This window comes from Manis javanica, chromosome 14 (assembly GCF_040802235.1).
Source record: "Manis javanica isolate MJ-LG chromosome 14, MJ_LKY, whole genome shotgun sequence".
Taxonomy (NCBI): Eukaryota; Metazoa; Chordata; class Mammalia; order Pholidota; family Manidae; genus Manis; species Manis javanica.
This window is the reverse complement of record NC_133169.1, coordinates 82,028,417-82,170,171: the sequence shown is the minus strand read 5'-3', so window position 1 is coordinate 82,170,171 and position 141,755 is coordinate 82,028,417. Positions and strand designations below refer to the sequence as shown.

General features: G+C 48.1%; 3 protein-coding genes and 1 long non-coding RNA gene across 15 annotated transcripts in view; 3 read left to right on the top strand and 1 right to left on the bottom strand.

The window, feature by feature from the left end:
* The window catches only part of PPP2CA (protein phosphatase 2 catalytic subunit alpha), a 19,893-nt gene extending 17,006 nt beyond the window's left edge, over positions 1–2,887 (top strand). Inside the window, exons 6-7 of the mRNA XM_037016256.2 lie at positions 311–429; positions 1,314–2,887. Coding sequence (XP_036872151.1) covers positions 311–429; positions 1,314–1,386 — 192 coding nt within the window. The 3' untranslated portion in view covers positions 1,387–2,887. The remainder of the gene's footprint in view (positions 1–310; positions 430–1,313) is intronic.
* Positions 2,888–21,640: 18,753 nt separating this feature from the next.
* Positions 21,641–35,634, top strand: SKP1 (S-phase kinase associated protein 1). Its single transcript, XM_017674592.3, has 6 exons — positions 21,641–21,798; positions 24,605–24,701; positions 29,473–29,546; positions 32,134–32,277; positions 33,878–34,018; positions 34,742–35,634. The coding sequence occupies exons 2-6, from the start codon at positions 24,605–24,607 to the stop codon at positions 34,775–34,777; spliced, it is 492 nt and encodes a 163-aa protein (XP_017530081.1). The 5' UTR covers positions 21,641–21,798; the 3' UTR covers positions 34,778–35,634.
* Positions 35,635–41,012: 5,378 nt separating this feature from the next.
* On the bottom strand, positions 41,013–73,406 carry TCF7 (transcription factor 7). Of its 8 annotated transcripts, XM_037016236.2 has the most exons (12): positions 72,963–73,406; positions 72,731–72,797; positions 72,105–72,229; positions 51,234–51,345; positions 50,391–50,478; positions 48,875–48,967; positions 47,539–47,658; positions 46,901–47,063; positions 46,685–46,792; positions 46,130–46,178; positions 44,910–44,982; positions 43,405–43,531 (listed from the first exon to the last, which is right to left on the bottom strand). In XM_037016236.2, the coding sequence occupies exons 1-12, from the start codon at positions 73,200–73,202 to the stop codon at positions 43,528–43,530; spliced, it is 1,242 nt and encodes a 413-aa protein (XP_036872131.2). In that variant the 5' UTR covers positions 73,203–73,406; the 3' UTR covers positions 43,405–43,527. The 8 variants fall into 8 exon arrangements, with proteins under 8 accessions (XP_036872133.2, XP_036872130.2, XP_036872136.2 ...); XM_037016238.2 differs by lacking the exon at positions 44,910–44,982 and having other exon boundaries at positions 41,013–43,531; XM_037016235.2 differs by lacking the exon at positions 44,910–44,982 and having other exon boundaries at positions 41,013–43,508.
* Positions 73,407–73,485: 79 nt separating this feature from the next.
* Positions 73,486–96,951, top strand: LOC140846126 (uncharacterized). 5 transcript variants are annotated; one of them, XR_012125028.1, is made up of 2 exons: positions 73,486–74,165; positions 96,424–96,951. It is a non-coding gene; the product is annotated as an uncharacterized lncRNA (long non-coding RNA). The 5 variants fall into 5 exon arrangements; XR_012125027.1 differs by lacking the exon at positions 73,486–74,165 and adding an exon at positions 74,172–80,632; XR_012125031.1 differs by lacking the exon at positions 73,486–74,165 and adding an exon at positions 87,505–88,714.
* The last annotated feature ends 44,804 nt before the right edge of the window (positions 96,952–141,755 follow it).

The following is a 141,755-nucleotide window of genomic DNA, read 5'->3' as shown; positions in this document are numbered from 1 at the left end:
GACTAGGGTCTTGCTTAGATTAATATGAATACACCTCTGGTTATTATCAATAAAGTCTGATTTTGCTAAACATAGGGAAAGAAATTTGTGAATACTTAAAAAGTGACTCATGCATTCAAGTGGACTTTGACTTTGACAGAATGAGGCTGGAGATCCTAGAGGCATCTCTCCTTTAATTAAATCAGAAACAAAACATAAATATTTTTTAAGCTTTTGGGGATGGGGAGAACTTTGATTCTTGTTGGAGTCACATTTGGTTGTATAAATAAGGGAGTAAAATTGATGTTTATCTCCTTCCTTTTCCTTGTAGGGATATAACTGGTGCCATGACCGGAATGTAGTAACAATTTTTAGTGCTCCAAACTATTGCTATCGTTGTGGTAACCAAGCTGCAATCATGGAACTTGATGACACTCTAAAGTACTCTTTGTAAGTATTTACACCTTAGTAGTAGGTTGCGTACTTGAATAGACTGAACAGGAGATTTAAGAGTTCAAGAGCTTAGGCTAAGTCAGAAGGTTCCCGTTTGATTTTGTTTCCTTTGAAATGAACAAATTGGTATGTGGAAAAACAATAGAAACTAGTCATATACACACCTCTAATTATATAGACCCATATAATAATATGAATTACTAGGGTTTTAACTTTTAAACCTCTGTTTTTATTGTGGAGTTAATAAAAATACATCCTGAGGATAAGATGTTAAGTACAATACATTAGACTCTAAGTTTTATTTATTGCACAGAACTAGTCTTTCAAATAGTCATAGAAGGAACTCTAATATATAAAGATCCTCTGGCTAAAGTTGCCTTGGCTCTTTGAGGAGGTGTGCAGTTAAAGGACCCTTTTTTTAAAATTACAGTATCATTGATATACAATCTTATGATGGTTTCAGGTGCACAACACAGTGGTTCAGCTTTCACCCGTATTATCAAGCTGTCACCCACTCATTGCAGTCACTGTCTATCAGTGTAGTAAGATGTTATAGAGTCATTAATTGTATTCTCCATGCTGTACTATCATCCCCGTAACCTACCTATATTGTGATTGTGAATTACAGTGCCCCTTAATCCCCTTCTCCCTCCCCACCATCCTCCTCAACCCCGCCCCTTTGGTAACCACTAGTCGCTTCTCGAGATGACCCTTATTAAAAGCATGATTAGGCTATAATTAGGATTCTATTATTATATTAAGGCAAGCTGAAATTGGATAGGAAAAGAATGTGTAAAGTTTGAAAGGCTAGTGTTCTTTATTTTGATTGTCAGTGCAATTGTGTCTTGGTATATAAGCAACAAACATGTCTTGTTTTTCAGCTTGCAGTTTGACCCAGCACCTCGCAGAGGCGAGCCCCATGTCACTCGTCGTACCCCAGACTACTTCCTGTAATGAAACTTAAAACTTGTACAGTATTGCCATGAACCATATATTGACCTAATGGAAATGGGAAGAGCAACAGTAACTCCAAAGTGTCAGAGAATAGTTAACATTCAAAAAACTTGTTTTCACACGGACCAAAAGATGTGCCATATAAAAATACAAAGCCTCTTGTCATCAACAGCTGTGACCACTTTAGAATGAACCAGTTCATTGCATGCTGAAGCGACATTGTTGGTCAAGAAACCAGTTTCTGGCATAGCGCTATTTGTAGTTACTTTTGCTTTCTCTGAGAGACTGCAGATAATAAGATGTAAACATTAACACCTCGTGAATACAATTTAACTTCCATTTAGCTATAGCTTTACTCAGCATGACTGTAGATGAGGATAGCAGCAATCAATCATTGGAGCTTAATGAACATTTTTAAAAATAAGTACCAAGGCCTCCCCTCTACTTGTGACTTTTGAGATCGTTTTGTTTATTTTCAGGGATACCGTTTAATTTAATTGTGTGATTTGTCTGCGCTCAGTTTATTTCCCTTCCAAATCTCAGCCTCATGTTGTTCTTTGTTACTGTCAGAACCTGGTGAGTTGCTTTGAACAGAACTGTTTTTCCCTCTCTTGTAAGACAATGTTACTGCACAAGAGCACTGCAGTGGTTTTCATAATAAACTTGTGAACTAAAAAAAGAGAAAGTCAAATTTTAATAGTTTCAATGGGCAAAACTGGTGCTGTTGATTTAAAGATAACATCAACTGATAAATTTTAGAATTTGTAGACTTCTCAGTAAAGAAAAATAAAAATGAAGGCCACTACATAATCTCTGGTAATCCTTGATGGTCCTGAGATGAAGTGTCAGGACTGACTTGGACACAGTACAGTTTGTCAAATTGCCTTGTGCCCTTCATGGCTTCCTCCTGCATATTGACTTGTCTGCGAGAAAGGAAATCTATGTGCTTACTTCAGGAAGACCTGGCTGTAAAACCACAGAACTTGAGATTTAAGTTTTTTGGTTTTGTTTTAATAAAACAGCATGTTTTCAGGAAGAGCTTGACAAACTGATGGTGTCTACTTATCAGTGTGCACTTTCTGGTTACAAACATTATATTGCTATGTGTGTTACATGAACTCTAAAATGATGGCAGTAAGTTCTTAAATATTTACACATTGTCATGTGAACTTAGAGTTTATCTCTGATGAGAACGCTGTTAAGCATTATCCTGTAAGCTCTTTAAGTGATACTTGTTAAACCAAATAGAAAACTATTGCTGGGTCATGGTTTAGTGTTAATGTACATTCACCCAAGGATGAAAATGGCATTTGAAATTAAGTGGCAGTGTAAGCATTTAATGAGTTTTTTCCTCTCTTTTTATTCTTTGAATAGGATTAGAAAGTTGAAACAGTCCTTCTGTGGAAACTAATAGTTGGTCATATTAAGCTACCAGGGTAAACTTCAGGACACTTACTCATTACTTGTGTGAATGTAGTAATAAAAGTTTCTTTGCTTTGTACTGTGTTGAATTTTCAACTGACAAGGAAGTTTTCACATTTCTTTTTATAAGATGCTTGAAGAAAGTACATACACACTATATATTTAATTTTTAAATATACATACACACTATATATATTTTAGATCTTCTCTGATCTAATTGACAGTATTTTGGTGGCTTACAGAATTGATTATCCAAAGGAAAAAGCCCTTAGTTTTTCTACATGTCTCCATTGAATTGTATTATTTTATGCTTTTACAAGAAGTAGATCTCTATCCCCTTTGCATTGTCACTTTATGCCCTTTCTATCTGACTGAACAAGTAGTTTTATCAATGTGCAGTTTTAATCCATTATCCAGGTAGTCTAGATACCAAGCAGCTGTTTTTCAGGTCCTGTAATACCAGAATTGACTCTGAAGGAATGTGTATCTTTTAATTGACTTGTGGGACTGTCATCCAATTACAAATTCTCTGAAGTAAATCTTGTGGCTAGCAGAAAAGGGCTTGTAGCCAGTATGGCCTGGGTTTAAAATGATGACCGGGTTTAAACTGACTGTCTAATTTGAGAGAATGACTGGGCTTTGGCCATCTAAACTAGAAAATGTTAGTAACCTACCTGATTACGAAATGGGTAAAGAAAATGCATTGGTAAGTAGTAATTCCCTTTAAAAATTTGTAATTGTTGCTGATTTCTCAGTAACATGAAAATAGAATTTTCATAATAAACGTTTTAAAAGCTTGTTAAAAAAAAGACTTGTCAACCAACAATGAGTGCTTTGAGTATTCTATACTGAGGACTTGGCAGAAGTTTGCTGTAAGAACACTTGGTAAGAGTAAACTGAATTGGTAAAATGATGTGCTTGTTTCTGAGGTTGAATATCTTAAGCAGACAGGTGCCTTTTTTCCTTTTCTTGGTTGCAGTAGGTGTGTTTTAAATGGAAGTGTAGCATGTCAGTACTAGATTATTTTTAGAAAGACTTAGCTTTATTTAGCTTAGTAGGAAAAGAATGGTTATTTCTGTGGTTCTCAACCTGATGCCCATAGAGATTGAAATTGTTTGGAGGCAGGCCCATGCAAAAGTATTGAGTTTCCCAAGTGATAATAATTTACATCTAGACTTAAGAATATGGCTCAGTTTCCCAATTACAAATTTAGAAAAATTGGGTTTTGTGGTAGCTGTGGGTTTTGGTAAATAACTAAAATACCCTGTGTGACTCTGTTTCTGTAGTGACTTTTACTTGTCCTGTATAGTAAGCAGTCCCTTCCTTGCAGCTGTAGTTCCTAGAAATGGGTGTTGAAGTTTTAGTAGTAACTTGGGTTTTTCCCTTTTACAGTTGTACATTTGTTCTGTTGAGTAACCTACGAAGGTTGTAGATGAAAGGTGGGCAAGAGCCTTCACAGCTTTTGGGTTAGAGAAAGTGACACGTGTGTTCGTGCATGCGCGTGCCTGACCTGCCTCAGGAAGCCAAGTATGTGGTAGGTCCTTGGAAGCACAGTGAGAAAGGTCTGCACGCTGGCCCTCTGTTGGCCGAAGTGTCCTGGCCACTGCATTCCTGGGGCTCATGGAGTAACTTGGCTTTGTGTTGCAAGGACATTTATATGAACCAGATTTTGAAAGAACTGAGACTGATCGAAATGATTTTCAACTCAGCATCTGCCATCACAGCCTAACAATTTACTGAGGAAAAAGGAACTTTCACAGTGGTCTTGGGTTGACAAATTAAAAATGAAAAGGAAAACCCTTTTCTTTGAAGGAGATGTATATGGAGTGGGACACCCCACTCCAGCTTTCTTTTTTTTTTAAGACTTTTTAAAGAAATTTTGGGTTCACAACAAAACTTAGAAAATACAGAGATGTCCCATGTGCCCACTGCCCTATATGGGCAGAACCTCCCCCCATTATCATCGTCCCCTACCAGGATGGTAACCTACACTGACACATCGTAAGCAGAGTCCACAGTTTACATTAGGGACCACTCTTCGTGTACGTTCTCTGGGTTTGGACACATGTATAAAGGCATGTATCTACCATTACAGTATATATACAGGTATTTTCAGTGCCCCCCAAATCCTCTTCTCTACCTGTTCACACCCTCTTCCCATCCCACTCCTAGGTCTGTTAAGTTTAAGTGAGAGAATTCTCTCCCTAGTGTATTGACGTCAGAGTGTTCTCTGGCTGAGGAATGACAGCTGTTGAGGCTTTTACAAGGATGGCTAATGGAATCTTAGGCTAACCATTACTTGACCATCTCCCCACCTTTTTAAAGACCCTTGTCATCTCTTGAGAGGAGCCACAAGCCATGAGCATCCCCTGGTGCCCAGTTAACCATCCACAAATTCTGATAGGGAAGACTACCCCGCAAACTTTGCCCACCTCTGATGTATGTGTGCCCAGTCTTCTTAAAAATTGATCTTTTCTCCTTTAATTTTTAAAAAATACATGTAGTAAAGTCAAGCAATACAGATGTATGCAAAAAAGACTTTGCTCAACCTTACTCCTGTGAGGTTGTTACTGGTAATAATATGTAGATACCTTCACAGTCACTCATACATACAAGCATGCCTGTCTTTAGGGTGGGCATGCTCTATCAGATAACTGAAGATCATGTAGATTGAATTCCTCTGGGAGCAATTTAGGATTTTTGCACACATCAGCGTGTATACATTGTGTGCCTATGTGCATGTGTGTACCACTCCTTGCTCTTCAAAAACAAATGGTAGCAGACACTGCTGTACATAGTTTAAGTTTTAACGTCTTGGGTACTGTGCCAACAAATTTGAGCTTTTAATTAATTTACGAGTAACAGTAGTGAGCTGGTGAGAGAGTGGTGGGTCCCTGAAGTAGTTAAATGTTAAACATGGAAGCAAAAATAAGAACTCAGCAGATTGTTCATGTGTAGTCACGCTGAGCACAGCTCTAATGTGGGGTGACCAATTGTCTCAGCCTAGGAGTCAGGGTTTCCCAGGAAGCAGGGCTTTCAGTTCTCAGACCAGGACACCTGGTCACTCCAAAAGCCTTTCCCACCCTCACCAACTTGGCAGAATCCATTGCTTTGGCGTTTATCTGGATTCCTGATGAGGAAGTGGGGTAAGTGGTAGCTAGATAATGACTCACACCTGATTCCTAAGTCCATCTGTTGCTTGGCCTGGTGTCATGAGTCGGCAGGAACCAGTGTTTGCATTTAAAAACCTATGACCCTGGAACCTGCTGACTCCCAACATTCCAAGCTTTGTCCTCTGTTGGTGCTCTTATTTATGAGAATTTAAAGGCTTTCCAAGACTTGAAGCAAAGGTCAGAGGTAGGAATAAATCAACAAAAAGAATAGGAAGGAAGGGGGAAAGCAAGGAGTGGTGGGATGGGAGTGTGTGATTCTCAGCTAGAGGGCTTAGTTCTCAGCCAGAATGCAGCAAGCAGCTGTTGTCCCCTGGGGGAGCACAGCCAATGAGCAAGAAGAGATGTAACCATGTGTTTGAGTAGTGCCCAGGGGGTAAGTCAGTCACTGCCAGGCACTAGCTGAACTGAGTGGTTTGGCAGAGTGGCCGGTTCAGGTGGCATATCACAGGCACCTGGAGTCAGACTAGTGAGTGGATGGCCTTGGGTGGCCTTGGGAGCCACTTCATTGCAGCACAGGGCTGTCCTGTCCTCTAAGAACTGCATGGTGCATGTGTGAAGGAAGTGGAGAGGTCTAGTGAGGCCCCTGATTGTGGATGTGTTGTCCTGGGTAATGGCAGCTTTGAAGTTTCTTCGTGTTAGCCAGGAGCTTTTGAAAATAGAACCATCTTTAAAAGTGCAGATGAAAGGAAGTGGATTGAAACACTCCAACAGCTACTTGCTGGGCACCTGTTATGTACCAGGTGTTACCAGCTGGGAAGAAATACAATGGTGTACACCACCAAGTGGCTGTCCTTGTGGAAGTTCACACTACTGAGAGAGAAATATGAAAGTCAGATAGGAATAATGTGCTATGAAGAGAAATAAGCCAGGGTAGAAGCAAGAGGATAAAAAGAGGGCCCCTTTTAGGCAGCTTGCTCATGCAGTTCTGCAGGTTGTCCACAGCTCAACAGGTACGTGAATTATGACAGGTTTTTGCCTGATAGCTGTAATGTGTTTTGATGTAGTGGCTTTAACAATGCCAGGCTTGCTGTTCCTGGAACAAGGCAAACCCATTCTCAGTCTTTGCAAGTATTCTATTAACTTAGACCAATTTTAATTAAATTTAACAACGCACTGATTGGGCTACTAATGTGGCTGGTGGTTACTAAGGTGACACTGGACTAAAGGATGAAGAGGAGCTATTGAGTGTCAGCTATCTCAGTAAGTCTGTATTAGACAATTTGTCACAAGATTGGTTAGTTTTAAAAGAAAACTGAAGTGTAGTTTGTACAGCAGTACTAACCACCACCTGACATGATCTCCAAAGATTTCTGCCCTCACCTGCTAGGGATAGCAGGTCTCGGGCAGCAGGGAGGGAGCTGCTGGAAGGGAAACCTGTTAAAGTCCAGCCTGGGATTTGCTGTCCAGAGCTGGATACCTGCACTTGAGCAACAGGACATGGCTAGAGAAAGTGACACAACTGTGGGGACTCAAACAAATATCAAAGCGACCGACCATAGTTACTGCCAAACGATCCCCTCCACTTTCTGAGATTCTTTCTCAGTCTTCAAAAAGACTGATTCATATGGTCTCTTCTAAAATTGTCAGCACCTCCCCTCCATAACTAAACTCTGATGACCTTGCCTATTAACACTTGAAGGTACTAAGGCAACATGGGGCAATCAGATGAGGCAAGGTCTCTCTTCTTCCTGCCACCTCCTCCACCAACCTTTCTGCAGCTGTATGTGTAATACTGACCTCCAATTGGATTATTCCCAGGGCACACAAACATGGCTCCAGTGTCTGCAATCCTAAAAACAAACTCCTTTGATCTCAACAGCCCCCAACATGTCTCCCCTTTTCCATGCTCCTCTTAGCAAAACTCTGAAAGAACTGTTATATTCTCTGTCCATCTTTTCATATTACATTTCTCTTTTCAAAACACCACTATACTCAAATAATTGGCTTTATCAAGGTTATTTTTGCCTTGTCAAGTACAGTAGATTTTCCCTGACTTCATTACATTTTTTAGCCTCTGAAGCAACTGACCAAAATAATTCCCTGGAAATGTTTTCTTTGCTGCGTACCATACACTGGACTGCTTGTTCTCCTCTGATCTTTTTGACTGCTCCTTCCCAAGTGCCTCTGTTCTCTAATGTTGGAGGGACCCAATGCTTATGTTTCTGTCTCCTACCTAGGAGATGTCATCTACCTATATGATGAATCCCAAGTGAACATCCTTAGCCTGACTTCTCACCTGAGCTCCAGAGTTACAGATCCCCCTGCCTCCTGACATGACTCAGCCGTCCGACATGCCTCTCAGACTGAGTTCCTCATCTCCCACCTGAACTCCTGATGTCCCCTAGCTCAGTAAATAGTGTTCCAGGTGTCCCCTGTCTCAGTAAATAGTTCCACCATTCACACAGTTACCTTCCACATGCAGTCCATTAACTCTACCTCCGTATGTATCTTTATCCTCATCTCCACTTCCCTGCCTTAGTTCAAGCCTCTGGAAAGATCTTACGTCTTTCTTCCCTTCTTCTCCCCACTATAATCCATTCTGCACACAATCGTGAGAGTGATCTTTCTAAACTGTAGATTGGGTCATGCCCCATGCCGCTCACCCTCCAACCCCTGAAGCTGCTAAATGCAAATAGACTAGAACCCAGCTTCCTCGTGCTGTGCCCCTACGCAGCCCTTCACGCTCTGGTCCTCACCTGCTCCTCCTCTCCCCCCGGTCATTGACCTCCGACAGTGCCAGACTTGCTGTTCCTGGAACAAGGCAGGCTCATTCCTAGTCTTTGCAAGTGCTCTACTAAGTGCTTCTCCCACTTCTTTTCATGGCTGGTGCCTTTTTCAGTAGGTTTCTGCTTAAATGAATTGCCTCTGCCCTCTCCCCCTTCACTTTCAAGATCCAACTCTTACTTTCCTTACGGTACTTACCTACGTCACATTCTCTTATTTGTGCTCATCACATCTAACCCACTAGAAGACAAACTTCCTGAGGACAGTGCTTTTTCTGTCTTGTTTACCGCAGTCTACAATATGGGGGCCAGAGAAGGTACTACGTAAATATTCACTGAGTGATTGACTGGCACAGTCATACCGGTTGCTTTCTGGCCCAGTTAGTGAGTCTGTGGCTGGGCCTGGACTCAGAGGCTCTCCTGGGGAAATCCCTGTCACTTAGTTTCCTTGACAGGCCTTCCTGACTGCATTCAGCAGTCACAAACTGGCACTTGACTTGTAGGACATATTCAAGTCACAGTTGCCTTACCTCACCGATGTTTCCTGTAGTCTGGCTCCTGGCATCACGGGGCCTGGCCTGGAGCTTCATGGCAGCCGGCTGGCAGGCCAGGGTGCAGACCTTTCAGGCACATTGCTCTCTGGTGGTCTCTGCCCCAGTGTGCTATCTCCAGATGCCACATTTGCACTGGGGTCCTCTGGTCCCTCATAAGGGCAGATGGGTGAGAGGATATAGTGGGAGATCGTAGGTCATGCCCCATATCCTTTTTATTCATGGTTTTTCATCTACAGAAGAACTCTGCACAGAACTGCCCTGCTCCTGACTGAGCCTACCTGCCTCCTGCCCCTGCTGTGTGTGAACTTGGTCTCAGAGGGACACTGTGGCCCCCAGGGCAGGAGGCTCCTTCCAGGGTCACCCTGTGAGTGTGTGATCAAGCTGCACTGGCATTCAGCCTCTGATGGCCAGGCCAGGGATCTGGACAGGACTCTAGGTCCTAGAGAGGAGAGGGCAGCTTCTGGAGGCATCTCTCGGGGCAGGGGCAGTGAAGATACTTTGTACAGCCATCTGGCCCTATAGCACCATCTGCTGGCCGGAGCCAGTCAGTGGTGCTAGTTCTTGGGGATTGGCCAGGACCAGACATTAGGGTAGCCCCATGCCTGTCTGCCTTTACTGGGCCCAGTGTGGCCACTCTGAGCCCACAGTGGTCACCCACTTATTCCCATACACTTCCTTCTGGGGCAAGGGGAAACAGAGGGTAGCACATGCTCTTCTGGGAAGCTTTGACTCATCTGTGGTGAACTAAAAAGACCTAAGTTCAAATCCCACCTCCCCACTTCCTTGCTGGGGGCACAAAACTCATCTCAGCCTCATGGGCAGGCCCACTCTGGCTTGACAACCCTCCACTCCAGCCTGGATCCACAGTTCTGATGCTTCTGCGTACAGAGAAGGGTCAGGAAGTTTTCTTTTCTACATTTAGGTGTGGAGTCCCCTTCTCTCTGGTGCTTTGCTCGCAGCCTCCCAGAGCCCACCTGAGGCTGAGTTAGAAGCATGTTGCTGACGAGTGACCCCTTCTGCAGCTTTGTCCAAGGTCTCAGTTGGACTCTTGGACCCTGGGCAGATAAGTCCTCCCTGGCACAGGGGCCTTGCAACAATCCCTTACCTTCCCTCCCAATATCTTCCATTACTCCTCCAACCTCAGCTGTGAAAGGCTGCACAGGGACTCAAATTTCCTTTAGGAATTGAGCATGCTAAGTATGCAACATACATTATCACATCTCTCACACACACACACACACACACCCTGATTGGCATGCAGTACATAAATACGCTTACAGCTTAGTTAATTTTTTTTATTTTGGTATCATTAGTATGCAATCACATGAGCAACATTGTGGTTCCTAGATTCCCCCCTTTATCAAGTCCCCACCACACACCCCGTTACAGTCACTGTCCATCAGCGTAGTAAGGTGCTATAGAGTCACTACTTATCTTCACTGTGCTATACTGCCTTCCCCGTGCGCCCCCTACATTATGCATACTAATCGTAATGCCCCTTATTCCCCTTATCCCACTCTTCCCTCTCATTCTCCCCAGTCCCTTTCTCTTTGGTAACTGTTAGTCCCTTCTTGGGTTCTGTGATTCTGCTGCTGTTTTGTTCCTTCAGTTTTTGCTTTGTTCTTATGCTCCACAGATGAATGAAATCATTTGATACTTGTCTTTCTCCTCCTGGCTTATTTCACTGAGCATAATACCTTCTAGGTTCATCCATGTTGTTGCAAATAGTAGGATTCGTTTTCTTCATATGGCTGAATAATATTCCATTGTGTATATGTACCACATCTTCTTTATCCATTCATTTACTGATGGACACTTAGGTTGCTTCCATTTCTTGGCTATTGTAAATAGTGCTGTGATAAACATAGGGGTGCATATGTCTTTTTCAAACTGGGCTGCTGCATTCTTAAGGTAAATTCTCAGAAGTGGAATTCCTGGGTCAAATGGTATTTCTATTTTTAGTTTTTTGAGGAACCTCCATATTGCTTTCCACAATGGTTGAACTAGTTTACATTCCCACCAGCAGTGTAGGAGGGTCCTCCTTTCTCCACATCCTCGTCAGCATTTGTTGTTCCTAGTCTTTCCAATGTTGGCCATCCTAACTGGTGTGAGGTGATTTTAATTTGAATTGCCCCGATAGTTAGCGATGTGGAGCATCTTTTCATGTGCCTGTGGGCCATCTGAATTTCTTTTTTGGAGAAGTGTCTGTTCATATCCTCTGCCCATTTTTTAATAGGGTTATTTGCCTTTTGGGTGTTGAGGTGTGTGAGTTCTTTATATATTTTGGATGTTAAATGACATTGTCAGGTATGTCATTTACAGATGCATTCTCCCATGCTGTAGGATGCCTTTTTGTTCTGCTGATGGTATTCTTTGCTGTACAGAAGTTTTTTAGCATGTTGTAGTCCCATTTGTTCATTTTTTATTTTGTTTCCCTTGCCTGAGATGAATTCAGGAAAAAGTTGCTCATGTTTATATTTAAGATATTTTTGCCTATGTTTTCTTCTAAAAGTTTTATGGTTTAATGACTTACATTCAGGTCTTTGATCCATTTTGAGTTGTGTATGGAGTCAGACAATAATCCAGTTTCATTCTCTTGCATGTAGCTGTCCAGTTTTGCCAACACCAGTTGTTGAAGAGGCTGTCATTTCCCCATTGTATATCCCTGGCTCCTTTATTGTATATTAATTGACCATATATGTGTGGGTTTATATCTGGGCTCCCTAGTATGTTCCATTGGTCTATGCGTCTGTTCTTGTGCCAGTACCAAATTGTCTTGATTTCTGTGGCTTTGTAGTAAAGCTTGAAGTTGGGGAGCTCAGTGAATTTTTTACATGCATATAACCATGAAACTACCACCTTGATCAAGATACAGAACTTCTAGCATCCCAGAAGCTTCCCTCATTAATACCTGCTTCCCTGCCAAAAGCAACTATTATCCTACTACATTCTCTAACCTAAATTAGCCATTGCCTGTTTGTGGTCTGCGTATCGGTGGGCTCATATGATGCACTCTTGTGTCTAGGTTCTTTTGCTCATCTTTATGTCTGTGAGATTCATCCATGGTGTTGCTGTTGTTTATAGCAGTAGTTTTCTTTTTCATTGCTGTTTAGCATTCACTGTATTAATATACAAGTTAATTTTTTCATTTTATAGTTGATGGCTTTGTTCTATTTTTTCTGTTATGAATAAAGTTGCTATGACCATTCTTTTTCTTTTTTTATTAAAATATCATTGATATACAATCTTATGTTGGTTTCAAATATACAACACAGTGGTTCAAAAGTTACCCATATTATTAAATCCTCACCCCTTCTAGTGCAGTCTCTATCAATCAACATAGTAAGATGTTACAGAATCATTAACTGTATTCTCTGTGCTGTATTACCATCTCCATGACCAACCTATATTGTGATTGTGAATTATTGTGCCCCTTTATCCCCTTCCCCCTCCCCCTCCACTTGGTAACCACTAGTCCTTTCTTGGTGTGTATGAGTCTACTGCTATTTTTCTCCTGTTTTGCTTTGTTTTTGTACTCCACAAATGAGTGAAATCATTTGGTATTTGTCTTTCTCCACCTGACTTATTTCACTGAGCATAATACCCCCTAGATCCATCCATGTAGTTGTGAATGGGAGGATTTATTTTCTTTTTATGGCTGAATAATATTCCATTGTGTATATATACCACCTCTTATTTATCCATTCATCTACAGAGGGACACGTAGGTTGCTTCCATATCTTGGCTATTGTAAATAGTGCTGCAATAAACATAGGGGTGCATTTATCTTTTTGAATCAGGGATCTTGTTTTCTTCAGGTAAATTCCTAGGAGTGGAATTCCTAGGTGAAATTGTATTTCTATTTTTAGTTTTCTGAGGAACCTCCATATTGATTTCCACAATGGTTGTGCCAATTTACATTCCAACCAACAGTGCTGGACTGTTCCCATTTCTCCGCATCCTCACCAGGCATGTTATTTCTTGCCTTTTGGATAGTGGCCGTCCTAACTGGTGTGAGGTGATATCTCATTGTGGTTTTACTGTGCATTTCTCTGATGATTAGCAATGTGGAGGATCTTTTCTTGTGCCTGTTGGCCATCTGTATTTCTTCTCTGGAGAAGTGTCTATTCAGGTCCTCCTCCCATTTCTTAATCAGGTTATGTTTTTTGGGTGTTGAGGCATATGAGTTCTTCATATATTTTAGATGCTAACCCCTTATCAGATATGTTGTTTATGAATATATTCTCCCATACTGTAGGACAGTTTTTTGTTCTGCTGATGGTGTCCTTTGCTGCACAGAAGTTTTTAGTTTGATGTAGTCCCACTTGTTCATTTTTTACTTTGTTTCCCTTGCCCAAGGAGATGTGTTCAGGAAAAAGTTGCTCATGCTTATATTCAAGAGATTTTTGCCTGTTTTCTTCTGAGTTTTATGGTCTCATGACTTACATTCAGGTCTTTTATCTGTTTCAAGTTTACTTTTGTGTATGGAGTTAGACAATAATCCAGTTTCATTCTCTTACACATAAGTGTCCATTTTTGCCAACACCAGTTGTTGAAGAAGCTGTCATTTCCCCATTTTATATACAAGGCTCCTTTATTGTATATTAATTGACCATAGATGCATGGGTTTATATCTGGGTTCTCTATTCTGTTCCATTGACCTATGGATCTGTTTTAGTGCTAGTACCAAATTGTTTTGATTACTGTGACTTTGTAGTAGAGCTTGAAGTCAGGGAGCATAATTCCCCCCAGCTTTGTTTTTCTTTCTCAGGATTGCTTTGGCTATTAGGGGTATTTTATGGTTTCATATGAATTTTAGATCTATTTGTTTTAGTTCATTGAATAATGCTGCTGTTATTTTGATAGGCATTGAATTGAATCTGTAAATTGTTTTGGGCAGGATGCCTGTTTTGACAATATTTATCTTTCCTATCTATGAGTATGGGATAGATTTTCATTTATTGGGGTCTTCTTTATTTTCTCTCATGAGTGTCTTATAGTTTTCAGAGTACAGGTCTTTCACCTCCTTGGTTAGGTTTATTCCCTAGGTGATACAATTGTAGATGGAGTTGTTTTCCTGATTTCTCTTTCTGTTAATTTGTTGTTAGTATATAGGAATACAAAATATTTCTGTGTATTAATTTTGTATCCTGTAACCTTGCTGAATTCTATTATTAGTTCTAATAGTTGTTTGGTGGAATCTTTAGGGTTTTCTGTGTGTAATATAATGTCATCTGCAAACAGTGAGAGTTTAACTTTTTCCTTACCAATTTGGATGCCTTTTAAATCTTGTGTTGTCTGATTGCCTTGGCTAGGACCTCCAGTACTATGTTAAATAAAAGTGGTGAGAGTGGGCATCCTTGTCTTATTCCCTATCTTAGAGGAAAAGCTTTCAGTATGATGTTGACTGTGGGATTGTCATATATGGCCTTTATTATGTTGAGGCATGTAGCCTCTAAGCTCAGTTAAGAGTTTTTATCATAATGAATGTAGAGTTTTGTCAAATGATTTTTCAACATCTACTGAGATGATAATGTGGCTTTTGTCTTTTTTGTTAATATGATGTATGATATTGATTGATTTATGAATATTGAACCATTCTTGCATCCCTTGAATAAATCCCATTTGTTCATGATGGATAATCTTTTTGATATATTTTTTAATTCGGTTTGCTAATATTTTGTTGAGGATTTTTGCATCTTTGTTCATCAATGATTTTGGTCTATAATTTTCTTTTTTTGTGGTGTATTTGTCTGGTTTTGGTATTAGAGTGATATTGGCCTCACAGAATGAGTTGGGAGTATTCCATCTTTTCTACTTTTTGGAATACTTTAAGAAGAATGGGTATTAGCTCTTCTTTAAATGTTTGATAATATTCAGCTATGAAGCCATCTGGACCTGGGATTTCATTTTTATGTAGTTTTTTGTTTACCAGTTCAATTTCATTGCTGGTAATTGGTCTGTTCAGATTTTCTGTTTCTTCCTGGGTCAGTCTTGGAAGGTTGTATTTTTCTAGAAAGTTGTCCATTTCTTCTAAGTTGTTCAATTTATATTGGCATGTAATTTTCATAGTATTCTGTAATAACTCTTTGTATTTCTTTGGTGTCCATTGTGATTATCCTTCTTCATTTCTGATTCTGTTTATGTGTGTAGACTCTCTTTTTTTCTTGGTAAGTCTGGCTAGGGGTTTACCTATTTTGTTCATTTTCATAAAGAACCAGCTCCTAATTTCATTGATTCTTTCTATTGTTTATTCTTCTCAATTTTATTTATTTCTGCTCTGATCTTTATTATGTCCATCTTTCTGCTAACTTTGGACTTCGTTTGTTCTTTTTTTCTAGTTTCTTTAATTGTGAGTTTATACTATTTATTTGAGATTGTTTTTGTTTTAGAGGTAAGCTTTTATTGCTATGTACTTTCCTCTTTGAACTGCCTTCACTGCATCCCACAGGTTTTGGGCTGTTGAGGTTTTGTTTTCATTGGTCTCCATGTATTGCTTGATTTGTTTTAATTTGGTCATTGATCCACTCATTATTTAGAAGCATGTTGTTTAGCTTCTATGTATTTGTGAGCTTTTTTGTTTTCTTTGGATAATTTATTTCTAGTGTAATACCATTGTGGTCTAAGAAGCTGCTTGATGCAATTTCAACCTTTTAATATTTACTGAGGCTCTTTTTGTGGTCTACTATGTGATCTATTTTGGAAAATGTTCCATGTACACTTGAGAAGAATGTGTATCCTGCTGCTTTTGGGTGGAATGTTCTGTAGATATCTGTTAAGTCCATCTGATCTAATGTATTGTTCAGTGCCTCTGTTTCCTTACTTATTTTCTGTCTGGTTGATCTACTGATGTGAGTGGTGTGTTAAAGTCTCCTAAAATGAATGTGTTGCAGTCTATTTCCCTCTTTAATCTGTTACTATTTGTTTCACATATGTTGGTGCTCCTGTGTTGGGTGCACAGATATTTATAATGGTAATATCCTCTTGTTGGACTGACCCCTTTATCATTATGTTATGTCATTCTTTGTCTCTTTTACTTTCTTTGTTTTGAGATATATTTTGTCTAATGTAAGTACTGCCATTCCTGCTTTTTTTCTTCCTATTATTTGCATAAAGTATCTTTTTCCATCTGTTCACTTTTAGTCTGTGTGTGTCTTTGGGTCTGAAATGAGTTTCTTGTAGGCAGCATATAGATGGATCTTGTTTTTTGTATCCATTCTTCTAGTCTATGTCTTTTGGTGTGTTCAGTCCATTTACATTTAAGGTGATTATTGATAGATATGTACTTATTGCCATTTTATTAATTGCTGTCTGGTTTTCATAAATCCTCTCTGGTCCTTTTTTCCTCTCTTATACTCTTTTCTTGTTACTTGATGAATTTCATTAGTGTTGTGATTAGATCTTCTCCTTCCCTCCCTCCCTTTCTGTCCTCCTCTCTCCTTTTGTGTGTATCTACTATAGACTTTAGTTTTGTGGTTACCAAAGTTTTAAGGATATCTTCCTTACTATATAAAAGTGTATCTTAAATTGCTGATTACTGTATTTCAAACACGATTTAGAAGGGTTTTTTTCTTTTCTTCTTCCTGCACACTTTATATATTAGGTGTCCTAATCTACACTTTTTGTGTATCCTTTGGCTGATTTTGTGAGTAGATTTAATTTCATATTTCCTTGGTAATGAATTGGTCTACCACCTTTACTGTGGGTTTATTTTCACTGGTGAAAGCTATTTAGCCTTAGGAACATTTCCATCTACAGCAGTCCCTTGAACATATTCTGAAGGGCTGGCTTAGTGGTGGTGAATTCCTTCAACTTCTGTTTTCTGAAAATTCTCTAACCCTGCTTCAGATTTAAATGATAATCTTTAATCTTGTTGGGTAGAGTATTCTTCATTGGAGGTCTTTCTGTTGCATTACATTAAATATATCATTTGTAGAGAAAATGAAAGTTCCTATGGCCAGGATTCTCACCTGACCCTGGTCTGCTTGCTCACTACATGTGTGTGGACAATACATTATTATTGACTCTATATAAGGAGCTCCACCCAGTGCTCTGGGCTGCTTGTGCCCAGGACAGAGACTGAGATGTCTGTGAAGGCAGAGAGGTGCAGTGGCAGAGGCCTACTTGCTGCATGCAGACTTGCTCTGAGGCAGACAGGATCCTAGTACTTGACCTGCCACCATGGGCATAAATTTGGGTATAAACTCTTTTACCCCAAGAACATTCCATTGTCATTTTTCGGACTCACCAAATCAAGAGTGAACTTGCCCATGGCTGAAACACACTGGCAAAATATGGCACTCCGTTTTTCTGCTGTAGTCTATAAAGTTTCTGCTGAGAAGTCTGCTGACAGACTGGTGGGATTTCCTTTAATCTTTTTTGTCTTGTTGTTGTCTTCCTGGGGTTCCTTTCATTAGGGGCTCTCTGTGTTTCCAAGACGTGAGTGTCTATTTTCTTCCCCAGACTGGGGAAGTTTTCAACGATCATTTCCTCAAAGATGGTTTCTATCCCTCTTCTCCTTCTGATACACATATTATGTAAATATTGTTCTGTTTGAATTGGTCACACAGCTCTCTTATTATTCTTTCATTCCTAGAGATCCTTTTTCCTCTCTGTTTTTCAGCTTGTTTTCTTATTCCTTAATTTCCATATCATTTACAACTTCTTCAACCTGTGATAATCTGCTATTAAATCCCTCCATTGTTTGTTTCATTTCAGATACTGTATTTTTTCATAGTTTCTCTCTCTTTCTTGAAGTTCTCCCTGAGATCTTGAATATTTTTCTGTAAGCTCTGTGAGCATAGTTATGATTTTTATTTTGAAATCTTTATCAAGAAGATTGGTGATTTCTGTTTCATTCAGCCCTTTAAAACATTTTTTTAATTAAGGTATTACTACTGATATACACTCTTATGAAGGTTTCACATGAAAAAACAATGTGGTTACTACATTTACCCATATTATCAAGTCCCCACCACCCATACCCATAATGCAGTCACTGTTCATCAGTGTAGTAAGATGCCACAGATTCACTATTTGCCTTCTTTCAGCCCTTTTTCTGATGTAGTTTTATTTGGAACATATTCCTCTGCCTCCTCAATTTGTCAGTTTCCATGTTTCTTCCTGTGGAGTAATAGCTTTATGAAGGAGGTGCCCTCTAGTGCCCAGAAGTTCAAGACTCTTTACTTTCCAGTGCAGGAGCCCCAGCTGTGGCATGCAGTAGGTGGGGCTGCCTTTCTGTCTGGCTTGTAGTGTCGTGTGATTCTAGGTGGGTATATTTTGATGCTCCTTGGGGCTCTCACATATTAGGCATAAGCCTGAGATGCTTCTAGGCCCACCTGCCTAGGCACACCCAGATGCCATTTCTACTTGATTGCTCTCATACTCTCTCATCATGGAAGACTAGACATTCCTCACATACTAAGGCACAGATTCTCTCAGAGGTCTGAAACCTTTCTGGGGCCTTAATCTCTCCTTATCCCTGGGTAGAGGGGATGGTGTGTGGGAAACAGTCCCTTCTCAGAGACGCACTTCAGTAGCTAGCTGCAATGGTCTCTTTGCCTCAGTTTTTTCCCCACCCCAGTCTGTTGGAAAACTGGCTCTGGTATCATCATACCTTCTTCTTCCCATCCACTGTTGCTGGTATAAAATTTAAGATTTGATTCCTGTAGCCTCTTGAACTTTCAGTATTCCAAAAAAACCTTCTTATGCTATAAAGCTTTGAGTTTTGAGTCCATTTTGCAAATCAAGATCCAAGGATTTGACTCTTTCTTTCTTTATATTCACACTCTGTCTTCTGGAGTAGTAAGCCTGTCTCATTTTAGGTGGGAGGCTTAGAGTTTGGCAAAAAGGAGGGGTTAAGCAGAGGAAGGTGAGGTTCACACAGGTGAAATAATGTTCTCAAGATCACATAGTAGAATCACTTATCAGGGAAGGAAGCCCGAGACTGTTGACACAGCAGCAGAGGGCAGCCTGGAGATCTCTGGTCACGGGGACTGGATGACTTCTTAGCTTACATGCTGTTCTTTGGGCACATATCTAGATAGAATACACACCCATGGGAAGGCAGCACCTGAGAAAGAGTATGAACTGAATTCTAAGCAGCAGAGACCCATTTTAGGTGTACTGAGAGGGCTGGTCCTCATAGGAATCCTCCTTTACTGCAATGAAATTCTATCAACAAAGAGAGATCATCTCTGGATATTAATTCACTATAAAAAGCAGATTTTCTCATCTGGACAGCTTGAATCAGAGGCCTTTAGTTTTCCTGGAGGAAGTATGCTGGTAACAGTTGTAAATTGAAAATATTCCTGGCATTAGAGGGATTGGGCCAAGATTTGAGAGACTGTGGCAGAAGCATAGCTAGGGCTGCAGCCTTAGCCCTGTGCTACAGTGGCTGACACTGGAAAAATCCCATCTCTTTGGTTTCCTTCCTCTTTAGAAAAAGGAGTTTTGATTCAATAGAGTGTGGAGTGACTGAAAGACGAGACCTCAGTTGTCACAGGGCCAGCTCTGCAGCCAGAGGAACCCCTGTCCCCTGACACCCACACACACCAAGGGGACTCTGTGGAGGCCAGTTCATTCTGACCTGGGCTGGTGAATATGGATAAAGGTGTGGGGATGAGTGGTCCCCAGCCTGCACCCCACAGTCCCGCAACTGTCTTGTCCCTCCTGAGTGGAGGGTTTCAAGGAGGGTAGGGCTTACTCGGGAAAGTGTGGAGCTAAAGGAATCATTGAGTCCCTACTACAGAGGTTTCTCAACTTACCCTGGGCTTAAGAATCACTTAGAGAACTTGCCTAAAAGGCAGAAAAACCTGCCCCAAGGGAGTCTGATTCATTTGATCAAGAGTGGACCCAGGAATCTGCATGTTTCTTGACCTGTCACCAATTTATTTTCTGAGGTAAAAAAATTTGAATATGTAATACATTCATATAGGTCAAAATCCAAAAGACCAAAAAGGGTACAAAGTGAAGTAATACCCCAAAACCTGCCCCTCAGTCACTTAGTTCCTCTCCCCTGAGGCAAACAATTTCTTGCAGTATCTTTCTTCAGATAATCAATGCATATAATAGTGTATATGAGTAAATGAAATCAGCACTTTAAAAACAAGTATCACTTGGCATTCTAATACTGGGGGTCCCTATATATATTTGGAAAAACATACACACCAACGTTAGGCAAGGCACTCTGCTGGGTCATCACGGTAGACGTGAAATCTGACACTGCCCAGTCCTGCTTAAGAAGTGTTACAAATTTAGAAGGTGCCACCTTGTATACCATGGGCAGGGGAGGAAAAGGGTCTCCAAGGCCTTGCCTAGGAGCCCTGAGGCTCGAGCTACTGAGGGCAAGGCTGTGTTGTGGAAAAAAAGTAGGAGCTGTAGGTCCTTTCATCTTCCTGTCATCAGCTGTGGCACCTGGCAGACACTGGACACCACAGCTTGCAGACAAAGACCAGGTAACCGAAGTCACTGCTTGCCCTCCCTGCCAGTCCCATCCCAAAGAGCTGAAGGCCTCTAATTTCGTTAGGAGGCCCTCTGTGGAAGTGTTTTTTGTCTCCCTGGCGTCAGGAATACCATCACGTGCCTGTTGGTTAGGTGAGCCAGGCGCCTTAAGTCTCCTAGGGATGGCGGCAATGTTCCCCAAGCACAGCAGGGTAAAGCCGGGCAAAGTCCCCGACTGGAGGGGGGATGGATTTGCAGACTAACCCCTTTCCTCTATAGAGTTAGCTTCATCCGATGGCCTTCAGGGAGCATCCCACACAGGACGGACCGTGGCTGACGGGCTCACTGCTGAATCCCCACTTCTGTGCCTGACACAAAGGGGCTGAAAATAAATTTGCTCAATGAGTGGATATTCACTGCCAGAAGGCCTCCTCTCTAGACTTCCCTGCCACAATCGTTATTTTTGGTTTGGAGGCCTCTTCACAAATCAACAACAAAGAGTTAAGAGCGCCAAACTGTGGAGTAAGGTTCAAATCCTTACCCCGCCACTAAACCGTTCGCAACCTGTTCCCTCACACATTAAGACTGCAAAGTCCATCGGCCATTCTTTCTCTGAGACCCCCGTTTTGCCGTCATGAAATACACACATACACGCACTGGTAACTTCGAGGGTTTTCAAGAACTGGGGTTTTTACTACGGCTTAGGACAGCCCCTGCCTGAAGGACCCTTGCAGGCTGCAGAGTTCCCCGTGCAGTCCCCGTTCCCGCTTTGAGGAGAGCGAGCCGCGCTGTGGAGGGTGGGGTTAAAAATCATCCCCGCCCCGGCCCGCTCTGCCCTGCACCGCCCTGCCGGCGCCCTGGACCCGCCTCGCTGTCGTCCTCCGCCTGCCGTCAGGCGATCTCGGCGGCCAGGCCGGCCGGCTCCGTGACGTCACTAGGCCTCGGGGTCCTCACCGACTGCGTCCTCTCCTATAAAGGCTGACGCCGCGCCGCGCCGCGCTGCTGTGGTGGCCTTGTCCTCTGCCTTCATCTTGGTTTAGCAGACGCTGCCCAGCTCTGGTCAGCCTCTGGCCCGTCGTTTCCTTGAGACAGAACACCGTGAGTAGCGGCCGACCGAGCTGGAAGGGGCGGTGGTGCTGCTGATAGCAAGCTTGGTGGCCGCACCGCTGCGGCTTTGGCCTGCCGGAGGCGGGAGTCAGCTGGGCCTGGCCTCCCCTCAGGCCCGGTGGACCCGTTGTGGGCCCCGTTGACTCGGAGGTTCTGGCGGACCCCATTCTCCCACCCCTCCCCTCGGCTCGCCTCGGCCTCTTCTGGCCGCGAGTCCTCCCGACGCCGGGTGGGCGTCGCCGGGCGGCTCACGGTGTGAGCTAGGCCCGGGATTGGGCCTTCTCTGCACCCGGCAGGCGTCAGCCGGCGCGAAGCTCAGCTGCAAGGGCCAGGTAGCGGCCCGGGGCCTCCCTTGGCGTTGAGCCTGTCGGTACTGGAGACCCAGGGCATGGGTGGCGGTGGGGCTTTTAATGGGGGTCCCTTTAATGGAGATCACGCTGTCGTGAGCGTGTGTCCTTGTTTGTTGTTTTGCTGTCCAAAGGGAGCGTGGCGGCGGTAGTCTGGGAGCGCTGAGTTCTTGGGTCCCTTCCGTTCTCCTGGTGTCTGGCGTCACTAGTCACCGGCCCCCGCTAACTGCTGGGGCTGAATCTTTGCAGATAGCCGCTCGCTCCTTCTGAATATTTATTTATTCATTATTTTGGCACAGCCTGGAGTTGCCGAAACAACGGTTGTAATAGCAGATTCCAGATCCCGTCGTCATTATGGTGTGACTTTTAAGAGCTCTAACTTTAAAAGCCAGACACATCGAGTTAAGTTTTACAGGGATAGGACGTTGACTTGCTTGGTTCACTTTTTAATGGAGACTTAAGGCCTGGGGTTTGGGGTCATGACATTTTCATCAAAGCGTCACAATAGAATGTCTCTGTGTCACAGAGCAACGCAGACTTCTCCACTCTGCCTTCTAAAAGAAGTGTTAGATTTTTTCGGCTCACTTCGAAACACAGATTTTTCTTTCTGATGTTGGAACCCACTTCATGCCAGGCATGGAGGGTGATTTAATTTCCAAGTACCAGAGCCTAAGGAATTGAAGAATTGGCCTTTAAAGTATGTCAAATCAAAATTTCATCCATTATTATCTGTAAACTTTGCTCTGAATTCCAGCTCTATAACATGAATAAAAGAGTTCTCTTTGAGTATTGTTTACAATTACAAAGTGCATCGAATTACAGAGTAACCGATTAGCCTCTCTGTTACTTAACAAGATCCCTTAAGAGTAACCTAATACATGAAGTTGACTGTGACTAGGCAGATCTTGCTATTTATCCAGAGTTACTTGAAAGAAATGAAATGGTCGTCTTGCTTAAAAGTAATCTTATCAGCTGCATTGCCACACCTGTGATTCTGTAATGTTAATTTCAGTGCTAGGGAACATACAAAGACATTTATTATTCTGTAATTAAAAACTGGGCTCACCTTAAAATATTTCTTTTGGGGATATGAACTTTTAGTTCCTTGTCATAGCGAAGGGCCTCTGCTCTGGGCCTTTCTCCATTGAACAGGACAACTGCATTATTGGCAAGTACTAAGCAACATGGAGAAGCAGACATATTTGAACTGAAAAGTGAAATTTGATCCCAATGATGGATGAGTGACAGCAGGATAGTTCAATGTCTGGTTTTAAAACATAGCTTTAATTTTTCTGTTCTCTAACAGCTCTGTTTGGGGGATGGAGACAATTGTCTGGGAAAAGCTGAATGAGTATTTTAACTGATTTAATGGGTCTTAAGTCTTAGAACCTAAAATAGGTGCATTGAATGTTTCAAATGCCAAATTCTACACTTGCAAATGAACATTGGCATCGCAGGATTATGAATACCTCAGAAGCATGGACCTTTAAAATATATATATATATATATATATATATATATGCTTGAAATTTGAAGAGGTCTCGAATTAATCTTTACAGTTAGGTAGTATTGCTGCATTTATCCCCTCTCTTGCACCCTTTTTCCCAAGAATCTGAAGATGGGAAGAAATTGGCTGGCTTAGAAATTTTAATTTTAAACAGGTTTTTGTTTGTTCGTTTGTTTTCCGCCACAACTCAAGTCTTTGAGTTTAATTGCTTAATTAACTTTTATGTAAGAGGCATCTTTTTCTTGACTCATAATTGATCTGAGTTAATACATTTTTGCAGAAAGTAATAGGATTTTGGCAGATCTCAAACGTGGACAACTGGATAGTAAAGGAAGACGAGGAACTTAAATTTCAGAGTCCTTATTTTTTGGTTTAGGGAGTTATATCGACATCTGCTTATCTTTATATCTTTTATTCTCTTGTGTATGGTCTTACATTTGTGAAACATAAGTATATCCTGATCTTCTCTTTGGATTTTTCACTGTAAATCACGCTATGTGAAAATTACTCTTATTTGGTAGTTTATTTTTACTGAACTCCCTCAGGTTTGCAGGTGGTTAATTGTGGCAGTTTATTCAAATGGAGTAGTTAGTATTCACTGAGAGCAGAAAGGCAGGCAAAGAGTAGTAAGTCAATTTTAGATACATTTTGCACATCAAAAGTACAGAATTCAACCCTAAAATTAATCCCAGTAATGAGTTCAGTAGGGCAGGCCTTAAAAGCTGCTGTTCCTAGGAGTTACACTTTGAAAAAATTTGGTGGAAACACTTGTATGCTAGCCTGTGACAACCACTTACAGTGTTTTCCAGGGTTTTGCATTATAAGTCTTTAAAATTTTATAGTGAATAAGTTAGAGGACTTCTAACAGACTGTAGTTGTTGAAATGTCATATAAAACTAATCTCTCTTAAACTTCAAATTCAGGATAATACCTTTTTTTTCAGATGCCTTCAATTAAGTTGCAGAGTTCTGATGGAGAGATATTTGAAGTTGACGTTGAAATTGCCAAACAGTCTGTGACTATCAAGACCATGTTGGAAGGTAAGTTTTATTAGAAAACATGGGTTTGGGGAAAGGGGAAGAAATACGTAATTTGAGATAACCTTTTAACACTGGATTCATATAAGTAACAATCTGTCATAAAATGCTCAAGAGTATGAAGGCAGGGGGTAGAGTTTAAAGTTCTAACTACATTTTTCTTATACAGGTCATCCTTTCTGCACTGTCTCAATTAATGAGGTTTTTGCCTTATTAAATAGATAAGACAATAAGCTCATACTGAAATGATTTCTGAGCCTCAGTCAATGGCCCATTTCTGTTTTGAGTATACTTGGATTCACAATATCTAGTGGCAAAAAATAAAAGCCTGTGGAAAAGAGATACCTTTCTATGTGGTAGGTAAATAGAGCACCTTATTGCAGCAGAAGGGAGTAAGCTGAGTAGATTGTAAACTGAGATTTTTTTCTTTAACCAGCTTTTCCCTTTTGTCTATTTTGTTATTCCTCTGAAACTACTGCAGATCATTATATGTAGCACATCAAAAAAGTAAGGCAAGAAAACCAGTCCTGACAAATTTTGAAACTTTTACTAGTTAATGTGGATCTCAGTATTACCAGTGGGTTGCTGGACATTAATAAATGGAGACATACAAGGCAGTTTCAAGAATTGGTAAAAAAATAAAAACTTAGTAGTAATAAGAATGTTCTTCAGTAGTCAGATAACAAAGGTTTTTATGTAGGGAAGATCTGTAGCTTATACACACTTAAGCAAAGAGAAGAGTTACATGCCAAGCACTAGCTATATGCTGGTGAAAAGAAGCTAAGTACGAAATGGTCTTTGCCCTTAAAGAATTTATAAACTAGGAAGGAAGACAGACACCAAACAAGACAAACTGTCACATGGTATAACTAATTCATTAATAAAATTGTGTGCCAGGTGGTGCTATGGGAATATCTTGGCTGATGTTACTCTTCATGCTTGTGGAGAAATTGCAGTGTGTATTACTGCAGTGAGGTGATATTTCACATGTAGTAAAATTAGGATGTTTTGGGAGATGATTCTGAGGTAAAGTAGATGGGATATGTTGGAGAAAAGTAAAATTGAAATTTTTAGTGGGGGTCTATGGGGCGGGATGAGATAGTGATACTGTAGTTGGTAGAGCTGAAGAATGGGTTTCAGAGGAATGGAGAGAAAATGACTTTGAGCTTGAACATAGTATGTATGTTTGAGATTGCTTCAGAACATCTTTGTAACAGTCTACTAAGCAATTGAGTATGTGGACCTTGGTCACTGAGTTGTAGACTGCTGGAGGTAAATAGACTTACTTCATCCGATGAGTTATGGGAGTATAGGAGTAAGTGAGGTTGGTAGGCAGCCATATTGGGGCGGGAAGGGCAGTGTTAAGAGTGTAGAAGTTGGAGGAGGAGGATTAGCAGAGGATTTGAGGAAGGCATTTTGAGGTGACCAGAGTGATCCTCAGATTCTTACACTGCAGACTAGTCATTGAGGATTTCACAGTTTGTAAGTTAAGACAACTTCCAAAAGATAATAGGTGTCAGAGACAGAAGCTGAATTGTGGAGCATGTGTCTTCTGTTTTCTAAGCAGGTGGCTTCTGTTTGCTGATAAAAGCTGAACATGTAATTCTTTTTGGTAATTGATACCAATCACGTGTCGCTTTCAGTCCTTCCTGTTCCCTGGTAACTTACATACACAGATCATTTCTATTAAGTTGTAAACCCCTTGGTACATCCCACAGTCACTGTTCATCAAGTACGTGTTGAATGAAGAACTATGTATGGTCACTAATAGAGTGTGAAAGCAATCCATGTGTCCCTACAGGCAGGTGAGTAAGGCTTTATCTAGAAGATGTAGAAACTGATACCAAAATTGATGCCTGAATACTTGCTTTGGCAATGAAAGTGTTCTTTATTTCTTCTTAGTTGGTGCCTGGCACACTAATCTGTCCTGTGCTGCTTCAGAGAAGCATTTGCCAGTGTAAGAATACAGGGCTTCTTGAAGGTTTTCCATGCCAGCTTTGATCAGTGAAGCAAGTAGACTGATAGATGGCAACAGTTTTGTGATTTATTTCCTTCCATTGCCTTTGGGCATCAAAGGTGAATGGCTTTATCTTAAGTACCAATAGTTTGTATAGAATTCTAGCCTTTTGAGGACTGGAGTCTATTTAGAGTTCAGCAACTTACTGCTTTCCTTATTTTCCATCTGAGAATCTCTGGTTATGGGTTTTTTTATGACTTAGAAAACAAAAATGAAACCTTGTAATCACAGGACAATCAGAAGTGAAAATCTTGGCATATATATGGATTGACTGATTTTTTTTTTCAGGTCCATGGTGTGGTGTCAGGATACAGGTGTCTTTCAGAAGTCCTTGAAACTAAATAGCTTAAAGGAGTGACTGTTGCTAGTTGTGCATTCAGTCTAAAAGCAAAAAATATTGCAAATCCTTAGTTTAAATGCTAGAGAAGTGATTCTTTACAACCAGAAGGACCTTAGTTTTAAGGTGACTTTAGTATTCTTCCAAATACTAATAGGATCTAAACAAGCTGGTCTTCTGTATTGCTTCCTTTAATATCCTAATTCCCCAAAACACAGGTGTTTTACATAGTGTACCTTCCTCTCTGATTAAAAATATTTCACACTAGTTCAGGAAAAGCATAAGTGGCTTCGTCCAAATTGAGATAGTGTCATTTCATAGTGTTACTCTAGGCTGCAATGGGATCAGGGAAAGGCATTGGTGGAAATGAGGAGAGGGCAAGTGAGTGAGTTCATCCACACGGAAAATATATAGGAGAATCCATCCATATACTTTTTGAATCTACTCTTAACTTTCCCATTCCACTGGAATTGCTTGTTAATCTCAGTGACTTCCATGTTATCAAGTGCATCATCTATTTATTTTTTCTAGACCTATTGACAGCATTTGACAGTTAACCATTCTGTTCTACATTTGGCTACCAGGATACCTGCTATTAATACTTCACTCACAGCCTTCTGTCTCCCCGTCTTTAAAGCCTGTAGTTCCTCAGAGCTTGCCTTAATTAGTGGACCTCTTCTCTCTGTCTACACTCTTGTTCCCCTGGTCATCTCATCTATTCCTAATAGTGTTAGAAACCATCTATATACCAATTCCCAAACTTAGAGTTCTGATCTCTTCTTTCGATTTTTAGACTTAGATATTTAACCTCTTGGTCTATCCTTGCATATATAGTAGGTATCTCAAACTTATGAAATAAGAATTCTTGATTCCCTGCCTTCCAAGTTAAGTCCCCTTCCTCGTGTCAATTAATGGCAACTCCAGTGGCAGCTCTATCCATGTAGCTCCCCGTGTCCTAAACGTTAGTGTTCCTTCACTCTTCACATTCTACTCCCATCTTTTGGCAAATCCTATTGCCTCCATCTTCGAAAGGCGTAACAGAATTGGACCAGTTCTTTCATAGCTATAAACCTGTACAAGCCACCATTTTGTAACTGGATGATTGCCAGTCCCGTAATTGGTTTCCCTCTTTCCCCCCAGCTCTCTGCTGTCTCTTCCCTATACAGTGGCCAAAATGCACAAACCCCTATTACTACCAGGCTCTGTTACTGCTCTTGACTGTTCTTTTTACCCTTGCTCACTCTGCTCTAGTGACACTATAGAATCCATAGTGTTTCTGATACTTCTTTCAGAAGGCCTTTGCATTTGCTATTTCCTCTGCTTAGGTGTTCTTTCCTTTAGGATTTTCTTAAAATGTCATCTCAGTGAGGCATCCTGAGCCACTCTTATCTAAAATTGCAACAATTCCTCTCATCCTCCTGTGTTCATTGCTGACCATGTTAGCATAACTGGTAACTGCTACAACCAATATAGTGCTGTAGTAACTTTTGACCCCCAGTCTTGGTACTTACTGCCCTTTAAGTAGCTTTCTTTGGTAGCTCTTTACTGAAGGACAGACCCATGTGATTTGAAAAAATATTCTTATTTAGAATCTTTAAGGAACATAAGGATTTTATAAGTTTTTTCTTTGGAGTTCACCAACCACTTTGAGAAACTGAAAGTTAGGCCTTTTTTACCAGAGAAACCTATAGATTCAAAATTATAGGTAATATGTATGTGATGAATAACACTAAAGGGTATGTACTGAAACTAAGTCCCTTAACCCATGTTCTTGTTAACTTCCCTAGACATAATATTGTTGTCAATTCCTTATGTGTCCTTTTGGAGATATTTTAATATGCATATATACTTACATTTTCATTTATTCAGATTGTTTTATCTTTTTATACCTGGCTTTTAAAAACTTGAAAAACATACCAGTATATATGGAGCTGCCTGCCTTATTTTTGTCAGTGGCTGCATGATCTGTTTCGTGTGTATATGTACATGTTTGGGCTTCAGATTTTAATAGATTGAGATTCTGTTATTTATAGTACTTTACATTTTATTTTTCTAAATGCGCAGTGCATGTTGTACAGTTTGGTATAAAGACTAAGGATAAGGATCTGGTTTTAATTTTTTTCCAAATGGCTGTCCAATTGTCTCATTCCCACTTACTAAATCACATTCTTTCCTAATTGAGAACTCTCTTTATATAATATTTCTGTATTTGTCTACTCACACATTTTATATAGTTTTGGGTGGTTCACAGACCTTTTAGTTACTACCAATTTTAAATCCTCTTAAGAGAACTATTAATAAAGTACTCCTTACAGGCTTAGACAGTGTCTTGCAAGTTATTTGTTTGAGTCACAACCTGGTTGGTGTAAATGTTGCAGTGGTGTTAGGAAATAATGGCAACTCTCTTCTGGTTTTCTTAGATTTGGGAATGGATGATGAAGGAGATGATGACCCAGTTCCTCTACCAAATGTTAATGCAGCAATATTAAAAAAGGTAAGGTAGTAAATAAAGTATACACTTGTGTATGCACCTATCTTTTTTTTTATTTAACAATATTCTGGTGATCTTTCTATATTGAAGACAGCTTCCTTTACAACACAACACAACATAGTATGATTATGACTCTAAATATTTGTTGTGGTTGATTTAACCTGGCTGTGTGACTATTTGAATTGTCTAGTCTTTTTCCATTAACATTTAAATTACTGAAATATAATAGTATATTCTTAGCAGAAGGGAAAATTTTTTGTATTGTTTGTGCATAGAATTTGGGGTGTGCCCCAAAGGGAGCTTGAGAATAAGAGGTGTGCTTGTTTTGTTTTTAGTTAATCACTTTACCTTGTATCTGAGCATAAATGGCTCTCCATATTGAGTAGGATTTTAGTGTTTCAGGGCACAGCTCCTTAACAGAGCCAGGTATTCATCTGAAGAGACAGCAGCCAATTTCCACATTGAGGGGAAAGCTGGTTAGTCCTAGAGATGGGAATGGTCAGATCCAGTTGGCCCCTACCTAGAGGATTTTCAGAGGTCATTGACCAGATATGATTTCATCTTATGCTTTCTCTTGACCCTGGCATGAGATGCTACTACACTGCATATTTTTCCATACTCTTACCATGATCTGCTATTAGTAGTCTTTTTAATTGCCCCAGACTGGGTCAAAAAGTGATTCTCTAAGCCCGAACATTTTTTGCATGTCTGTTACTGACTATTTATATTTTCTGCATTGTCTTTTGCTTTAAAAAAAAAATTGTCATAAAATACAACAAAATTTACCATTTTAACTTTTTAAATTGTACAGTTCAGTGGCATTTAGTACATTTACATTGTGCAACCATCCCCACTCTCTCTAGAACTTTTGTCATCCCAAACTGAAAACTCTGTACCCATTAAACAATAATGGGTTTAATTTATCCCATTCTCCCTTCCCTCTAGCCCCTTGTAGCCCATTTTGTTTTCTCTCTTAATGAATTTGGCTCTATGTGCATATAAATGGCATCATACAGTATTTATCCTTTTTGTGTCTGGCTTATTTCTCTTAGCATAATGTTTTCAAGGTTCATCCGTTTTATAGTCTAATGGACTTTTTATAGGAATTCTTTAGAGTTTCTGCCACTTGTCTAATGTCAGTTCATACTATTTTATGGTTTAGAAGCTTTATATTTTATCTAGTTAGAACTCTTTTCTGGCTTCTGGGTTTTGTCTTACAATTAACATTCTATTATATAGTATGTAAATGCTTCTAAAAGGACTTTCACTTGCATTCATTCAAAGACTTGGCATTTTTTAGGTGCTGAAGGTGCAGCAGTAAACAGCAGTCTCTGCTATTTACAGTCTAAAGATGTGGGGGAAACATACCATATAAGAAATACATCAAATGGAAAAACTATAGAGTACAAGTGGGTTGGTAGGTGGATAGTTAACTACTTTTAAAATAAAGATGGTCAGGAAATGCCTTACGGAGAAGATGATCTTTGAACAGAGGAGAATATGTGAAGGAAGAGAATCCCGTGCAGTGACCTTAAGACAAAAAACATGCCCTACCTTTTGAGGAAAGTTGGGGATAAAACTTGTGTGTGGTGTCTACAGCACAGTGAACAAGGAAGGAGCAGAGAAGGTCAGAGTTAATGGGCTGGGGTATACGGGCTGCTTGTAAGTTTTCTTCAACTGATTAATGGTAAAGGTATACAGTAAAATCTTCCATCCTATCTCTCATCTGACCAGAAACCCCATAAGTAACAATCACTAATTTCTTGAAATTGAACTACACAGCAAACACCCATTGACTGACAGCCTAGATTCTACAACTTAGCACTGTTAGTGTTGATTTTGGTCTTCGGTACATAGTCTAGCTAATCAACTTCCTCAAACTTTGTAATGTGTTCATTCCCCTACTGAGGAAACATTTAGGCTTTTCCTTCTTTGTTCTTATAACCAAATAGTCTCATGAACATGTCTGGGTTATTTAGAATTGCTTGGTGATAATGTATGTACGTATTCAGCTTCACTAGATAGTGCTAGATTATTTTTCAAAGGGGTTACACCAATTTACACACCAGTAAAAGAGTTCATGTTGTCCTCACATTATTGCCAATGATCTGCATCAAAATGATTTTTTTTTGCAATCTAAAGTAGTATATGACTGTAGCATTAATTTTGCATCTAATGAGGCTTAGCAGTTCTCCAGATTTCTTTTGTGAGTAGCCTATTCATATCTTTAGCTCATTTCTTTGTAGTGATCTTTAAGATTTTATATTCTATAGGGTAATTCATTGTCAGTTGTACATGTTGCATTTTTTTTCCTAGTCATTGTCCTGTCTTTTTGTACAGAAGCTTTTTAATATGGTCAAGTATAGTAATCTGTCTGATGGTTCACTATTATCTAAGATCTTCTACCCTGTTGTGAATCCTTGTGAAGATTCCTCAAGCTTCATTTTTGCTTTTTATGTTTGGCTATTAACTTTGTTATTCAAGTCAACTAGTAGATGTTTCTTAGCCAATTGTAGGAATAACTGCCCCAGCAGTGGAATGAGGACGTTGTGATAAAATGCTACAGAGGAATGAACTTTTGTTCTTGTAGGTCATTCAGTGGTGCACCCATCACAAGGATGACCCTCCTCCCCCTGAGGATGATGAGAACAAAGAAAAGCGAACAGATGATATCCCTGTTTGGGACCAAGAATTCCTGAAAGTTGACCAAGGAACACTTTTTGAACTTATTCTGGTATGTTTTTAATGTATATAAGATTTCTCTAGTCCAGAGCCTTTAGTACTTTTTATAGAGTTAAATTTGTTAAATTCACTGATACTGAATTTTAACACCCTGAACTCAAATGCAATGCTATATGTAAATCCATGTACCAATAATCACATTGAATGTAAATGGTCTAAACACAAAGGGTGGAGATTGTCACATTGGATAGAAAAAATATAAGACTCAGCTATTCTGTGTATGAAAACTGAATTTAAATACAAAGACAGTAGAGGTTTAAAGGGTAGAAAAAGATACATTGTGCTTACAATTGAAAAACTAGAGTGACTTAATTAAAGTAAATTTCAGAGCAAAGATTAACAAAGAGGGTCATTGCCTAGTGATAAAAGGATCAGTTCATTGTTAAAAGGAAATAATGATAGTCAACAATATTGTACTATCTTTGTTGACAGTAACTACACTTCCTGGGCTGTGAGCATTTAATTATGTAAATAGCTGTTGAATTACTATGTTGTACATTTGAAACCAATAGAATATTGTATATCAACTATACTTCAATAAAAAGACTTTTTTTAAAAAGAGGAAATAATCCTAAACATTTGTACCTAAAAGCTGAGCCTCTAAAAAGTGAAACAAAAACAAATAGAACTCAGAGGATAAACAGACAAATCCACAGAGATTTCAACAAATGTCTCTAAATAATTGATAAAACAAGTAGAGAATCTGTAAGGCTATCGAAGACTTGAATAACACTATATACCATTTTGTCCTAATTGGCATTTAAAGATCATTACATCTAATGACAGCAAAATACATATTCTTTTCAAGCATATACTACCAAGAAAGACATATTCTGGGCCATAAAACAAGTCTCAAACTTGAAAGGATTCAGTTCATGTACACGGTGTGTGTTTTCCGATCACAATGGAATTAATCATAAATCAATAATAGCTGGAAAATCTGCAGGCATTTGAAAACTAAATAGCACACTTCTTATTAACCCATGAGTCAAAAAAGAAAAAAAAAACAACAAAAGTATTTTGACCTGAATGGAAATAGAACACAACACATGAAAATCTGTGAGATGCAGCTAAAGTAGTATTTAGAGGGGAAATTGATAAATCTTGAACACCTACATTGGAAAAGAAGTTTCAAATCTATGATCTAAGGTTTGACCTTAAAAAGTTAATGAAAGATGAAGTTAAACCTAAAGAAAGGGAATGTTGAAGTGGAGAAATCAATAAATAGAAAACAGAAAAATGGTAGAGAAAATCAAGAGAGACTAAATGCTGATTCTTTCAGAAGATAAGTAAAATACAATGCTAAATATTTTAGTACAGATTTGATATGGCACTTGCACACATGCATACCCCTCTGCCAGTAGTGGGCATTCTTAAACATTTGAGATAGTGTAGTTTGCTTAAGGCAGCTCAGTATTATAGAGGTGTGACAAAGAAGAGGACAAGAAAAATATTTCAACAGAATTTGATTTGTTTTTTCATTTAATTTCTTAAAATTAACTAGCATTTTAAACTTAGATAGGGGTTTCAGTCATTATCTTTCAATTTATTTTTGAACATGAAGTTCACTGTAATAATAAATCACTTTATAGGCTGCAAACTACTTAGACATCAAAGGTCTGCTTGATGTTACGTGCAAGACTGTTGCCAACATGATCAAGGGGAAAACTCCTGAGGAGATTCGCAAGACCTTCAATATCAAAAATGACTTCACTGAAGAAGAGGAAGCCCAGGTAGGTAGCCCACAGCTTGTCCTTGATTGCATTCTTTTTTTTTTTATTGCATTCTTTTTAAAAGAGACTAAAACTCATAACATGCCAGGAACAGAGTTGTGACTGTATCAAAGAATCCTGACCATACTTTAGAATAATAGGTACTTCTATGTCCTAAAAATATTTTGATTTAGAGTCTGCCTATGAGTCTAACCATTTGGATGGTACTGCTCTTTTATAAGCATAAGAGCAATTAGTTTTCAACTAGTGGTGCTCTTTGATATTTATTCCTTAGTAATGAACTAGTTTTGGTATCTGGGACCTTACATGTCAGCCATAAATAACTTAATTGCAGACAACCAGGCCCTATGCATGGTTGTAGTGCTAGCATCCTTCAAAGCGACTTAGTGAATGGGGAGGAAATTAATGAATAGATGAGAATGATTTTGTTGACACAGCTACAAACTGAAGTAATGTGAATGAACTATTTGAATTTGCTCTATCAGCTCTGGTGACTGAAGCTGTAATTGCCCATTGCCCTTACCTTTTTTTTTTGATGATCTCAGCAGGGCAGAATAAAAACTTGGGAGGCCAAGAATTGTAACCAGGAAGCATACTGTGAACCTGGTGTTTTTCCAGTTTCCCATCTGTCCCTTTCTGACCCCATCTTACAGGCAATCAGTGAATCACTGGGTGGTAGTCTTAGGAAAGGCTACTTATAGTACTCATAACTTTCTCTTCTAGGTGCGCAAAGAGAACCAGTGGTGTGAAGAGAAGTGAAATGTTATGCTTGACACTGTAACACTGTAAGGATTGTTCCAGATACTAGTTGCACTGCTCTGTTTATAATTGTTAATATTAGGCAAACAGTAGACAAATGCGCAAGAAATCAGTTGTATTAGCAGAAGTTGTCCTCACTGCATGTGTAGTTTGAGCACAGACTCCAAACCTATGGCCCCATGGCTGAGTTTCTCCTGGTATGATGAAAAGGTTTTCTTTTTCCTTTTTTTTTTTCTGAATAAAACTGAACTGTGGGTTCTCTATAGGAAGCAGCATTTTTTGGGCTTTCCTTCTTTTTGTAAAGTGATTTTTGCCTAGTTTATTGTCCAGTTAACTTTAGTTTAATGACCTTTTAAAAGTTGGCATTGTAAATAAAACAACTTGGAAAGTTTTCTGAAGTAGAATTAACAACGTATTATCTTTATTCATGAGTTGGAAACTGGAAAAAGGTTACTGAAGTAAATGTTCTGAGTGGGGTTATTGGGATGTCTTCCAGCTTCCTGGAGTCAGGGAGTACCACTGATAGCAGTAGCCTGTTCTTACATAGCAGGGCTCCCTTTAGTGAATCTGAGAACTTGTTTTTGCATTTTTAATCCTCAACTTTGAATATGTTGGCTAGAGACTCAGCTACTACTCAGTTTATGGCTTGGGGGAAATAAAACTAGACAGTTTATTAGCTTTTCAGTTAAAAAAGACACAACCCATGTGGTATGTCATCTTTTTATAATCTGATCTCATGTAGGGAAAACTGTTCACACTACTTGCATGTAAAAAATAAACCTTTAACATTAAAATGTGTGGCAAAACCCAGAAGTCATCATGAATGCAAGATAACTTTCAATAAAAAGTAAATTACATAGTAGGTAGTAAGTGGTTTGCTTTTGTGTGTTTAAATGTGTCTCTTCACTTAATATTAAATGAGTTAGATTTATGTACAGTTGTTTTGCTGGAAAATACTTGCAGGTGTTTCGTGTCTTAGCTCATGGGAAGCTGCTGACATAGCAATAGGGTTTTGATAGACTCTTCTCTCTTCTAATTGCTATTGATACGGTTCTCAGTTCCTGAATGGTGTACTCAGGCATACACAACCTCACAGCCATTTTTCTCTGACGCTCCCCTATAGCAGAATGAAGTTTTCTTGAAGGTTTGAGATGGCTCACAAATTTAAAAATACTTATCTCTTCTTTTTTCTCCCTTTAACAGTTAGTATCATCTGTATTCACATATAGTCTTACTGTGTTCTCTTCATTATTTGTTTATTGTGAGCTAGGCTGGCTCAGATTATTTAACAGTAGTTTGCCTTTATGTCAACCCTTGTGCTATATATATCTTAATGAAGTCTCATATGCTGTCTCACATGAATTCCATTTGTCTACAACAGATAGCAAACTATAGCCCTTGCTTTAGTGAAACCCAGCCCAGCCCACAGCCTAATTTTGCACCTGTGAGTTAAAAAATGGTTTGTACATTTTTAAAGGATTGTTGAAAGATACACACACACTGTATCTGACCAAAAAGCCTAAAATGTTTATTCTGTGGACTTTTCAGGAAAAGTCTGCCAGCTCTGTGACTCCTGCTGGATCCTTTATTTCCTTTAATCTCGGGAAGTAAGCTTGTTTTCCATTTGTCCTGAGTTTAGTGGGGAAGGCAGCAGAGTTCAGTCCTGTCTGGGAGTGTCTCATCTGCTTATTCCTCCTGTAATGGTCAACTCTTGCAAAAAGCTTAACCACTCCAAGTATATCCCCAGCAATGCTATGAGAAACACAGATCTTACTGAAAGTCCAGGATTGTTACCATATGTTATGAAAGTTTCTAGGAAATAGGAGCCTATCACTGTCAGCTCTCAATCAGTATAACCCCCAAGAACTGTTAGTATTACAGGGCTAAGTAACATCACTACTCATACCTAAAGGACACTGGGATCTCTTTGAATGAGTAAGATTGAGTGGACAGATAATAAAGTACATTTTTTGTTTTCCTGACTTTCTGCAGACTATGGCCCTCGTCAACAAACAAAAAATCCTGATAAATCTTAAACTCTCATGTTCAATAGCAATCTGACAGCTCATCCAAGTAAAAATACACCACTTGTAGACATTGTGTACCCAGATAAATAACAGGCACGGTGTTAAGAGGCTCTTCAAGTTGGCTGTGGCGCTCTTCCTACCCTTTTCTCTCTCTGTTTTATGCTTTTTCTTTAATATATCTGTCAATAGTTGTGCAGGCTCTTGTCTTATCCAGGGAAAGTGAGTAGCCCTTTCCCATTATCCATAGTAGCCAGATTGCTCTGTAAAACTCAAACCTGCCTACCTTATCAATTCCCAGTTATTACTAAACTAATGTGGCATAAAGTCATACTGCGAGGCTGGAGTCTTCATCTCTGTCTCTTGGTGCTTACATGACCTTGGGTAAGTTGGAAATAATAACTGCCTCCTTTGTGGTGCTGTTGTGATGAAAACCCCTCTGTGACAATCTTTTGGTTTCTCAACTTTTCATTGACTGTCCATGTCACTTGCGATTGAACATAAACCAAACCCCTTCTGAATGTTAGCTTATTACTTTCTCCCTAACACCCTCATAGATTAACAAGGATATGCCTGCTTAGATTCTGGTAATTCTTACATTGTAGAAGCAAGTTACTTCTTGAAGTGCTGCTATATTTTATTAGCTCGTGTGATTGTTTCCTTTCACTTATACACAACACTATTGTTATATACAATAATAGTGTTGTGCAGCAGTAACAGTAGTGTAGCTCCTTCCCAAACCTGATTCAATGTGTGTGTGGCAGGGAGGGGGTCTTTGCACACACGCAATACCAAACAATTCTTGAACACCTGTAGGGTGTCTGAGAACTCAATTCTGATGCTGTCTGCCCAGAGACAGCACCAGATTCCCAAGGTTAAGGGCTCCGGCCTACAAGACTGCCCTTCACCCCCAGCTCCAGATGCAGGTCACAAGCCCCAGGCAGTTACCCTGTGCTTCTGGCCTACTGGCTACAGATTGGAGGTTCCCATGACCTCCCCCTTAGGTTCTATTAATTTGCTAGAGTGGCTCACAGAACTCAGGAAAACACATTTACCTGTTTAATAAAGGATACTGTAAGGGATACAAGTTAACAGCCAGGTGAAGAGAGGCATAGGACAAGGTCCCAAATAAAGCAGCTTCTGTCCTCATGGAGCTTGGGGCCTGGCTTGGTGGCACATGGAAGAGTTCTGGTTCCCCAAGCATAGAAGCTCTCTCCTGCAGAGAAGCAGGGTCCCAGAGAGCCATGAGCTGCTCTCAGGGGTTTTTGTGGAGGCTTCATTGCTTAGTCATGATTGACTCAGTTGGCCATTGGCTGATTTTAGCCTCCAACCCCTACCCTTGGGTGGGGTCCAAAAGTCTCATTAACATGACCAGACACCCATTTCACCTTTAAGGCTGCAGTGTCTTTAGGAACTGGATGAAGACCAAATATACCTGGGAGACACATACTTGATGAACTGAATGAATGTATTCCTAATGACCTATATCGCAGCTTGCCTTCACAAATCTACATTCAGTACACAAGGTAAGCATTGCTTTACAATTTTTATATTTTTCCAAAGGTTCACAAAGGCATTGCTTTTAAGTTACAGATAGATCCCTGAGTGGCGTGGCTGTGATTTGTTTATTTTACAACTGTTTCAATACACCAGCTGCTGGAATTAAGCAAAATCTCTTGTAACTTGGTGGACTACAGCCCTGTAACTTGTCATGGCAATGCTGCGTTTAACCTGGAACTAGGAGGAGGAGGAGAGAAACCGAGTCACTGTGCATATGTGATACCAGATACTCCAAGCCACATGATATCTTAATTTACTTAAAGGTTGGCTAATCCTATAATCAATATTCTGATCCAAGATAAATTAAGAAATTAGGTAGGTTGTCTAGGCTCTTATTATGACAGTTGAACAGGGATAGGAAGTTATTTCCACCAGGGAAGAACTGAGAGAGCAGATCTCCAGCTAAGTGCCCTTTACTTTACCCATAGCTATCAGAATCTCATCTTTCAAAGCTTAACTTTTGCTTGCCACCACTTCCATTTAAAGATCTTTCTGATTTTTCTTTTTCTAAGGCTCAGTATACATTTAAGTGGAAGGAATCAAATGTAATGTTCTCCCTACAAAGTTGCTTGAGCTTTAAGAAAGATAATCTTTAGTTGTCTGGATTTTGTATGAAAATTGATCTCCCACTAGGAAGGAAGAAAGTAAGGGAGAAGATTGCAAGTAAAGGGAAAGCATATTGAATGAATGAATCCCTGAACTATAGCTCCTGGCTTGTAGGAAGTGGAGGGCGTGGTTGCTTTCATGGGAGGTTTTGGTATAGCTAAGGAGGCAAAACAAATACTAAATACTATTGGGAGGAGATGAGTAACAAAGATTTTCCTGAACAGAACAAGATTAATGAGCAAATGGCGGCTACAGGGCTGGACGGATTTAGGAAAGGTTCTATGAGGAGAAGTCATTGTTTCAAAAGTCAAATTGGGTTTGGTTGGGGGTGGAGAGATGCCAAGGTGAGGAAGAAAGCAGTACTTAGGAACTAGCAGCAGCAGGCTGGGTGTTGGTTGGTCTGCTGGAGAATATAGGCTGGAAGGAGACTTTAGGGCTGGTTGATGATAGGATTTGGGTGACATACTAGTAGCGTATTCATCAGACCCATGTCAGGCAGTATGTTTTTTGAGTTTTTGAACTTAAACAGTTTTACAGTATTAGACTAAAGTATTCTGAATGTTAGGGCTTTTGCAACTAGACTTGATGCCATTTGCTTGTAAAATATCACTACCTCCAAAAGGCAGAGAGGATGAATAAGAGACCTGGGTGTGTCTTATCAAGATGAGTGAGCCAAGAAGGAATTAGGAACACGTCCCTTGGCCCAAGATCGAGCCATTTGGCTACCTCAGCAGGGCAGACGGAATGCTCTCCTTCCTGGTGAGCTGTCAGTGGGTATGAGCATCGGTAGCAGTTCCAGTGTGGGACGTGGGTAGTTTTGTTAACTCATGGATGACATACTTGCTGCATTGTATTTTGCACCGTTGACCACATCTAGTCTGTGTGCCAATCCTGAGAGGCATTTTGTGGGAGGAATATAGTTGCTCAAAAGCAAATGTAGAATATATCTGCTTCCCCATCTCTAGTTCTCATGACTTCTGATACTGTTCAATTTGAAATTTTTTACTAAGCACCTAACCTGCTATATACCAGTCTCTTCTTTAACTCTGAGGGTCAGCCTAGTCCATAAAAGTGTTCTCACTTTCAATACTTCCCATCTCTATGGTGCAAATTCACTTCTGCCCTTTCTGTGCTGGGTGTGCTGTTTCACAGCCACTACCTCTTAATCTGCTTGCTAAGTCTGTGTTACCCCTGGCCCTTCTGTTTTGTTTTTCTAGAAATGTACGTAGGAACCAATCCCTTCTTTCGAACAATGTAAAGAACCACTTTGCTTTCCTGCACTGTGGCCTTCCTTCAGGCTTACTGTACACTGAATAGAGCTGGGCAGCCGTGCTTCTGGGCTGTTCAGAAGATACTTACAGCCTAGAAGAAGGTAGCCACAGGGCTTCCTGTAAAAGGGGGAAATGCCTTCCAGTTGGGAGACTCGGGAAGGCCCTGCCAGCTTGCTGGGTGAGCCTTCACCACATCCTGAGCACAGGAGGGCCGGGGGACAGCTGCAGTCGGGGAGGGGTCAAGGTCTGTATTTCTAGCAAATCTACCAGTTGTCTGGGAATGTCTAAGGATGGTTGGGTTACCTTGTCTTACATTTCAGAAAACAGGGCTGGTTCTTGGCTGGCACTGAGGTGTGGTATTTGAAGTTAAATTTGGGGTTGTACTCTATATCACCTTGTAGTCTCATAGGAATGTGCTGGTGTGACCTCGGAGGATTTGAGAATCCTCTTTGAAGTCAGTTTGTTTTTTAAAGGCTGGTTGGATTTTAACAAAGTTCCCAGAGAGCTCCCCCTGTGCCCTTCCCCCTACACAAAAGGCGCATTGTTCATGTACTCAGTGTGCTCTGAATAAGACACCAAATCACATGCAGTGATCCAGTCTTGCACAAGCATTGGTTAAAATGTAGTTTTTTTAAACAAGTAGGCCAGTAGCCAGAGTGGAATTCTTTAAATAGACAGATATCCAAGAGAATGGTTGGACTCTTCTAGCACCCTTCCAGAAAAAAGCAAGTCTAGGATTACAACTTCCAGTGGCCTATTTAAAATGGACACTACTCTGGAAGATGACTTTATTTATAAATATTTTAAAATATAAAATCCAAAAAATACAACTCAGATGAAAGAAATTACAATGCAAGGTGATGGCCTGAACGGCTGGCTGTTGGGATACACTTCTTGCCCAACATTTTACATTTAGTGGTTGACCTGCTGAGGTGGCTTTATGACACCTTTTACATTCATGGTAGGTCTCAGGAAATTAACAGTATACTTTAACATGATAGAAACTGTGTAAAGACTGTAGATTTATCAGACTTCAGGGTTTTTGTGTAAAATATGAAGATACTTCACACAACTTAACATAGTCCTTGGGAAGCAAGAGTGCTGTTAAAATACCCTTATTTTGGATTTTATGTTACCAGGTTATAAGATTTTTTGCTTGTTTTCCTCAAAATAGAGTATGTATTTATGGAGTGTTTTCTCTCTCCTCTCTGCTCTCATAGGTTAATGGAACCTGGTGGTCATGTGCCACCTATTGTCTTAGGGTGTGTGGGCGGCAGTTTTCCAACCCATTCTCTAGGGAGCACTGGGGGGCAGGCTGGCCTGCTCCTGCACCAGTTGGGAGAGGTCAGAGGATTAAGAGGTTGAGAGCAAGGCGTGGAATGGGAGTTTATAGCTTATACCTAGCATGAGCCCAGATTTCGGGGTGGGGGCAGGGCTCAAGCCTCTTCAGGGGAGCTGAAAGCCCTGAACATGTGTACCACAACAGAGGAGAAACCCCAATCTCATGGCTCTGGGGAAGAAAAGGAAAGGGTGTCACTTTCTGTGACTGAAACAGCTTATTTTTCAGGGTCAAGCTTAGAAAAAGAAACCCAGTAAAAAGTATCTTTATTCTCCTGTTAAAGTTTTTCTATGATGATGCATTAACAATACAAAAATATTTTTAGAACTACAACGGTCCTTTTTTTCTCTCAAGTCTTCTTGCAGTGCCACACTAGGATATATGATCTTTGGGTTCTTAGAAGCCAGTGGCTAAAGTAGGAACTAAAGGCTTCTGTTGGGTGTGTGTAGGTACAGGGACAGCCCCTTTTCTTTGGATTCAGGCTATGTACAGTGAGGAGGCAAAAAGGACAACAAAGTTAAATTAAAAAAATTTTTTTTAAGGCTCAGGGTTGAAGCTTGGCTCAGAAATGGTTTAAAGTAGGCTGTGGTGAAAACCCACTATCCACCACTAGAGGTTTTCTGGGCTCCTTGCTTTGACTGTAACGGTCCTCCTTCCTGCAGCCCCACAGGGAAACTGAAGCTGGCCGGGTTTCATGCTGGAAGACAGGCACTGGCTGTGTGGTTTGGTTTGCCCTCTTGTAACAGCCCAGGCACTGTGTAGACTGCTGTAGAGAAGCTGGAAAGGAGCTGTGAACAAGGCTGTCAGCATGGGAGGGGTGCACAGCAGAGTTGTGGGTCATGACTTCTTTCAGCTGTTCCCTGCAGCTTCCAGTGGTAGGCCTGGTGCCTTGGTATTGGGACTTCTTAGGCGGTTGTTCCTCAGGTAACATTTCCAAGTGATTGAACTAGAGCCAGATACCCCCTACCACCCATACTTCCCTGATAAGGTAAGGTAGTGTCAGGTTATTGCTGTTGCCTAGGGTTATAGGCCTAAACTTAACCTACTCCATTCCCCCCTCCTTTTGCAAGCTCCTGAGAACAGGGCAAGAGGTTTCCTCTGGTCCAGCTTAATAGCAGCTGGTCTTCTGTAAACAGGGCTTCTCCCGGCCCTTAAGAGAGAAGCACTGTCATCTTGAGCTTTGTGGTTGTGACGGTGCTCCCATGTTGTTTGATAAACCAGTTCATTCTTGATCCATGAACTGTCTGGGTTTTTTTAGGGTGGGGGGAGGTGGGGGGAACAGGGTAGGGAAAGCAGCTGGGCTCAGTCCAGCTTGTCTGTAACCTATAGCAGAAAAGCAAGGGAGGCAGGGGTGTCTGGCTAGCAAGACAGATGGTAAAAGAATAGGTACAGGTCGCCATTGGCACAAGAGATCCCCTTTATCAGGTAACACAGGTCTGATTCTCACCACTCAGAGCAGCTTAAAGCGATGGCCCCAGGTTCAGGCAGAAGTTGTACAGCCTCTGAAATCTCTGGGGCCTGGACCCTGAGAGGGAGTTAAAAGGGCCCCTGGCCAGTTTCCACGGGCTTTGGGGCTCTGTCGCCGCCTCTCAGAGGATGGGTCCCTGGAGGAGGTGAGGTGCCCTGTGCATGCTAGGCTTCCTGTCTCTGAGACTCCTGTTGCCGTACCTGTGTACTCTGCAGGGCACTGGAGGGGGCCTGTAGCGGCCCAGGGGGCTGGGAGGCTGAGAGCGGCCGAGAGACCTGGTGATGTAGGCGCCGGCTCTGCGGGGCTAGCAAGCAGTTCTGTGGGGAAGTGGGGCAGCAGGAGGTATGAGGGCGAGTCCTGGGGGGCTGGGGACCCGGGGCAGCCTAGAGCACTGTCATCGGAAGGAACGGGGCTGGGGCAGCGGCCTTCTCCGGGTAAGTACCGAATGCATTTCTTTTTCCTCCTAGGAATAGTGAAGAGAGTTATCTGTAAACAGAGGGTGAATTCATAGTCATACACCACAACCAAGAAATGCTGTCCTTGTACAGGCGTAGCTTGACTAGTCCCCTTTACCCAGGACTTGGGTGATGTGTCTGTGCTTTCAGAACTAGCACTGACCCGAGCTTGACCTAGACCTGCAGCAGATGCAGTTCCCAGCACAGCCACAAGGTGGCACAGGGACCCACAGGACTATAAGTGGCTGCGTGTTTTGCAAGTGCAAGCGAGCCATCTCCTAGTCTGGCCTCTGAGTCTCTGCTTCACCTGTGATGGTGGGGCTCAGATCTGCATTAAGCAAGGGGGCTGCAATGCTTGTGGCTTCTTGGGCTGAGCAAGCTAATGCTCAGACCTAGGTTCAGGGCAGAGAAGGGAAAGAAATGGACAGTGACTCTTCTCACCATTCTTAACATCTTGGAGTTCTCTAGCCTACAGTTTATCTCTGAGTAGCATGGAATAGGGCCTCCTCTGAGGACAAGGTCACCTCACTGTGTATGCATACACTTGCATCCGTACCCCACCAAATTCTCCTTTGCTCTTGGTAAGGATGCACAGTGGGCACTTTAAGGGGCTGGACAAGTATTCCTTAGAGTCAATGAACCACTGCCATGAGTAGCTTCAGCCTTTGCCCTGCCAGGCTGGCCTAAATCTCAGTGGGGTTAACTTTAGCCACTTGGTAGGTATACCTTCTTTTCACACACACAAGTATTTCTCTGTTTTAAGGTGAAACACAGTTTAATGCCACAGGGTCTGAGTATGGCCCATTGCCTAGGGCAGCCCAGGGTTACCCTGCTTCTCTCTACCCCACCAGCCCTCTTGTTTCAGCAGGTACAAGATAGTAAGTCACATGGCCCCTTAGCATCCAGGTTATCCAAGTCGTTCTCTAGTATTGTCACCTTAATTTCTTAGACTTAAGTGCTCAGGATGGTATAGGCAGGGATCCCAGCTTGAAGAAGTGAGGGAGCTGGTGGGCCATGGCAGCTCTCAGGCCTGGGAGCAGAGTTTAGGCCACTGACTGGTGCACCTGAGATTTGTCTAAGATTTGCTGAGGACCTACAAGGTCTGGTGCTAACCAGGCACCATCATCATTGGGGGAACCTAGGCACCAGAATGAACTTCCTGAGTCTGCCTGCCCGCCTGTCTTCTAGAACATTTCTCTCTTGCTCTCCTCCTATCTAGACTCAAGTGATCATCCCCACAAGCTGTATTCAGTGTTCACTCCCATTCTTAGGAGGTATGGGCTCCCCAATTTGCGGGATCCTAGGAGGTGGGGATGCGGGTGCAAAGGAGGGCTGCAGGCCCAGCAGAACATTTGCAGTCAGGGAAGCAGCTTGAAGCAAAGGGAGGGTGGTGGTGGGGACAAACCCACCTGCATGGACCACACCAATCCGTCTGCTGGTTGAGGCCAAAGCGAGCACGACATTTCTTAGGCGAGCCAGGGTCTGCTTACAGCCATGCCAGAGGGGCAGAGCAGGGCAGAGGGCGAGCAGGCAGGCAGCAGGGCAGAGCAGGGCCCAGAAAGAAGAGGTAACATCAGTGTTAGCCAGTCACAGATACCCCACAGCCCTTACAGGCAGAGGGTCCCTCCATGGCATAGCCAGCCCCAGTGGGAGCCCTAGGGCCAAGAGCCCAGGGTATCAGGAAAGATGGGCACCCAGCTGGGCAGTAGAGGCAGTGGGAAGAATGGTGGAGGGGATGGGAAGGGAGGGGACCCAAGCAGGCTGGCTCCTCTCTGGGGATTGTGGGGCCCTTTGTAACATGGATGCTGTGAGGGAAGAGCCCAGGAAGGCCTGAAGGGGATCTAGCCTTTTCTGTCTTAGCTACCTATCCCCTCCCCAGGTCCCTGGCCATTTTACCAGTTTTTCTTCTTGCAAATGCCCAGTCTGCCTGACCCAAATCCCTTCATGCTTAGCTGAGTCCCACTTTATACAGTTCATACACTTCTCCAGATAGAAAGTAGTCCATTATTCAACCTCAGAAAAAGATGCTGAGGACTGCCTTGCCCCAGTCCTAGCTTCCAGCTTCCCTGTGTGAGGAAACAGCACAGCTAAGACAGTCATTCATGGATGTGGAGTCTGAATTATCAGGGTTGGAGCAGGAATTCACCCCCTGGAGCCCTGCAGCAGGGCCTCACTTCCTTGCATCCTCTCTACTGAGCACTCGGCACGGCCATGAAAATGTGTGGAGTAGGCAATAGAGAAAGTGCTAGGCACTAGCCGCAGGCTGTGCTGACAGCTGGGCCTAGGCATGGGGCCTGGCCAGCCTGCTGCCCGCCTCAGAACTAACCAGGATGCCGTGTTGGGGCTTAACATCCAGTCATGCACTCAGTTCAGCACCAGTTTCTCTGGCAGAGGCTAGAGCACAGCTAGCAAAGGTGAGAGGGGCGGGTCAACGTACCACCATTACAAAATTGGTTTCTGCTGGTCTTCCCTGACTTGTGCTATGCAGGCCTTGTTTATAGAGGGTCCAGGGCCTAGGCTCTAAGGTTCATGGCTGAAGACCCTGCCCCTCCTTCCGGGCCAGAGCAGGGCTGTTCGTGAAATGGAGGCCCAGAAAGGAGCCTCCAGTACTACTGAGGGAAGGCCTCACCTGTGTTGGATTCTTGATGCTTTTCCCTTGACCGCCTCTTCTTCTTCCCCTGCAGGGAACAAAGGGAGGGATGCTCAGATCTGGGAGGTGGATGTTACAAGCCCAGTGAGCAAGAGCCTGGGATACCACCAGCCTGCTGCCTAGCCTGGCTGACATAGTCTCCTCCTCCCCGGGGGCTCTGGTGTTTCCTGACTGCAGTTGTTGCTGTTACCATGGCAGTAGTTAGGGAGTTCCTCCTCCCTTTCCCATGCTGTTCCCCATTTTGAATGGAGGAGGTGACATCCAGGCTTATTCCACCCCTTCCGTCCCAGTGGCCTGCTAAAATACTGGGCAGCAACACTGCATGGGAGTGTGTCCTGGATGGGAAAACAGGGCATGGGCCTGCCTTTTGGGGCAGCTCTCCTTGCTCAACCCTCCCCTGAGCTAGCCATGGCAGGCATTGGACTGAACCACCTCTCCTCATCTGTGCCTTCCTTCCCTGCTGAGACTGGAGCCTGGGGCAGGCATCTGGTAGGCTCCCCTACCCGCCCCTACTATGTGTCATCGGCCACTCACATAGTTGTCCCGTGCCGACCAGCCTGGGTAGAGCTGCATGTGCAGCTGCCTCTCCTTTCGGGCCAGCTCATAATACTTGGCCTGCTCTTCCCGAGACAGCGCGTGCCACTGCAGTGGGGAAGGGGGCAGATGGGGTGCGTCAGGGAGTTAGCAGGCTGCACCAGGCTGAAGGTGGTCAGGGGCCAGCCTGGCCAGCCCACCCGCCTGGGGCCTCACCCTGCGGCCCAGGATCTGGTTGATGGCGGCGCTCTCCTTGAGCGTGCACTCTGCAATGACCTTGGCTCTCATCTCCTTCATGTACAACATGAAAGCATTGAGTGGCTTCTTGATAGTTGGCTTCTTGGCTTCCTTCTCTGCCTTGGCTTCTCCCTGTGTCTTCCTGAGGGACACATGTCATGTTCAGATCACTTGGGAGCCCCCAGAGTGTCCCTCTAATACTATCGCCCTCCTCCAATTAGTGTGTCCAGTGTGTGTGAATGGATACTAAGGTTTTGTAATTGGAATCTTTTTTTAGCTGCCCCCAAGTGGGTGAGCAGAGCTAAATAACTGTTCCTTGCAGGAATGTTGCAGCTAAGTATGATAACATGTAAGGATTTCTCAGTCCTTGCCTTTACGGCTCAGACTGGATCCTTGTTCCCTGCATTGCCCACTCTCTCCTGATCCTGAGTATCAGGAAACAGCAGTCAGTGGAAAACCCACAAGACAGCTTGACCAGAGGCAGCCTCTGGCAGTCCCTAGAGCCTGGGCCCAGGCAGAGAAATGTATATCCTGGCTAAAGGACAAATGGGAGCCTGACTCTGTTCACCTGTCCGCCTTCCTATGCCCTCCCTCCCATCTTGTGCCCTTTCACTCACAGGCTGCGGTCATAGGGCTGCAGCTCCTGCTTCCCTGAGGGGGGCACAATGGCCGGGTGGGGGATGGCTGCGGGGTGGCCAGGTACGCCAGAGCCTAGCATCAGGGATGGGTGCGTGAACCTAGAGGCGGGAGAAGAGTTAATATTGAGCCAGATATGTGTGGGCCAGACCTTTGGACACATGGAGGCCCCTGCACAGTACATAACAGGTGAACAGATACTCCCCCACCCACTGGCTTGCACATAAGTACACCGAATACATGCAAAAACCTGCTCCCAAGACACTGCACAGACATATTGCAAAAATCTGCATAGACATGATTCAAATGATTACTAAATCCTAAATAGCTTTTGAATCTGTCCCCCTCTCACCAGCTCAGCCTTAGGAGCCTGTGGCTGCCCTGTGGGCTTCCTTACTCTCCTGCTTGACTCCTCCAGGCCTCTCCACATAATAGCCAGAGTGACCTTTTAAGGACACCCAAGTGCACTTGGCTGTTCCTGCTGCAGCCCCCACTACTGCCCACAGAATAGAGCCCAGAGCCCTGCATGGCCATCCCTGCCTGCCATTTGTAGCCTCATCTTTCCCCGTTTCCCATCACTTCTCACCCCCAGCCATCCCCACTGCTACTTTGTCCTCTTCACTCAGAAGATGTTACCTTTTCATGCTCTCCCTGACCCATCAGAACTGGCTGGGGTCTCCCAGGGAAGCATCTCCCAGACAGCCATTCACCTGCTGGGCTGTGAGCTCCAGTAGGCGGGAAATGTCTGAATTCCTTGTTCCACACCCGGCTCAGATGTAGTGTTACTGAGGGAGTGAGCTGAGTGAAGGACACACACTCAAATTACTTTCTTGATGTTCTATGCACACTATTCTGCTCCTTTCTACTTGCACAGGTGTGGGGTCCCTGAGGAGGCAGCCCCTAAGAGCCAGAGGTTAGAGATGCATGTGAAAAGTGCTGCCTCAGCTTGGGCAGAGCTCAGGAAATGCCCAGGCGAGTCCTGACCTGCCCTTCCCTCACCAGGGGTGCACATCTGAGATGAGCGCGCACACACCTGCACAGGGGCTACCTCACACATGTGCAGGGGCAGGGCACCAGCACGTGTGCATGCATGGCCCCAGCGGCTCTGCGGCACAGTATGGCCTAAGCCTTTTGCACTCCAACTGGCTTCATTCTGAGGCACAAGGGTGGCAGGGGGCTGCAGGATGACAGACAGACATGGACAAACAACTAGCACAAGGCAAGCACCGGCAAGCACCAGCCTGGATATGGCCTTGTGTGGGCACTGAAGCCTGGGCAACAGGAAGCAGGAACCTGGCTGCAGAGTGGGGGACTCACCTGGGGTAGGGGGCACCAGGGGCTGCAGTGGGGGCAGGGAAGTGCTGTCTATATCCGCAGGAAGGGGACAGGGGGTAGAGAGGAGGACTGGGCCTGTGGTTGGGAGAGACAGCTGTTAGCAGTCTGGCTACTGGCCAGATGTTGGGAAAGACTACCTGATCTTGCTGGGCCTGGCCCGTAGTGAGGTAAACTGGCCTCTGCTTGGACCATTCCAGGGTACGTTTTAAGCATCTGCCACCAGAGGGCAACCTGTGTTGCACCTACTTGCTTCTATAGGCTTGTACTGGTGTAACTATAGACTTAAGGGATAGAAATAGCAGCAATCCCCTGGGACCCAGCTTAGCAGGCCCTCAGGTTCCCTCCAGTCTCACTTGAAATTTCCCTATCAAAAACAGGGTTGATAGCCTGCCCTAGGGCCTTTGCACCCACTTGTTGACACTGTCAGGGACATTCTGCCCCACTCAGCCTACTTCAATTCATGATGGTCCTTCAGGTCTTGCTTAGCTAAATGACCCTTTCTCCTGAAAGCCTTTGAGATCCCAAGGAACTACTGGGTTCCTGCAGTATCTGGTCAAAGCACTGCTTAGCAGTGCCTTGTAACTGGCCTCGCGTGGGTCGTGCACTATGTAGACTTGAGTTCTGAGAGGGCAGGGACCTGAGGATCAACCAACTTCAGCAGTGCTTCTCAGGTGCCCAGAGCCCTGTCTGGCCCACTTCAATCCTGGGGTTACTCATGGGAGTAGTGGATCTCTGTGCAAGAAGATTCTAGAAAGGGAAGAGTGAGTTGAACATGGATAAAGGGCGAGTGGAAAGGGACAGGTGGGCCCCAGGTTGGACCTCTGGCCTGCCCTGCCTTCCTGGGAAACCAAGCTTTCCTGCTACTGGGTAGCTGACTGCGTCGGCCCAGAGAGGCTGCAGAACTGCCCAGGTCACTTCAGTTGGTGAGCAAAGGGCCAGGTAGCCTGCTAAGGCCCACCTCCAGCTGAAGACAAATCCTTTAGCCCATGGTGGGCCTACTGACTTGGGGTCAGGCTGGCTTTTCCTAGACCAGCATTAGTAGGCTCTCCAAGCACACGGTACAGACAAGGAGGAACCCTGCCCCTCAAGCATTTCAGCCAAGGAAGGGACCAATAACAGTAGGCACTGAGGTGGGGGGGAAGTATCTCCTGCCCACTAGGTCCCTCTTGTGGCCATTCATGATGCCTCCTCCCTGCCCAGGCCTCCCTTTTCTTCCTCACATACTCTTGTGGGCCTGAGTAGGCCAGGGTTCCCAGGGTTCAAGTCTCTTAGACATTGAGGAGGAGTTCAAGTGTGATAGGCCTGGGACCAGGAACCAGGTCTGCCTTCCCAAAGGGAGTATGTCAGGCTATCTGGAGAATGGACAGAATTGCTGGCCAGCCCAAGGTGCCTACATAGAGGTGGCAGAAGGATGCTTTAGCACAGAAAGATGGAGGAGGAAAATGTCAGGGCAGGTATCGGCCATCCAGTGCAGGGTGTCCCGCTGGGCCCCACTCACCAGCTCACAGTGTGGGGGAGCTGTCCCATGCTGCCTGAGGTCAGAGAGTAGAAGCCAGAGAGTTCAGGGCTCTGTAGCGGTCTGTGAACTGCAGTGGAAAGGGGCTGTTTAGTGAGCCAGCCTGACTGGAGGCCACTCCCACTAGTTCCTGTGCCCTAGAGCCTCCTGCGGGGGCTTCTCAGATCCCACCTCCCTTTTCTAGAGGACCAGATGTACCAGTTTGTTCAGGACTATCCCAGTGTGATACTGTGTCCATTGACAGACTAGGGAACCAAGGGCAGAGGGGTTGGGTGACTTACCTAGGGACACTGGCCAGTGGCAGAGTTACAGTCATTCAGGAGTGGGGGCCAGGGTGGCCCCCTGGTCTGAGGGAACCTGGCCTGGGGAGCCAGGGCTCCACTGCCCCCACCACCACCAGGGTTGAGTCAGCAGGTTTCCCACAGCCGACAAGGGCTGATTTCAGAATGACTGCCTGAGGCTGAGGTGAATCAGCCATGACAACCACCACTTTCCATTTTCTCACTGCGGGAGGGAAAGGCTACTGGTTTTACAGTTACTGGCTTCACAGATGCCTGCTTCCATCCTGGCACTGGGGAGTTCTTGGGATTTAGGTTTCTACCTCAACCTGAAGCCTCCCAATTTTGACCTGGCACCACCTCCCCCAGCCCTCTGGTGCCCTCAGGCCCCCTAGTCCATCTTTCTGGCATTTTCCCTAGGCCCCGAGTTTGTACAGCTGCACCTTCTCCAGCTCTAAGGAGAGCCCGGCCACCTCATCTCAAGAGCCAGGGGCCCGTCCCCCAGGCTGTGCGTCTCGACGGGCCCCACCCCATCCCAGGTCCATACCTTGCTTCTGGCTGATGTCGGGTGGTACAGGTGTGGGGTGTGGGCTGCTGAAATGTTCATAGAGAGGAGAGAGTTGCGGGACACTGTGGGCAGGCTGGTTGGCCTTGTTGTGCTGAAACACGAAGAGGGTGCATGAATGTGGGGAGGGGGGCCTGAGGAGGAAGCCTCGGGGCAGGGGCATTCCTCCAGGCAGAGCCCATTGGCTGTGTGCAGGCAGCCCAGCCGTCAGCGGGAGGTGGGGATGGTCGGCACCACTCAAGCCACCCTGTGTCCGGGGGCCCTGCCCTCCTGCCCACAGACCCCCAGACTTGGCCCAAGCAGCTGCACCTCCTACATGGCCTCTAGGTCTCTGCACACTGAATTCCAAGAGGCACAGCTATCCCTGTCCAGAAAACTTTTCTGCCTCTCAGTCTCAGAGATCCCCCAGTTTCTCTGAGGCCCTATGGCTTGTCTCGGGGTGTTCACAGCCTCAGGCTCCAGACATCAGGGCATGGTCTGAGGACTTGGCCCACCCCAGAGATGGCCTGGAGTTCCCTATTCCTCCTCCTCCAGCCCCCAGACTCTGGGTCCTAAGGCTGGCCTAGGTCTCGTCTCAGGATCTGTTGACACAGGGAGGGCCTGCCTCAGCCCTATAGCTCGGGGGAGGTGGGGCCAGGCTCCCACCAGGGCCAACCTGCCCAGCCCCCGCACTTCCTGTTTCCTCAGCACCGCAGGACTCTTACTTTTCATACTAGATACATGGATTTGTCATGAGATGACTCAGGCTGGGAAGGGGGCTCCCACGCGACCCAGCCACAGGGAGGTGCTGCTTAGGGCCATGCGGCTCTGCTTATCCACAGCGCACCTGCACAGGCCAGGGCCTGGGGGCCATCTGCCACTGAGGCCCAGCTTCCACTTGGAGAAGTGCCCCGCTGGGGGATGCTGCTGGCTGGGAGCACAAATGCATGACTTCTGACAAGAAATGGGACATCTTTGGGGCAAGAGAGTAATGGGCGTTTGTGCCTGGGCTCCCTCCCGCCCCGTGATGAAACTGCCCGCTGGAAATCCGGCCAGCCTCTGCAGCACCGCTCAGCTTCAGCTCCTCCTCCCGCATAGTGGAGGGTTCCCGGTCCCTTCACCACTGGATCTGGGGATGAGTAGGGTAGCTCATGGTGAGGCCTGGCACAGGTCCTTTGGTGCTGGCTGGGTCCAGGGTGAGGCTGAAGGGAAGGCCAGGTACGGGCCCTCCACAGTCAAGACAGGAAGCTCCCAGGGGAAGCAGGCCCCCACACCTCCCAGCAACAGCCATGGCTGCCTCGGTCCCATGTTCCTGCCTCCAAGGAAGCCTGAGGACAGGCTGTAAACTGCATCCTTTCCCTCAAGGCTTCGGGAAGCTGCCTCTGCCACCTGTCAGTCCCCTGCTCACCCATCCACCCAGCAGGGGCCTTAGGCACCAGAGCCAACGGCCTGCCTTCCATATGCAGGCAGACGAGTTGCTGTCCCAAAGGCTGTGGCTCCTTATTTGTGGCTGGGGTGGATTTGGCATCACAGTCCTTCCTGAGCTCAGTGCCTCACCTCTGACCTGGGGCAGCACAGGTGAGCTGCCCTCTGTCAGCCCAAGAGGCTCTCCACTGTGAGTCTGAAGAAAGTCGGTCGCCCATGTTCAGATGCTGGCTATAACATGTGGCCTTCAAGAATTTACTGCAATATCTGAGCACCTGTTTCCTTGGCAAATGGAGACGGTCATGGGGCTGTTGTGAGGCTAAAGCCAGTTAACACCCGAAAGCCCAATCACTCAGGTGTCCAGTAACGAGCAGCAGGTAGGAAGCCCTCATTCTCAGGCGCAGAGAAGTGCTGTTCCCAGGGCTTCCATAGCCCTCTGGCGCTGGGACTCACAAGGGCCACTCTGGTCTTGTTATGCCAAAGGGGCTTTGTCCTGGAGGTGGCAGGCATGCCTGCAGCCTGCTGGCAGCATCCAGAAGGGTGCGGGTGAAGCTGAGGCCATGCCCTCTCCAGCCTTGGGTGCTGTGATTTCCCTGAACAAGTGGGGTAGGAATGCGCCTCTCAGGCTTTCTTTTATCCCCAGCACTGACCCCAGGTACAGCTGTGACAAGGACGGAATGTGTGTGGGAATGGAAGGCAGAATGTAGGATCCTCAGGCTGCAGGTGGCCGGCAGGAGAGAAAGGAGGGGCTGAGTCAGCTGTCGGGGTATGTCGCCACCCGCCAGGAACCATGCCATGCACTCAGCCACCCCAGGCTCATCCCCACCAGAATACCAACAGGCTGCTTCTCCTCCCATCTGTGAATCCTCCACCAGCCACCACCTTGTGTCTCGCTCCCCTTTACTGCCAACCTCAGCAGAGCTGTCCCCATCTGCCGCCCTCTTCCCTTCTGCCTACCCAGTCTTTTGCCCCATCATGTCACCAGATGATTCTTGTCAAAGTCCCCAGTCACCTCCACATTGCTGAACTCATGGTCACCAGTCTTCATTTTACCTGACCTCTTGGCCACACCGGACAAGTCCTTCCTCCTCCTCGGAATCATTTCTTTCCTTGGCTGCCAGACGGCCACACTTGCCTGACTTTCTTCCAAGTTCACCTGCCGTCCTTCTTGGCCTTGTTTCCTACTCCCCATCCTCTTCCTGCCCCAAGAGTGGCCCCCAGCTCTCCGTTCACCCTTCTTCCCAGGATGCCCTCAGCCCAGCTCGTGGTTTGCAATGTCCTCATCTGGTGACGTCTCTCCCCATTTCCCCCTCCACCTCGCTGATCTAGGAACCCCACTATCCAAATGCCTACTCAACACCCTGCACAAAGGTCTAAAACCAGCTACCCAACCTCAACACATGTGAAGCGGACCTGGTGACTCTGCCCCAAACAGTGCTCCCCATCTCCCTCAGGTAATGGCAACCCCGTCTTTCCACTTGCTCAGACCAAACACCTTGGTCATCCTTGACTCTGCTCTCACATCCCAGCCCCAACTTGTCAGCAAATCCTAATGGCTCTACTTTCAAGATACACCTAAAATCCAACCACTTCTTCTTTCCTCCCTGCCCCCAACCCACTCCAAGCCACAGCTGCTTCTCACCTGGGCACACAGCAGCCTCCTGTCCCTCAGCCAGTCTTCCGTCAGCAGCCGCGTGAAGCAGAGCACGCCGCTCCTCTGCCTGGAGCCCCCAGTGGCCTGGCCCAGAGCCCCGGCGGCCAGGCCCCTGCGTGCCCTCTAACCTGTCCCCTTTCTCTCTCCTCCTCCTATGCCCGGACTGCCCTGGCTGCTCCAGCCTCCCGCCGCACCTCTCCTTACTCCACTGATACTTGTAAGTGTGCCATGATGTGTGGAGGGTTGGGAAGCGTAGCCCTGGGCTGGCTGACCTTTTCATCGGCCTTTGCACTGTAGGATCCTGGGCCAGTTTGCCCCTTGCAAAACGGGATGAGAACATCAGCCCTGCCTATCTACCTCAATGATCACAGATGTAAAAATCCTGGTTTATCCTAGAATTTTTGGGAGCAGAAGCGAAGAGCCAGTGAATGTGGGAAGCTTCCTGGAGACCCCTGGGGCCTTTGTATCCCAACAGGTTCCCAGGACAGCGGTAGCCAGACAGCATCAGTCCTGACTGGGCCTTGTGGCAGGCAGGGAGACGGAGCTCTCAGGTCCGCCACTCCCTCGGAACCTGGGGCCCTGGTGAAAGGACACCTATGGGCAGCAAAAGTCTGCAGCTCTGACGAGGCAGGTGGAATGAACACCCTCCCCACGTCCCTCCAGACCAAGAGGCTTTCCGGTCTAAGCTCCTGCTTTGGGAAAGGAGCTATCAGCCAGCCTTGGCTCTGGTTTTTTGGCACTCAGGACCATAATGTAATGACTGGCAGAGTAGACAGCTCTGACCCTAGGAAGTCTTAGGAACAGAGGCTGAGGTCAGCTCTAGAAAGCAGTGCCCGAGTCCCACTCCACCCCTGCGGTGGGAAGGGTGGGGTGGCGGTGTCTGTTCCACGGCAGTAAGAGAGTGGCTCCATAGCAGCTTTCTCAGCAAACCACCTCCCTAGGGAGGGTTAACTTTGATCAGGAAGCCCAGGAGAGCCCTCCCCGCCTGAGGGGAGGCTAGAGCCGACACCCCGCCCCCCCGCCTGAGGGGAGGCTAGAGCCGACACCCTGCCCCCCACAGCCCACGTAAGGCTGGTTAAGCCACAGGTGGCAGCACAGTTCAAGCCAGGCCTAGGAAATCTCAGACTCCAGTTTGGCCTACAGTCTCTGGCCTGGTATGTATGTGTGTCAGGGGTGGGGTGGGGGGCACTGCCTGGTGGACAGAGGGCTCATTCTGTCCAGCAGCCTTCCCTGGGAACTGGGGAAAAGCCTCATTAAATAGGAGTCTGCAACCAAACACAAGAGAGGTACCAGGTGGGCAGGGGTGGGACAAAGAACGTGCCGGCAGCTGGAGCCCTGGGGTGGCCGGGGTTCCAGGGCAGGGTACTGAGGGCTGGCCAGTCCTTCCCACGTTGATGAACACTGCCTCTCAGCCTCATTCCCCAGCTCTCTCCATGCCTTATGGTGGCAGCCAGGGGGACCATCTGGCACAGGGCCCAGCGCCCCACGTCCCCCTCAGCCAGAAGAACATCACGCTCCACAGCCCCAGCACAGGGCTGTCCCAGGGCCAGGCTGCCCCGGACACCTGCCTGCTCTCTCAGACTCAACCTCCAAGGGAAGGAGGTAGGCCTAGGCTGATTGTCCCCACCAGGCCCTGGGCAACTCAATGGCACCACCTCATCTCTTACCTTTGAGGGCAGAGTGCCAGGCACAGAGCTGGGGACTAGTAGTGCTCACAGCATGGTGGGGTACCTAACCCCACAGCAGTCCACCCTCCCCCTCCCAGGACACTGCAGGACCCCTGCTCTTGTCTTGGCCTGCAGTCCCTTCCCCAGCCCCCTCCGGACGGCAGCCCTCCGCTGCAGGTCCAGCACTCTGAGCGCCCAGGGCTGGTCTCGGCAGAGCGGTTCTTCCTGCTACTGCACCGCTCTGGCGGCTCCTCCCCACCCACTGCAAGGTGGGCCTCATCCCTCTGGGATATTCTCAGTGCCCATGGCTGGAAGTTCCTCCCTTGGTGCCCCAGCACGCTTTCCTCTTGTTGAGCAGGCTGGGGCCAGGAAGGGGCCCAAGGGCAGGGCAGGGCTGGGCAGGACGAGGTGGAAATAGGGACTCCTGAGGGAGGTCTCCTCTGCTCTGAAGCGAGCTTGGGCCTCAAGGCTGCCCCCTCCCCCTTGCCCCCCGCTTCCTGCAGGCTCAGGTGAAAATAAACACAGTCGGCATTTTCCCTGCAGACCGCAGCGGTCTGCTCACAGGCTGTGTGCGCCCTGGCGGCCCTCGCCACCGCCAGCAGAGAAACTCCCTCGCCTCTGACGGTTGACTCTGAAAACCCCCGAATGCTTGAGCCCCACAACACTTTCCCAGCGAAGAAAGTTGCTGCTTCCTCCAGCCTCAAGCCTGAGGGTGTGGTGTGTGTGGTGCCTGACCAGGCCCTCCCAAGGCCTCCCCGTGGCAGAGGACCCCATGGCAGAGGACCGTGCCTGGAGAAGCACCCCCCATCCCGCACACACGCGCATACACACACTAGGATTCTCAGCTGATCACTGCCGGCAGACATTCAATCAGGATGCATTTCCTGAGCTCCTACGACATGCCAGGCAACAGAGTGTTTCAGGCCATAAGAACAGCACCTGCTAATGACAGCTGAGTGTTGTCCATGAGCTCAGCATGGTTCTGAGTACCTCGCGGTTCAGACAGTATACTCCTCAAACACACCTATGGTACTGGTGCAATTATTATCCCCACATAATAGGTGAGGAAGCCGAGGCTCTCAGAGGCTATGGAGCTGGCCCACGGTGACACAGCTAGAAGCAGCAAAGCTGGGATCCCACTCACTGTATTGCAAAGGCCCTAGGGTAGCAATGGACAGGAAAAGGGTGATCAGGGGAGACAGGGAGTCCCAGTCCTAAACCCAGTCTCGCTCCCTTGTCCAGCCTATGTGGTCGGTACCCAAGCCAGTGCTTGCCCGACCCTAAAAATGCTCCAATATTTTAAGGCCCCTGGGATGAGGACCTCTGCCTGATGACAACAGTGGGACACAGCCCCAGGCCCCTAACCTGCATCTGCCCTGCTCGCCTTTGCACAGCCATGTGGGCCTGCTCTGCTCCCCTGCTGCCCAGGTGCCCAGCTCGTCTTTGCTACAGCGCCTTTGCCCATCCTTCCTCCCTCCCCTCACAACTTTCCATTCTTCTTCCTGTTCTTTGCCAGCCTGGCTTCTCCTCCTGACCTCAGTCTAAGGGTCACTTCTTTGGAAGGGCCGACCTGGGTGGGGCTCCCCCAGCCCAGCAGATGGAGATGCCTACTTGGTGCAGAGGTTGGCCTGGGGGTCTGGGAGGGCAGAATTGGCTTGTTGGTCATCTATGCCTCACCAGGCTCTGTGCTGGGCATGGTCACTGACTTGTTGAATGAAGGCCTCTGGAATCCCTAGTGCCCCGGAACCTCTGCATGCCCCATGGCTCCTGGGGTTGTTCCCAATGCCTGCTCCGAAGCTGGGGAGAGGCCCTTGGGGATGAGCCCACAGAAGGAGTGGCAGACCTGCACGAGCCTCATGCTCTTTCTAGGGCAAAAGTAGACTAGACAGACAGGTAAGCTACTGAGACACTGAAGTGTTCTGTCCACCAAATGCACAGAGGTGCAACCAAATACTTTAAATGCCGCATGTGACAACGTGAGAAAGGTATTGTCCTTTCCATTTTACACGAGTGTAAAGTGAGGTTCAGTGAGGTTGAGAAAGTTGCCTGTAGTCACACAGTCCTTCATGAAGTCAGTGCAGGGGGCCCCTCTTGGGCTCTCAGGATCTTCAGTGATGCCATATTGCCACATTCTCCTGTTCCCTCTCCTCTCACTGTGCTCCAGCCACTGAGGGCAGCTGGCCCCAAGGATCATGTCGTGTTGTTCTCTCTGCCCAGAGAATTCTCCCTCTACTCGGCTCGGCCAATTCGCATCCGTCTCTCTCAGGCCAAATCAGACATGAGACTTCCTCCTGGAAGCCTTTCCTACCCTCCCTGTCTGAGAGCGGTCCCTGCTATGGCCTGCTGACCGCAGCACTGACCCCACTGCACCGTGTCCTCTGTCTGTCTTCATGCCCTCCCTGAGGTCTGAGATTGTACCCTGCACTGTTTCCATTATGTGAATTAAAGCTGAGCCCTCAAAGTTGGGTCGCTAGCAATGCAGGTGGGTGGGGCGGGGCCTGGTGTAAGTCAGTGTTTAGGGGGAGTGTGGCAGCACTGGACAGAGCACCCTGGCTGGGGCAGGGCACAGAGTCACAGCAGCACACGGGGGGCTAGGGCAACTGCCTAGAGGGAGGGATATCCTGACTGGTACCCGAGATTCTGTACCTCCTCCTATCCCCATCTTTTCCCACCTGCTATACTTTGGGAGTCCAAAAGACCGGAGAGTCAAAACCAGGGCTAAGAAAAAGTACTGCTTCCTCTGGACAGATCCCTGGGCCCATGCCAGAGCCCACAGCCTAGGAATCACAGTGCAGGTGGGTCTCAGCTCCCCTGGCCAACCCCAGTGGCCCTCCTCCAAAGGCCCCCTCCAGTTCTCACTCTGGCATCACCAGGAGCCAGGCTCCAGCCAGGGCCTTCCCCCGAGTCTCCACTCCGGCCTTGATCGGCTCCTCCAGCACGGGCCGACTTCTCCCAGCAGAAGGGCCCACCAACAGCTCACAGCTCCCCCAGACACCTATGTTGGGAGCTGGGGGTCCACTGTCCAGCACCAGTGGTGCTTAAGTGCCAAGGAGTCTGGTCGGTTGCTAAGTGGGAAGCTCCCTCAAGGCCCGGGACCATGAGAATGAACTTCCCAAAAGGAAGCAGGCCCCCCGAGATCTTCCAAAAATGACTCCTGCACATCAACCGGGCCTTGATTTGTGGGCTCCCATAGACCCCCATCTCTGCAAGTACACCCCAGCTAGGCTCATGTCCTTTTATCCCTAGCCCCTGCTCTGGGCCCTGCTGCCCAGGACATGGTGCTCTCCAGAGGATGGCCTGCAAGCTCCCGCCCACAGGGTGCTGGACGCCTTGTGCCAGACGCCCACCGCAGAGCATGGAGCTGTGGCTGTGTGGCCTGCCGAACTGGCTGGGCCACACCTTCGTGGACCAAGAGGCTTCAGTCCCACTTGCCAGCAGAGGGCTGTTGCCATGGCTGCAGAGTCCTGTCAGGTGCATGTGGCCAGTCTACCAGCTGCCTGGCCTCAACATCAGATACCAGGGCCCTGCCACAGCAGAGGTAGGGCTGGAGCCCCTGCATGTAGCCTGGAAAACCACAAGTCTGCTCAGACTCAACCTGGCCTTGAGGCACCCACAGAGCTAGCTGAACCTCACTGAGCTGAGTGGCCTGGCCCAGGCCTCCAGTGGTTTCTGTGTAATCGTTTACTTGTGTTTTCCTTCCTCCTCTTTGAGGTGAACGCCCCTCAGGACAGGATGTTTTTAGAGGAAAATGTAAGCTTCCGGGAGGTACTGCACCCGAGCTGCTAGTTGATGCTACCAACACACCGTTTGGGGCCTCTGTGGCAGCCCTGGGGCTGGGCATCCTACCTTCGCTGCCCAGGCAGCTGTCACCCAGCTCCTCAGTGCCCAGCCACCAGGAGCAACCATGGGCTGAGACAGGCCAGGACACGACCTCAGGGCTCAGTAGGGAAAGCAAGGCTCTGGGGAAGGAGGCATTTGATGAGTTCAGAGGTTTAGTTCCTCCGAGAACAAAGTGAAAAAAGGCTTTGTAAGAAAGGAAGGAAGAAAATGGCAGAGGTACAGATTTAGTGACGGCAGCCCCGATCAGTAACAGCCTACTGTGTGCCTAAGCACCCTGCAGAGTTCTGCCCCCATGGGAATTCCACCAGTCTGTGACTGTGTCCAGATTCTGCAGATGAGGAAAGAGAAGCCCCTAGAGGTTTAGCCAGCCCAAGGCCTCTCAACAAGTAATGCAAATCTGGATTTGAATCCAGCCCTTTGGAATTCCTGGCCAGACAAGACAGCCTTGCCACTCAGTGACAGGCCTCACGGACCAGCTAGTAATGGGCCAGCACGAAGACCACACGTGTTAGGCCTAAGAGCCACATGCTTCCCAGACTCCCCCCTCCCCATGCTGGGTCTCCTCACTGAGACTTCCAGCCTACCAGGGACCTGGGATTGTGGGTTTTGCCAGTAACACCCCAATAAGAACCATTCTTGGAACAAACTGATCAGCAGCATGTCTGTGACCTTCACCTAGTCCTATGCGAAGGGCGCCTTCACGCTGTCCTCTTAGCAGGTGATTTTGGTCCTCAGTTGTAAATGACTAAAGGAAATGGGAGAGGCCATCCCAGAGTCTGGCCTGTGCCCCCCTCCGACCTGCAGGGAGCCACTGACAGAAGGGTGGTTCTCGCAGGGCTTGTCTACAAGAGTGAGCATGCTGCCTAGAAGCAAGAGCTGGCAGAGCCCAGGCAGGGCCCAGAAAGGCAGAACTTAGGAGGCTAATGGTCAGCAGTGGCTCAAGGGTGGGAGAGGACACCTGGAGATCTCACCTGCAGCTTCAGCACTGCATTCCTGTTCAATTAATTCCAGACAGATTTCAGAAGCAAAGACAAGATGGATCTGAGTTACCTGGTCTGCTCTACAGCCTGTATCAGCCCCCGGGACAGTTCTGCCCTGGGCCACATCAGGAAGTTCACTCAGGTCTAACCCTTGCAGTTACTGCCAATCAAGGCCCTTGGGGCTTTGCCTGGACCCAGTCCAGTCGTTTATCCAAAGGGAAGCAAGGCAAGGACTGGCAAGGAGCAGCTGGAGGCTTCAGCCCCCATACCCGGGGCAAGCAGGAGCTCCCACTGCCGCAAGGCCCCTCTGGAGGCCAAGCCCCCAGTGAGGCTGAGTTAGAGGGTTCCAAAAGCCACACCAAACAGTTCTTTCAGATACACACCTGGGTGTAACAGTATAAAAATTCAGGGGAGAAGGCAAAATGCAAAATTCCTGGGGGGTGGGGAGGGATGGGACGGGGGGAGTCAAGGGGACCCAGCTGTAGCCATAAAACTATTTTCTCAAAAATGCGTGGACAGATGTGCTGCCTACAAGGTAAGGGCAGGGAACGCAGGAGTAGGTGCCAGGTTCAAATCCTCCTCCAGCACTTACCAGGTGCAGTACACTCCCATGCCTCAGGTCCCCTGTCTGTACCGTGTCCTTATCTCATGGGGTTAATGTGACGATTAAGAGTTAATATTTGTGTCTGTATTATTTTAATTAGTGAAGGACAAAATAAAATTTAAAAAAAACACAAAAAACAAAAGCAAGCATATCCCTAGATCAAGGCTCTTCGGGAAAGCCAGCTTTTAGGCCAGGCCAGGGCTGCCTACCCCCGATTTCCTTTGGACTGCTGCCTGATTGCTCCTGGGCCACACTGCCGAGCTCCTGACTGGCCGTCAAGGACCGAGCCAGGGGCTGGAGGCAAAGGAGGGCAGTGGTAGAAGGAAAGACTGCTCTCAAAGTGTCCCAGCAGGGCCGGCAGGTGCCTCCCGTTCCCAAGCAGCTTTCCCATGGGGGAGGCACGGCCTCAGCTTCCTTAGTCCACCCATTCCCAGTGACTCAGGGCCAAGGAAACCCTCTACTCCAACCCTGGACCACAGTGAGGAGAGCACCTAGCCCAGAGAGGTGCGGCACGAGCTCCAGCTAAGGGCAGGCAGGCCCCAAACTTACAGAGAGGAAGAGATCTACAGACAGATCTTAAATATCCTTGCATCTTACATCAAACTGATTCCATCTTAAATGTCATTTATTAACACTTTTCTAGATAACATTTATTCTGGAAGCCCTGACTTCCTGGGCTCCTGCCTCCAACCCGTTTGGCCCTGGGGCCCTAACCTTGCCAGGCATCCAGGGAGGAAAGGGTCTAGGTCTGACCCAGGCCCTTAGCTGTGAGCTCACGCCCAGGAGGGGCAATGTGGGCCCCTTCCTTGGGGCCAGAGAATCCAGCTGGTTGCATCTCGTGATGCCAGCAAGAGTGGGGAACACTCAGCTCGAGGACTGCAGTGCCCCAGCTCCGCGCACTGGAAACCAAGGAGGCAGAGCAGCGAGGAGCACGGGCTTTGGGATAAGACAGACCTGAGTCCAAGCCTTGACTGCCAGACAGCAGCACATTCTTAACCACTCTGGGCCTCAGTTTCTCCATCTGTGAAATGAGAGCAACAGTAGTATACTTTCTCAGCTTCTTGTAAGGACCGTGATTTGGAATTAAGATCCCAAATCACAAGCCTGGCATTTGGAAGTCCTCGACACATGCCCAATTGTAGTAGCCTGTGACTCTTCCACCAACTGCTCATTGTGTGCCATGCCCTGTACCGGGGCACTGAGATCCAGCAGTGAAGACAAAAGGCACGGCCCTGGTCCTGTAGATCCTCTCCAGCCCTTTCAGATCCAAACCACCATCCCTGAAACCCCCACCTCAACACAGCCATCAGCCCTTGTGGCCTTGGCAATCCCAGCTTCATCTGTCCCCACTCCCTGTGGACTGTGGTCATCCCCAGCCCCACCCTTGGGGTTGCCCACCACAGCTGGGTGGCTCCAGGCTGCACACTGCTTCAAAGCCTGCCAGCAAGCTCTAGGGCGGCCGCCCAGCCTGGCATAGTCAGTGACTGCCACCCCTCGCCTCCAGCTGTGCCCTGCAGACGCCTCGCTGCTGCAGAGTTCTCAGGCTACTGCTCAGCGTCCCCAAGGCCCACCCACCCTCTGTCTGCTTGGCCACTGGGCTAGCCACAGAGCCATCTGATTTGAATGAAACTTCGAACTTAATGACTCTCATGCTGGTTATTTAAAATGCAATGTAATTTTCTTAAACACCCTATTATTTCCTTTGATAGCTACAAAGCTTCTCCCAATCCCATAAGCATGTTTATTTTTAGGGAAAATAGTGGTTTACAGTTGGTCATAGAGACCATAGGGAGAGGGGACTCACAGAAAGCAGGGCAAAGAGTCAACCCTAGCAGCCCAGAGCTGTACAGCTGCCCTGCCTTCCTGGTGGGACACGCTCTCCACCAACACCACGGGGTCCCAGGCAGGCCCCGTCCTCAACACCAGCCAGTGGCCCTCCTGCCCACCATCTGACAGTGGCCAAGTCCCCCTTCCACAACTCTCTCTCCACAGACCCGGTATCCTCATCTGTAAGATGGTTCTACTGGCTCTCCAGATAGCCCAGGCATGTACAGGGCTGGGGCAGGAGTCCTGGGGCCACTGATATGCCCGCAGCTGCCTCCTGCCTCCTTCAGACATTCTGCCCTGGGTAAGGCCTTGAAGCCTGAAGCTTTGACCAGCTGGATGAGATCTGTGCCTAGATAAAGGGGCCCCAGGCAGTGGCTGCCTATGTTGGGAGGGTGGGTGGGTGCGGCCCTGCCAGTTGGGGCTCCCTGGCAAGGGAGGTGGCTTGGTGGTGGGTGTGCATGCAGAGGTCAGCTGAGTCCCACCAATGCGGGCGTCCTCTGGGAGTGGCTATTTTTAGATCTTAGGCTTTCATGTGGCCGAATGATGTGGAGTTTACAAAGCATCAGTAATGCGTTTCAGATGGCGGCCCAGCAGACCGGGAGGCTGGGCCTGCTGCCACCAGAGCCAGGTCAGAGTTAGTCAGAATACCCTCAGCCTGGACTCCTGTCACCTGTCCTTCCCTTCCCACAGTCCCTTCTGGTCTCACAGGGAGGCTGGCCCTGAAACAGTCTGCAATGCCCAGTAAGCCCACCGGAGGCCCACCCAAGCAGCAGGCCTCTCCAGCCAACACTTAACTGAACCTCAGAAATCCTCTGTGGCTAGGGATCCCAACCCCATTTTAGAGGAGGCAACTTGAGACCTAGGGATGTTAACAGATTTGTTTAGGTCATACAGCCATGGGTGGAGGTGGCCCTGGACCCCTGGCTTCCTTGCCCATCACAGCCTCTGCCCAGATTTGCCACCCCCGGCTAGGCCAGCCCACAGACAGTAAGGTGGGGCAGCTCTAACCATGCAACCCCCCCAAGGCCCACCGTTCCCTGGGGCCATGTCCTGCCCATCCATGCCTGCAGCCTCAGCCACACACTCAGCATTTGGAAGCAGATAGTGTGGGGCCCAGGCAACTCTCCTTGGAGAAAGACTTGGTTGTTTCACTGGGAGGGGCGAGGTGGACAGGGGAAAGCCTTTCTGGCAGAGCGTCTACTTCCTCTAGTCTGCAAGGAGCCCTGGCTGTGGAGCTGGCCATGGCATGAAGGCTGCGTGCCACATGTCTCCCCTGGGCCCCAAAGCCGTGTCTCTGGCACAGCCCAGACAGGCAGTCTCCATGGGTGGGACAGGCTACGCAGGCAGCGTCCCTACAGGCGTAGGCCAGACTCATGCCCATCCAGCCCCGCCCCAGGCCCAGGCCCGCCGAGCAGGTCCCCCACCCACCAGGGGGCTGATCCCAGGGAGCCCCATGTTCCCGCAGGGCCAGAAAAGGCTAAAGCCTCTGACAGGACAAACCCACTAGGGTTGCAGCTCACAGACTTTACACATGCAACACCGATGTGGGTCACACCTTTTCAAGGGAGGGAGGCGCACCCAGGCCCAAACCCCAAGCATCATAGGTCTGAGAGCAAGGCAGCAAACTGCCTGAAGGAAGAAGCTGAGGACGTCCTCAGTTCTCTGGGGCCTCAGAGTCCTACTGGAGACAACGCTGATGAGAAGCCCTCTCCACGCCCTGGCCACATCACCCCTGAGCCGAGGGGCCTCACCTCTGGGGTTCAGTTCCCCACAGTGAACAAGGGGCCAAGAGCCAGGACTCATGACTCTAGAGAGAGACTGAGTAAAATAAAATAACCCCCAAACGGGAACTTTCACCTCAGGCACGTGCCAGCATGCTCGGGTCTCCCTGCACAAAGCCCAGCCCCTCCCTCCGCCCTCCTCCCAACCACTCCCTATGCCTCCCAGTGTCCACCCTGCCCCAGCTGCCAGCTCTGCTCTCCGCCCTCCATGGCCAGTCCAAACCATCTGCTGGTGGGCACCACCCTGCTCTTTGTGCTGCCAGTGCTGCCTGCGCTCCAAGGTCATGTGCTGGGCCCTCCATGCTGACCACTCCCCAGGTCCCCGGCTGCCCCCCACCCCCACCCAGAGTACTCTCCCACTTCACCTGCGCACATTCTGGGCCAGCCACACCCTGCCCACTCAGGAAACTTCCTTGGCGTCCCCCATTGGCCTCTTTCTCTGCTCAGTGCCCTTCATCCAACTTGGGAAGAACCTCAAAGCTGACTCTGGGCCCTTAAGAGTGTCTCTTTGTCTTGCTAGGACTGAGCCCTGAGAGGGCAGAGCGAGCTGCCCCTTTAACCGAGCCAAGGTCAAGTACAGGCAGCTCAGAAAATGCTGGTAGGGATTTGGACTGGGACCCTGGATATAGCAGGTACTACGTGGTGGACCAGCCGAGGGCCCAAGGCCCTCCGGCCTCAGCTTCGGGAGGACCCCACCTACCCGGGGCAGCGTCCTTTACAAGGGCCGTTCACACACAGTGCTTCCACTCATAAAGCACCTAGTATGTGCCAGAAACTCCACATACACTACCTTGTTCCATTCCACGGTGACCCCAGGAAGTAGGAACCCTCATCACCCTCCTTTCAGATGAGGAAACTAAGGCCCAGAAGGGCTAAGTACCTTACCCAGGGCCACTCAGCCAAGGAGTGGCACATGTGGCGTTTATCTTGCAGACTCAATACCTTCCCCCTCCACGAGTCCCTTCCCTGAGACCTTATTTCTCCACCTGTAGAAAGAGGGTTGTTACTCAAGGACCTGTGCACTGTACCATGGGGGAGGGGGACCCTGTGACTTGATAAAACACCTGTTTCCTCCAACGGAGTCTTGTTTGTACACAGAGGCAGGAAGCAGCCAGTCCCAAGGCACGTGGGAGTATGACTGCACGGCTTCGAGCCCATTGCTGCCCAAGGAGGTTCAGAGGGAGGCAGAGGCTGCCCTTGGCCCTCCAGGCGGCTCTGTGCCTGTCCTGATCCAGCCTGACCTCAGCACTTACTCTATTTGAAACCAGTGCTCCTGAAGGCCATTCTCACAGCTCCGTTAAATCTCCCTTCCTGCAGAGGCAGGGGTCGGGGTGTAGCCTCCGGAGGCCCAGGAAGGCAGGGGCAGCTGGCAGCCTTGGCAGGGACCAGCAAGCCCTCCCCCCCTCCAACCGCACTCACACCTGGGTCTCGGGGCACCTAGGGAGGTGGGCAGAGCTGGTATGAATCTCCCCACTTGCTGGCTGTGGAAGCTGGCTCAGTGAAACACTGGTAGGGCTGGGGGAAGAATACCCAGGTCCTGGTAACCAACCCAGTGCTCTGTCAGACCCTGCACTCTGCTGAGCTACGGGGAGTGGGCAGGCAGCCAAAAAGTGCAGCCCCAGAGGACTGCAGGGTGGGCGTCCTTCATGGAGTTTCCCCGGCCCTGGAAGGCATTAAGGGGGAACCGTGAGAGCAAAGTCCCACCTTGGGGCAGCCGAGGAGGACTTTCCAAATACCACAGCCAGTACCACACTACTTTCCAAGTCAGGAAAGGATGAAAGGCAAAATTATTTTTAAGTCCCATTGCCCACCACGAACCTATTAAATGAACAATAAAAAGGAGGAAACACCACACTGGCTGTGCTTAGGCATTGCAAGGAGTCTGCAGTGAACTGAGGCCACAGGGAAGCAAAATGCCATGATCCTTCCTACCTCTTGACCCGGTCAGTCTCTGTGAATATTATTCTCCAGTAGTCAAAATGGAGACTAAGGAGTGGTTTGTACAAAACACCATTCCCACCTGTGAGGACAACAACCTGTGAGCAAACTAGAAGCCACACAGGGGACACGCAACTAATGATGCTATCCCCCAGCACTCTCTGTGGGCCTGCAGATGTGCACCCCACACCAGGGGAAACATCTGGGCAAGACATGCAGGGTGTGCGCTGGGGGGACCATGAGAGTAAAGGTCTGAGTATGGTTAGGACCATGTGGGTCTTTTCCTTTTTTTCTTACAAAAGGTCCTAAGCCCCTAACATCCTATATAAAGGGCTTCTACATGACTAGGAGTGGGGACTCTCTCTTAAATCAGTCTTTGGGGTAGTGTGGGGGATTCTCAGGATGGAGTGGGTGACTTGGCTCTCATTCTGGCTTCAGGAATAGCACTTCCCCTCCCAAGACTCCCTGGGGGAGGCAGGGTACCAAGGAGGGGGCCTGTACACCTGAGTCCCAGCCCTAGGTTCAGACCCCTAGACTTCTGAGGCCCAAAGTGGAGATACAGCCCTCCAGATGAGAGCCCACATGGGGCATACCACTGAGCCACCACTGGCCCCAGAGGAGCCGGGACAGCAAGGGACAAGGGATCGGCCATGAGGAAGCCCCCAAGCCCAGGCCACAGCGGCGCCTTCCTGGGCGCCTCCCTGGCACTGCTGCCTCCACCCCTCACTCTAACTCTGCAAGGAAGGCAAGGCAGCCAGGGCCTGGAGGGATGATGGAAGGGTCCCTGTGGGTGGCCAGAGGAGGTCTCTCTGAGGAGGTGACATTTGAATTAAGCTTTGCATGAAGAATGAGAAGGTGGCAGCTATGTGGAGAGCTGGGGAAGAGAATTCCAAACTGAGGGAACAAGTGCAAAAGTCCTGGGGTGGGGAAGAACTTGACAGTTGTAAAACATATCAGGGCACTGAGGTGGCTGCTATTTAGGAAGAGAGGAAGAGTATGGTGCTGACAAGGAGGGCCAGTCACCCAGGCAACCCAGTGTGTGGTGAGTGGTTTGGACTTTTCTACAGGAGCAATGGGAAGGCACTGCAGGGCTGAATCAGGCGAGAGATGGGTCTGATTTATGTCTGGCTGCTATGTGAAGCCTCGATTGGGAGTTAGGGTAGGGGTTCAGGTAGGGACCAAGGTCAGGGCAGAGGAACCCTAGAGGAGGCTGCTACTGCCATCTTGGTGAGGGACGGCGATGGCTTGGGTTTTGGGGTGGGAGAGTGAGAGATTTGGGACGTTTGGAGAGGAGCACATGCCTACCAGCCCCCTGCTGAACAACTCTGCACCTTTAGTGGACGCTTCTCCACAGCCCAGGCAGGGCCAGCTCTGCCCCACAACCCCAGTTAGGCCTTTTGTGACAGCATTCCTCCGGCCAGGGCCTGGTTCAGGTCTGTTCAAAGGTGTCCTGTGCTACGCGAGGCACTTCCAGAAGCAGAGGCTGGTTCTGGTCTGTCTGGTGCCCAGCTCCCTCCTAACAGGCTTCACTCCAACCAGAGCTGTGACCAATCACCACTAAACCCTCCGCTGCTCCCTTGCTGAGGGGCGTGGAGGGCTGGGTGGGTGCCTCTCTGCAGAACTCCCTTGGACAGGCTGGCCGTGTACCAGCAGCACTTCCTGCCTTTGCTCCAGTCTTGCTTGCACCCTCATGTCCTGCTCCCCAGGGCTCCCTCACGCGGCCTTTCCTTAGACCTCAGTCCTTGGACTCAGGGAGTGTGAGCCCAACGGCATGAGTTCACTACCTCAACTAGGCCCCCGCCACACTGAAGCTGATGGCTGAGCCCCTGGCTTGGGGCTTGCCTGGACAACCAAGTCAGGCACAGGGAAAGAGCCTCAAGTCCCTGCAAGAGCCAAAAGATTCAGCTTGTTTTTCTTTTTTTAATTGAGATGTAATTCACATACCATAAAATTCATCATCTTAAAGTATACAATTCAGCAGCTCTTAGTATATTCACAAGATCACATAACGGTCACCACTATTTAATTTCAGAACATATTCATCAACCCAAAAAGAAACCCTATGCCCATGAGTGGTCACTCCCCATTCCCCTCTTCTCTCAGTCTCTGGCAAGGGACTCACTCATTTACTTACTATCTCTATAGATTTACCTATTCTGGACATTTCACCTAAATGGCAGAAGGCTCAGCAGCCTTCCAGGCCCCAGGCTCCAAGTGAAGCCCAGAGAAGGGGCCACAAGTGCAATGTGGCCTCATACCCTTTTTCAGATGAGGATTTGTACCAGACTGTTAGTCCTAAACACCTAAGAGTTTGAGTTTTCTGTGGAATGATGCCTTACTCTTCCCAGAATCCTCTCAAAGTCTGGCCTAGGATCGGGTCACTGTCCCCTCCCATTCCCCTTCCAATCTCAGAGCAGAGCAAACAGAAACTCGCAACGGCTACTGATCTAGGCCAGTAACTGCAAGCCCACATACAATGGCTGACAGACATCAGCTGTGCAAGAAACTTTGACCTAATCCCCCCTTCCCAAAACACTGTGTTTAAGAAGCCAAGTATCAAAAAGAAGTAAGCTTTCTGGAAAAGATCTTCCTCTGCCCCCTGGCACTTGGCTGTGAGGTAGTCATTCAGCCCATAGCTCTGGCAAGGGTCAAGTCTGGCTGCTTTGAGGTATCCAACATGGCGGCCACATGGGCCTTCCACCCTCACACGAGCAGAGGAGGTCCCTGGCATGGCTTTCCCCACTGTCTGGGGACGTTAAGCAACTGGCCTTGAGCTCCTCAGCACAACTGTTAACCACTTGGAATCTCTCCGAGAGGGCGAAGGGCTAGGGGGGCCTACTTCTAAGGTCCACGGGCAGGGGCTGAGCAATATGTCATCTGTCCTCTAAAGACGGGCTCAGGAAAGCACAGTTTTGGAAAAAGCCTCCAACGGGAGTGTTTCCTCAGGGCCCCGCAAGGGACTTCTCACCCACTATGAGTATATTTTCTGATTCCAGATATATGAACTGGAATCACATGATAAATGCACTCCCAAAACATGGGGCCAATCAATTTTGCTTTTTAAAAATCAACCATATTTTAAAGACCCACACAACTCTTCAGGAAACACAGCATCTACTCTTACTTGCTGTTCATTTGTCACTGTCAGGTTTGCTTAAATGAGGCTTCTCTATATTTGTGTGCATGTCCTCACCCAGTGTCACCCCAGTTTAGGCCCTTGCCTCTGTCCTTCTCTATGGCCCTGCTGAGTGGCAGTTGCCAGGGCACAGAAAGGCAGCTCCAGAGCCCGTCCTTGTCCTCCTGTGTTCCCAGAACCCAGGCAGTGGGAGGCCGCAGCTGGGTGGGGGGGACAAGGGAATTTACCCTTACAGGAGAGGGGTGACACACAGAAGTGTATCTGCTGTAGCTTGAGAAGTATCCTAAAGTTGAAAAAAATAAATGATGCAGGCCAGGGGAGTGGTACTGTGCCTGCCCCCACCCCCCAGTTCTGACGGCTAGAGTCGCCCAGCTGCCTACCCTCTGACCAGTGTGAGCTAAAGGACACCAAATGGTCCCATCAGCACACCCTTACAGAGCATGAGGCCCTCCCACTCTGGGCACTTTCCTACCACTTGGCCACGCTGTGAAAGGAACTCAGAAACACAGTCTTTTTCCTGTATTGCTGTGGAATCACAAGGTGCCAAAGGGGAGCCTGCTTTGGTAGGACCACATAGGCCTAACGTCTGGTCATAGTTCTCACAGTGACCCCAGCCCTGTCCAACCTACTCACCTGCAGGTGGTTTGGCAATGGTGGGTTATATCAACTTGGTCCAAAATTCACCCTTTCAGGGAGCACAGAAAGTATCTAAGAGTCTGTTCCTACAGGGCAGAGTTGTCTGAGAAGAGCTGCCGCATCAGGCGGCAAGGTCAGAGGGCAAGCTCCCTGCCCCACAGGCTTAGAATGAGACAAACACCTCATAGAAGGAGCCACTCCAGAGCACAAAGTCATACAAACCACTAAATCAACATGCTTCTTTTACAGATGAGGAAATGGGGGTCCAAAGGCAAGCAGCTCATTTCTAGAGTCAGCCGTCTACCAGGTTTTCCATCCTGGGTTTCTGGAGAAAAGCCTCAATTGGTATTCTCACTTCCCACCAGCTTCGGTGTCAGTGTTCAGAACCAACCCTCCTCATTCCCAATCTGAAACAGCCTGTCAGTTACTCTTCTTCCTCCGGGTGACCCCCGCCACTAGCCAGTTGAGCCTCCCACCTGCACATTTGTACCTGACACCTGCTCACCAGAGTCCCCCTGACCTTTTGTGTACAACAGGGACTCTAATCTCACCCCTGACTTGGGCCAACTCAGGACTGTCTGAACACTAATCAGAATTTTTTTTTTTAAGTGCAGGCTTCCTGCTCCAAAGCACTCAGAACAGGCTCTTCTTACTCTAGGTCGTCTGCACCACTAGGCAGAAAAGCATGGTTCATACTGATCATGGCATCTTTTCAAAGCACTGAGAACTTAAACTTAGTTAATTTGCAAATTCATTTATCAGGCCCCTTACAGACACTACTGATTTAAATATCTCAGCTAACCCTTCCTGGTGTGTTTCAGACCAAGTCAGCTTCATAAAAACCCACTTTCCACACGTCCTGTTCAGGGTCTTTCTCTGGCAAGGGTGCATGCGTTGTCAATAAGGCCAGAGTGGGCAGAGCATGTTTCTCCTGCACAACCAGATCTGATGGGGACCTACTTTTCTGCCCATTCCTCCAACTACCAAGGCCCAGGACTTAGTGGGAGAAGGCTAACTGCAAAGCTCACAGCTCAGACCACATTCTGCACACCACTCGCAGGAGAGGTGGTCTGGGCACAGAAGTTCTCAGAGAAGACTCCACCCCAGCATTACCTAGCACCAGGACAGGGCCTGCACCTGCCTGTGGGCAAGCTGAGAAACCAAAACCCAACAGCTAGAGGGAAGCTGGGTGCCCAGGGCAGTTCTCCTTCCTTCAGCAAGGTTCTCCTGGTTTAGAGTCCGCAGACTATGTATGGGAAAAGAGAGGAGAACAGAGTCCTCATGCATCTACTTTGTTCTAGGCAAAAGTCACTTCTTGCCCATGCCTCACATAAATGGTCAAGGAGGTAGCAGGGACAGGGTGGCTGCGCAGCTGGGGCCACTTACCAGCGGGGGCTGCGGCTGCGGGTGCTGCCCTGCTCCAGAGGCGGGTGGGTAGTGCATGAGCAGATTGAAGGCGGAGTAGACGGTGTCTTTGTACATGCCGCTGGCGCACTCTGGGGCCTTCAGGCCTGGAAAAACCACAGCTGGGTCAGGCGCGCCAGCCCAGGCAGCTCGGGCTAGGGCTGTCTGCTCTCCAAAGAAAAAATAAGAATTGCCAAGGGGTCCCCTTCAAGCTCGTGGCTTGAGAAGCCACCGACCAGGGGTTTGATGAAGGACCCCAAGTCCAGGCCTCCCTTAGGCGGCCCCTAAGTGACCCCCACCCCGCCAACCAGCCAAGCAACCTTGGACAACGCTTTCTCCTCAAAGTCAGGGGATTAGTCAGTCACCTGGGCAGGAGGGGAGGCGGGGATGGCGGGGGTCTGTTTACTCCTATAAAGGTCAGGGCACCGGAAGTGACTCGGGCCCTGCAGCGCCCGGGAAGCCCGCCCCCCACTCCACCCCCACCCCCGGCTTTACCGCCTCCTCGAGCTGCAGCTAGCGGGGGCACCCCCTCTGCCCGCTTCTGTCTTCGGTGGCCCCTCTCTCCCACGGAGGGGAGGCGGGCGGCGGGGAGCCTTGTGGAAACTCACCATCCTCCAGAGGCTCTGCAAGTTTGTCGGGGAACAGTCTCTGCGAAGTGTGTTCCCGCCCGAGAGCCTGCGGGGAGACCCAGAGGGGGCCATGAGGGGCGCCGGGAAGGCTGGGCGTCGGGCTCGGCACCCGGGGCACGGCGGCGCTGAGGGACCGCGGGAGGGCGGGGCGGGTCAGTGCGGGCCGAGCGGGGGGGACGCCGGGGGCGACGGGGCGGGGGCCGGAGCTCACCTCGGGCCCGACCTCGGCCTCGCCGCGGGTCCCGGCGCCGGGCCCCGGGCCCCCCGCGCCCTCGGACTCATTGACTAGCGACGACTTGAGCTCGGCCAGGTCGCGCTCGGGGCCCGCAGCGCTGTCGCGGCTCTTGTCGTCCTGCTCCTCGCCCTCGTCCTGGAAGGCCAGCAGCTCGTCGGGGGCGCCCAGGTCGTCGCCGCCGCCCGCACCGCCCCCGCCGGAGTCCAGCTGCGGCATGGTGCGCTCCGCCCGCCGGAGCGCGGGGCGCGGGAGTGCGGGGCGCGGAGCCGGCCCGGAAGGCGGCGAGTCCGGAGTTCGGACCTCCGAGCCTGGATCGCGGCGGGCGGAGCGCGGGCTGACTCCGCCTGGGCGGGCTGCGGGCGAGGGGCGCGGGCTCCAGGCTGCACGGCTCCGGAGCTGGCGGGTCCGAACATCAAAGGCGCCGCCGGCGGAGTGCGGGGGGCGGGGCGGGGGCGCCGGGGGCGGGCCCGGAGGGTGGGCGGGGCTGAATCGCCCCGCCCCGGCCCTCCTCCCCAGAGGCCTGCACGCGTCCAGTGGGCATAATCTTAAAGGGCTCGCTCTGCATGGCGTATAACGCTAGCCTGATAAAGCATCACCATTCTGAACTGCAGGGACTCTGAAGGAGACTCCTGACCCCACTTGCTCACCTACAACAAGGGATTCCCTCCTCGCGCCCAGGTTTCTCCCCGAGCTGCGGAGCGCGCGGGTCCTTTTATACCCTGGGGTCGTTTGGAACGGGATCCAAGGTGTGAACTGCGTCTGTGCCCCCAGCCCAGGACGTTCTGGGCTTGGAACTCGCGGCTTCCTAGACCTTAGGGGCTGCTCAAGGCCGTGCTCGAACCCGGGGCCGGCAGCCCCCATTCTCCAGCCCTAAGCCAATCTGGGACCTCCTTCCAGGCCGCCCACAAACAGCGCCAACACAAGCACATAACCATCACACATGTATTGAGCACCTTTTGCATGCGAGGCTCATACATCTGTGACGGGCCTCTCAGCCGTGTGGTGACTCAAAGGCAAGAACTCAGCCAAGAATACAAGGAAGAAGGACTCCACCCCCACTCACAGCCCATCCTATAGCCGCCACCATTCTACGGCTCTTCTCACTCAGTTTCACTCCTGCGACCCGCGCTCAGGATGCGAAGCTTTGGGCAGCCACGTGGCCGCGGGATGCCGCTAGCGGTAGGTAGTCTGAAGCAACTGAACTCGGAAAGTCGCATTCCCACGGAGCCCATTGACCCAGAGACTGCCCTCGCAAGATACAGGCTGCACGGCCTGTAGCCAGGGGAGCGCGAGGCCGAGCGCCGGCTTCCATCGCATCCACAAGGCCCCTGGGGTCCCGTCCACGCGGGCCTCCGTAACATCTTTGGCCTCTGCTCAGCCATTGCACCTAAGAAAGACACCGTCACTCTCGGAGCGCTGTGCAGTGAGCCGAAGCCCCAGCAGGTTTCTGTGCTGGATTCAGTGTAGACGTTCCCGCCTCTCTTGAGAGCAGCCGGGGCAGAGCGCATTTGGGAGGAAGGGAGGGTGTCTTGGACGCCTCTCCTGCTCAGAGCTCCTCCACAGGACCCCTGGCAGTGCAAAGCCTGGCCGGAAGAGGGCTGCGCCTCCCCTCCGGGTTCAGGCCCAGCCTGGCTGGCTGCAGATCAAAGAGCCAGGCCGTCCTGTGCGTTCAGATACTATCTGCGCTCGCCCAGCGGGGCGCCTCGGCCCCCACCTCAGTACCAGAGTGCCCACTTTTCCTCCCTTCCGGGGGCTGGGAGGGGGGCTGGGCACTAGTGCTCAGTTTGTGGATGGAGACATGGATTAGACCCTGCCCTTTAGATCCCTCAGTGCCTTCCCTGGGTGTGAGATTGTTGCTCAGTCTCACCTCACCCCACTGCGGGTGGGGAGACAGGGCCCAGTCAGTTGTGAGAGGGTACAGGAGGAGGGGCCCACAGCCTCCCCAGCTTAAGCCCCTGAGGTTGTAGGGTCTGGCTTTGGGAAAGCGGAGTGGGAATACGGATTGCCTAAACCAAAGGCTTTGGGGATGATCCTCCTGCATTTGAGTGTGACCTCAGCTTAGCAGGAGCTTCCTGCTTCAGGACAAAGGTCCCCCAGATCCATGAGGTCCCAGTAGGCACAGGCCAGTAGGGGTTGAAGTTTTCTCCAGTCCATGGAGAAAGGAGAGGTCAGGGCAACAGTGAGGTGGTCTGTTTTTCTCAGTAAGGCTAAATTTTTTCAGCTTAAAGTATTAGGCCTTAATCAGAGATCATGAACTTTTTGCTTTATTGGTGTGAAAACAGCCTTTCTTTACTAAAATGATGGTGAGAAATTGATTTTTTGAATGTTGTTATTTGCAAAAGAAAAACTTGGCCACACTATTCACACCCCAGCCCTGGCAATTTCTTGGACATTTTATAGGGCTGTGAAATCCTGGAGTCTGGGAACCACTGCCTTATGGGGTCATGGCTCCAACCTCTTGCCCTGCTGGGTGAAACCAGGGGAGGGGGAAGGTGAGTAGGGAGAAGAGTGGTGTGAAGAGGGCTAAGGGAGGCAGAGACAGGTGGCAGCTCAGGCATCCATAGCTACACTGAAATCAGCCTGCAGACCTGCTGAGAAAGCCTCCTACCTAACCCTGGTCTCAGGCCATGGAGAGGGGCGGAGCAGAAGAAGGAGTCCTGCCCTCCAGGAATAATTGGCTGCTTGAGGAGCTGAGAAATAGTTAGAGCTGAGTTTGTTGCTAGATTAGTCTATGTAGGCCATGGGCAGGAGCTCAGTGAACTCAGTGTGGCTGGAGTGGTCAGCCTCCCAGAAGAGGCAGGTTTCATCTGGGCCTGGAAGGCTCTAGGGCTTGGAGAGATAGAGAAGCAAAGGAGCTCAGGCTTGTCCCTATAGGGCAAGTATGGCCCTGCAGCAGCCCTTCGTCTGGTCAGCACTGACTCCATCATCACCATCTGCACAATGCCTTCATCTTCCTCAGTGATTGCTATGTGCCAGGCATCATGTCAAGAGCTTCACACACATTATCTCATTTAGTCGTCATACCAATTCTGTGACACAGGGACTATTATCCCCATTTATGAATGAGTAAACTAAAGCTCAGAGAGGTTGAGTAAGTCACTCAAGGTCTCACAGCTTGGAAGTGAGGATATCAGAATTCCAAACCCAGGCAGTCTGACCTCTGAGCCAGCACCTTAACTATCACACTCTAGTGTTTCATTATGACCTCTAACATTCCAGAGGAGCACATTATTTGCTTTGTGGTCTTTGCAGGCAAATGGTAATGAGAGAGCTGTCACCAATAGAGTCCCACCTCGGTGTGACTCAGGTTGCACAGAAGGGCCACTGAGGGGCTTATGGAATCTCCTTGGTTGGTCTGTATAGGGTGGCTAAAGCCCTTTGCTGGGTGAGGGCTCAGAGGGTCTCCCTTGAGTCTGACAAACCTCAGCCTGTGCCACCTCTCCTTAGACTCACCCCAGACTGCCTGCTCCTAGCACTTACTCAGATCCCATGCAGAGATAACAGGCCCTGGGGTTCTTCCAGTAGGTGGTAAGCGGGATCTATGGTGGCTACCTCCTCCCCCATGGCCTCCCGCCCCCGCCCCGAGAGGTGACCAGGAGGTTCTGGGACCAGGGCCAGCTGCAGGGAGGCCCCAGCGTCTTCTGGACTCATACAGCCCAGGTCAGAGCTAGAGATTTAATGAGGCTTCCTCTTGATGCAAATGAGCCACATGGGCATGTGCTGTTCTCAGATAGTGGCTGCAGGACAAAGTCAGAGCTCAAGAGGATTGAGAGCAGCTGCAAAAGAGTCTTGGTTTTGGATTTAGGCGGACCTACTTGGGTTTTCATTCCTGCCCTACCATTTACTAGCTTGGGGACCTCAGATGACTCATGGACCCTCTCTGAGCCTCAAATTTCTCATGGCTAAAATGGGTATCACCTGAGCCTGCCTTGTACCATGGGAGTGAGGCTGAAGTGAATTGTGTATCCTAGGAAAGAGCTTAGCGTGAGGCCTGGTGCATTCCAAGCGCTCTAATAAATGGGTGCTCTTGAGCTGGATATTTTTCGGAAGTTGTTAGACTAATTGGCTCTTCATGTAACGTCATGTAAATCATCTAAGTGTTCTCATGGCCTGAGCCCACTTAATCACAGCTAATGCTGAAAATATACATTTCCTTTCTTTTTCTTTCAAGTTCCTTTAACATGAAAGACCTGTGTGAACTTGCTGACCTTTTCTAACAGGGAGACCCTTGAAATGTGGCATTTCCAGAAAAGGAGCCCCAGATGGATCTGGTAAATTACCACGGGGAGCGGTTCGGTGTGGCGCCTCCTCCCGCTGCCAGCCCACCTGGTGTCCTGTTGGGGCCTGCAGAACCCTGCCTGGAGGCGCGCTCCCAGCTCAGGCGGGACAGCTTCCCGGGGAGCCTTCTGTCTCTGGGCGAAGCCTGGTCACACTCTGGTTTGTCACTAGAAACACAGTTTGCTCCCTGGAGACTACGTAGTTCACTGCGTGTCTGTGCGCGTGCGTGTGTGGGTGGCCGTGGTGGTCAGGATGGCAAAGACACGGTTGCTGTGAAGCAACTGTTCTGGGTCAGGTACCAGGCAGCTGCCTTTCAAATGAAGCAAGAAGGGTTTGGAGTCATTTCTTCCTTCTTTATAATCTTCCGTGGGTTCTCCCTCTTACCCCAACACCCAGATTTTATACAATAACCAAGAATTGCTCTTAAAATAAAAATTAAATAATAAAGCTAGTTCTTAGCTATTCCTGATGAAACCCCAAGGAAGTTTGGTGAAATTGGCTTGAGGGGTGGTGGTGGTGAGATGACTGAACGAGCTACCCCACAGCTTAGGATGGCTTGTTATGACAGTTTCTCATGGGCTAATTTCCCACATTGCACCAGGCACTGTTACTAATGAGTGAAGCTGGGATTTACTCACTAGGAGGAATAAATAGGTTTCCACAGGAAGGGGTCTGGAATCAGAGGCCTGAAGGTGCCAGCAGTACAGGCAAACCAGGAGTGGCTCGCTGCTGTGTGTCAGGCACCGTGCCACCGGGCACACTGGTCTCCTAAGAGCTGGGTAGTGGGAGGCCTGTGCCCTGGTCCTTGGCCACTGGGTGAACTCAAGGTAGTCCCCTGCCTTCTCTGGGCCCAGTGCCACTTACCCAAGTTCAGGGATGCAGTGAAGAACCCACAATAATGAGACCAGAGGTGAGAGACAAGAGGCATCACGATGCAACAGGAAGCAGGGGACACTGAGGCCCAGTGTCCACGTGGGATCGTCTGCAGCTTCTCAGAGCAATATGCTCACCTAACTCCTGTTTGGGTATGGGGACAGCCACAGACACCTTGACATAGGCATGTCTTACTAAGAAAGTACCATTAGGCATCTCTTTGCTATGGAGCAGTAAGGGCTTTGCTGCTTATCCCTAGGGCCTGGCACAGAGCTGGCAAACTGCAGTGCTCAGAAATTTTGGGATGGATGACTAACTGGATGGATGGATGGATGGATGGATGGATGGATGGACTGATGTTGGAGAGATGGATGGGTGCAATGATCACCTAGAATCTGGGGAGTAGGTTGAAGGCCCAGTACCTGCTTTCAATGAACTTGCCTTCTAATGGGGGACATCAGGCCAGACAGAGGTTCCAGGAGCCAGGGGTTCAGAAACATGGCTGTTGTGTGGATGTCATGGCACAAAGCCTGGCAGTCAGGGAAGGCTTCCTAGAGGAAGAAGGTCAGCCTAGGAGGCAAGTAGGATTTAAGAGGACAGGGCCATCATTAGTTGGAGCAATAGCTCCAACTCTGGCTTATGGTGGACTTTACCCCCATAGGGTCCCTGGGGTCAGGATCCTGGGGGAGAGTTTGGCCATCTCTCGAGCCTTGCTCAGAATAGCACATCTTCATGTCTCAGTTCCTACAGCCCTCACCCCCTACTACCTGTGACAATTGCTCCTGAGTACCCCCTCCCTGACGCTGGCTCTCTCTGTTTGCCCCCTTCTAGAACAGACTCCTGGGTACACAGTCAACCTTCTTGCACTGGGCTTCAAGGCTTTCCTAGCTCAGTGCCTGTGGAGGTGCCCCCTTATTTCTAGGTAGTTGGATGGTGGGAGAAGGAGGAACAGGATCTGGGGGTAGGAACTTGCAGAGACTAAGCCAGACCCATAGGCATCGCCAGTTCCAAGGCACAAAGCCAGGAAAGTCTCTGAGAAGTCCTGCAATAGAGAACTCCTGCCTCACCTCCTTTAGGCAAGAGTCTCACATAAAACTATTTTTCCATGTATGATTTTCCAAAGAACATGGTTCCTCTGAAAATCTTCTGGGGAATGGGTAGCCCTGGTTTCAGGAGGTGCAGCACTTCTCATTCAAGTCATGCTCTAAGTTGTGCCCCTAATAGGCAGGGTATTAGCAACAGTCGAGTCCCAAACTGGTCATCACAGCTCTAAACAGTCTTCACTCCTGCTCCACTGAAGCCTCTTGGGATCAAGGAACCTTGATCTGAGCCCTTGCCAAGTGCTAACACGGGCCAAGCATGCTGTGGAGCTTAGCAAATGCCTGCTGCCCGTGAGATGGAGCTGCTATGTAAAGGCCAACCCACCTCAGTTCCTCAAGCTCCCAGGGACTATTCCCACTGGTTTGTTAGTTGGGAATTCTGCAGTGCCTGGGATTCCTTGTTTTTTCAAAGTTTCTCTCCTTCATCCAGGAAGCCTTCCTACCTGCTCATGTACACAGGGATCCCTCTCCCTTCCAGACTCCTGTTGCCTTTAGAATTTGTGCCATTCAGTTTCTCCTGAGCTGTTTGGTCTCTGTTTCCTAGAGTGAGTCTCCTGTCCCTCGATTGCTGTCTTTGTTGTCTGGTGGTCAAGAGCTGGGCTTGAAACTCACAGCCTCTGTGTGAACTGGGGCTTCTCCACTTTCTCATTGTGGGTAGGACCCTGGGTGAGTCACCTCCCGCCCGGAGCCTTTGTTTCCTCATTGTTAAGTGGGGGCAAAGTGCTGGGAAGATGGGATGAGTTCTTACTTATAAAGTACTTAGCCCCATGTCCAGTACAGATTGGGTGCTTGCTAAGTGATATCCAGGGTCAATCATTACTGTTGCCCCCAGCTGGCAGAGCTGGGCTGGGGACCGGACCCTTCAAAGTGCTCAGCAGAGGCTGTCCCTGAAATCCTGCAGCCCTTGCTAGGAGTGAGCAGAGAGGGGAGCCCAGGCTGGGGAAGGCCCCAGGAACCCTGCTTTCCGAGGAGGCAGAGAGGCCACCAGCTGCTTTCAGCCCAAGTGGAGACTCCTCCAGCCAAGAGATGGCCAACTCCAGATGTCTGCAGGCCGGGAGGGAGCCGGCTGGCCGGTGGGGCCTGAGGGCAGAGACAGGACTAATGGGAGGAAATTACACGGAGAGATTTCATCTCAGCTTGAGGAAGCACGTCTACCAGTCAGAACTGGCCAACCATGGCCCGCCTATGCTGTGGACAGAGGCGCTGAGCTCCCTGTCACCAGAGGTGTGCGAGCAGAGGCTGGGGGCTCCCGAGGAGGGGAAGCTGCTAAGGGGGCTTCCACCCTCAAGGCTCCTCTGAGGCTGTGGGCAGTCCTTTATGCTTCCTGTGCAGCTCTGCCCCTCGCTCGGCCCAGCGGAGCCCACGGCAGGCATCTGAGCCATGACAGGCACCGAGGTGAGTGTGAGCGCCGGGTCTTGGACACCTTTGGCTCCAAACTGGGGCTGGAGGCTGGAGGGAAGGGTTGCTGTATGAGGCTGACCTCAAGGGGATTAGTAAAAACAACATCACCTTTTTGGGGAGGCAGTTTAGTGCAGGGCCTGTCAGCATGGAGCCTGTGCCCATTCTGTGCCCAGGTGTCCCACTCAGGCCTGCTGGGGTCAGGGAGGACAGAGATTGGTGATGGGAGTGGGCTTGTTCTTAAGTTCAGCCTCCTCTCACTTGCTTCAACTTCTAAAACCAGGGGCTGCAAGGAGAAAGATGGGAAGAAGGAGGAGAGGAGAGAGCCTGGGTTTCAATTTCACCTCTGCCAGTAGGTAGCTCTGTGACTTTGGGCAAGTCACTTAACCTCTCTGTGCTTCAGTTTTCTCATCTGTAAGATGGAACGATGATAATACTTATCTCATTGGGTTCTCATAAGGATTAAGGAAGTTATCATTTGTAAAATACTTGGAATAGTTTGCAGTCCATAGGAAGTACCATTTCAGTACTTGTTAAAGAGATAAAAATTAATCAAGCCACTCACAAATGCCCAGCGATATGCAAGGGGCTCTGCATCAATCACTTTGTTTAGTCTTCACAAAAGCCTAATGAGGTTGGAAATACTGTTATTAGGGGAAGTGAATCTGCGAAGGTCAAGTTCCTCGCCCAAGGTCACACAGCTGGTGGGAGGCATTAGCTGAGGCTTAGACTCAGGTTGGGCTGTCTCCCGGACCTGGGCTCCTAACCACTCAGCTCTGCCAAATCAAGAGTTTGCAGCTGCTCCAGGTGGTGAAGTGCCCATGGGAGCAGGGTGACAATGGATCGGTGGGTTTGGGGGTAGAGGGGGTCAGAGAAGCCTGTCCCCTCCTTGCTCAGGCCCAGCCCCATCTCACGGCAGCTACCAGGGAGAGATTCTTCTTACTAATCTGGGGAAACGTTGCTGAGGGACTCTGATCACAAACTGCAGCCCTGCTTCCTCCGGCTGAGTAATCTCCGCTGTGGGGTCCTGGAGGCGGTGGAGGTCTGGGCTGGCTGGGTTTGCCTCGGTGGTGACATGCTGAGGGAGCCTGGCCACCCCGGATAGCCTCCAGGGACAAGGGGCGGGAGCAGGGGGACCTGGGCTCCCTGCAGGGTTTCTCTGGTGTGGGGGAGGTGAGCTGTGGCTCTAGCGTATCCTGCTCACCCCCGTTTTCTCTCCTGTCCCGGCAGGACTCCTCTGCCCTGTTTGTGGCTGTGTCCCTGGGGCTGTGCCAGGGCCTGGCAGAGCGCAGATGGCCAGTAAATATATGTTGGGCCCAAGAAAGTCTCCAGACACTTGCACTTTAATATTTACAAAACTCCTTCCTATCTGTTATCTCCTCTGATCCTCACAATAACCCTGAGACATTGGTCTTTTAACCCCATTTTACAGATGAGGAAACTGGGGCTCAGAGAGAGAAAGTGACTGGCCCAAGGTCACACAGCTCAACCCCCTAGGGCTCCAAATTAACTCTGGCTCTGCAGCCCACAGAGATGTCTCCTCTTTCTTGTGGGAGGACCGTGCGGGGGGACAGAAGGAACTCCTAGTTGGTGGAGGCCCCCATGTCCTCCTTCAACTCCTCAGAAAGTGGTCAGGGGAGATGGTGTTACTGGCTACTGGGTGAGCAGAGTCACAACCTCCAGGGCTTCTGATGGAGGGTGCTCAGGGGTGCAGAGCGTCATGTGCTAATTCATTTACCCCTGTACTGATTCTTCCCCAGCCTCTCCTGGTGCCAGGATGTCCTCAGGAGCTCTCTGCCAGGGGGTGGGTCCAATGTCCCGAAGGTGGAGCATCAGAGCTTTGTCTCATCTGGGGGGAAGGCGCTCTGTTTCCTGGAGACAGAGCCCCAGACCTGTCATGCCTCCATCCTCTGGAGCTGTCCCAGGACCTGGGGGTGGCGGGGCCGGTTCCCCAGAGCCAGCCTCCCCTGTGCAGAGGTGAAAGTGCATCTCTTCACCTTGGGGTCACTGGGGGACCTCTGCTGACGGCTGCGGTTTTCCTCGTCCGCTTTGCTCTTTTTACTCTTTGTTCACGGCTTTTTGATTATCACCGACATTTTAAAGGGTTTCTTTCCCCTTCTGGCCAGGCTTTGTCTTGTTTTTATAACTTTAGAACTCCTCTCCTTTCCCTCTTTTCTCTTCTTTCTCCTCATAGCCCATGGTTTTGGAAGACACTGAAGCAGGAGATGGGTGGGGGCCTGGTTGAAAAGCAACTTCCCACTATACCCCCAGTCTCCCTGCCCCTGCTTCCAGCAGGCTGAGGGCCCCCCAGGTGGACCCAGCTCTGATAGCAGCATCTGGGGGTGAGGGCACCCCTTTGAACTGGAGATTCTTTTTGCTGTTCTAACTGTAGGATGTGGTGCCTTTAGCCCTGCATATGAAGCCCCATTTGGGCCGTGACCCACCCATTCTTCTCTCCAGCATTCTCCCCCTTTTCAGGGCTGCCCCACTGAGGGAGGGAGCTTCTAGCATAGCTGAGCCCTCTGACTATAAGCAAGTCATCTCACTTCTTGGGCCCCTGGGAAAATGGGCACATGGTGGATCCTGACAAGATGAGGGATGAGAAAAGGCTTTCGTGGGGCCCCACTGCTCATCCTGATTCATCTGGGACCAGGTCTGTGGCCAAAAACTCCCCTTCTGAACTAACAGCCCCTCTGGCCCGGGTGGGGGTTTCTTCAGTCTCAGCCGGCTGGGCCATAGGAACGGCCCATGCAATGGCTCCCCAGTGGCAGGCCCAGGGCAGGAACAGCTCTTCCATCCTGACTGCAGGCCAGTACTTGGCAAGTGGTTTCTGGGAGGGCAGGATTGCAGAGCTGAGAACCAGGCTCTCAGAGATTAGCTTGAATTCCTACCTCTTTCTTGGAGGCAGAGAAATGCTCCCTGCCTCCTGTTCAGCCCTGCCCCCAGGACCCCAACTGGAGAGGGACAGAAGTCCCAAAGCTCTTTTGGCCCAGCTCCTTCCCCTGCAAAATAGTAGAGGTGGGACCTGGCTGGTCCCTGAACTACTCATGCTCCTGCGGCTGAGCTCGCGCATTTGTGTTCAAAGATGTGATTCAGATCTGCACGGGGAAAGCACTTAAAACCCCTTTGGTTGCTGGGACTTGTACATGAGACAGACCCACAATGCGCCTGCTCTCCAGCGTGGGAAATGCTGTTTTGGCCTTTCCTTTGCACCCACAGAAAGTCCCAAAGGTACCCAGGCACCAGCTGGCAGGCTAGATGGAGAGCTGGGCTGTGATGCTGATACAGGGAGGACTGGGCCTGTCTTGTTCACTGCGGGTGCCAAGGCCCCAAGAGAGTGGGTGAGGGTGGGTAGGAAATCAGAGAATGACACTGTATGGACAAGGGCCTGGGGTAACAAAGTGCCCTGACGGCCGAGTGTCAGGTGTGCAGGCCCCTTGAGAAGTTGGGGTGGTCCTCCCCTGGCCTACTTTCCCTGGGCCAGCCCTGAGCACTGACAGCCAGACTGCCAGAGCTCAGAGAGACCCAGGAGATTGCAGGGGAAATGGAGGCCTGGAGAGGCAGAGACCTGCCTGGCCTCACAGGGCAGTTGAACTCCTTCCTCTACTCCACAGCCCAGAGAATTTAGGAGCCCTCTGCTCTAAACTCAGGAGATCTTGAAATGTGCAACAAAGACACAAAGCATCCATTTAGTGTATTGAGCTAGAGTTGCTTTTGTGATTAAAAAGTAAACCATTTAATGTTATTTAAAAAAATGTAGGTGGCATTAAAAACTTTAGGGGTAGGTGGTCCTTGGGAGCTCACCCCAGTACACGCAGTTCGCTCCCTGCCTGACTCAGAGCGACCAGGTGGCTCCACAGCCTGCGTCCTCCCAGGCCTGGGAGGTGCCAGGGAGCTGCAGGGGCTGCACACTGGCACCCCCTGGTGGCTGGCTCTGGCAGAGGTTGTATCTGCACTGCAGGGACGGGGAGGTAAGGAGGGTGATGCTGGGACACTGGGTGTGGCGTCCCCTCACAGCTGCTACCCCTGCATGCTAGGGCATGCCATGCGATTCGTCTCCCTCAGTCATCAGGAAGCTGTGACAGGGCTTACCTGGGCTCTGGAGCACACCTGGTGGCCAGATGTGCCCGTTCAGCTGAGCCCCAGAAGGGGGTCAAAAAGGAAAGTCTCTACACATGGCCTGATGGGGGTGACAGGCTTCAAGAGAACCTGCCAGCCTCCAGTTTTCCCGAGCTTCATGCCTGAGCTCCTGTCGCTGTTGTGCCTGTCGCTGCTGGTGACAGAGCTGTGTGACGTGCTGCTGGGGAGCACACACAGTGAGGGGCAGTGTCAGGTGTCCCTTAGAGTAACCTGGGGGTCAGGAGTCCCGACGACCGTGGCTCAGCTGCTCAGCTGGCAGGACAGCAAGCATAACGGTGACAGCATTTAGCTCACCTTTACGAGTGCCTCCTGTGCCAGCAGCGCGAAACCTCGCGAGAGCTCTGTAAGGAAAGTAGTCTTTAAAAAAAATTTTTAATGAAAAACCTCAAAGGTAGAGAGAATAGTATTAATGGACCCATACGTATCCCAGCCTCCCAATTTCACATTCATCAAGGTTTTGCCACAATTGTTTCACTCGTTCCTCCATCCCTCCCTTCCTTCTTTCCCTTCTTTACAATTAAATGTTTTAAGGCAAATCCCAAACATAGCATCATTTCACCCTTGCATGCTTTAGTATGTACTTCTAAAAATACGGACATTTTCTTACATAACCACAAAGCTATTATCATATCCAAAAAAGTGAATAATTCTTTGTGTTACTTAATATCCAGCCAGTGAGGCTGCTGCTCTGATTGCCCCCATTTTACAGATAAGGAAACAAGAGACTCAGAGAGGACAAGTAACTTGGCACAAGGTCACACAGCTTGCTAGTGAGGGGGATGGAATTTTAATCCAGGTAGTCTGACTTGGGAGCCCACCATGTACGGCACTTTCTCTGGGCCTCAGTTTCCCTCTTTGTAAAGTGGGGGAATAATCGTGTCTGCTTTGCTACTTTATGGGGTAAGGCATGGGTGTACCATGTTATTCTTGCTTCTAGCAATAACAATGAAAATCATAATGAAATAAAGCAATCAGAAGAATTAATAGAAGTTGGCATAATTACAAAGAAATATAACAAAAGAAATTAAGGTTTGCTGAGTCTCACTCATGTGTCAACTCTTCCTTGACTCATTTAGTCTTTACCCCAATCCTATGCTTCTTAATTAACAGCTTTATTTTACAGGTGAGGCAATGAAGGGCTCAGGGGAGGAATTCCTCCCCAAGGTCAGGCCACTGGTAGCTGGCAGGAGCAGGATTTGCAGCTCGGCTGGTCTCCTGAGGGGTGGCAGAAAACCCTGGGGTATGTCGGGAGCTAAAGGTGGCCTTTGGGACATCCGCCATCATGGGGAATGTGCCAGTTGGGATTACAGCTTACAAGCAACAAAAATCAGATTTGGTGGCCTTGGGCAGAGTCATTTTTTATTGGAAAAATATGCAGTGGCTCACAGAGTGTATTGGAACAAGGAAGCCAGGCTGGGGAAAAGATGGGCATGGAGAGGCTCCTGCTCAGAGGTCCCACCTGGGCTCCCCTCTGGGATGAATCCACTTCTGCCTATTTCTCTGCCTTGTCAGACTTTGAGTCCTTGGGCCCTGGGAGAGAGTGCCAAGGGACCCAGCCTGGGTGGCACAGCACCCGCCCACCGTGGCTGGGACAGCATGGCACTTTCCTGGAGGGCTCCAGAGTACTGGGCCATGCAGGGCTTTTTAAAGGAGTGGAACGGAGAGAGAGCTAGAGGGGATTCCCCGGAGAAGACTCAGTCAGCTCTGGTTTTCACACTGTAATTTGCTTCTGGTTCTTAGTGTGTGAGTCACACGTGAAAGTCTCTTGTTTTGCGAGGCCTGTGTCTGCTACTGCCAACACCTTCATAGCAACTGTTGCCTCTAGGCAGGAGCCCAGCTCCTGGGCAGGACCCCATCTCCCGCCTAGTACTGCCTCTATGGGAGCAAAGCGTTAGGGACTATAATTTTTAGGCCCGGTGTTAGGGGGATTTTCCATCTTTTGTGTCACATGCAAATAGAATGTAAATCATATGTAAATGAGGGGGTGCCCTCAAAACCCAGAGGCTGGGTAAGATGTGTAGCGGACTCGGCTCTGGCTGGTTTGTGCCTTCCAGAAAATACTCAACCCGGCTTGCCCCCCAGGAAATCCACTGCCACCTCCTCCTCCTCCTGGAAGCATGCCAGGCCACTGCTAGAATCTGTACCCCTGGGCACTTAGTACTCCCCAGGGGCCTCAAATCCTTGTGAGAAGTAGAGGGGGCATACAGTCTAAATGAACAAATAAAAAGTCTCCTGCTGCTTCTGTTTTCTCCACCTGTGGCCTATGCACAGGGCTGGGCACACAGGGCCTGCTGGAGGGACCCAGGGCCAGCCAAGCAGGCCAGGCTGTATCAGCAAGGCCTGGGAGAAGTGGGACAGCCTCCTTCCCACTCAGCCTCAACCTCTGGGCCTGGGCCAGAGATTCTGGTGAGACAAGGAAGGTGGCTGGGAAAGGCTGACTTCAGCGAGGGAGTGTGGGGGCTGTTTAGCAGCTGTCAGGGCCCTGGGAGACCCCCCCAGGCATGATGTCCTGCTCCACACAGGCTGTGCCAGGCTGTTTAGAGGAGAAAAGGAGCCGGTGGGGCAAGTGGAGACCCCAAGGGCCCCAGCCTCCTCCTGTGTTCCCAAAGGCACCTGCAGGGCCCTGAGAAGTTGGACAGCTTTAACTTCTGAGACATTAAAGGCTGGTCCCATTGAGGGACAATTCTGTAACTTCTGAGACATTAAAGGCTGGTCCCATTGAGGGACAATTCTGTGGTGACCAGAGGGCAGGCCAGAACAGTCTCCAAGCTAGGCCAGCCAGGTGCTGGCTCTTTTTGGTGGTAAATCACACTCCCCTGAAAAGCCCTCTTTCTAGGAGTCTGAGTTCGGCCTGAAGCACGCCAGGCCCTGAGCTGGGAAGTTTCCATCAGTTCTGTCTTTCCTGCCTGTCCTCTACCTCTGCACCTCTTTTCCCTTCCCTCCCCCCATCTTCTCTTCATGAGGCTCTGTTTCCCTTCTGCCTCCGAGTTTCACGCCTGCACTGGGGACCCCACGCAGTACCTGACCCCCTTGCCCATCATGCTGCAGAATCTGAGCCTGGAGCCGGGCCTGGCTCACCTGCTGCTCCTGAACAGACACAGGCTCCGGAATCACAGGCCCACAAACACAACTGTGCATACGGAGCAGCTGGGCTGGGTTTTTTTCATGTTGCTTCTGGACCGCAGGATGTGCTTGGGGGACAGGTGGACTTTGCTGCCGCTGCATTGCCTCAGTCCTTCTGGTGAGCCTCCGGGGCTGAGGGTAGGCACTGGGCTGGCCCTGGTTACCATGACCTTAACTCTGTACTTGTGCAGGCTGCTTATGGCTCCGAGGACACAATTAGGCCAAGTTCATCCAGGAACTTGGGGCCAAGGGCCTCCATGTGATGATCAGGCTACACAGAGCATCACCACCCATCTGGGCACAGAAGGTAGGACAGTGAGAAGGGGGCAGTGTCAGAGGTTGGCACAGAATTGCTCTAAGAGAAAGGAATCCTGGTGATGGCAGGCCCTGTTCTGTGAGCGTCCCAGTGGGAAAAGCCCCCAGGAACCTGAGCCGCAGTTGCAGGGAAAGTGAGACAACCACCTCCTTCAGTGGTTGTCAGCCTCATTCTAGAAAAGCGCGCTGCCGTTCCTGCCCTCCTCACCAGCCCAGAGACCCGCCCCCGGCTCCAACCACCAGCAACCCCTCCACTGTGATGTGGATAAAGAGGGCGGCAGGACCAGCCCTCTCCCGCCATTGGAATGACCTCTCCGGGGTTAAAAAGGGCGGGGACGGGGGCTTCCAGGAAGAGGTGGCTTCCCTATGCCTGTTGCCCAGCTGCAACCGGAAACGCCCCCTCACTGTTTCATCATCTGAAGATTTATTTTAAAGAGTTTTATGTTGTGGCTGTTCTGGGCTCTTGATCTGATTTTAAAAGCCTTTCCCCGCTCACCCTCAGTAAGTTGCTTTGAGATACAGATACTTTGGAGGCAAAACAGAGTTCATAAGCTTGGTTGGGCCTTGTGTGCTCCTGAATGTTTTCCATTCTGGACCCTTACGGTATAATTAGAGAGATTCTTTAGCACGGACTTTTTCTTTTATTGTAAATTAATTTCAAAACCAAGTTCTGACGTTAAATAATGATTGTCGATCAGTCGAACCTGGGTTTCCTTCGAAAAGAAAACAGGATGCTATTTTCAAAATGTTGGGAAAGGGATGTTTGAAAACTTGGGGTTTCATTGATGCAGTGGTATTAAGGGTCCCGAGAGTCAGTACTAACCTGTGCTGATGTCTTTTTATTAGACGAGGATGTTCTTGGGGGACAGGTGAGGCTGGAGATGCTGGTGGGAGTGTACGCTGGGGCTGTGACTCTCCAGCAACGGGCTGGGTCCCAGGAAGTTCACGTCTTGGCCAGGCCTCAGTTTACCTGCTGGAGAGCCCATAAACGTCTATCGAAACGTGGTGAGGTAGGTGAGAGGAGATTGCCACTTAGGCTGTGGGCAGGCTAAACTGGCTTAGCCCCTCTTGCCTGCCCAGCACTGTTTCTCTGTTAAGAGTAAGTTTTGATGCTTTTCTCAGGGTTTCTCGATCTTGGCACTAGTAACATTCTCAGCCAGATTGCTCCCGGTTGCGGGGGCTGCCCTGTGCATTGTAGCCTGGCTGGTAGCATCCTGGACCTCTAGCCAGTAGCATGCCCACACCCTCCCCCACTGTTGTGACACAAAAGTGTCTCCAGATGTTCCCAAATGTCCCCTTGGGGACAGAATTACCCCCATTTGAAAAAACCACTGAGTTAAAATGTAATACATAGTCACTGTCGAAAATAAGAGAAACACAGCCTGTAATTTCAGTATCCAGAGTTAACCCCTGTTAAGCTTTTACATACTTCCTTCCGACTTTCTTTTCCATGCATATATGCATGTTTGCTTTTTTTATGAAACCGAGCTGCATAGTATGCTGTTTTGTAACTTGCCAAACCCTGGTCTGCACAGTGGGTGTTTCCCGTTATTGCCAGATCTGCTCTGCTGCACCTCTCTTCAGACTCCGGAGGGAGCATCTCTCTTCAGTAATAGCTGGCTGGAGGACTGGGAGAGCGGTGTGAAGCCCACCGGGATCTCATCTTAAGCTTTAAGGGTCCGTGGAGTCAATGTGACCATTCACCCAGAGTTGATGTGCTGTGGGGACTGACTCACTCACACTAGTGCACCGTTTACAAGCAAGTCACCCCAGACCCATTTCCACCTGGCTCTGAGCCTGGGCTGCCCTGTGTGGGCTTGTGTTGGGTGGTCAGGCCTGGGGGAGAGCCCCCCTTGCGGAGAAGGGTGCAGGGAGAGCCAAGGCAGCAGGGTTCGGCGTTTGTGGCAGACTGTGGCCCCTCTGAGGATCTGCGGAAAGTGGGGGCCCTTTCTCAGGGAAAACACCCACACGTGCCCAGGTCTGCATCCAGCTCCAGACCCCAGGTTAAGCACTTTGCAGGGACTTTCCTGATAACTTGTGGTGACCGAGACTTACCCCTCTTTCTTCCAGGAATATTTCTCAAGGCCCTGGAAAGGCTCTGACATTGCATAGGGCAGGGCATCCCCCCCAGAACAGCAGTGTCAGTCCCAGGCAGTGGGCAGATGGACGCCCAGATGCCCAGATCTGGAAAATTGGAACCAAAATCTGAGCTCTTCCAATGATCATGCTGATCAAAGCCAACATTTGCTGAGCCTGTGCTATGGGCCAGGTTACTCACCTAATGTGTTCTGCCTCCTCCAATTCCATGAAGAGAAAGGCACCATTATTTGACTGAGTTGACATTTTACTGAGCTTGAAACAGGCTGTGACTCGCTCACAGACATTCAGCCTTGTGAGCGGAAAGCTGGAATGACCATGCTCTCAACCTCGATGCTATGCTGCCTCTGTGGAGGGCAGGACGGGGTTGCCTGGGCTGTGAAGGACAGGCATTCACTCTACCAGGTCCCACTTTGGCCCTGGGCCTGTGCACCAGCAGGGATCAAAAGTATTTCTGGAGCCGAAGCAGATGTAGAAAGGTGGTTGCCAAGAGCTGGAGGGAGAAGGAAGGAGAATCAGTGTTTAGTGGGCATCGAGGTTCAGTGTTGAGATGAACAACTTTTAGAGATCTTTGCATAAAAATGCGGATATACTTAACACTACTGAACTGTACCATGAGAAGGCTTAATATGGTAAATTGCATGTTAATATGTTTTTTACCACAATGAAAAAATATGGGGGGAAAAAATCAATTGCAGAAATCTGAATGCTGGAAAAAATGAAAGAAAGAATGCTTCTGGCTTCTGGCCTTGCCTCTTTTCCCTGAAGGGGGGCAGAAATCCACCCACTCCTCCACCTGGTCCCCCAAGCAGCACCTTGCAGCCTGTAGGGCACCACCGAAGGAGGGAGGCTGAACTCTCCTGGGCTGTCCATGTCATCTGCAAGGGGCTTCTGGGGCCAAAGAGAAAAGCAATTTGGGGGAAATACACGAGAGAGTGGAGTTTGGGTCAGCCTTAGGGCAGGGAATGGGAAGTGTGTGTGCCTCAAGAGGGTTTTATTATATTTAAGGCTATTTATCTTTTGAAAAGACTACACAGGTAATGGGACAAACTTTAAGAGGTCCAGGAACAGGACACCCTGGGGCAAAATGCCTCTAAAACCAAAATCAGTCAAAGGGAGAAATCAAGTTTAAAACCCGTTTATTGCTTACAAACTGCAGTCCAGGGCCGACTCTCTTGCTCAGCCAGAAGCAAAACCAGCCCTCCTCCTCCCCTCTGAGGTTCAGATAAGCCCTCTGTTGCCCAGGTAATTACTCATTGATACGGAGATGAGCTTTCTCCACCCCTAAGGAACACCTATCGATATGCAGACGCACTAAAGCCATACTCCCTGAGGACGCAGATGCACTAAGGTCAGGCGAGATATTTTGGAAATATTACAATTTTACCCACAGGTGCAAACAGCTAAGCAGTGAAAATTAAGTTTCCTTTCTTCCCTTCTCCCCGCCCCTCCCCCAACAAGCCTTCCCTGAGGCAGCCATTGTCACTCCCTTCTGTGTATCTTTTCAGAGTGTCCATGCATCTACCAGCGTATATGTATGCAATCTTGTTTTTTCCTGCTACAAATAGCATATTAACATATTGTCCTACACTTTGTTTTTATCTTGGGGATTGCTTTGTATCAGTACATAGAGATCACTCTCATTTCGCCTTATTAGGGGCATAATATTCCATTGCGTGCATGAACCACAGTTAAACATGTTTTAACCGTCATATAGATTGTTTCTGAAATTTGTGATAATAACCAATGCTGCAGTGAACATAAAAAGTCACTATTGCTCACAATTGCAAGTATAGCTGTGGGCTAACTCCCAGCTGTGGGAATGCCGGGTGTGCATTTGTCATGGTGAAGTTGCCCTCCTTGGGGGCAGTCCCCACTTACGAGGACCCTGGGCCCACCACTGCCTCCCCAACACTTAATGTTGTAACCCGTGATCTTTCCCGTGCCAAGAGGAGCAAGATGGTGTCGGGTTATCTGCATTTTTCATTTACAGAGGACAAGAGTCTTCTTGTATGTTTAGGAGTCATTTTGTCAGTTCCTTATCTGTGACCCCTCTGTGTCCTTTGCCCATTTTTCTTCTGCGTTCTTGGACTTCTTATGAGTTTGTAAGAATGCTTATTGAATAACAGAAGTGTGCCTATGACCCAAATGCCTTTTTAGAGAAAGAGCCGGAGAGCCAGGAGGCTCCAGGCCTCTGCCCTGCCCCTTCTCCTCTGCTAAAGCCTGTTACGGGCTCATGGAGGAACTAGGGGAGACCCCTGGGGGAAGCCCTGGGGCTGCTCTCCCTGAGGCTGGAATTGGGGTTGACACAGCCGCTCTGGGAAGAAGGGTCAAACTTGGCGTCATGCAATACAGATGGCCAGGCCTGTTCCTCAGGAGGTGCCATCCCATCCACCTGGTTCAGGGTTGCTGTATGTGGCCCCCCAGGCTTACACCACCCAACTCCACGAGGGGTCCTTTACATGGACTGTAATGTCAGTGGTACCCTTTGGAGTTTGTAATGCAGTGGCCCTATCGGCTCCAAATGGAACCAGCTCTGGGCAGCTAGAACAGGGCTGTGCCTTCATGTTCTTGGACAGGCCTGTGGCTTCCTGAGTGCGCAGGTCTAGGCAGGGCATGTCTGCAGCCATGTGTGCATCCATCTACTTCTAGGTAGGACAGGACAGCCACATGGAATGCCTGCATGGTCGTGAGGCTGGCTTCCCAGCCTAGCCAGCTCACCTGGGGAGGAGTGCCTGGCATGCCTTTTCCTGGGGCAGGGCAGAGGCCCCAGCTGGGGAGCAGTAAGGGAAGTCTGCAGATCTGAGGCAGGCAGGAAGAGGCCTGAGTAGACCTAGCAGGTCTGACAGCTGTTCTGGGCATTGTGTGGGGCGCCAATTCCCAGGGAGCTGAAAGGTAGGACAGCTTTTCCAATCTGTGGGTCTAGAATCTCTCTCAGCAGAAGCTCAGTGGTACAGTGGGCAGGGGTCTTCGGCACAGGCCTGCTTAAGGCCAACCCCCAGACCAGCTTCCCAGCCACAGAGACTACCAGCCTCAGAACAGGACTGGCCTGGGTAGCAAGGAGCCCCGGGATCCGTGGGGAAGCCAGGTCCCCTTTCTTCATTTCCCAAGTAGTCGACATGGAGGGAGGCCTGTGGCATCTATCTGGAGGATGGCAGGGGCAAGGAAATAGTACCCTTGGTTGCTTGAATGCAGGAGAGACTGGGTGGCCCACAACCCCTGCACCCCTGGACGAGGGATCTGAGGATGCGGACGGCCCTGGCGGAGGCAGCTTCTGGAACCTGCTTCAAATCCCAGAGCTGGCGCTCCTCGGTCAGGCTGTGGGCCTATGGCCTTGGTAGGGAGCAGAGGCAACACGTTAGTGCCTTGTCACCGCATAGGGAGTGTCAGCACCCCGAGACTGGGACTTTTCCAGGGAACATGGGAGCATGTGTGTTTGTGTGAGAGAGAGAGAGAGAGATGGCAGGGAGTAAAGCCCCTTCTTCCCCACTCGGTGCCCTGAGGCCTGAGGGGGGCTGGGCAGGAAGGCCCTGAGCAGGGCAGAGTGCGGGAGTCGGGCCCCAGGCAGAGGACAGGCGCCCTTGCTGCCGTCCCAGGGACACGCCTCTGCTCCACTTGGGTAGAATCTGACTTAGCTGCTGCTGGTGTCCGTGGCTGCCCGACGCTCGTGGGAGGCTGGTTCTCAGATTTCCAGGCCGGCGCAGGCCAGAGCTGGTCTGGCTCTTTCCTAGGGTGACCGTGTGGCTCTGGGTTTGCCTCCTAGGCTCTCTGAGACTCCCATCGGTGTTGTCTACTACAACTTTTTGTAATGATGGAAATGTTCGCTGTGCTGTCTGTCCAGTACAGTAGCCACCAGCCACGGGTGCCCATTGAACACTTAAAATGAGCAACTGTGACTGAGAAGCTGCATTTTAAATTAAATCAAACGTCAATTACTTTAAATGTGAGCAGCCCCTGTGGCTAGTGGCTGCCCTTCCAGACAGCACAGCTGGTAGCCAGGCCTCCCCAGCCTCTCCCAGCTCACTGGGGCCCCTGGGGGGCGCGAGGCAATGGTGGCATCAGGCACAGAAGCAGGTCTCCCAGTGATGTCAATGAACCCTAGGCTTGTAATAAAGTCCATGAGCAAACCTTCAGGTTTAATCAGGAAATAGCCTATCCCGTCATCCTTGGATTCTGGAGATGCATATCTGCATGTTGAATAAAGGCTCTGGGATGTTCTGCTCAGAAGAAATCTATCTGATTTTTTAAATTAAAGCTCAGATTTTCCAAATGCACTGAGCACAGCACCTTTTTTACATGGCCCATCTGTTGGTGTTCTGTGCACCCCTTTGAAGTGCTGGGGAAGGAGGCTCGACTCCTAGAGGAACTAATGCTCCCAAGTGGGGCTACTCCTGCTTCATGCAGCCTGTGTAAGGGACTCTGGAGCTCTGGCTAAAACTGAAGATGTTTCCTTGGGTTGCCCCAGGTCTTTCCAGCGCAGGCGGGAACCCACAGCAGCCTTGGGCTCTGCCCAGCACCTGGCAGCTGTGGGACCTGGGGCGGTTCCTCCACATTCTGTCCACTGGCTTGGGTGTGGAGTGCAGAGGCAGCTGGCCCGTTTCATGTCTTTTCAGTCTTCTGCTTTGAATAACCATGGAGTTTGGACTGGGAGAAGCTCCCCTGTTGGTCCAGTAGCTGAGCTGGACCCTGAGGAGAAGGGAGGACAGGCAGGGCAGGTATGTGTCGGGTGCTCCCTCCATCTGCCCAGGTAGGCAGTTGGGGGTCGGGCCCAGAGCTCGCTGGGACTTGCACACCTGCACCCTTGCAGGGAGGCTCCGAGAGCTCCAACTGGAAATGCTCCGTGTTGCTAGGAATGAGGCAGCACTCAGCCCTATCAACTCTGCGTTAAGGCAAGCAGCAGGGCAGCTGCTGCCCACACCCCCAGCTGCTGGCACCAACAGTCTGGGATCACACAGCCCGGGTCTATGGGGGACCTGGTGGAGCTGCGGATTATAGGAAAGTAAGAGTTACTCTCAGGTGAGGCAGGGGATTCTGGCTGGAGAACCTTCAAAGGTTTCCCACAGTGCTTCCTAAAATAGGGAACAGCCAACAGGAGAGGGCTGCCATGGCCACTTCCTATCCCTCTGGGGGCTGGCCCAGCAGCTGTCTCTTCCTGGGGGGAAGGCTCAGTCCTGTCTGGGCAGAGCTCTGTGGGAGCAGGTCTCCGCCCTGCATGAGGCCTGTTCTCTGCTGTGAAGCCTGCTGTAAGGAGCATAGACGGTATATCCTTCTGCCAACTCTGGGAAGTCTGAAGCCACATCCGGAGGCCTGGGCAGGCCCTGTGGGAAGGTATCGCCAGCCGCCCGACGGTCACGGATCAGGAGGGTTTGGACTGAGATGGGATGCTCAGTTCTGCCACGTGTGGGGACAGCCTGGCCTGTCTCCCTGTGGGCACACTGTGCACGCATGCAAGCCTATCATGGCACGACTCTGGGGGCATGTTCACATGGGACACATGTGGACATGCTAGGGAAACACATGCACACTGTGTGTGTGTGAGTCCTGTCGTTGTACACACCTTCCTCACCACACCTCAGTGCTCCCAGTATATGAAAATCCAATGTGATTAAAAATAGGTAGTGGTCTTACTCCCTCCTCCCCAAGCTGAATGGCTTCCTCCCCGGGGCATTTCAAGTGGGTTCCATTCACATTGAGAAGTTTTCTATCAAGTGAGGTGCACCTGTGCTCTGATGACTCACTGAAACATTCGGGTTTGCCACGAGCCAGGGCAGCTGCCATTCCCAACTACAAAAGATCACTAGTAGATTTATGACTCAGGGTCAGGAATCTATAAATCACCTTTATCCCTTGGAAGGATGGTTGTGCATTAGCTTAAAAGAGGCTTTGCTGCAGGTGTCCTTTATTATTATTATTATTATTATTAAAGTATCATCAATATACAATCTTATATTGATTTCAAATGTACAACACAGTGGTTTAACAGTTACCCATAATATTAAATCCTCACCCCCTCTAGTGCGGTTGCTATCTATCAACCTAGAAAGATGTTACAGAATCATTGGCTGTATTCCCCCTGCTGTCCCCTTGACCACCTTATATTGTGATTGCTGCAGGTGTCTTTTGGCAAACTCTAGTCAAAGCTATGGACCATCAGACAAGGAAATGCCAGAAGTTCTACTGGTTCCTGAGAAGAAGCAAGGGCTACAACCAAGTAAGAAGACTTGAATGAAAATCTGTGATAATCTAAACCTTGGTAGTGAGTTTACTGAAGTGCATCAATGTTGTAAATGCAGCAGTTCCCTGTTCCTTCTGCAGGGTGGCCCAGAGGACCTGGCTTGACTGGGGGGCTCTAGAATCAGTGTTGGAGATCTCCCAGAGAAACCCGCAATCTTCCTGATGAGGAAACAGATCCAGAAAGGCCAAGATGTTACCCTAGGACTGAACAGCATGTGAGGGGCAAAGCCCCAACTTTGGTCTTCTAGCCTGGCCCCTGCCCTGGAGCCCTCTCACGTAACTTCCTTTCCAAAACAGAGAGAAGCCCAAGACAGTGACTTAGAGCCCCTTTGGCAGTTTTGCTGATAAATTTTTTGTTTTGAAGTGAGATGTTCTGCTTTTATTAAAGTCTTTAGGAAATGATAAGATTTTGACTTTTTCAGACATGTTTGAATTACTCCCAGTCTGGAATTCCTAGACTGGTGTTGAGATCCAGAGAGGATGCAGAGAAGTTAGGGGTACAGAATTTGGGGTCAAGTGGATCTGAGTTCAAATGCCCATTCTGTCCTTACTAAGTGTGTGAGTTAACCACTCTGAGCCTCGGTTACCTTATTTTTGATAGTTAGTTTTGGTAACTAACAGCAGCATTTAGCTCAAGGGCCGCTCGGGGCCTAACAGGGAATGAGCAGAGAGGGCGTGGCCCCAGGGAGGCCTGATTGAAGGAGCACTGGGGTTATTCCCTGGCACCCAGTCAAGCAGGTAGACCAGGGTCTTGCTCAGCAAGCACAAAATCAGCAGGTCCTGAGACCTTAAGCAGAGCCTGCTTGGCCTTATTGATTAGGAGCTGGGCTGTCTGGGTTCAAATCCAGTCCTGTCTTTGACCAGGGACCAAAGGACAACCCTTCTCTGAGACTGTTTCCTTAAAGGAAAAATACATGTAGATAATGACGACTCAGATCTGTTACAATGACCTGCATGTTCAGTGCTTAGAATGATGCCTGGCATGCAGCTGCTGCTCACAGATGTCATTTTATCATCGTCCCTGTTCTTTCTGCCTATCCATGTGTTTCCAGCAGGGCAGTAACAGCTCATGTGTCTGCAAGCTGGTGGGAGAGTTCCCATAGCTCTGTTTCTGCCAAATATGGTGTGGATTTGGGCTTTTTGGTTCAGTGTGTGGCTGACCTCTGCCTATGCTGTTCTTCTGCCAGGAAATCCCTTACTCCTCCATCCCCAACTATCAGCATCCTTCCAAAGCCCAGCTTGCAAGGCTGTGGGAAGAACTTTCCTGATCTCACCTTTTAGAAACATTCCTTGAAAGTTCAACAAATACTTATTTGTCCCACTCTGTCTGAGCACCGTGCTGGCACTAACCTCTCCATTCCTTTTTCCCAGTCCATTTCTGTACTTGAGCCCTTACTTATTCTACCTTGTCCCATAGCATTAATTTTCTTTCTAGATTTTAGGTGGTAGAAGATCTTGTAAGTCTGCACTGGGTTCCATGGCTAGTTTGTGCCGCAGAAGCTTGTCTATCCCGGACTTTTCTTCCTGAGCCAGGTCATCCCCAGGGGGCAGATGTGTCAGTCTGGCATCCCCAAGCCAATGGCAGACAATCTGAGCATGCTCAGAAGCACCTTGGGGGTACCGCCACCAGCTGGAGGTCCAAAGCCCTTGAGAGGTAGCCCCCAAAGTGAGATGAAAGCTTTAAACTGTTATTGTAAGTATGTCTTCTCTTCCGTGGGTTACGTGGAGATCAAAGTCTGAAGGAAGTGGAAGATTGTTCTCTGACAAAAACACCGTATTTTTAGACACACTCAGTGGTTTAGGATGTTTGTCCCGTTGCTGCCTTCAGTGGCAGGGGGTGGAGCTGGGTGTGGGGGCCAAGAGCTGCGACCTCCAGCTGAGGGCTGGTGGGAGTGGGTTTCCTGGCAGCTGAGGGCAGTAGAGTGGAGACTGGGTGGGGAGGATGGTCCAGTGCTTATTTTTCCTGAAACCACAGTCCTCAGGCCATACACTTTAGGGCTGGGTAAGGGGCGTGTGTAGGGGAGGCCTCTGGCTCTGTCACTTTCTTTCAGAGATAGGAGCGCTGAGGCCCAGAGAGGAGCAGGGCCTTGGCCAATCCCTACCCCTCAATCCTGCGCCCCTTCCCCATTTGGGGATTTGGGACTTGCACACATGAAACCATTTGAAAACAATGCAGGCATTCCGTAAACAGGGCTGATTGGTGTGGTTCAGAGGGGGAGGAATGCTGGGAGTTCTGGCGCAGGACGTCAGTGGGTCTCTGAACCAAGTGCCCAGGAATAGTTCATGGGGAGTTAGGGTAGCTCGTGGGGTCTGGGAAGGGTAAAACCTGTGTACGCGGGAGGACAGCAGCCCCAGCAGCACAGCCAAACCAGGCGGTACGAACCAGCTGGGCCTGAACATGGGCATGACGGCTGATGTGGTGGGGGTAGGGGCTTGATGAGACAGGATGTGACCCGTCAGTCTCCCAGCACTTGGGAGCCGGCCTCACTAACTTCCACTGAGCCTGTTTTCAAAGGTGACAGGGAGAGGTGACCTGGCTCCTCCCTGCACCCATCAGGGAGCAGAGAGGAGCGTGCCGGGGGGCTGCCTGGCCCTCCCCACTTCTCGCCAGTGCTTGTACCTTATCATCAGGGTGGCCCTTCCTTAATGTTGATGCCCAAATCCCAGTCAGGCAGGCTGCGAGGGCGAGCTGTAATTTATATCAGTTTTCACATGGGTTATAGGCTCCACAGGCTCAGCCTCCTTCAAATGGGAAGCGCACTGGAGAGGGGGTAAAGCAGGAGGATGGAATGTTAGGAAATCTGGTCCCAAGAAGCCACCTGCTTCCCATTTTGGATATGCCTGGGCACTTGTTTCCAGTGTCTAGCTGGTTCTCAGAGACGGCAGGGCAGCCATCACTACCCCTGCCACGTGTCTGCACTGAAGCTGGGGTGAGCCTCTGCTCAAGTCCTCTCAGCCTCCAGTGGGCCCCCTGAAACGCTCTGCAGGCCAAGTGAGGAGCACGCTGCTGCTCTTTGTTCTCGCCTGTCCCCCCAGAGCAAAGCCCACCGGAGCAACTGAGTCGGGGCAAAGCCACACGGCCTGTGCAAGGCCTGGTGCCACCGGCTGGCTCAAGGGAGCGAGCAGTCTGGGCTCCCCAGGCACTGCTTCTTGCTAGCCGAGAGGCAGGGCAGCAAAGTAGGCCAGGAGGCAGGCTGCGTGACCACCGTGACCACCGTGATGAAGAAGCCAAACCTTCCCCAGCAGCGCGGGAGGATCCTCAACATGCGGCCGAGCAAAAGAAGCCGAAAGAGTCTGTATGATTGATTCCCTTTGTATACAGTTCAGAGGCGCGCAGAACTCTTCTGCGGTGTCTGGAGAGGTAAGCTTAGGGCGTAAAACTGAAGTTGGAAGTGATTATCTAAAAATCCCCCAAAATGGGATCGTGGGGACCTTTCGTGAGGAGGGAGGGGAAGGGGTGAGGTCTGGGGAGTTTCCAGGGGGCAGGCTGTGTACTAGCTGTTGGTCCTGGAGGTGGCTGCAGGTGGCTGCACTCTATAATTCCTTTAACTGTACATTTATGCTTTTTTCTGATGTGTTATTTCTCACAATTAAAAGATTAAAAAAACAAAACCGGAGAGGCTCTAAGTGCCTGAGTGTGCACTCACTGCCCTCCCCAGTCTCTCCCTCCCACATCGCCCTCGGGTCCCTGAAACACCCTCCCTCTCCTCCCCTCCGCCCCTGGTCAGCGCCCTCCCAGCTGTCCCACCCAGACTGGCTGGGGCCCGGACCTTCCTTGGGGCTGATGCACTCACAGGCTAGGGGGCCTTCCTGACCCCCGGGGAGCCTGGACGCTCAGGGGGCTGTGGGCCCCCCAGGGGTAACTCCTGGCCTACTCTGGGCCTGGCCACTGAGCTCGGGGGATGGGCTTCCTGAGTGAGAGATCCCACATTGTCCACTGAGCAACCCCCAGAACTGCGGGGATTTCCTCCACGAGTCCTGCAGGAACAGCCTGCGTCCTGATTAACAGGCCAGGGGACGGCCAAGGCGTGGCCTCTGGCAGCAGGGCTGCCCTGGCGATACCAGTGCTCTCTGAGGGACACCCCGGGGTACCTACACTGTGAATGAAGGGCATATCTGTAGAATACGTGTATTTTTGGAAAAAAAAAACCTCTGTTCTTCAAAGTTCTGTTTGTTCATTTTCTTCAAGGAGAACTATCAATAGATGAAGGCAGGTATTGCCTTTTAATGGGTAAAAGGAATCCCTCAATGCTGATGATGAAGAAATCGTATGAAAAAACAGCTTGGGGTGGAGGGTGGGGGGTTCCTAGGTGGGAGCGGGCTGGGGTCTGGGGGCTGGTTGCCTCCACACTGCTTGTTTCTGGGGGCAGGTGAGCCTCCCGGAGGACCCCAGGCCTCCTGGCTCTTGCACGGACTTCTCAGGTGAGAAACTTTCCATTGTTGCCTTGCCGCATGGCACCCCTCCTCGCTGCCTCGCAGAGACCGCAGGTGTGTGCAGATCTGAACCCTGATCTGTTCCATTCTCTTTGTGCCAAGCAGAGCCGGGGACGCGCACCGCGGCATGAAACGGCGCCCACAACCGCACGGCCCGGTGTGCACCCTCTGAAACTGTAGGTAAAGACAATTACCGGCAATTTCCATAGCATGGTTTGTTTTTTGTTCAAAGGCCATGGAGGCATTCTCAGCAGCAGGCCCAAAATATATAGCATTCCCACCGCATGCCGCCCTCGTAAATGTGCGATAAAAGTTGTGGTTGCTTTGTCCTGGCTCTTCCTTTTAACAGTCAAACCTTCAAGTTTGGTGTTGAAACTGCTTTTTTCTTCAAGTGTACTTTGATGGCTCAGATAACGCTCTATGATAAGGAACTGACTTCGAAACCACTCACTGTACCGTGTGCTCACCATCAGGATGCACGTCACAAGGAAAAAGCAGGCACCGAACTTATGAGAAGTGGAATAGGACTGCGCTGAGTCTGTGAAATTCTCCTTTCCGCTGCCTGTATTGGAGATTTTGCAGGGAAAAAAAAAAAAAGACAAAAGAACCAGGCACCCATCAGAAGACAGTTTTGTGAGAGGAGAAAACAGTCAATGTCCTCCAGAGAGTTGTTTGCCCCTTGGCAGAGGTTGCCAAAAATCTGCACATTCATGCCCATTTTTCCGTCATTCACAAGACTCAGTGAGGCTGATGTGAAGTTGCCCAGATCGCCTAGGAGTGTCGGTGCTCTCCTAGGGGGGACCTGAGTTTCTGGGCTCATTGGCCACTGCATCTCCTGTTGCTGAGTTGAAGCTCTTCCATATGCCCATCGATATTTGGAATCTGCCAACAGCTGCCCACACCTGGAGCCATCACTTCACAATTGCAACAAACCCTTGTGCTGTGTAGGTGCTGGTGTTTTTCAAAATGACTTCATGTCCCTTACCTCATCACCCATCCCATGGAGAAGGTTGGCATCAGTGTGGTAGCTGGCAGAAACCTTAGTAGTGTATTGTGCCCATTTTGCAGATAAGGTAAGAGTGACTAGGGTGACAACTGTAGAAAATACCCCGAGACCAAGGGAGGGGCTTTTCAGTGGATGTTCCATAATTGTGTCTTCAGAAACCATATGTTTTCAAAGACCTCTACCCTTTGGATGGAAATCAGTGGCTTCCTGAGTCTCGTAGGGCAGGCCATTGTTGCTCTTGACTTCATTTTTAGCTTTGCCTTGTGCCCAGGGTGCCCAGAGATCTTGCCTGGGAGGCAGAAGGAGTTGGGCTAGCTTGGATCAGACAAACTGAGGCTGGAATCTGGCTTACTAGCTATGTTACTTCAGGTGAGTTACTTCACCTCTCCAGGCCTTAGTTTCTGCATCAGGAAAATGCAGGTGCTGTAGTCAAAGCTCTTCAGGGTCCCTGCCAGGCATGGCAGTCCGTGGTGGTGTGATTCTATGAATTACCCTGGATTTGCATACCCGAAGCATCTTACAGGTTTCGAAGCACTTTCACATACACTTTCCATAGTTCATTCAATCTCAGCCACAGCTCTGTGGGGTGGGCAGCCAGGCATGCCATATTTCATAACCCCATTTGAGAGACAGAGAAACTGAGGTGCTGAAAGATTAAGTGGCTAGCCATAGGAACCCTGGCAAGCTGGTGGCTGGCAGGACTTGAGCATAGATGTGGGGAATTCTGGACCATCTCATGGGCAGCCCCCTTGGGCAGGGATTCCTTCTGTTCCATCCTGGAAGGCATTGAGAAGCAGGCCAGAGCTTGAGGATCTGGCACAGAACGCGTGGCCCTCAGGGCCTCCTTGCTGTGTGGAACTCCAGCTGCTGGGCCCTCAGCCCCCTGGAACACTTGGCAGCATTTTAGGAGATGCTCTGGGACGCAGCTACAAGGGCCCTTCTGAGGTGGAGATAAGCTCTTCCCTCCCTAGTCCCTTTCCTGTGGGTCCACACGCCGCGCTTTGGATCACACAGGTTTCCCCTTCTGGGACCCCCCTGGTCCTCCTGCCAGTCAAATTCCTGGCTATCCTTAAAGTCCAAACCAAAGAGCCCACCCTTGAGCCAGTCTACATACATTTTCTTAACAAATAATCTGTTTCCTCCTCTGTAAAATGGGAATGGAAATAGCCTCTGTGAGATCATTTACTCCCCGTTTTGCAGATGGGGAAACGGAGGCTCAGAGGTGTATGCAGCTGGGAAAGGCTGGAGCTGGGACTTGAAGCTTATGACCCAAAAAGCCCAGGGCCTGATGCACCACGCAACACTCACTTCTTTTCCCCATTCAAAGGCACCTGGGGACCTCCCTCCGCCTCTGAGCACTCCCAGCCCTCCCTGGCTCCGAGTCCCACGGATCAGAGGCTGCACCTTACTCAGCACTATCCATTCCCCACGCCTTCCTGGCCCAGCTGCTCTTGATAAGCCCTTGCTGGTTGAAGCCTCAGAGAGAAGAGAGCTGCCGTGCAGGGGGGTGCCAAGGCCAGCTGGGGCCTACAAAACTAGGGGCTGCTTCTCCTTCCAGCTGGTCCACAGGGCTGAGCTACTGAATATCCCAGGGTGCTCTGGCCTAGCACTCACCTAGGGTCCAGCAGTGCAGTGGGGTGACCCAGTTTGTTTTTCTCACACTGACCACCAACTTGGTCCTGACTCTTCTAACCATGTAGAATAATGAGCTGTTTAAAATCTCAGGGTCAGGGGCGGACATTCTGTCCCCATCCACTCTGTGACCCAGCCAAGTGATTTCATGTATTGGTGAATCTAAGACTCCATCTATCATAAGGTGCCCCATATTTTATGTTCCACCAAGAAAGAAAAAAACACTCCCTGCTGGCTAAACTTTGCTAACCCATCAGTTGTAAGATGCATCTCAGTTTCAGAAATAAGATTTGTATAGACACTTCACAAAAGATAATATAAGAATGGCTGATAAGTGCATGAGAAGATGCTCCATATCATTAGTCATCAGGAAGGTGCAAATGAGAACCACAAAGAGACATCACTACCATATCCATCGGGGTGGCTGAAGAAAGACACCCCAAAACTGACCAGTGCAGATGTTGGTGAGGATGTGGGGCAACTGTACAGCTGATGGGCTATAAAATGACTTTCCATAATAGTTTGGAAATTTCTTGAAAAGTTAAAAGTATACCTTTGTATGCCCCAGACATTCTGTTCCTGAATACCCAAGAGAAATGAAAACATGTGTACACAGTGACTTGTACACAACGGTTAATAGCAATTTATTTTGTAATAGCTAAAAACTGGACACAACCCAAATGTGTACCGGTAAGTGAATGGGTAAAGAAATGGTGGTGCCTCCATACAATGGAATAGTGCTCAGCCACACAAAGGAATAAACTACTGATCTGAGCAACAGCATGGCTAAATCTCACAATTATGTTGAATGAGAAAATCTAGACAGAAGAGAGCATGAACAGCATAATTTAATTTCTATAAAACTCCAGGAAATTTAAAGGAACCTTTATTGACAGCAAGCAGGACAGTGGCTGCCTGGCGCTGTGATGGATGGAGGAGTCACAGTGGATACACAGAGGCCCCAGGAAACTCTGGGGTGATGGGTGTGTTTGTTGTGTTGATTGTGGCAATGATTGGATGGGTGTAAACATGTCAGAACTTACTACTTGTACCCTTCAAATATACACAGTTTAGTATACTTCAGTTATACCTCATCAATGTTGAAAAATATGAACATTTGTAGAATAGAATGGTTTCGTTGGCTATGGCCCAGAATATGTCTGAGGCTTACATAGGAGAAAGCATTGGCCCAGTGCCTGCTGTTTGTAACTTTACCTCTATAGATGGCTTGCAGTTTTTATTCCAATACAAGGTCTCTTTACAGACAGCGGCCTGGGGCTGGGAGAGGCCAGAGACCCTGCCCCAGGTTCCACAGGGAGTTGGTGCAGTGCAGGCCAGCATTCTTGGGCCAGAGTGGGCCTGAGGACCCTTGGCATCTTGCACTAGCTTGACCCCAAGCAAGGCAAAAAGGGACCTTCCAGCCTCAGGGGAATGGTCTGGTTGGCAGGAGCCAAGGGCAGGGGGCCTGTGATGTAAACACGCTCAGCCTCTGACATTGGGTCCTCATCAAGGGTGATGGACTGCAGCGAGCGGCATGAGTTGGTGTCACCTGCCCTGCGGCCTGGCTGTATGGATGCAGCAGTCCTTCCACATAGCCTGCCCCAGCTAGGCCCCAGGTGCCCTGCAAACGAGTGACTCAAAGCCACTCTTTACAGCAAGTGTGAGCAGCCCCCACCGCAGACCGCCTTCGGGGCAGGCCGGGGTTTGACATTACTCACAGCTTCCAGTACCTGCCTGAGTTCAAACAGGAAGCCTGGTTTTTCCTCTCGTGTCAACAACAGCCTTTATTTCTCTCTTTCTATTCTAGCCTCTGGGCTTTCTTGCGGAGTGGGTTTCTTGGGGTGCAAGTCTGGGGTGTCATTGGCTCTTGGGGCCCCACCAGGAGATGCCTCAGCTGGAACTTATGCACCTGGGAAGGCTGGGAGAGGGCTTTGTGCCAGCAGGCTGTGAAAATGACCTAGCTCATCTATAGTTTGTCAACAAAGGGAGCCTCTGGCCGGGCTAACAGTGGGCCTCCAACACGTTTGTTCAACGGATCTGGACTGACACCTGATGTGTCCTGAACAAACGCCCCTCCTTGGTTCCCTGCTCAGTGAATGTCATCTCCACCTGCCCCCCTGGGCCAGGCACACTGGAAAGACATCTTTGCTTCTCTGCTTCCTCAATCCCCACCCCGTCTGTCTGTCCTTCCTCTCCATGTCTCCCAAATCCAGCCCCTCCTCCCCACACTCTCTCTGATGGTCTTAGTCCAGACCCCTGGTCCCTTCACTGTGCTGCTGTCACTATGCTCTGCCTCACCTGACTCCAGTCCAGCCACAGACGGCTCAGGGGCCAGAGCCATCCTCCCTAGATGCCTGAGGGAATCCCAGCACAGATGGCTTCTCTGCTCACTATCCTTGCATAGTCCTCTGTTGCAAATCTAAGGTCCCTACTGTGAGACTCATAGACACTGAGAAGGGAATGGTGGGTACCACGGGGGAGGGGTTATGGTGAGGAGGGAGGGTGGGGAGGATAAAAGGGGCACAAATATTCTCACTCATAATTTAAGTTGGTTATGGCGATAGTAGTAAGGAGTGGAGAGTATAACCAATGATTCTGTAACATCTTCCTGTGTTGACAGTAACTGCAGTAGTTGGGGGAAAGATTTAATAACGTGAATAACTATTGAACCACTGTGTTGTATACTTGAAACTAATATAAGATAATATATCAACTATACTTCAATAAAAGAAAGTCCCTCCTGTGGAGGCACAGGGTGGTCTCCTACTGTCAGAACTCACCTCTGCTCCCTGCTCCCAGAGGGTTCGTGGTGTGGTGAGGATACCCGGTCACTTCCCTTGGGCTTCCCTAAGCAAGCCGACACTTCCTGGCTTTCTGGGCCTGCATGATGCTCTGCATAGACCCCCTCTGCCCCTGACCTCCCAGGGCAACAGCTGTCACCTTGCAGCTGAATCCCATGCTTCCCCTGCGTGTCCCGAGGAGCAGCTGGAGCTGGCTTCCCTCCTGCACAGGTGTGTGCAGCTTGTTTTTGCACGCACTGCCCACAGGTTTCCCCAGCCTCTGAGGGCAGGGTTCTGATTGGGTTCTGTGTCCACAGGTCAGTCCAGCCTGTCCAGCCAGGAAGGGCACAGCACAGCAGGGAGCTGGGGCTCGGCGGGTGTGTGTTGGGCAGCCATCTCTCTGTGCCTTTCACGACCTCAGGGAACCTGCCTTGGGTTTGCATGCAGCTGGTCCGTGACCCACCAGGCTCCCTGAGGCCGCTTGCTTTATAGGGAGCTATTGATAATTAGGGGGCAGGGCCAAAGGGGAAGGGTCTCTTTCCAGGGAATTTCATTGGACATTAAATGCCTTTTAGTCCTGCTCTGGCTCTAGCTGGAGGTCTGACCTGCAGGCCAAGCCTGGGACACTCAGGCTGCCCGTATTTCATCTTCACCAAGCTCTGGGGAAAGGATTCCTGGACACCTGGAGAAACAGTCCCTTGGGTTGGACGGGTGCTGGAAAGGTAAAAGGGAGGCCTAGCACTCCTCCGTGCCACAGTCTCCTCGTCTGTTCAATTAGGAACACACCTTCATAGGGTCAGTGTGAGGATTAAATGAATGGACATAAACAAAGCTCAGGGTCCAGGTGGGGAGATGGGGGAACAGTGCACAAACATTAGACACACATGAACATGTCATTACAATGGTGCTACATACAAAGGAGACATCTGAGATGACAATGAGGACTGACCTCAGCAGGAACTGAGTTGGTTTGGGGGTCTCAAGGCCTCCCCAAGAAGTGAGGGTTCATCAGTGTGCATAGGAGTTCTCTTGGTGAATGGGGGTCTGGGGAGAGGACAATTCAGGTCAAGGGAACAGTCTGAAAAGGTCCTGAGGTGTGTTGAAAGGGCAGAGGGTAGGAGGAATTGTACTGCTGAACAAGGTCATAGACAATCTGGAGAAGAGGGCAAGGGCCTGGGTCTGCAGTCTGGGGGCAGCCACCATGACACCCATGACTGTGCCACTTGCTCTGTCTAGGTCTCCATGGGAAACAAGCCTTCACAGCATGTGTGAGGACTATCAACCAACCAAACCTCTGCTCACCTGCTGGAGTTCCCTTCATCAGCATGTGATTCCTTGCAGGGTGGGGTAAGCATTGCTCTTCTCCAGGTGTCTTTTTTAAACTCCAGGTGCTCCTGGGAGTGGGCAGCCAACTGTCCTCCCACTGCTGACTGATTAGGAGGGGTCTGGGGCAACTAGGAGGAGAGGAGGGCTGGAAGGTGGAGGCTGCTGTACACACCTTGTATGTTAGGGTTGCTTGGACTGGCCAGCAGCCCCCAGGCAACCAAACCTCCTCCCTTCCACTTGCACCACACAGCACTTCTCCCCTCTTCCCGGGGTGGCCTGGGCTCTGTGCGCCAGGGTCCGAACTCTGGCACCTGACTCCTTCCTGGGCTCTGTGCCTAACGCAGGGTGAGGTAATCCCGCCCCAGCATACTTGCTTCTTGACTTAAGTTCCTTTTTCAAATCAGATTTAATTTCAAGGTTTTTGTTCATTCTTTAAATCTGACTTTTAATGATGTAAACAACACAGATAATGGGGAAGAAAATAAACAGCACAGTTAAAGCTGAAATTCTCCCATCCCAGTCTCCTACTTGGGGTGTCAGTTGGGGGGGGTTCTTCTTCCAGTCTCTTTTGAATATGTTTTCATTTATGTGTGTAGATGTAAGGATGAATAGTTCTGTGCGGTGTACTTTTTTTCTATCATAAATCTGAGTTCTAAGTATTATTTAGCAACTTCCTTTTCCATTTCATGGTACATCTTGGAGATCTTTGCACATCAGTGTATGTAAATGTACCTCATTTTTTTTAATGACCGCATAGTATTCCTAAATTTGTATTCCTATGGGTTACTTACCTATTCCCTCACCAATAAACATTCATTCACAGTTTCCAGATTGTCACCAACACAAGCAATATCATAGTAAACATCTTGTATGTGACTCTCAGCCTAGCTCAGCTCAAGGACAGCTGTCTCGGTTGGTGGTGAGATCTGTATTAGAGGAGGTATTCAAGTAAAAGGTGAAATAGTATGTCTTTCCCACCCCAGAACAGTGATGCTCAAGCTTTATTGTGCATGGGAATCACCTGGAGAGCTTTCTAAGAGGCAGATTGCTGGGCCAGGCCCTTGGAGTTGCTGATTCAGGAGATCTTGGGTGGGCCTGAGAATCTGCATTTCCAACAAGTTCCCAGGTGAGGCTGCTGGTTCAGGGACTTTACTTTGAGAATCACAGCCTTCAGGGTGTTGGCTGCCCAGCCTCCACTTACTTGAAGAGTCACATCACCCTTGGGAGGATTCTCCCAGGGCCCCTTTCTCCCAAAGGGAGGCCAGGGCCCTTCAGGGCCCTGGTAATGTGTTCAGAGGCCTGGGCAGATGTTCTGACTGGGTCTGGACGCCCTTGTCTGTCTCCAGACACAGGCTACAGGACCAGCCCTTTCTGGGCACCACCCCCACCCCTGCAACTTGCCCATTCTTCCCTGGGGAGCCTAATGAAGGGCTGAGGCTGGCGGTGAGCTATTTACACACCGTGATTGAGAAGTGCTCTGGGGTTTTCATAAAAGAAACAATAGGAGACCACATCCCCAGAGTGGGTCTTCTAAAGGTCTTGAGGTTTCAGAACCCTGAGGCACTCTTTGTTCCCAGGTGGACTACAGGAGGTCACCCTGGGGTGGGGTGGGGGGATCTGGAGCCTAGACCTTTGAAATGAAAATATTGCCCTTTTCCAGCCCTTCCTAGTAGCATTGAGAGGGACACTTCTGCTCCCGAAGATGGTCAAGTACTAGGCTGAGGGTCAGACCCCCCCATGTGCATTTGCCTCTGTCCCGAGCTGAATTCTGACAACCTGCAGCTCCACAGGCTCCTTGCCCTCTGACTCTAGGGTGTGGTCCATGATCATCAGCAATCCTGATGGTCAGAGAGAGCCTTCGCTGGACTACTAGCTCCTTCTTTCAGGTATGGGAAGTAATAGGGAAGAAGCCTCAGCCCCCAGGCCACAGATCTGGGGGAGGGATAGAAGCTCCTCTGGAGCTAGGAGAGCCGCCCTAGGCCCATGGGGTGGGGGTGGGGACGACAAAGTTTGGATGTAATTCTAGTCCATCCCGGAATGTTGTCTGAGGTAGACTGGTGTGCCTGTGTGCCTCTCTCTCTCTAAAGTTGTGAATGTCTTACTTAATTTGTTCATGCTTGGAATCCCAGCAAGGAAATAGTAAGTATGTAACAGATCCTTGTTTAGTAAGTGAATAAATGAAAAAATAAATATCTTGGAAGGTATCTGCAGCATGGGCTCGGGCTGCTCACTCTCTGGATATGGGGACCTAGACGCTAGGTCCAGTTCTTGGGCTGTTTGAGGTCCTTTCTGCACCTCTGTAACTGCAGAGCTGGTCCCACCACCAGGGGAAGGCTCTGCACAGCCTCAGATGTAAAAGAGCCCTGGGAAAAATTCTGCCTCCTATGCAAGGATTGCCCAGGGACAGCCTAACCGCGGAGAGGAGTGTGGATGGGCGGTGACTGGCATCCACGTTACAGCCGAGGGGATGGAGTGGATCTCTGGGCAGGGCTGAGGTCTGGAGGTGGGAGCGCAGGGCGAGGCCCTGCTCCGCCCGTATCCCATCACCAGCCCCTCCACCTGCCTTCACTCCCAACTCTGCAGTAATACTGGAACTGGCCAGCAGGGAGGGAGCGCATCTTCATCCTTGCAGACTCAAAACTTAACTTTGTCATATTTTTCAAGACACCCGCTGCTAACCCAAAACAGAGAGAGCCGGGGCTGGGGGAATTCTGCACAGTGGAAAAGCTCAGGGTGTTACTTGGGTCTGGGTGGGGCTAGTCCTTGGCGCTGGCAACTCACATCTCACACCAAGAGTGTCCGGTTTGGGGGTGTCGGGGGTCTGTGGGGCTAAGCGGGGGGCAGCAGAGTAGGGCGCCCCTTTCCTGCCCCACTCCAGGGCGGGCAAGGAGGGTGTGCCACCTGCGCAGCGGGGCACTGCGCGGCCATGGCTCCCCTCCGGCCGGGAGGGGAAGGGTCAGTCCAGGCAGGCGTCCCCTTGTGGGCCTCCGAGCCGGCCCCCTCCGCTGTCGGCCCCGAACAGAGCGCTTTGAAGTGGCCGTGTTCGTGGCCCGCTCCGCAGCTCGGCGCCGCCCCTGCTGCGCCAGCGCCCAGGCGGAGGCCAAGTGCTTTGCCAGGAAATGGGCCCCATGGTACCCGCTGGGCGCTCTTTGTGAAGTCCTCCCCGGGAAGGCCCGACGAGGGCCACTCCAGGAGAATTCGCCTCCGGGGTCCGCGGCCCAGGAGTGTAGGACTAGCCCCCGAAACCACTTTCATGATCGGATATCTCCTCCGGACTTGGGGCGTGACAGCCAGGGCCCCGGCTAAGGTTCCTCTAGAGGAAATGGGGCGGGCTGGGCAGGACCCAACCCCTTAGGAGGCCGCTGGGGTTGGGGATGTGGGGACTAGTTTTCCACCAAAAGCCAACGGGCCATTTTGGCAACATCAGTTCCCCAGTACTTAAAAGCTGCACGGACCTTTGATCCACTAACTCCATTGTTGCTATGAAAATAGATTTGTGCGAAGATATCTGTACATACAACACATTGGAGCGTTGTTTAGAACTGGGAAACCGTCGGAATAGCCAGCAGTGGAGATTGATTATATTTACCAAATAACTAGTTTATCAAGGGCCAGATGCTTTTGGAAAAATCCATGACTTCAACCATTAGCCATAATGGTATAGAATATTTACTACCAAAAAATGCTTTTGATATTAAGTTAGAGACAACTAAATATACCTGTATGGAAAGACTGGAAGATATAGGATACCAAATTATTAGGGGATTTCTTTGGATGCTGAGATAAAAGGATGACTACTATTGTTCTAGACATTCCTGAAATTGCTTATTAAACTTTATACCATGATCATGTACTTTAAAATAAATTTCATTTAAATAAAACTTCAGTTCTAAGTATGTATAACAAAATTTTGCCAGGCTTCTCAATAATTTCTAAATTTGAATAGCACTGAACAAAATGCACAACAATATTCTGTTTTTCTCTTCTGTTTTCAAAACAGGCCTCCAGCCTGTGGGATGGATAGACAATTACTGTTATACTCATTGCACAGAAGAGGAGGCTGGTGCCTTGGGAAGTGATGGGTGGCTTGTAGGGATGAGGCGCACGCGGCAGGGTCATAGCACGGAGCTCCTTCCAGTTTGCAGGGCATGCATGGAGTGATGGAGTGGAACATGCGAAAGGGGCTGTGTGCAGAGCAGAGCTGCAGAACAGATGTCCCTGAGGAGAATTAGAGTTGTTAGAAACCAGGAACATGACCTCCAGACCATAGTCGGGCTTCCCAGAGATCCTGGGTTGGATTTTTTTCACTCTTCTGATCCTACTCAGGGTCCCTGGAGTGGTGGAGGGAGCTTCTACAGGACTCGGACTTGTCAAGCATCCAGCTCTCTTCCTAAAATGCGCTTAGCTAGCTATGGGGGAGTCCCTCCACCTCTGCATGTTCCTCTGCCCCACCCCTCTTTCCCAGCCTCCCAGCCCCTGTGACCACCGTTAGTTCATGGCTGGCCCCTCACATGGTTGAGAACACCTTGAATTACTGGGGGATGTGGGTTGGGGAGAAGAGTTGAGGAGAGGTCTTTTGTCTTGGTGAGACAGGGACCATGGATATAGTCAGAGTAGGGTGAGAGCCTCCGGAGGGGGCAGGGCGGGATATTTGCAGTCAGAGCAATGTAACTACACGCAAGGAAACCCCCCCTGCTAAAACTCTGTTAAACATTGAGCTCTAGAATCATTCTTCAGTGAAATCAGTTAATGTTCCCCAGATAAAGAAGGGTAGCACATGTTTTATTATGCTAATCATTTGTAACCCTGTGTAAGATTCACTTTAGCATACTAAAAGGCCCAGGCCTATGTGCTGTCTTTCCTCCTTTAGATCTGGCGAGGTATTTCTGCAAACTGAGCAACTAACTTAGCTGCAGACCCAGCTGTAGACGTCATGGTAAAAGGCAGGGAGAATTCCATCTTTAAGATAAGGTTGCATTTTAACACCCAGGAAGTTCAAGAGGCAAGATTCTTTAGCAAGTAGACAATACCTCAGCCCACCTTGGAAGCTGGGCAGGCAGCCTTTTGATATGCTCCCAGACCAAGGCCCCGGTGTCCCAGAGAGAAATCAAGGCAGGAAATTCCTTACAGTTAAGTTAATTGTTAATATTCAGGGACCACTTAACAAGTCCCCACCCCTAAGTTTCTTCATGTTCTCGAAAAATCCTCCACTGCCTATAAAACCCCCTAGACAACGCACCACTACGGACTCTCTTGTCCCCTCCTGGCGTGAGCCGGGGGCTCTGTCCTTTCACTTAATCGCTAAATAAAAGCCTGTACCTTGCTCTCCTACCTTGACTGTTTGTGAAGCTCATTCTTCGGCTCCGCAAACAAGAACCCCGGCCTCATTGGGATGTATTCAGACAGTTTGAGCCCAACCGAAATGCAACAGTCATTGAAATGGGTGCCTCGGGCTTTACCTTAAGGGTTGGAGAACACTAAAAAAGTGTCTGTCCCTTTTCTCTAGTTAGCTTCGGTGATGTTTTGATGTTTATTTCTAACTTGGCAGTTTGTTACTTTAAGTTACTCTATGCTTCTGATTTAACATTCGTCTCTGTCTTCTTCTGAAAGCATGGTAAAACCTGGGGGGTATTGTGTGGGTGGGAGTTTTGCTGGGGCCTCCAGGTACTGCTACTAAACGAATTTTGTTTTTACTAAAACACACAAAAATCACCTCCTAGGGAACATTTTCTCTGTTCTAAATTCACTTTAGATGAACGCACCAATTCAACATAGAGTTTTTTAAAAGATTAAAATAAAAGACACCTGCTGCTAACCCCAAACAGCGAGAGCCGGGGCTGGGGGAATTCTGCACAGTGGAAAAGCTCAGGGTGTTACTTGGGCCTGGGTGGGGCTAGTCTTTGGCGTTGGCGACTCACATCTCACACCAAGAGTGCCCGGTTTGGGGGTGTTGGGGGTCTGTGGGGCTAAGCGGGGAGCAGCAGAGTAGGGTGCCCCTCCCCTGCCCCACTCCCGGGCCGGCAAGGAGGGTGTGCCACCTGCGCAGCGGGGCACTGCGCAGCCATGGTTTAGACACATAGAGGACAGAGTAAGGAGGTCAAACACTTCTAACATGAATTTGAGAAGAAGACAATGGTGAGAATGGGAAAGAAGTAATATGCAAAGAGTGAGGGCGGCTACCTTCCCAGAACTGAAGCCTCGGGTTGGAGATGCGCAGTGGTTTCTGAGCAGAGAAAATATAAATCACTCCGTACCTATAGCCGTAGCATAGCGAAACTTCAAGGCACCAGAGACGACAAGGGAATCCTAAAAGTAACCACAGAACGAACGAACATGTCCTACAAAGAAATGGTAATTAAACAGCCTTCTCATCAGCAAGAAGAGGGGAGAATACTATCTTCAAAGGGCAGAGGGAAAGAATTGTCATCCTAAAATTCTATACTAAACTACATGTTTTCAAGAATGAGGGCAAAATGAAGATATTACAGATGAAAAAGGACTGAGAAAGATGTTCCTTTATAGGCCGTCACTGGGAGAGAACTGCCAAAGGATGTTGTTCCTCAGAAAGAAGGACATTAAACCCTGAAGGAAGGAATGAAAGGAGCAGCACTGAGGAAAAAACCTGTGTGTGGTGAATCTAAGCAAACCTTGTGTATAAAAAGCAACAATAATACTGGGAACTAATTGGGAACTAATTAAATTTAAAATGAGAAAGGATAAAGTACTGGGCAACAATAACAGATCAAATGGAACAGGGTAATTGATATAAAGATTCTAAGATCCTTCTGTGGTTTTAGAAAATAGTAGGACAGAAAAAACAAATTTATCACAAAGCTCAGGTAGCATAAGTTGTGGGACACATCTTTGAACTTTTCCCTTAAAGAACACTCCCTAGTTAAATAAGCTTTGGGGCCCATAAAACCTGGATCTGCCTCTGGGGTAGGGTTAATGTTTTATATTTAGTTTTAATTAAAGCAGTTACATAGGTAAAAAAGTGAAGACAACTACTCAAAGTATACGAAACAAAATTCCTAACTTCTCACCTGGTAGGGAAAACAAAAGTAAGAAAACGTGCTCAAATCAATCAAAAGCAGAAAAAGAAAACACATTATGAATAGAAAACAAATTACAATGGCCAAAATTACTAGTTCACTTTTGATCGCTGTTCTCCCTACCTCACATGGTAATAGAATTATTTTTATGGAGATGTAATTGGTAAGTAGCGTTATATTAGTTGCAGGTGTACAACGTAATGATTTGATACATGTATATACTGTGAAATGATCACCGTAACAAATCTAGTTAACATCCATCACCCCATATGGTCACATTTTTTTTTCTTGGTAATAGGCTTGTTAGCCAAGCAAAATAAACATCAGTATCTCTCACCCTTCTTTATGTAGATGTGGCCAATTGTATGTGACCAGAAGAGGTGTTGCAAATTCTGGAATGCCCTTAAAGAGGAAGGGAAATTCCTTTCTTTTACTTCTTTTCCTCTTCCAGTTGGCTGGAATTTAGACATACTAGTAAGAGCTAGACCATCTACCTCATACCAAAAGAGAGTAGGATGCATCTTGAGGATGACAGAGCAACAAGAAAGGAGACTGGCCCCCTGTAATTTTGTGGAGAGCCATCCTACCAGCTAGGCCTTTTATGTGAGAGATAAAAATTTCCATCTTGTTTAAGCTGTTTTTTTTAATTTGCTATCTTGGCAAACATAGCTGAATCAATATGTCGACCAATTTAGTAGGTATAAATATAAGTATGTTAGAAATCACAGGAAAAGTAAATGTATTAGACTCACCAGTTAAAAGACAATGATACTCAGGTTAGAATAAAACTAAAATAAACACAGTTATGCTCACTTGTTATGTATCATCTGTAGCTGCAGTATATTGACAGTATATTGCCAGAGTTGAATAGTTGTGAAAGAGACTGTATAGCCTGCAAAGTAAAAAGTAATACTTGGTCCTTTACAGAAAAAGTTTGATGACACTTGCATTAGGTCATCACACAAATTTTAACAAATATCAAAGAATAGCTATTATAATCACCATGTTCTCTGAGCTTATGAAATAAAATTAGAAGTCAAAATCAAAGAGATAGCCAAAATAACTCCATAATATTTGGAAGTTTGTCAAAAGAATTCATATGGAAAAGAAGAAATCATGAAGATTACAAAATAATTATATGAAACATCATATAAGAAATGTGGGAGAATCAGCCACAGCAATGATCAGAGAGAAATTAGTATACATTAAAAATATGTTAAAAAAAGAAAAGAACTAAAAATTAATAAGCTCAGTATTCAACTCAAGAATTAGGAAAAGAATAACAATAACCTGAAGAAAATAATGAAAAGAAAATGAGAATAGAAATGAACGAAATAAAAAGCAAAGAAGCAATAGGGAGATAAACAAAAACAAAAGTTAATTCTCTGAAAGGACCAAGAAAACCCCTATCAAGATGACCAAGAAAAAGAGAGAAAATGAAAAGATAATTCTAGATTAATTTACTAAATGAATTAACTTAAAGAATTATAAAGGTAAAGAAGATACTGCAGAGACTTTTTACACTATGAGAAAATACTATAAGCAGCTTTATGTTGATAAATTTGGCATTTCAAAAGAAGTGGATAGTTTTCTAGAAGCATGTAAATGCCCAAAACTGATTCAAGAAGTTAGAGAAAAGCAGAATTGTAACTATTATAATCACCTAAAACTGTTAAGTAAACATAAAAATCCTAAATATAATGTGGTTTTCCACATTGGATGCTGGAACAGAAAAAGGATGTTAGTGGAAAAACTGGTAAAATCCAAAAAATGTCTGGAGTTAATATAATGGACCAATGTTAGCTTCTTATTTTGAGAAAAGTACCATGGTTATATAATCTTGTATTAATACTAGGGGAAACAAAGTGATAGGTACCCTGTTACTATCTTTGCAGAACTTTCCTGTAAATTAAAATTATTCCAAAATTAGAAGTTTATTTTAAAAGGCAGAAACCCTGCAACATACTGAAAAAAACAACTGGCCCAGATAGTTTTATGGGTGATTTTTGCCAAATTATTTAAGGAATAGATATCCTTCTTTTGTTTGAATTGGTCTAGGAAACTGAAAATAAAGAATACTTCCTAATTAACTTTATAAAGTTAATATAATCTTAATATGCATACTGGTCAAGGACAAAATGAGAAAAGAAAATTATAAAGCAATCTCTCTTATGAAGAGAAAGGCAAAAATCCTAAATGAAATATTAGTAAGCTGAATATATATATATATATATATATATATATATATATATATATATATAAAATTGTTCCAGCAGGGATGCAAGGACAGTTTAAAATGAGAAAATCCAAAGTGATTTGCCAAAGTAACAAAGTAAAAAAGAAAACTATATAATCATCTCAATAAATGCAAACAAAAAAGCATTTAAACAATTTAGCATCACTCAATATAATAACTTGCCAACTTTGAACTGAAGAAAAATTCCCAAACCTGATAAGATATCTATCAATAACTACAGCAAATTGTGTCCTTAATGGTAAAGTATTAGAGGCCTTTCTTTTAATAACAGACATGAGAGCAATATATCTGCTATTGCTGATACCATTCAAAATGTATGATGTTTTAGGTAGCATTAGTAAGACAAAATAAATAAATAAAAATAATAAAAATTACAGTGGAAGAAAAAAATCGCAATTTTATTTTCAGATGACATTATTGTTTGCATAAAAAATCTAAAAAAATTTATAGGTAAACTGTTTGAACTAAGAAGCATTCAGTCAGATGGCTAGATAAAAGGTTAATATACAAATGTGATATAAAAATAATTATCTTCAGGAGGGAAGGTGGGAATGGCATGGAGGATGGGCTTTAGCCAGATGTGTAAAGTTTGTTTATTAGAAGAAAAAAAGAGGAAGGAGATCTGAAGCAAATAAAGTAAAATCTTGTTTGTCAAATCTGGGTGATTAGTACCTGTATGTTATATTGTTTCCTTTTTAAAAATGTTTTTATCTAATATACATAATACATGTAGAATGATTTATGCAACATATGTCTGATTTATGAAGTGTAATTTAAAAATGAGTCCTGCGACTCCTCCATCTAACTTAAAAACTAGAATTTTATCAACACCATTTTATACCAATATTCTCCTTCCTTATCCCTTCTTCATTCCAGAGGTATGACCTATTCTGAATGTTTCATTTATATTCTTTGCTATTTTAAATTGGAATTTGATCTATCATATTATTTTCCATGTGTTTCAAATGCTTCAAAATTAAAAGAAAATAAACCAAAATGTGTCTATTCACAATCTCAAAAAAAAAAGATGATAAAAAATGGGTATGTGGAAAGAGTACCTTAACTGGGAAGAGCTTCAGTCTCCTTATGTGTCCACCTCACTATTCATTCGGCAGTATTTCCTGAGTGAGCCCCTCTCTGGTGCCAGGCTCTGTGCCAAGCACTAGGGATGCAGGTCCCCAGCACTGAGGGGGTGGTTGAGCACCAGCTGGGATGTGTGAGTGGCTGGAGCATGGTTGCCACTCAATTTGTGGTGACCATTATTATCATTGGCTCCTAAGAAATGGCACGAAGTTTTCAGCTGCCAAGGTGAGGGGCCAGTCTCTCATTAGTCTTGCCCTTGGCTTCGTTGTATTCAACATATGCTCACTAGAGTCTGTATTCAGCCTGCTCCACACAGCCCAGCATATAAACAAGTCAGCACCAGCAGAGGCCCTTAGTGGCCCAGCTCCAGCCCTGGGGGCGTATGTTGGGCTTGGGAGGCCTGCAGATTTCATGGAACCAGAGAGTAAAGGAGGGAGCCCTGGGATGGGGTGTGATTACTCCTGAAGCAGGTACATAATCTCCTGGGCCTCTGCCCAAGCCCGGCTTTGGCCCTCATTTCTCGTTGCCTGTGCCTTTCTGTGTCACCTTCAGCTACACAATCAAACGTTTATAACAAAACAAACAAATCAAATTCGGTCAGCATTTAAGTTTGCTGTTGCTGAGAATCTGTTCATGAACTAAAGGAATTTTGTGTGGGGCAGGGTTCGGGTGGGGGTGGGGTGCAGGTGGGTCTGGCTTCATTATTCTAGCAAAAACGAATCACCCAGTTCTTGGAAAATTCTGAAATGCCCTTGCATGTCAAAGTGGCTCAGGGATGTTTGGATGCACAGAAAACCTGAAGTGGCAGCTCCCATCAGTGGGGAGCTTTTGAAAGTGGCCTCCTGGCAGGTGCCGTAACACTGGACTCTCCTTTAGTTTCGATTGGAAGATGTAGTCTTTGTGACTCCATTAGGCTCTGACGCCAGCCGGTTTCTTCCTGGTCTGGAGCCGGGAAGATGTGGGTCTGAGCATGTCCAAGCCTTCCTGCTGGGCTTGTACCCCTGAAACTGGGCCTTGGCTCTATGGCCTGGGAGCCTGGGAGCCTCCTGTTGGCTGGTGGCGAGGGAAGCTGGAAGGGTGCCCAGTCTGCTGCTCCCGTCAGGGCCTTTCTTTCCCCAGTGCCCCGGGCCTACAGCCCTGTAGCTCCCTGCCAGCGTCAACGCCTCACAGGCTGGCAAGCCTGCTCAGACAGGAGGCATGTAATTTGTGACTCATGGCCCCTCTTCAACTGTGGGCAAGGCTGAGTCACTCGGACTTGCCTTTTCTGTTAAGGAGTGCGGGTGGTGTTTGAGTGTGAATGCGTGTGCGTGAGTGTGTGTGTGTGTGTGTGTGTGTGTGTGTGTGTAGCCCACCCTTGACAGCTGGGCAAAGCTGGCCTCAGCTCATGGGGAAGGGCAAGGTGGTGGGCAGAACCTGGCCACTGGGGCTTCAGAGCTTATGGAGGGGCCTTTGGAGCCAGGCCGGTGCTGCTGCATCAGAGGCCTCTATCCCAGGAAGGTCGTGCCCGCTCGGTGGCCGTAGCTCCACGACTGCGCTCGCCATTGCCCTGACCAGAATGCACCTCACATAGTCAAGCATGGTGCAGTCAGTGGTCTGTCTGAGGTCTCAGGGAGTCTCAAGGGTCTTAAGGATCTGGGTCCCAGGTCAGCCGGGGACAGCCAGGCTGCTGACCTGGGTCTTCCTGCCATTTACTCAGCCTTCCTTCATTACTGACTTATAAAACAGGGACGTAAGTGGAAGCAGTGAGGAACACCTTTTATTTTTTCCTGCTAATTAAATTGGCAAAAAATTTAAAAGACTAATAACACCCAGTGTTGAAGAGAATGTGGGGCAACAGGTGCTATCATGTGAACGTGTCTGGGAGCAAGGTGCCCAGCCTGTTTCTGAAGAGCCACTTGGCAGTATCTGTTAACATTTAAAAGACCACATTCTTTTGACCCAGCAGTACACTTCTGAAGACATTTCATATAGAGGAATTTACACAACGATGCAAAGAGTTATGTTCAAGAATGTTCACTGCAGCTTTGTTTGCAATTGTAAAGAAAAAAAGCAACATACTTAATGTCCATCAATAAGTAGGGTGATGTATAAACTTGACTCTACTATTGAATACTCACAGCTATTAAAAAGAATGAAGTAAATCTGTGCACAATGACTGATATGAAAGAATGTTCATGGTATATTGTAAAGTGAAAACAAGTCACAGAACACCATGAACCATGATCCTGTAAAACAAGCAAAGCAGGGTACGTGCAAGAGTGTGTTTGCGTGCACACATGTGCACACAGAGAAAGGTCTGCTAAGGTGAGCTCAGGACAGACAGAAACCTCCTGTGGAGCAGAAGGGCAAAAGCTAGCTTGATTGGATTTTTCAGTACAAATACAGACTGTGAAAGCATGGCCTCACATTTAATTTAAAAAAAAAAACCAAAAAGACAACAAAAAAGAAAAAGGTCTGGAAGAAATGGTGAGTTTCTCTGCAAGGAGGATAATTGAGGTAATGGGAGACTCTAACTCTTTAAGCTATATATTTGTACAATGTGTGACATTTTTACAAGTGTACTTACTTTTAAATAATAAGAGAAAAACGATTAAAAACAAAATAAACAGTTGTCCTTAGGCATCATGAGGACCCAGATGCGTGCGTATGTGTGCCTGCATGCAAGATGGGAGAAGGGCTCAAGATTCCCCTGCCTCTCCTAGGGCTGGAAACTTCCCAGGGCCTGTTGCCCTTCAGGCCAGATCACCCAGGGGGACCGCAGCTGGGTCTAACCCCCATTCCTAAACAGCTTTCATGAATTCCCTCCACCCCTCCTGTGACTTCCTTGGGGGGGGGTGTCTCCCTGCCCCCACCCGTTGTCCCAGAGGCCCCTGCCTGTCTCCTTGGTGGTCACTTCACACTGGTTACCCGCTGCGCCACCCCACACAGCACCATTGTGGGCACCATCCAGGCAGGATCCGTTCCTCTTTGTCCATCATTTACACGCACAGAGAGGGGCCTCAGTAAGTGTAGCAGTGATGTAAGAATGAATAATAAAGAAACCATCAGACGGACACTGGGTGAGAAAGGACCTCTGAGGTCCCCCAGCCCACTTTCCTATCCAATGCCCAACGTCCTCTGACACCTTGAGTGGTGGGGCAGCCACTCCATCCAGGCAGCTCACACTCCCTTCCCGTGGGGAGTTCTGGCTGTCTTGGGTTAATCAGGGGAGCCTCTTCCCAGGTCAATTTGAAGTCTGTGGTCAGTTCAGCAAGTAGCTTGGAAGCTTGGCAAGGGGAACTGCAATGCCTCCATTTCTCCAGCCAGGAGAGCCCTAACCTGCTGCATTTCACTCCCCCAGGTCAGTCCCACCCTAACGGCCACGTTGGCAAAGTAAATTAAGCATTAAAAACAAACTAATTAGTACTTCAGGGTAGCTTCATTCAGAAAATTACCATACTGAGGAGGTGTCTCATTTAGACCTGACTTAATTAAAAGACACTTGGTACATTCCTGAAACAGATGAGGACAGCACTTTCCAGAAATGCTGTAATTGAAATGTTTTACTGCATATATCAAATGGTTATTAAATCTTTAGTATCATAATTCCTTGAGAACGCCATTGTTGGTGACAAACAGCATCCCTTGCAACAAAGGAGCTAATTGTTCCCTCTTCTTGGCTCTCCGACCCACAGGAACTCCTAACTCCTCTGTTGTGTTTCTTTCCTGGCATTTTTAATGCCTGAATCCACCATAAAGATAAAGGATGAGAAGAAGGCCTGTTTCTGACTGGTTGACTTGTGGTTCAGACACAAACACATCTTTCCCAGGTGAGGTTAATTGAATGCCTGCCGAAGTGGGTGGGCTGTGGCCTCTGGGTAACAGAGACGCTGAGTGACGCACCCACGTTGCCCAGCAAAGTGAAGGTTGGAAAGAAAGCCCTGCAGTGTGAGGATGGCCTGGCCACTGCTCCTACCCTGGGAATGTGGCCTGAGGAAGGCAGGATGGAGTGCTCACAACCTGTGCTGGCACCCCTCCCCCCGACCCCTCCACACCTGGCTTGCTCTCAGACTAGCTCCATGTGGGCTGCCCTGACCACTTCCTACAGGCTGGGTGCCAGGCCTTCTTGCTGGAGCACCTGGCCCTGGCATGGCTTGTGGGAGGAACCTAGAGAATGGTAGAGGGCTGGGCCTCAGACCCACTGATCCAGAGGAAATAGATAAAATGCAAAATCTCCCAGGCTTTGGGCTGGGGGGATTGTGGGAGCTCATGCACAGTCAGGCCTTCTCAGGAGCTGAAAAGCCGTCTTTCACTGGCTTGCTGGGTGGCTGGGTAAGTGGCATGACCATTCCTTGCTTCAGGTTCCTGACCAATGAAAAAGGTGGAAATATTATGAGGGCCTGGGTTTCCAGTCAGAGTGATCCGAGTTCGAATCCTGCTTGGCTATGCATTGTGGGATTTGGGGCCTCTGTTCCTTGACCTTGCAAAATGAGGGGCATGGCTTCAGGGCCTGGAGGTCAGGGTTACAGGAGTCAGTGCGGACAACAGCAAGCACAGAAACTGGCATACGGGCAGTGCTCAATAAATCGATTGGTATTGGTTATTAATGCTATTTCAGCTGCGTTGACTGGAAGGGAAAAGAGCAACAACAGATAGCGTCACATCCATGCAGTGAGCAGAGGGGGACCGGCTGACTCATTCAGCAAGGCTCTTACAAAGAATAAGCCGCGGAAAGGCGCTGAACTTGAGGAGCTTTGACCCCAAACCAAAATGCAACTCGTTCTGGAACAGTCTTTGTGCTGGGGGAGTGCTGGTTATTCTGGAGGCACCCTGGGTGTCTTCTCCAGGCCTGCTGAGCACACACGGCTTCTCGGGGTAGATTCAGCCCCAGAGCTGGCTGGGCCCTGCGGAGCTGACTAACATGGATGGGGGAGCTGAGGCACACAGTGGGGGACTCAGGGTCCCGCCGGAAGACCCATGGTGGGGTTGGAGTCAGGGCCCGGCCTCCAGGCTCCCGGTCCAGGGTTCTGCTGCAGTTTACAGTCCTGGCCCACGCCGGCACCTTTGAGGGAACTGGAAGAAGCTGCCAACTCCTCCTAACGGGAGGTTCCCACCTGGCTGGATTTCAGCCTCACTGGCTGCCTCAACCATGTGCCCTCCCGTAGGGCGCAGTCCACACACCACATGTGGCGAGCTACATTGCCCATTCTTCCTGCAGCCAGCATCACGCGCACACTGTCAGGAACCACCCGGAGGCCGCTTCCAGGGAGTGCAGGGTGAGGTGGGGCCTGGCTTCCCTGAACCTCCCCACGCCTCCACCCTCACCAGCCCCCACCTCTTTTGCTGAGGAGTGGAGGATGGTTTTTATTCACATGGGTCACACCTCCCAGCCCTATCCTGGCCCCAAAGCCAATTCACCAAAAACCCAGAGCTCAGCAATACCCTCATCCCCAATTTGACAGATTTCTAATATTCCATTTGAAGACTTCGCATCTTCTGAGTTCTTCGAGGAGTTTCTTAAGCCAGTTCTCATTAGCACAGTTCTGCCTTAACTCCAGGCCAACCAGTGCACTTCAGAAGCTTCTAAGGAGAAATGGAATACCCTGGGGGAAGTCATTCATGTGCAGAAGAAGGGCTGATCAATCCCCTGCCATTAGGAGCACACCAGCCTCTGTCTTTCACACTCTATATTTCACATCCTCTTTCATCTCTCCTGGCCCAGAGGAGTCGGGTAGGTTCCTGGGTGGGCTTGGAAGTGTAAATGGGGGCCAAAGGATGTGCTGGAGAGCTAAAGGGTTGGATAATTTAAATTGAAAATTTAAAAACTTCTGTACAACCACTAGTTGACTAGTCTTTTATGATCCCGTCTCACGCTGTGTGGCAGATGCCGTGAAAGCAGGGCACTGTGGTGAAATGCGCCTCTGAGACCCCTGCACCGTCCGCCTTCATGAGCCAGCCTTGCCCCCCCACGTGGAAGCAACGGGGTTGTGTGCTGATGTGCTCTGCGCATATCCACATTGCTCAGAAAGGTGTGCAGAATCGAAACAGAAAACAGCAAAGCGAAAAAGGAAACACCCCAAAGGGTTGCAGCTGATGGCAGAGTCTGCAGTACTGTGAGCTGATGAAATAGTTCTTGGCCAGGGGACAGTGAGGAGGCAGTGTCGGTGGGGGAGGCTGGGGTTGCCCTGTAGCCCCTGCTGGCCCTGAGTCTCCCCCTGTGGGGGTTGAATGGAGCCCCAGTGGCCTGGCAATGGATGGAGAGCATCTTTTTTCTCTCCTACAGGAATGGTTCTTGGAGGAGGAGGCCCACTCATCCCTCACTGTCCCCCAGGACCCCCTCCCCACCCCATCCCGACCTTCTGTTTACAGAGACCTGGGCAGCATCTCTGGTGTCCCTCCTCCCTTCAAGATGTGGGGACACTTACCGAATCTCTGTTGCCTCTCTGTGGGCTACTGCCCCTGGGTACTCCATCCCCTCCTGCCGTGTGTCTGCAGGCAGGCACACAGAACCCCTCAATAAGGAGGCTTTATTCCCTGCCCCAGCAGGGGCTTTGCAGGCAAAGAGCACCCCTTTGTTCCTTCTCTGTGACCCACTTAGGTAGCAAAGGCTTCATTCCCTGGGGAGTTTCCAGGAAGGCAACTGTGCCACCACTCTGGGGAGGGGCCTGGGAAGGGTTCCAGGGGTCAAGGGCACTATGTTTGTTACCAGCTCTGCTGGGTGCGTGTGTGCATCTCTTCTCTCCATGCCTTCACTTCTCTCATTTTTAAATGGGGTGTGTTAGGGGGCAGTGGATAAGACTGACACAGCTCCAAAGGTGCAGCCACAATGCAGGCTCAGTGCACCCTCAAATCAGGCTACATGGTGGCCCCTTGTCACTATCCCCACTTCACAGATGAGAAGACTGTGGTCTGGAGACATTAAACCACATGCCCAAAGTCACCCACTGGTAGGTGGTGGAGCTGGGATGAAAAGCTAACCAGGTTATTGACAGCTGACTGCTCCGTACAGCATGTTTGAGGAGACCCGCTCAAGTTTCCCTCTGTTCTCAGGTGCTGCCCCAAAGGACACAGATCTGGGGGGCCTGCAGCCTGCGTTCTGGCCCTTGCTCACCCTCTTAAGACCTTGGGCAGGTCCTTCCATTTCTTGGTGTGGTAGGCAGAGTGAGTTTCCCCACCTTCCTCAAATGTCTGCGTCCTTATCCCCAGAACCTGTGAATATGCTCCTACAGGGCACAAGGGGCTTCCCAGATGGTATTAGTTGAGGATCTTGAGATGGGGCGATTATCCTGGATTATCCAGGTGGTGCCAAGTAATCCCAAGACTCCTTCAAGAGGGAGACACGAGAGTTAGAAGAAAGGTGACAAGAAAAGCAGAGTTCTAGGGAAATTTAAAGAGGCTGGGCTGCTGGCATTGCTGCGAGTGTTGGAGATGGTGACGAGGTCACCAGCCAAGGAGTGCAGGCAGCTTCTAGAAACTGGGAAGGCAAGAAGATTCCCTCCTACAGCCTCCAGAGGAGTGTAGGCCTGCAGACTGTTGTTTCTGAGACACTAAGCGTGTGGTAGTCTGTCCCAGCAGCAACAGGGAACAGGCGCACTGGGCTTCGGCTGTCCGCCTGTGAACAAGTGAGGTCGCTGGCCAGATGGGCTGTACGCACTGCTTCTCCACAGGTGTGCGAGTCCAGGCCAGCAGGGGCTGGAGTTGTTATGACTGACTCTGTGGACTTTCTTTGGGAATCTTGATCCCTGGTTATTCTTTATGCACCCCAGAAGGAACTGCTGCTTTATCTCTGTGGCCCTGAGGGGCTGGCCTGTGATGAGGTTGGAGAGGAAAAGTGTGGGGCTTTGCAGGACCAGCCTTTCTGGGGGTTGCTGGGCCCTGCTCTGGGCCTTGTTTTGAGACTAGGCCCCAAAGACCAAAACTGGCTCCCATGCAGAACTACAGCCCCTGCCCACCTCCCTTCCCCGGAATGGCCAGGGTTGAGGGTGCCTCCATGAGGGCTCTGAGCTCCGTGTGCCCTGTTCTCTTCTGTGTTCCCAGCACTGGCATGGTGACTTACATGGAGCAGGTGTTCAAGAAGCACGTGTTGAATGAATGGATGGATGGATGGTTTAATGACAAACCCAGCTTGGCACTTCATAGTCATTTTTGTACCTAGACACATATCTAGAGAGGCACCTGCATACAAGTGCACGCACACACACACACACACACATAAGAATGTGCGCACAGACACAGAGCGATGTCTACACACGTGGCACTGAGTCTCTATTCTGAAGGAAGAGAGGACACTTCTGTCCCATTAAGGGAGATGAAATAGCTGCTAGCGTGGCAGGGTCTTGGAAGCTTTTATAAATTCATGGGCTCTGGGGGCTTCCCTGTGGGGCCCTGCAGCTGAGGGGGGCCCAGGCAGGAAGGATGGGGCAGATCTCCCATTGATAGGAGGTGGGTAGTCAGATGGCTGCCGTTGGTGGGTACACACACCTGCATATGATGGGAGCTGGATCTGGGGACGGGCAGGGGCTGGGGGCCCTGCACAGGTGTCTGAGTCCTGCCTCCTTGCGAGGGCAGACAAGCCTCTGAGGTTCGGGTCTGAATCACAACCCACGCGGTATCCCAGGGACCCCAGGGATTACAACTTGTGGGCGGTTATCACAGACAAGGAAGTACGGTCCTACTGGTACAGAGATAGGAAGGCAGGTGGGGGCTGAGCAGAAAGAGCCTGTGGGAGGGATCCTCACTCAGCGGGCAGCACCCCTGGCCATCCGTGACATTCGATTCTGGCCACTGTGCTAGGCCAGCTGACCCACCATTCCCCCCGGAGTCTCTGCCCACTCTTCTCCTGCCACCTCTTACCCTGGGATGTTCACGAAGGCTGCCAACCGGTTGCCAGGGCCCAGCAGGGCCTCGGTGTGGGGCTGCCTTCCGTTTCCTCATCCAAACTCAGGAAAAGCCCAGGCAGAGTTCCTGACCAGGAGGGCTCTCAGGGCCCGCACAGCCTGGGTGCCGAGCTGAGGGAGCCCCCACGTGCCTGGGACTTCCTGCCCCACTGTGTGGGCGCTCCTAGAGGTGAGGGCCTTCGTCAGGAAGGTGAGCCAGTGGCTGGCCATGGCTCATCATGATGCCCATGCTAAGCATGCCCCACTGTCACCTGCTGGCTAGGAGCACTGATGGGGCAGAGCCCAGGTATGTGTCATCTGGTCCCGGGCACTCAGGATGGGTCTGTGGGCTAAAGAGACACTAAGATGGACTAAGTGGGGAGACTGTGAGGTCCACAGTCACCGGGCTTGGTTTCCTTGCTGACTGTCTCCTCACGCCTCCATGCCAAGGGAGGAGGCCTGGGCCCCTTTCACAGCCTGATCTCCGGCCAAGTTCACATCACCCAGGGTTAAGTGTTGGGTGGCCATGTCCTTGAGCCCACTGAGTTGGTTACAGGACCCCAGGACGTCAGTGCTGGGTCAGTGTGCGGCCTTGTTTCCAAGCCTGCCACACCCCCCTGACTCATTCTCAGACAGCATCACCACGAGGGTGCCTGGCCTCTGAACTCACCTTTGGTTTGGTTTCTCCTTGGGCAGCTTGGAGCAGTTTTGTTCTTAAGTGCAAACCCACAGAACTGCTTTCTCCTTTCTCTGATCCCCCAAAACAAACAAAGGATGTTGGTCTGCATTTTGGTTTGTTTTGAAGCTGAGAGGAAAGTGAGGGAAATGGGTCACCTCAGGAGCCCCGAGGGCGGCCATGCCAGTGAGAGTATGAGGGCGTCTGGTGGTGGAGGCCCGGGTGGCACCTACTCCCTTGGAGGGTGGGCCCGCCAGCCGACCCCGGGTGGGCTCTGCTCCCAAAGGCTTCTCCCAACACCAGGGATTCTTGGAGCTGGGACTCCTCATGGGGTCAGGGGAAGGCGTCCTCACTGAAGGCAGCAGGCCTGGGTCTGAGGCATGGCTCTGAGGCCTCTTGCTGTGTGACATCAGGCAAGGCCTACCCATCTCTGAATTTCAGTTTCCTTCCTAGTGAAATGAGGCATCAGGCTCTGTTCCACCCTGTCTTTCCCACTCCCACCGGTGGGAGGCAGGGGGGGCACCACTGATCTGGAGACACTCAAGGCACTGATTTCCAGGGCTTACCCTGGTAGCCAGTCCTGGGCCCTCTGGAAAGCATTTTGCATCCTTCTGGGAGCTTGAGTCAGGCCTGGTTTCCCTTGGCCCCAGCTCCTCTCCTCCGTCTTCCCTGTGGTCTTGTAGAGGCCCCCATACTGCCTGGGTCCCACGGTCCTGGGGTCCATGGGTTCACACCCCACCGGGCTTGTGACCCCTTACATAATGTTTGCAGGTTTGTGAAGCAGAAAAGTTGAGTCCAAGGAGTTTTCAGCCCAAAGGCAGAAAGGTCTCTTTTCTGCCACCTGAGCGAGGTGAGCTCCACATGCCCAGAGCCTGCAGGTGACCGGAGATGTTCAAAAGGAAGTCCTTGGGCCACCAAGGGAAGGGGTGGGCAGTATTTCCCTGTCTGTGGGCCAGTGGCAGAGGGGTAAGAGAGGGCATATTTATTCTAGAATCAATTAACTGGATCCCAAATATTTTTAATTTCTTTATTAAAGTCCACCTGTTTTGACAGTTCATAATATTTTATATTTTTATGTTCCCAGTGAAAACTATTGACTTTCACCTTGGGAAGAAAAATGCACAAACAAGAATTTTGCACCAGATTTAAAAGGGTTCGTTCACAGCTCTCCACGTTCATCTCTTGGGAAAGTGTGGTAATTCGGGAGAAATGACTTCCTAGGGTGCCCCTCCTTCTCACTGGGTGACTGGGTTTTCCCTCAAAGGGCATTTTAGACAGATGGAGAAATAGTCACGTCTTTAAGGTGTGAGCGCTGTCAGCTTAGAGGTCTCTCTTTTGGCTGCCAAAAGGGAGGTAACTTTCTTGTGGACCCAGGGAACTGACGCCCCCACCCCTGGACCCTGGGAGGGGACTATTTTGGTCTTCCCCAAGCTCCTGCTCCTGAAAGGGGCGGGCCGACACCTCTTCTGTTTGCTTAGTTGACCGGATAGTAGCGTGGGACTTCACTGTGCGGGGGTGGGGCATGCTCCGGGGACCCCAGCAGCCAACTAAGGCCCACCCGAGACTCCAACCAGGAGCAGTATGGAAATTTGGAGGAACATTCCGACATCGCACATTTTTAGGGCGAAAAAACCGCTAGTGGTGGAGACTAATGCCTGCACCCTGGATTCCGAGGGCTCTGCCTCCTCCCTGGGACAAAGGGGATTGAAAGGGAGTTAATCGGCTTCTTTAGCCAGCTTCTAGCGCCACCTCGTGGCTAATTTTCTAATAGCTCTAATAGCAAACAGGTCACCATCTGGCCGCGGAAGGTTCTCTACCCTGGCTGGCTTCAAGGCCGCACCAGAGCGGGCTTCTCAAACCTCTGATGCTGGGGAGGCGCATTCCAGACCAATTCATCATTATCTCCGGGGGTGGAACTGGCATCAGTGATTTTTAGAGCTTTCCAGATGATACCAATGTGAGGCCAGGGTTGTGAATCACTGTGGCACCAATAAATTGGTTTCCCGGTCCTCTGCCAACCAGCAAGGTTGGGTGGGTTGGGTAGGAGAAATTCCAGACACGTTTGAAGAGCGTATTTCACTTCCCTTGAATGGACCCGCTCCAGTGCTCTGAACACTCAGAGCATGCTGGTCAGTGAGTTATGACCACGTCAACAGGGAATGTTATACATAAACTGTCTGTGATGGGGTCTTTACATTAGAATCTATGGACATCTCACTGGGGTCCACAGGTTTCCTATACGTGTTTGCTCATTTTGTCTTATTGCAGTGACCGTTTTCAAAAGTCAACACTGACACACTTTGCCTTACCTGGTGTAGAGTGTCACTTTGGGACTGCCTCTTCCAAGGTTTTGGTCTCCAAGGTAGATTTGGAAAACTTACTATCATAACTGATGACAAGCAGATCTACTTGAATAGTTATGGACTAATTAGCAAAGGGTGAAAGGGCTTAACTGGTGGAGGATGTGTTTGTGTGGTATCATTAACATACACTTACATGAACAACACTGTGGTTGCTATACTGCCTTCCCCACATTATGTGTGCTAATCAAATGCCCCTTAATCACTTTATTCCTCTCTTCCCCCTCACCCTCCTCAGTCCCTTTCCCTTTGGTAACTGTTAGTCCGTTCTTGGGTTCTGTGTCTGCTGCTGTTTTGTTCCTTCAGTTTTTGCTTTGTTCTTATGCTCCACAGATGAGTGAAATCATTTGGTACTTGTCTTTCTCCACCTAGCATATTACACTGAGCATAATACCCTCTAGCTCTATCCATGTTGTTGCAAATAGTAGGATTTGTTTCTTTCTTATGGCTGAATGTATTCCATTGTGTGTATATACCACATCTTCTGTATCCATTCATCTACTGATGGATACTTAGGTTGCTTCCATTTCTTGGCTATTGTAAATAGTGCTGCAATAAACATAGGAGTGCATATGTCTTTTTGAAGCTGGGATCCTGTGTTCTTAGGGTAAATTCCTAGGAATTCCTGGGTCAAATGGTATTTCTATTTTTAGTTTTTTGAGGAACCCCCATATTGCTTTCCACAATGGTTGAACCAATTAACATTCCCAGTGTTCCCTTTTCTCTGCATATTCGCCAGCATTTGTTTTTCCTTGTCTTTTTGATGTTGGCCATCCTAACTGGTGTGAGGTGATATCTCATTGTGGTTTTAATTTGCATTTCTCTGATCATTAGAGATGTGGAACATCTTTTCATGTGCTTGTTGGCCATCTGATTTTCTTCTTTGGAGAAGTGTCTGTTCAGATCCTCTGCCCATTTTTTAATTGGGTTATTTGCTTCTTGGTTGTTGAGGTGTGTGAGTTCTTTATATATTTTGGATGTCAACCCCTTATCGGATATGTCATTTATGAATATATTCTCCCATACTGTAGGATGCCTTTTTGTTCTACTGATGGTGTCTTTTGCTGTACAGAAGCTTTTTAGTTTGATATAGGCCCACATGTTCATTTTTGCTTTTGTTTCCCTCGCCCAGGGAGATATGTTCATGACAAAGTATTTATGTTTATATTCAAGACAGTTTTGCGTATGTTTTCTTCTAAGAGTTTTATGGCTTCATGACTTACTTTCAGGTCTTTGATCCATTTCGAGTTTACTTTTGTATATGGAGTTTGATGATAATCCAGTTTCATTCTCTTAGAACTAGCTGTCCAGTTTTGCCAACACTAGTTTTTGAAGAGGTTGTCGTTTCCCCATTGTTTATCTATGGCTCCTTTACCATATATTAATTGACCATATATGCTTGGGTTTATGTCTGGGCTCTCTAGTCTGTTTCTTTAGTCTGTTCTTGTGCCAGTACCAAATTGTCTTGATTACTGTGGCTTTGTAGTAGAGCTTGAAGTTGGGGAGTGTGATGCCTCCCACTTTATTCTTCCTTCTCAGGATTGCTTTGGCTATTTGGGGTCTTTATGGTTCCACATGAATTTTAGAACTATTTGTTCCAGTTCATTGAAGAATGCTGTTGGTATTTTGATAAGGATTGCATTGAATCTGTAGATTGTTTTAGGCAGGATGGCCATTTTGACAACATTAATTCTTCCTATCAAAGAGCATGGGATGAATTTCCATTTATTTGTGTCCTCTTTAATTTCTCTCAAGAGTGTCTTGTAGTTTTCAGGGTATAGGTCTTTTACTTCCTTGGTTAGATTTATTCCTAGGTATGTTATTCTTTTTGATGTAGTTATGAATGGAATTGTTTTCCTGATTTCTCCTTCTGCTAGTTCATCATTAGTGTTTAGGAATGCAACAGATTTCTGTGTATTAATTTTGTATCCTGCAACTTTGTTGAATTCAGATATTAGTTCTAGTAGTTTTGGAGTGGATTTTTTAGGGTTTTTTATGTACAATACCATGTCATCTGCAAACAGTGACAGTTTGACTTCTTCCTTACCAATTTGGATGCCTTTTATTTCTTTGTGTTGTCTGATTGCCATGGCTAGGACCTCCAGTACTATGTTGAATAAAAGTGGTGAGAGTGGGCATCCTTGTCTTGTTCCTGATCATAGAGGAAAAGTTTTCAGCTTCTCGCTGTTAAGTATGATGCTGGCTGTGGGTTTGTCATATATGGCCTTTATTATGTTGAGGTACTTGCCCTCTATACCCATTATATTGAGAGTTTTTATCATGAGTGGGTGTTGAATTTTGTTAAATGCTTTCTCGGCATCTATGGAGATGATCATGTGATTTTTGTCCTTTTTATTGCTATAGTGGATGATGTTGATAGATTTTTGAATGTTGTACCATCCTTGCATCCCTGGGATGAATCCCACTTGATCATGGTGAATTTTTTAATTCGGTTTGCTAATATTTTGTTGAGTATTTTTGCACCTATGTTCATCAGGGATATTGGTCTGTAGTTTTCTTTCTTTGTGGTGTATTTGCCTGGTTTTGGTATTAGAAGTGATGCTGGCTTCATAGAATGAATTTGGGAGCATTCCCTCCTCTTCTATTTTTTGGAAAACTTCAAGGAGGATGGGTATTAGGTCTGCACTTAATGTCTGATAAAATTCAGTGGTGAATCCATCTGGTTGGAAGGTTTTGTTCTTGGGTAGTTTTTTTCGATTACCCATTCAGTGTCATTGCTGGTAATTGGTGTGTTCAGATTTTCTGTTTCTTTCTGGGTCAGTCTTGCAAGGTTGTATTTTTCTAGAAAGTTGTCCATTTCTTCTAGGTTATTCAGATTGTTAGCATATAATTTTTCATAGTACTCTTTAATAATTCTTTGTATTTCTGTGATGTCCATAGTGGTTTTTTCCTTTCTCATTTCTGATTCTGTTTATGTGTGTAGACTCTCTTTTTTTTGGCTACGGTTTGTCTATTTTGTTTGTTTTCTAAAAAAACCAGTTCTTGAATTCATTGATTTTTTTTCTATTGTTTTATTCTTCTCAAGTTTATTTATTTCTTCTCTGATCTTTATTATGTCCATCCTTCTACTGACTTTGGGCTTCATTTGTTCTTATTTTTCCAGTTTCAATAATTGTGAATTTAGACTGTGCATTTGGGATTGCTCTTTCTTCTTTAAATAGGCCTGGATTGCTATATACTCTCCCCTTAGAACTGTCTTTGCTGCGTCCCACAGAAGTTGGGGTGTTGCACTGTTGTTTTCATTTGTCTCTATTGCTTGATCTCTGTTTTAATTTGATTGTTGATCCATTGATTATTTAAGAACATGTTGTTAAGCCTCCAGGTGTTTGTGAGCCTTTTTGTTTTCTTTGTACAATTTATTCCTAGTTTCATACCTTTGTGGTCTGAGAATTTGGTTGGTACAATTTCAATCTTTTTGAATTTGCTGAGGCTCTTTTTGTGGCCTAGTATGTGGTCTATTCTGGAAAATGTCCATGTGCACTTGAGAGGAATGTGTATCCTGTTATTTTTGGGTATAGAGTTCAATAGATGTCTATTAGGTCCATCTCTTCTAGGGTGTTGTTCAGTACCTCTGTGTCCTTACTTATTTTCTATCTGGTGGATCTGTCCTTTGGGGTGAGTGGAGTGTTGAAGTCTCCTAAAATGAATCAAAGGCATTCTGTTTCCCCCTTTGATTCTGTTAGTATTTGTTTCACGTATGTAGATGCTCCTATGTTGGGTGCATATACATTTATAATGGTTATATCCTCTTGTTGGACTGAGCCCTTTATCATTATGTAATGTCCTTCCTTATCTTTTGTTACTTTCTTTGTTTTGAAGGCTATTTTGTCTGATACAAATACTGCAACTCCTGCTTTTTTCTCTGTATTAGTTGCATTAAATATCTTTTTCCATCCCTTTACTTTTAGTCTGTATAAGTCTTTAGGTTTGAAGTGAGTCTCTTCTAGGTAGCATATAGATGGGTCTTGCTTTTTTATGCATTCTATAACTCTATGTCTTTTGACTGGTGCATTCAGTCCTTTTGCATTTAAGGTGATTATCGATAGATACATATTTATTGACATTGCAGGCTTTGGATTCGTGTTTACCAAAGGTTCAAGGGCAGCTTCTTTACTATCTAGCCATCTACCTTAACTCTCTTATTAAGCTATTATAAACATATTCTGATGATCCTTTTTTTTTATCCCTTCTTTTTCAATATCCTCTACTCTTTATATGTTAGGTGTCATATTCTGTACTCTTTGTGTATCCCTTGACTGACTTAGTGGGTAGCTTATTTAATTTTGCATTTGGTTAATATTTAGTTGGTCTACTTCCTTGGCTGTGGTTTTATTTTCTCTGGTGACAGCTATTTAGTTTTAGGCACACTTCCATCTAGAGCAGTTCCTTTAAAATACACTGTAGAGATGGTTTGTGGGAGGTAAATTCCCTCAATTTTTGCTTATCTGGGAATTGTTTAATCCCTCCTTCAAATTTAAATGATAATCCTTCCAGGTAGAGTATTCTTGGTTCAAGGCCCTTCTGTTTCACTGCATTAAATATATCATGCCACTCCTTTCTAGCCTGTAAGGTTTCTGCTGAGAAGTCTGATGATAGCCTGATGGGTTTTCCTTTGTAGATGATCTTTTTTCTCTCTCTGGCTGCTCTTAATACCCTGTCCTTGTCCTTGATCTTTGCCATTTTAATTATTATATATCTTGGTGTTGTCCTCCTTGGGTCCCTTGTATTGGGAGATCTATGCACTTCTAGATTGGGGTAGTTTTCAGCAATTATTTCTTCAAAGATACTTTCAATCCCTTTTTCTCTCTTCTTCTTCTGGTACCCCTATAATGAGAATATTGTTGTGTTTGGATTGGTCACATAGTTCTCTTAATATTCTTTCATTCCTAGAGATCCTTTTATCTCTCTCTGCCTCAGCTTCTCTGTATTCCTGTTCTCTGATATCTCTTCCATTCACAGCCTTCTCTACCTCATGTAATCTGCTTTTAAATCCCTCCATTGTTTGTTTCATTTCAGTTATCTCCCTCCTGAATTCATCCCTTTCTCTTGAATATTTTTCTGTAGCTCCTTCAGCATGCTTATGCTTTTATTTTGAATTCTTTTTCAGGAAGATTCGTGATTTCATTCTCACTGAGCCAGTTTTCTGGTGTTTGAGGGATTTTGGATTGAACAAAGTTCTTCTGCCTTTTCATAGTCCTGGAGCTATGGGAGTGGTTGCTGGCGAGTGGTGTAGGTGTCAGCTGAGAGGACAAAGTCCCTTCCTGCTTGCGAGTCACCATGCCTGTCTCTGCTGTCTGTACCAGTTAAGCACACACAGGGAGCAGCCTCTGGGTTAGTTCCCTAAACTGCCATGGATGGGGTGGCCCTTGGGATGGCCTAGGGCAATGGCAGAGGTTGCAGGCATGCAGCATGGGTTCTGCTGTGATAACAAAGCCCCCTCATGGCTTCTGGTCTGAGAGCCTCTCTCCATTCTCTGTGCAGCCTCTGGGTTTGGGCTGGTTAGCCGCACACAGGGAGAAGTCTCCGTGTTAAGCTTTATAGTTGTGGTAGGCTGGGCTGCCCTCCAGCTGGTCTGCAGCAATGGCAGGGACAGCTGGTTTGCATGTAGGTGCCAGTGGGGAGGAAGAAGTGGCAAGCTGCTTATCGTGGTGAAGGGCCTTGGGGCTGCGTTGCCAACTGGGGGGATAGGGCACCTGAAGCTCCTGAAAATTCCAAGCCTGCTGGGCTGAGTGTGCCAGAATGATTTTGTCCACCTGTTCCTTTTCCCAAACCCTTGCCCCCCTAGCAGCCCTCTGACCATTGAGAAGTCCCTTAAAGCACCTGCTTTTCTTTTGTCCCAGGGCAGCTGGCTGTGGGAACCTGTTCACAGTCTTAGTCTCTGACTTTGCTTTTCAGCCCCTCTAATCTCCATAGCACCCTGCGGTGTGCTCTGTGCTCCTGGGGTAGATTTCTAGGCTGGGTGTTCAGCAGCCCTGTGCTTCCACTCCCTCCCCGCTCTGATGCTCTTCCTCCTGCCAGTGAGCTGGGGTTGGGGGAGTGCTCAGGTCCCTCCAGGTCGCAGCTTTTTAACCTTACCCTTTTCCATGACATGTTCACTTCTCCCAGATGTAGACTGGCTGGTGTACTGTTACTTCTGGTCACTCTTTTAGGAATAGTTGTATTTGCTGTATTTTCAAATTACATGTGGTTTTGGCTGGAGATTTCCGCCACACTACTCATGCTGCCATCTTTTTCTACACTGTAGTTTTTTTTTTTGTTATCATTAATCTACAATTACATGAAGAACATTATGTTTACTAGGGTCCCCCCTTCACCAAGTCCCCCCCACAAACCCCATTACAGTCACTGTCCATCAGCATAGTAAGATGCTGTAGAATCACTACTTGTCTTCTCTGTGTTGCACAGCCCTTCCTGTGCCCCCCCCCACTATACATGCTAATTGTAAGGCCCCCTTTCTTTTTTCCCGCCCTTAGCCCTCCCTTCCCACCCATCCTCCCCAGTCCCTTTCCCTTTGGTAACTGTTAGTCCATTCTTGGGTTCTGTGATTCTGCTGCTGTTTTGTTCCTTCAGTTTTTCTTTGTTCTTATACTCTACATATGAGTGAAGTCATTTGGTATTTGTCTATCTCCACCTGGTTTATTTCACTGACCATAATACCCTCTAGCTCCATCCATGCTGTTGCAAATGGTAGGATTTGTTTTCTTTTAATGGCTGAATAATATTCCATTGTGTATATGTACCACATCTACTTTATCCATTCATCTACTGATGGACACTTAGGTTGCTTCCATTTCTTGGCTATTGTAAATAGTGTTGTGGTAAACATAGGGGTGCATCTGTCTTTTTCAAACTGGACTGCTGTATACTTAGGGTAAATTCCTAGAAGTGGAATTCCTGGGTCAAATGGTATTCCTATTTTGAGCTTTTTGAGGAACCTCCATACTGCTTTCCATAATGGTTGAACTAATTTACATTCCCACCAGCAGTGTAGGAGCGTTCCCCTTTCTTCACAACCTCACCAACATGTGTTGTTGTTTGTCTTTTGGATGGTGGTGATCCTTACTGGTGTGAGGTGATATCTCATTGTGGTTTTAATTTGCATTTCTCTGATAACTAGTGATGTGGAGCATATTTTCATGTGTCCATTGGCCATCTGAATTTTTTCTTTGGAGAACTGTTCAATACCTCTGCCCATTTTTTAATTGGATTATTTGCTTTTTGTTTGTTGAGGTGTGTGAGTTCTTTATATATTTTGGATATCAAGCCTTTATCGGATCTGTCATTTACGAATATATTCTCCCATACTGTAGGGTACCTTTTTGTTCTATTGATGGTGTCCTTTGCTGTACAGAAGCTTTTCAGCTTGATGTAGTCCCACTTGTTTATTTTTGCTTTTGTTTCCCTTGCCTGGGGAGATATGTTCATGAAAAAGTTGCTCATGTTTATGTCCAAGAGATTTTTGCCTATGTTTTTTTCTAAGAGTTTTATGGTTTCATGACTTACATTCAGGTCTTTGATCCATTTTGAATTTACTTTTGTGTGTGGGGTTAGACAGTGATCCAGTTTCATTCTCCTACATGTAGCTGTCCAGTTTTGCCGAGACCATCTGTTGAAGAGACTATCATTTTCCCTGCAGTTTTTTAAAATTCATAAGCATCTGTCCCATCCTGTCCCACACATATTCACATTGTGAGTAGTATTTGGTAGGGATGGGGGGACTGGGAGGGTAGAGAGGTGGCACTGGCATTTGGACAAGAAATAGTCTCCACTTTAGACCATGGCAGGCAAGACCCTGTAGGCTCTGCCCCTGCCTTCCTTCCAGTCTCCTTACTTACCACTCCACCCTCACAGGCTTCACACCAGCTATACTCTACTTTTGCTAATTCTCAAATGTGTTAAGCTTGTTCTCACCTCAGGGCCTTTGCACTTGCTATTTGCTTTGCCTGGACTACTTTTCCCCCGGATAGTTACGTGGTTCATTATCTGAGTTCTTTAGGCCTGTCCTCTGGCCTTTCCTGACTCCCCTAGTAAATTAGGATCATTCCCTGATCCCCCTTTTGTGCTTTCCATTGCACTTCTCACTATTTGAAATGTATCATTTAGGTGTTTCTTTCCTTGTTTATTTTTGAGAACCCCATGAATTGTAACTCCTTGAGGGTAGAGGACTTTTCTAGCATTACTATATGCCTACCATGTCTGGCACAGTCTCTGGTGCATAGATGTGATTTAGTAAATACTCTTTAAAAAAAAGTAACTCTTTTATTTCAAAACAATTTTAATTGTAAAAATAGTCCACATATACTCTCACTCTGCTTGCCCCAATGTTAGTATCATTTATAACTATAATATAATGATGGAAAAAAAGGAATTAACATTGATACAATTCACTAATTTCAGTTGACCCACTAATATCCTTTTTTCTGGTTGATATTGCAATCCAGAGACTCTGTCTTGTGTTTAGTTGTCACATCTCTTTATTCCCTTCCGACCTGGGATTGTTCCCCAGTCTTGCATGACCTTGACACTGTTGAAGAGTATTGGCCAGTTATATTGTGACTGTCCCCCAATTTTTTTTCAAATTAGACTGAGGTTATGCATTTCGACAGGAATACCACAGAAGTGGTGCTGGGCTCTTTTCAGAGTGTGAGGTGAAGGGGCATCTGTGTCTATCTGCCTCATTACTGGGAATGGTTAGTTAGATCAGTTGGTTAAGGTGGTATCTGTTAGCTGTCTCTACTGTAAGGCTACTATTCTGTCCTATAAAGTGAAAAAAATCTTGTGAGGAAATAAGTTGAAACTATGCAAATATTCTATTTCTTGTCATATCTTCACTCACTAATTTTAGCAGCCATTGATGATTCTTGCCTGGAACAATTACTGTGGTGTGTGGCAAATGGTGATTTTCTATTTCCAACAGTTCTTCTGCATTTACTAACTTATTAATTGGAGTTCCTGTGAAGGAAGAGTGCCCCCCTCCTCTCCTATTTATTCATGTAACATTTATTTATGTTAGTATGGATTTGTGGACATTTATTTTATTTTGCAGGTTATAATCCATTAACACCATTATTTATTTTGTTTCTCAAATTATCCCAGGTTGGTGGTCAAGAACTGTTTTAAGTTGGCTCCTGGGTGCATCTGTCCTTATTGTTTTTACCTTAGCAAATCTGTAATTTCTGGAGCCACAAACTAGACCAGGTTCGTTTTGTACTTTCACTGCCTTAGCCCTGGGGCCAGCCATTCTCCAAGGAGCCCTGGTTCCTGCAGTGGGAGAATGGTGCTTAAAACCGAGATCTGGGTCCCAGGGGGAGCATCCTTGCTTCCAGGACCTCTTAGTGGGCAGAGCTAGAAATACATGTACTTGTAGACACACACACACACATACCTCAATCTATTTCTTTTTCTCTGTCTCCTAAAAAATCATGAATGTGTACTGATACCTCTGATCCTGGTTCGGTACCATAAGGTTTATTCTAGCTTTTCCCCTTTCCTTATTTGTACCTCCTTTTTTAGTAAATGAGAAACCTGCCCCTCTCTGTTTACTTATTTGCTCAATCCCAGTGTATGCATTGTATTAATTTCTGAAGATTACTGCAACAAATTACCACAAACTGGGTGGTTTAAAACAACCGAGTTTTATTCTGTCACAGTTCTGGAGGCCAGCAGTCCAAGATCATGGGGGCAGCGGGGCTTATTCCTTACAGAGGCTCCGAGGGAGAATCCACCCTTGCCTCTGTCCTAGCTGCTGGTGACTGCGGCGAACCCTGGCTTTCCCTGGCCTGTACCTGCATGACTCCAGTCTCTGCCTCCCTTTTCACACGGCCTCCTCCCCTGTGGGTTTCTGGGCATCAAATCTCCCTCTCCTTTCCCTTACAAGGACACAGTCATTGGATTTACGGCCCACTCTCACCTCAAGATCTTGAATTTAATGGCACCTGCAAAGACCCTGTTTCCAAATAAGCTCAGATTCATAGATGCCAGGACTTAGGGTTGGATTTATCTTTTTTTGGGATACAACTCAGTCCACTACACACATAAAGTAGTTTTAGAATTGCTGACTCTTCTGAAGACAAATCTACTAACTAAAATATATGTATATTGTTCTTTTTTTTGTCTTTATTCTTACCATGCATAGTCAGAATCATGTTTCCAAAGTTACTTAGATTTGCCCTTTTCTTCCCTACTCCTCTGGGGTGGCTGGTTCTGTTACTTATTTCTGATATAGTTAAATTCATTCATTACTGTTTTTATTCCACTTGGGGTGCCTGTGGTTGATTTTAATTAATGTTTTTTGGTATGTGAAGTATTACCATGGTTTTAAGTCTTTGACATTCCCTTTCCCCTGATTCACTTCTCCCCTGTTGGTAAGCAATCTCATTAACTAATAGTTTTCCTTTCCCCAGTTTCTTTTTTTGCGCAATGAGCCAGTATGTATCTATTTTCTTATCCCCTTCTTTCTTAGAAGAAAAGTAGCATAACATATTCTTTTGCATTTTATTTTTTCCCTTCAATATCCCTTGGGAATCAATTTGCAGTAGTTTTCTCACTTTTACTGACAGCCGCATCCTACTCCATTTTGTGGGCATGACATAGTTTATTCAACCACTCCCCTATACATGGACATTTAGGTTGTTTCCAGTATTTTACAATTACAAACAATTCTGTAGTAAGTAATCTTGTGCGTGCATATTCTGTACTGTTGGAGGTACATCTTCAGAGCAAATTCCTAGAAGTGGGTTGCTGGGTCAGAAGGTAGGTACAGATGTGGTATATTAATATCCTAATGCTGCTGTAACAAACCAAGGCATTGTCAGGGCCAGGCTCTCTCCAGGACTCCAGGACAGAATTTGTTTCCATGTCTTTCTCGCCTCTAGAGCTGCATTCTTTGGCTCAGAAATCATGCTCAGCTCCCCAGTTTCTCTGACCTGGAATGCCTTTCTCCCCCTTCCCTCCTGTGAATGTTACTAAGGTAGGTGGGATGACCACACCTCATGGGAAGGGACCTTGAGGCCAGGAAACTCAGAGGTGGGCAAAGCCGCCTGCACATCAGGCTTCATCAGGGAATCTCCATAAAGGCGGTGCCCCATTTGCCCAATCAGGATCTCAGGTGTAGGCCACTGTAGGGGGTTTTAAATATGTCCACTAATTCCTTCACAATCCTCCCTTCAAAAGGTGGATCCTAATCCCCCTCTCCTTGAATGTGGACTAGATGATTTAGTGACTTTCTTCTAATGAAAAACATGCAGAAGTGAAGCCATGTGACTTCCAACACAGGTCATGGAAGACCCTGGTCTCTTTCTCCAACCTCAAAGCCAGCAGTGCAGCATTTTACTTCTGTTGTCACATTGCCTTCTTTTTCTGTATAGAATCTTACTCTGTCTTTCCTAAGAGCTTTTGTGATTGCATTGAAGATTTATCTGGATAATCCAGGATATTCTTCCTAGTTCAAGATCCTTAATTTAATCACATCCACAAAGTCCCTTTTGCCATATAAAGGAATCTATAACATTCACAGATTCCAGGGATTAGTACCTGCATATTTTTGGAGAACATCATTCCATCTACCGTAAGTAATACATGCTTTTTTTCTTATTAAGGTATCATTTATATACACTCTTATGAAAGGTTTCACAGGGAAAACAATGTGGTTACTACATTCACCCTTATTGTCGAGTCCTCCACCACACCCCGTTACAGTCACTGTCCATCAGTGTAGGTAATACATGCTT

Coding starts and splice junctions, on each gene's coding strand:
- SKP1 (XM_017674592.3), top strand. CDS start 24,605: ATGCCTTCAATTAAGTTGCAGAGTTCTGATGGAGAGATATTTGAAGTT. Junction 29,547..32,133: donor ATGCAGCAATATTAAAAAAG/GTAAGGTAGTAA, acceptor TTGTTCTTGTAG/GTCATTCAGTGGTGCACCCA. Junction 32,278..33,877: donor CACTTTTTGAACTTATTCTG/GTATGTTTTTAA, acceptor ATCACTTTATAG/GCTGCAAACTACTTAGACAT.
- TCF7 (XM_037016235.2), bottom strand. CDS start 73,202: ATGCCGCAGCTGGACTCCGGCGGGGGCGGTGCGGGCGGCGGCGACGAC. Junction 51,346..72,104: donor CGCAGCCGCAGCCCCCGCTG/GTAAGTGGCCCC, acceptor TTCGTGTTTCAG/CACAACAAGGCCAACCAGCC. Junction 46,179..46,684: donor GGTCGGCACGGGACAACTAT/GTGAGTGGCCGA, acceptor TGTTCCCTGCAG/GGGAAGAAGAAGAGGCGGTC.